Source organism: Marmota monax, unplaced genomic scaffold, assembly GCF_021218885.2.
Source record: "Marmota monax isolate L192 unplaced genomic scaffold, Marmota_monax_Labrador192_F-V1.1 WCK01_AAM20220418_F8-fsc00017, whole genome shotgun sequence".
Lineage (NCBI taxonomy): Eukaryota > Metazoa > Chordata > Mammalia > Rodentia > Sciuridae > Marmota > Marmota monax.
This window is the reverse complement of record NW_026695241.1, coordinates 3,312,591-3,449,517: the sequence shown is the minus strand read 5'-3', so window position 1 is coordinate 3,449,517 and position 136,927 is coordinate 3,312,591. Positions and strand designations below refer to the sequence as shown.

Genomic DNA, 136,927 nt, shown 5'->3' with positions numbered 1-136,927 from the left:
GCAGGGGCCACGAGCTGCAGGTGGGGTGGGCGGAGGGTGTGGAGGGAGGGACTGAGGAGGCCCAGGGCCACGCACCACCTGGTACTCCTGGCCCACCCACCCACCCCTCTGCTCTCCCATGGGATGGATCCTGCCCTCTGCCGAGGCAGCACCTTCCCTGGGGAGGGAAGAAAAGACTCAGGTTGGGGTGGGACCCAAAGGAGCCCTGGGGGGGGGGGGCGCTGTGAATCAATGCCCTGCTGCCCTTCAGGGCCTCCTCCGCCTCCTGTCCAGGATAATGAGGTCAGCATCAGAGGCTCCAACACAAAAGCAGGCGGAGAGGGTCCTGCAGCGGGAGGTGGACCTGAACCCAGAGGTGCTGGTTTAGAGCTGTCGGTCCCCTGGGCTGACGCTAACAGAACATCAAGGGCCCTGGGGTAGGCTTAGCTGAGACACTGCCCCTCCCTGGGGAAGGCAGCCGGGCAGCAGCGGGGGACAGAGCCAGCGGGGCCCAGGTCCAGACATGGACCGCTCCACCCTCTAGTGGCCAAGGATCAGGGTGCCAGCTGCCAGTTACTCAAGAGTCGAGGAAGGTTTGCTTTACACAGAGCTGTGCCTGGAGAGTGGCCGGTCACCGCCCTACCCTGCTGCTGCTGCAGTGGCTGTATCAGAGACATCAGCTCAAGTGCTCTTCGAGCAGCTGTGCTAATGGAAAACACTAGAGTCTGGGTTCACGGAGGGGCAGGATCAACAGAGAACTGGGGAGTCAGTGTCGGGGAGCTGAAGCAGCAGTCTCATGGGACAGGAGCAGCTGTGCGGAAGTGGCAATAGCCTGGTGGAGGTCAGACTGCATCACCTGATTGACAGACACCTGGCCAGAGCCCAGGACAGCCCTGGGCAGCTGAACTCCTCCGAGCAGATGTCCACGGCTGTCACCAATACTGCTTGTGACGCCTTACCTGCCCAGGTGAGTCCATAATGCCTAAGAAGGATTCTGGCCTCCCTGGACTGAGGAGGCAGGCGGGCTGACCCATCTAAACTGTACACATGAGCTGGACAGTGGCCAGACCCCATTTCCCTGTGCCAGAGCTGGGAGGGGCTGGGCGGTGAGCCTGCCCCAACTCCTCTGTTTGGGTGGGAGGAACCCTGGCCACAACTATCCTGCTTGTGGCTGGTAAGGCTGGCTCCGAGCCCAGGGTCTGCTCCACGGCAGATCTGGGGCCACAGGTGATCTGTGGGCCAGCAGCACCGGCCCCACCCAGAAGCCAGTGGAATGCAGTGTCTCAGGCCCACCGGCTGCTGATTCCAGCGGCCTTCCTGACAGAGGCCCAGATGCTCAGGCGCACCGTCCAGTGGACACACCCCATCCCCATCCTCTCCTCCCCCTCCACACTGCCTCGGGCCCCAGAATGTGGCAACAGACTCCACAGCCCTCCTCAGGAGGCCAGACACTTCAAACAGCATGGGTGGACGTTGGTCAGACCCGGGTATGAATCCCTGCCTGCTACTACCTAGTGGGGTGACTTTGGCCCTGGTGACATCTCTGAGGCTTGGTTTTCTCATTTATCATCTAAGGAGGCACCAGCAACACACTGCAGGTGACAGGCAGCACAGTGCAGAGCCTGGCACTACCCATTGGTAGCAGTCACAGTCCCCAGGGGGGTGGGGACCTGCCAGCGGTGGCAGCAACAGCCCCTACCTGCCTTCTCCTTGATGATGGCCCAGTCCTCGAAGCTGTCAATGTGCTCCTTCAGCCGGGAGCAGAGCTGCACGTTGCCCACGTAGTCCAGGAGGACATCGATGATGGGCCCCGCCCAGCGGCTCACCTCTGGTGCCGATAGGACCTCGCAGAACTGAAAGGCAGCACACGTTCAGGGTCCCTGAGGCCAGGAGGCAGCCGGTGCTCCCGGGCGAGGTCCACTTTGCAAACCTTTTCCCCTCAACACAGACCTCTCTCGACACAGGCCCCTAGCCTGCGAAGATGGGCACCTTAGGCAAATCACATGGTCTCTCTGAGCCTCAATTCCTTGTCTGCAAAATGGGTATATGCTGCCCATGTCAAGGGGATTTTTAAAAATTAGAATTCAGGTAACAGACACAGAAACTTCTTTGTATACAGTAGGCAGCCCATAAATGATGGTCACGAACCATTACAACAGGATGGCTCTTCATTTCCTTTTCATTTTACAGACTGGTTTAAACCAACATCACGCAGGTCCTACCTCTGGGACAGGGCTTTTCTGCCCTCTCCTAACCTCACTCCTGCCCTCTGGTTCCTGCCGCTCACCACCACATTCCAGGTGCCACTCTGCAGGGCTGATGAGCCTGGGTTGAGTTCCCTACCAACTCCTAGCTGCACTGCTGTCGTCTTAACTGTCCAAACACAGCAGAACAAAATAAGGATTTATTTCACCATCCAATGTGACCCACGAAGTTCTGCTGCCCCTGAAGGTGCTAACCGCCAACCCGCTGCCTCCCAAGGAGCTAACTACAAGTTTACACTCCCTCCAAGGCCCCTTAATCGCTAGTTCCCACCATCGATGGAGCACTGACCACTAACCCACACTGCCTCCCACTCTCATGGGCCTCCATGCTCTGCTGCCCCTAACGCTGTCCACACTCTGGCCAAAGTGTGCTAACCACGAGTCTACACTGCTTCTAAAGTACGCCGACACCTGGCTCCACCACCTCCAAAGCACATGGACCGGCAGACCACCCCTGGACCCCACGATGCCCGCACACCTGGACCACGCTGGGCTCCTTGTCCACGGGCGCCTCGTAGAACCTGCCTGAGCGCTGCGGAGTGGGCGGGTGCGGGCCGTTGCCGTACAGGCAGGAGAAGCAGGGCTCCCCGTTGCAGCCGAGGTCCATGAGGAACTTGAGCAGCGACAGGCACTTCATGGCGAACATGATGGTGGCGGGGAAGGAGGTGGGGTGCGTGGTGATGTAGGCGTCGATGTTGGCGCCGTGGTCCAGCAGCAGCTGCATGGTGCGCAGGCAGCCGTGGCGGATGGCCACCAGCAGTGGGTTGATGATGTCGCGGTTGGGGTCGGCGCCGGCCAGCAGCAGCAGCTCGGTGGCATACACATTATTGTTGACGACCGCGAAGTAGAGCGCGGAGGTGCGGCGGTCCTCGTAGAGGCGCGCGCGCTCGGGCGCCAGCGGCGTGTTCACGTCGAAGCGCGCGTCCAGCAAAGCCTCCAGCACCGCGTCGTGGTTGCGCTCTGCTGCCAGGTGCAGTGGACTGACGCCGCTCCGGCGCACGCGCGTGCGACTTGTCACTGGCAACAGCATTTGCACGATTCTGCGGGCGGGCAGGGCAGGCGTGGGTCACTGGGTGGCCGGCAGGTCAGGCAACCCCGCCAGCAGAGGGCACCGAGGGGCAATCAGGCTCATGACTACCACTTTGGGGGCAAAGGGGGTTGTCTCTTTCTGTCCCCGTTTTGTAGATAGGGAAACTGAGGCTCAGAGAGCTTCAACCATCTTCTCTAATTCACAGCCAGGAAGGGGTGGAGCTGGCTTCAAACCCAGAACCCTTGCCTTCCAAAGTCTGGGTTCTTAAAAAAACACCTCAGCCAGGCTAGACTGTGGCCCAGGAATCTCCCACTGACTTGTTTCAGGCTAAGGGATGGGGTTGCCCATTCCCAGCCCAATAATCTGGAGGAATTGACTGGCGGTCCCCAAACCTAGTGAACGTCCAGGCTACTCCCTGCAGGAGGCAGCAGAGCCTCGTGGTAAAGTCCCTGTGTCCCGGGGCAGGACACCCAGGAAATTTGGTTTGATCTTTACGAAAACACATGAATCACATCTCGTCATTCCCACTCTGCAAATGAGAAAAGCCAAGGCTCAGAGAGGTTAAGGGGCCTGCCGGGCCACACAGAGAAGGCAAACCAGGGGTTGTGCCCTCCCTCTGGCTCCAGGCTCAACTGTCCTGCCTCAGGCCCTGGAGAAGCCAGGGGTCCTGAGGGACAGGAGAGAACATACTTATCTGACACAACCACTCCTGCCCCAGGCTGGTTAGCCAGCTGTGTCCCCAGATCCTCTCTCCCTCCTATGAGATTCAATGCCCCCTCCCCTGAAGCTGACCCCAGCTTCCCCCAGCTTGCCTTTGACCTGGGGAGCCCAGTGGGCCACTGCTAAGGCTGGTGCTCCCTGCAATGGGACCCAGACACTGATCTCAACCCTCTGACTCCTTTAATCTCTGAAGTCCTCCCAACAGCCCTTCTAGATGAGGAGATGAAGCCCATAGAGGGTATTCGACTTCCCCAAGGTCACACAGCCAGATAGTGGGGGGCCAGGACTTGAACCCTGAGGCCAGCTCTTAACCCCTCCCCTACTTCGGATAGAGCAATCAGAGTGACAGCTGATATATCTCGGGGTTTTGATCTTCACAATGAGTGAACTTACCTGCCTGGTTTCCCTTCACTGAAGCCCTGTGGGGTGGCCAGAGCAGACTGTGGACTTCTTTTGAGCCGCTGTGGCTCAGAGAGCTTAATAAAAAGGCATGCAATAGCTCTCGGGGCTCAACCCCAGGACCCCTTGACTTGGCACTCTTCCCCTAAACCCCTGCTTGCCCCCAAGAACAAGCACCTGCCACCGACATGATTCCAGACCCTAATCTGTCCAGTCGGGGCTGATAGGTGACATCACAGCCCTGTGTGCTGTTCCAAGAGGTGGCCGTGAGGGAGGGAGGGAGCAGGTGCCACCAGGCTGGTTCCCACGCCTTTCCTCCTCTTGGCACAGGGAATCTCTCTGGCTTCCTGGAAATCTGATGCCAGCAGCCTCCTGCTGGGATCTCAGTGGAAAGTATTATTATTGTCAGTGACACTGTGTTTGGCTAAAATCTGCCTCTTAAACCTCAAAAGAAAATCCACACACCCTGGGGGGCTAATTGCCTCCTAATTTTTATTTGTGCAGGCCCTGGAGGCCTGACCTTGCTCTGCAGAGGTGCTGGTCAAAGGCAGGGCTGGGGCCTCGCCCTGGACCACGGCCATGGCCAATAAATGCTCTGTAACAGCCGTGACAGGCCCAGGCACTGCCCCGGGGCTGCTGGCCTGCTATCCTGCTATCCTGGCAGGTCCCAGTGGGTCCCCAGCAAGCCCCTGCAGAAACAAGTACAAGACGTGCCGCCTCTGGCCCCAGAAGGGTTGTCGCAATAACATAGTGAATCACCGGGTTGCTGTGCGCTTCCGCAGGACTTGCCAACCAGGAGATAAATGTGCAGGACCTGCAGCCCCCGCATTGCCCGGAGACTAAGCCTAGGCGCGGGCGGAAAGGGTGAGGGCAGAAGGTGGGGGACAAAGCCGGCGGAATGGAGGTGCCCGCAGGCTAGGCCTTCCCAGGGTGCCTACTCTGCACTGTGGAGAGTGGCTCCACGGGCAGCCCACTGGGCCTGGCCAATCCTGTCCCCCAGTGCATTTTGTGAATCACAGGGGGCAGGAAGGCAAGGGGATGACCCCCAAAAAGGCTGGAGTCATTGTACCTCTCCCAGTGGCAGGTGCTAGGATCAGCTTGCTGTCACTGAAATGCTCCCTTATGGAGAGAAAGCATGTGACCCTTGCCCATAGAACCCTAGGTGTTTGGGAGGCCTGGCTTCCTCCCTCCCCAGGCAGGAGCTGCACCCCCAGCCCAGCTCTGTTGGCAGAACAGGCCAGCCTGGGGCTGTATCTAGGAGCAGCTCGGCTGGCCACCTCTGGTCTGCCGTCCAGACCGCTGGGCCTTGTTCTGAGACTCCCTCCATCACTAACAGAACCCCCTCTCCTTGCCCCTGACCTTGATCTCTGCCAAGAGTTCTAGCTGCCCAAGGCTGCAGCCTTCACGTGCGGCCTGTCCTGGGCTCCGCATCTTGCCTGAGTCCAGCCCAGGAGCAGGGAATAGATGAGGGATTTGGGCCATCGCAGGCTGTTTTTAGCAGTGTGGAATCCAGTGTGGGCAGCAAGGAAACTGGGGGTCCCAGAAATAGGTGGCCCTGGGTGACCAACCAGCTCTGCCTCTCAGCAGTGGGCCATCCCAGCCATGTCACTTAACCTCCCTGAACCATGCTTATACAGAGGGGCACTTAATCATAATAATGGTGATGGTGGTGACAAGGCTGATGGCTTCAGCTACCTTTCCTTGAGCCCCTACGGCTGTGAATACTTCCCTCTCCCAATAACTGTGATCATCATATTGCTGAGCATTCCCTCTGACTGCTTTATACATCTACCTTGCTTAACCCTCAAATGACCCCGTGAGATAAGTATGAATTCTTCCTGACAACCCAGCAAGGCGGGGTGGCCATGCCCCGATTACAGGACACAGTTTAATCATCTCTTCCGCCAAGGCCCCTGTCTAGGGGGGCAAAATGAGATCTCCCCCTCTGTGGGATGAGTGCACACACAGGTGGTGGGCTGGGCTGGGGCTCAGTGGTGGAGCACTTGCCTAGCACGTATGAGGCACTGGGTTCAGTTCTCAGCACCGCATACAAATAAGTAAATAAAATAAAGGTTCATCAACATCTTTAAAAAGGAAGAAGAAGAAGTAGTGGCTGCCAGTATGCCGACAGTCCCAGCCCTCTGCACCCAATATGACAAGCTCTGGGTCACCAGGATATGTGGTCTGACCTTCGTCAGCATTTGCTGTCAGTGTGACAGGTGAACTTGACTTTCATGTGGGAACCAGCTGCCCCACCGGTACAGCTGAGCTGCTCAGACAACCAGCCCCAGGTTTGTGTGTATGAAAGAAAGAATGTTTGAAAACAAGAGATCAGAGGGAAGCCTCAAATGCAAGTTTACATTTTCTACTGGCCATAAATGCAAAGATCCTGGTTCTCCCCACCCCCACCCCCTCACCAGCTGCAGAGTTAGCCAGGCAGCTTTAGAAACCCTGAAGTCCCAACCAAAGCCCAGATGGCTACACCAGAGCCTCTGAGAACGGGCTGGGGCATGGGGTTTGCAGAAACGCAGGGTCCCCTGAGCAGCTACGCCCGAGAATCGCCTCTGTCTGGGGGGATCTTGCGGGGTCTGCTCTTGTCTAACTCACACACTTTCTGTCTTTGGTGTTGCTCTCTGATTCCACAAGCTGTCTTTGCCAAACTAGAAGTGAAAACAGGAAAAAGTGCCCCTTGGAGGTGACTAAGACATTGGGGTCTTAAGGACTTCTGTCTCAGCCATGCCCGAATGTCACGCCCTCGTGTTCAGTGTGTGCTGAAGAGCAGGCGCATCTGGCGGACGGCCCCAGCCTCCTGGCCCCACTCCAGGTGGTGACGGTAGGGGGCAGGGAGTTTTGGCAGGTGGCTGGCTGTGGAATGCCTATGGAATGTCACACCAGATCCCCAAGCAGCCTATGGGAGGTGGCCGTGGAGAGGGCCTTTAACACCACATGCCCGGGTGGAGTGAGAAGCCCGGGCTTGCTGGCCACGGCCCTGCCAGGTGGCAGAAGCTGCTGGGCACCCAGCTTTAACCCTTTGTTGGGCAGCCTTCAAAACATGGGTCGGTGTGCGGGGAAGGAGCAGGGCTCCGAGGTCAGCACCCTCCTGGCGTCTTTGCTTCTGTCTCTGGGGTGCCGATCCCCTTACTCCCGTGCCCCTCCGCCCAGTGAAGATGGCCGACACCCCTACACACAGCCTGTTCTCCTCTTCTCCCTGCCTAGAGGACCCGGGGTGTGGCCCAAAGCCCCTGGGCCCCGGAGATGGGACTTCAGGTGGGAATTTTTTGTCGTTGTAAACTGACCAGTACGATAAATGTTGGCTTTTAAAATAAATTCACAAAAGTTAACAATTCAATTAAAGAAAGACATTTAGCTATGAGAACATGTCTGAAGTCGAGGAGAAAGGCCACGCGGGACCTCAGCTGAGGACACGCTGGCCACGGAAGGTGCCTGGCCCGGTGGGATTCAGTCCCTGCCTGGCTGTGGCTCGCCGTGGGGCAAGTGCGCTCTCATTGCTGTGGCCGCCGCACCAGGTGGCCGCTGCCTGCTTGCTAACAGTGGGGGCGTCCCTCCTGTGGGAAGGGTGCCCTCCCGCGGCCCTCCCCGTGGGCCTCTGGGGGTGAGCGGGGTTGGCCAGGCTGACCTGTAGTTGCCCTTCCTGGAGGCAATGTGCAGGGGCAGCAAGCCGTCCTTGTTGGCCTTGTTGGCGTCGGCGCCCTGGGACAGCAGGAAGGCCACCACGTCCTCGTGCTCGTTCTTGCAGGCCTCGTACAGGGCCGAGGCGCTGTCGCTGGCCTGCGTGTTGATGTCAGCGCCTGGAGAGAGAGCAGGTCCGGAGTGATCAGGGCGGCCCCTGCTCGACGTGGCGGCCACGACCACGCGGGGAGGAGGGGTGGGCTCTGGACCCGGCTCCCCTGGGCAGCTCCCCAGCCGTCCACCTGGTGGGCCCAGCCGAGCCGACTGTGCCTGAGGTGCCCTGACCGAGCACCTGGGTGCCGGGCACCGGTAGCAGCCGCGCCCTCCCTCTGAGTCCCCACGGGTGGGAGCTTGGCGCTGTCCCTGGTTTCCCACCCTGGGGGGAGCGCTAGCCCAGGGCAGCGAGGCAGTCTCCGCAGGCCACCTGGCTCCGACGTGCGGAGCTGAACTTGAAACTTGGTGGTCCGATGGCAGAGGCCACGCTCTTGACCCTCACTCCGTCTGAGAGGCCCGGCTCTGCCCTGAGAGAGGCCTCACGATCCTGGCTGAGCAGAGCTTCTCAGAGAGGGGACCCTAATAACCATATGGCATTTGTTTTTAATCTGCCAGAAATAAAGATAAGTGGCTTTCTCTCTCCTCCTAAGAAGTCCCTGAGCCACGCCGACAGGAGGGACAGGGGCAATGGATTCAGCTCAACCTCCCACACCCTCTGCATCTCCTGGGGTGAGGGACAGAACGCCGTGTACATGATTTTTCTGATTTCTCGGCAAAAAGAGGATTTGTCAGTCTTTCCTTGTTCCGGAAGGAGATGGCCCTGCGTGAGCCTGACGAGTCCCTGAGGGCTGAGATCAAAGGCTGTGGGAACCGCAGCCGCCTTCCTGCACGGGCTGCTTATCTCAGGCTTTCTGGTGACTTTGTTTTCAACTATGTGGGGTCCTTCTCTGGTCCAGTGGAAAGAGGGAGGCTTTGGTGACAGACGAGGACCAGCTCACGTTTCTGTGTCATGGTTTCTGAGCCCCATGGCCGCAGGCAGCCCTTAGGAGCCTCAGTTTACCATCTGTGGACCAGAATATCAGTCCTACCTCTCTGGTCACTGCAGGAAGTGAGGCATTTTATGTAAGTGCGGCTCTCGGCACACAGGACCCGAGAAGGCGCCCATCAACGCCACCTGTCCAGGACAAGGGTCCTGAGCAGAGGCTGCCCTGCCCTCCCTGCCGAGGGAGAGGCCCCAGGCCCTCAAAGCCAGGCTCCCTGGAAGGCCTGCGTCCCGCCAGCCAGCCTCCTGCTCACACAGAAAAATATTTGGAATGAGACATGGACTCAGCCCACCAAGGGGACAGCCCCTGCCCGCTGTGTCCGCAGGACACCTGGGCAGATGTTTGCAGTTAGCAGGCTCGCCCTTCCCCGCCGAGCACCCTGCCCTCTGCCCGGCCTCCTGGCCTGGGCTTCAAGGACCCTGCCTGTGTCCCTTTGTTCTCACGCTGGTCTGTCCAAAATCGTCCCTGGCTGCGGGGAGGTGGCTCGTGTCTGTTTTCCCAACTGCTCAGGCACGTGCTGAGGACAGGGACCTCCTCTGGACTCAGGCCGCCATGCTGTGGCGAGTCTAAGCAGAGGGTCAGATGGACACGGGTCAGAATCCAGGCTCTGACGGGGACCTGTTGTTTAACCCCTTCACGCCCCAGTCTCCTGCGTATTAGATGTGGACACTGCTGAGCTCCCAGGGCTCTCGGGAAGAAACCCAAGACCTAATCTTCTGCTTAGCAGAGTGTCTGGCACCCAGCAGGGGCGCAGCAAAGGACTCCAGGCCAGCCCCAGGGAATGCAGAACCTCTGGCCTCTGTGTCGACCTGGGGGGCAGAACCCTTCCCATGGAGAGGAGAAAGAACTGCCCTGGTCTCAGGGACTTCATAATGTAGGCAGAAATGCTTTAGTTTCTCCCATGAAGAGTTTTCTTAGGCAAAGAAGGCAGAGAACCTGGGTTCAAATCCCAGCTCTGCCACTAATTTGCTGTGTGACCTAAGAAAAAAATCACTTTCCCATCGTGGTCCTTGGCTACATCTGCAAAGTAAAGAGGTGACCTCAGTGTTGTCTAAAGTTCTTTTCTGACCTCGAAGTGCGGCTACGTGGTGGAAAAAGGAGGGGGCGGGGTGTCAGGAGTCCAGGAATCCGGCTAGTTCTACAGCTAAGTCTGCTATTGACTATAGATAGGTCACCTCCCCTTTCTAGGCCACAGAGAAAAATGGGGATGTTGGGCTGGGGAGACAGCAGATGTCACCCCCACGGTGCCCGGGCCTAAATGCAGATATCACCAGTGGCCCCCGCAGGACTTGGACACGGCCTCGGAGTCCTTCTTAACACCTCCCTCCACAGAGACACCGTGGGTGACAAGCGGATGACACCTCCACTGTCCCCCGCCGGCTCGTCCCTGAGGTCCTTCCCAGCCGGGGCCTTGGCCACTCACCGTGCTTGGCCAGGAACCTCAGGGCCTCCAGCTGCCCACTCTGCGCGGCCACGAACAAGGGGGTGATGCCGTAGGCGTTCTTGGCCTCCACCTTGGCGCCCCCGCCCACCAGGATCTCCATGACCTCCAGGTCGTTGCGGGACACCGACTCGTGCAGCGCCGTCCAGCCCCGGTTGCAGCGGTGATTGGTGTCCGCCCTGTGCTGCACCAGGATCCGCACGGCCTCCGCGTTCTTGCGCTCGCAGGCTGTGCCCGGGGACAAGCAAGACGGTCAGGGGCCCCGGCAGGACCCGGCCAGGCGGCTCCGTGTGTCCCCTCACTCACTCATCGGCCAGTCACTCAACCAAGAGCCACTGGATCTGCCAAACCCCAGCCCCTGTGCCGAACCCAGGATGTGCAGTTAACAGGGGTACGGAGCCGGCGCTTAGGTCACACAGACAGGAAGTGGCAGAATTAGAACCAGGCAGTCAGGTCTGGAATCTGTCCCCCTGAATATTTCAGGACGTCCCTCCCTCGTCGCCCCTTCCAGGGTCACCTGCTCCAGTCCTCCACATCACCGAGGCGAGGTGGACCTTTCCAGATGGCGAGTGGCTGTTCCTGCTCAAAGTCTGCCCTCAAAGCCTCCTACCTCTGAGAGCCCAGCTCCTCTCCTCAACCTGTTCCACCTGCCCCTTAAGCCACACCCGTCTTTGGACTCCAAATGCACCCCGGGGCTCTGGCCAGATTCTCACCATGGAGCCCTAGGTTCAAGCTGGGGTCACCCCGGTGCTTGTCCACATTGACCCCCTGGGGCCCCCCTGGGTCAGAGGTGGAGAGGGGCACAGGGGCTGCCGGTGCTGTGTCCAAGCAGGACCACGCTGCCCACCTCTCCAAGCCTCAGTGTCCTGCAGAGGGTCGAGGCTTCCTGGGAGGATGCGGGGGGGGCACTTGAGGCACTAGCAAGGGGCGTGGCCTATGGCAGGACCGGGCCAGGAAACTGCCTGGGACTTAGGGCTCCTGGGAGCTCTGCCTGGGACAGCTGTGGAGCCCACCCGGGCCCCCCAGTCTCTAGGGCAGACACACCCACCGCAGGTCCTCGCACACCCAGTTACCTGCCACCCACAGAATGTCCCCAGTGCTGGGAACGAGCGCAGGGGAAGTCAGGGATCAGTACTCCTCAACGCACAGAGGCCTGTTGTTTGCAAGACGCCACTGGCTGTGAGTGGGTCCCTGTGAGCTAGACACTCCAGAGTGCAGCACCTGCTGGCACCCAGCTCCCAGGTCCACCCCTCGCTCACTGGCTGTGTGCTCCTGGGCAACTTGCCTCACCACTCTGTGCCTTAGATCCTCATCGGCAAAGTGGGGGTGTGGCAGTGCCCCTCTTGCACATGGATGGACACGAGGGCTGGGGAAAGCAGAGCAGTGCCAGGCACACGGTGAGCCCTTGGCAAGTGCCAGCTATTACAAGGGCTGGGATTTTGACTCTGGGTGCTGCTAGGGCAGCCAGCGAATGTCCTCGGGTGATGATGTACTAAGCAAGCCCAGAGGGTTTATTTTTCTTGAACACACCTCCCCTGCCCTCCCCCGCCCTCCCCCACTGCCCTCCCCCACCCTCCCTCCTCTCCCTCCCCCTCCCCCTCCCCCTCCCCCCTCCCCTGGGGGTCTTCATTGCCCCTGCTTGGGTTGTAGCCCTACCTGGGCCAGCGCACAGACATGGCCCATGTCTTCTCAACTCTGAGCCTCGAACGGCATAAACGATGCAGCCCAGAGAGGCCTGCCCCCGTCAGAGTGGCCACGGAGGGGCCGCGCCCTGTGGGAAGCAGGCTACTCCTACTCCGTTGCCCACCCAGCTCTGGGGCTCTGCCTCAGAGAAGCCCGCCCGGCTCACCTTTGTAGAGCGGAGTCTCTCGGGACTTGTTGGAAATGTCAGGCTCGGCCCCGGCCTGGAGCAGCGAGAGGACGCAGTCCAAGTGTGACCTGCATGTGGCCAGGTACAGGGCCGTTTCCTCCTGCAGGGTGCGCTGGTCCAGGGCCCCCGGGTACGCTGGGGAGGGCAGACCAGGAGCTCATGAGAGGGAACCATCCCGGTCTCCTCCCCATTCCAAGGCCCAGCTGCATGGCCTCCTCTGAAATTTGCCAACCCCAGAAGACCTCTGTCTCGCCTATCTCAGGGTTGCTCCTGCTTCCTGGTGGTGCAGATGCAGCTCAGACGCCACCTCCTCCTGGAAGCCTTCTCTGGTTGAACGGCCCCCTCACCCCCAGCAGTGGGCCTGTCCTGCCTGTGCACTCCCACCGGCCATTACTGGAGACCCAGCTTCCCCTGCAGCGTTTCTGAGTGTGGTGGGCTTTCAGGGGTCTGGGCTGCTTGAGGGCAGAGGTGACTCCTGCCTGCAGGTGTCACCCCCTGTGAGTCTGGCTCAGAGGAAGATGGGGCTCGGAGAGGAGGCGAGAGTGGCCGAGGGTCGCACAGCTGGTGAGAGGCAGCCTTGGCAGAGCAGAGGCACAGCTGTGGGGTTTTATACCAAATCAGCCCCTGGAACATTCTGGAACAAGCTGGCAGCGGTCCGCCCCAAAGTCAGCCCTCCCTCATTCCTTTTCTAGGAATCAGGCTCCCGGGTGTTGGGAGCCCTGGTGGGCGGGCAGCCGGGGGTGACTTGGGGACTTCAGCCTGCCCCTGCCCCGCCCACCTCTGCCCCCCGGGAGCCCCTCACCTCGCTGCAGGACCTGCAGGCAGCCCAGCTGGCCGTAGTAGGCGGCCTCGTGCAGGGGAAGCCAGCCCTCCCCGTTGGGCTCCGCCAGGTTCTTCCCGTCCTTGATCATGGCCTCCAGGCCCTCCTTGTCACCCTCCTTGATGGCCTTCAGCACGGGGTCCACGGCCCTGAGAGAGCAGGAAGCAGCCAGGCCTCAGGTGCGGCCAGAGGCAGGGCCCAGTGAGGAGTCCCTCAGTCCTGGGTCCCAGCTGGTTCTGGGACAGGGCTGAGCCACCGCAGCCCAGTGCTACAGGAGACTCAGGGGACCTCTCACCCCTGTGCATTCTACGGCTGATGCTAGTTCACACCAAGGGCCTTCTACCAAGAGGACACAGCAGAGCACCGGCCTGGGATATCCACCCCCACCCGCACATCTAGCCACTGAGAAACTCAATACCCCCAGGATCAGCAAACTGGAAGTCCTCACGAGGCAAAACTGAGGACCACAGAGACTCCAGGGGTAACAGGAAGAGCACCTCTGCTTGGCTTTCTCAGGTCCCCCGTTCACTCACTCATTCATTCCCTGAGTGAGGACCACCACGGCTGAGACCCCCAGATCCTCTTCTGGGTCGGGTTCTGCATACATAGCCCCATTCCCCAGATGGAGCCGGTGAGGCCGGAGGCCAGCCTTGTGCCTAGGTGCCTTCCGCTTCGGATGGGCTCTGAGGGTCTCCAGCACCAGCTCTGCCCCCTCCCGGAGCTTCCTGCCGTGTGAGCTGCACTTCCTCCTGACTCTCAGCCTCTGCGTTATTAATAGCCCGAGGGCACTGGCTGAGATAGAGACCCAGCAAGGACGGTGGGAAACTGACCAGATAAGTCCTGGAGTCCCCGTCAACACTGTCACTGCCACCTGATGAGTCCACTTAGGCAAGGACAGAGCAGTCCCCCTTTGACCTCAGGAAAAGTCCCAGTTGGGTATGTGGCTCGGCTGAATCAAAAGGGATGGGGAGGGGGCCGGCTGGTCTCATGGCCTGGGTGAGGGGGCGCAGCGAGCCCCCAGGACCTGCCGCCCAGCACGGGTTTCATGTGTCTGTCTCTCTACTTGCAGTCATGGACCTTGGAGCCCTCAGTGCCAGACATGGACGGCTCCTCGGTGAGCTCAGACAAGGTCCCTGCCCGAGTGGGGCAGCTGCTGGGGTGTCAGGTCACCAGAGACTAGCGAGCTGCACAGGACCCTAGAGGTCACCTTGACTTCGTCACTTTGACTTCTCCAACCCAGTCCTCCAGAGAGGGAGCCTCGGAGGGACAGCCCCTCTCTGGCAGTCACGCAGGAAGTAGCAATCTGCTGGAGAACGGAGCTGGGCTTCTCCTCCCCAAACTGCCAGACCCTCCCGGGGCACCGGGGAGCAGCGGGTGCCGGGTCTGGAGAGGCTGGGAAGGAGAGCGGGAGGCGCCGGCTGCCTCTTCCCCTCCCGGCAACACCACTGAGCACAGAAGTGCGGGTACCAGGGGCGGCGCCCCTCTTTTGCTTTGAGCGGCTTCTACCAGGGGGAGCAGGGGGAAGGAGACAAGCTCTCTCTCTCCTCCTGTGGCTCCAACGATTTCTGGGGTTTAGCACCTGGCACTCGGAGGAAGACAGCAAGGCAAAACGGAGGCTGCAGGTCTGGGTGCTTTGGATGTGCTCAGAGGACCCCAGAGGTGGCGGCGGAACGTGAGACAGAGTGACAAACAGAAGGTGCAGCTGGCTCCTGGGCTCCCCCTCCCTGCTCCTCTGGGACTCTGGGGTTCTGAGGCCATCTCCCCAGCCCCCTCTGGCTGGGGCCCCAGATTCAGAGCCCTACCGGCCCCTCCAGCACACACACACCTCATTCTGGGGGCGTCTCCAAAGGATCCATCCCAAGCACAGTCAGGGGGCCAGTTCCTGCAGGACAGCAGCCTGCGGCCACCAAGCCCAGCTCAGAAGGAGCAGCTGGGGGCCACACCGAGGTGGGTTTGCCTGCGAGGTGCCCCATGGTGCCGGGTCTTCCTGGGGGCTTCAAACCTGCTCCCCTCCCCACCTTCCCTGACACCCCCGGCTGGGGTGTGGGCGTGGCACTGGTCTGGGGCCGGGCAGGGGCACTTACGGCAGCTGGGAGGTCTTGAGGCTGTTGTATTTCTGCATGACCCCCTGGAACAAGCCCATGGGGGGCCGGGCCGGGGGGTTCTCGGTCGGCGCTGAGGACCTGGAGGGAGCAGAGCAGGAATGAAAGAGCGAAAAGTATTCTGCATAGGAGAAGCGGGTCATGGCCGGAGGCAGGACAGGACGGAGGGAGAGGCTGAGTGACAGACAGACACAGGGCCCTGAACCAAAGCAGATGGCCGGGTCCTCTCTGTGTGCTGGACACAGCTGCTGTGTCTCTGGATTATTTTTGGCCCTTGGAGGAAGCCCTGGGAGATTTAAATGACCATATAAGACAACAATGAGGTTAACCTCACCCACTCCCGCCACCCCCTCCCCAGCCAACCAGCGGCAGATATGAAGCAAGGTGACGTTCTTCACCGGGAGGAGGTGACAAGTGGTCAGTGCAAGTCCTAGGTTGAAAGGGGCTCAGGGAGCAGGCCAGGCGGATCCCCATGGAGCTGGACAAGAGATTCACGGGCAAACAGGGGGGCAGGGAGCCCACGCTGAGAATCAGACCAGGTGTGCCCCTCACCCCGACCTTGTGGGCTCATCCGGCAAAGACCATGCCCAGGGTCAGGAGCTAGACGTCCAGAGGCTACAGGAGGAAGGTGCACACAGGGGAAGGTCATTGGGGCTGGGCCGGGAGGCAGATGAACAGGTTCAACCCTGGGCACCGTAGCCACAGAAGCTGGGACTGGATCATCTTCTCTGTGCCTTATTTCCCCGCTAATAAAGTAGCGCAAGAGTAACCCCTGTCTGGAGGACTGGCGAGGCCTGCCCTGGTGACCTGTGTGAAGTACAGGGGACGGGGCTCCCCCGGACAGCCATTCACTTGACCATTATGTCACCTCTCAGAGCCTCGGTTCCCCACCACACTGGGCTGTCACAAGGGCAGGAAGGAGGTGTGGCAGCCACTCCATGACCCGGGTTGGCCTGGGATTGTGAGAAGGGGGTAGGGGGTCCCTGATCACCCCTCCTGGGGGTCAGCCCTGACACCCTGGGTACCCAGCAGGGACACCTTCCTGTCTGAACACCTGGGGAAAGGGCTGTCTATGGGACTGGGGAGGACATCACTCCATGAATGGCTCCCCATGGGCCACAGTGATGGTGACCTCCGGAAGGGCCCATGCTCCCCGAGGCCAGGCTAGAACCTGCAGATTCCCTGGGCCTCTGAGCAGGGACAGGCCTTGGTGCCAGGGAGGCGGCCTGCTGGGGGTCTGCAGACCCTCCTCGTCCCGTCATTCCTCTACCTCCTCCTCTGCCTCCTCCCATCACTCCCACCCGCCGCACAGGCTGGGCAGGACACATGCCAGGTTCACTCACTAACCCCAAAGGTGGGTACCAAGCGGCTGCTTCCACAGACAAGGGAGCCAAGGCTCTGAGAGTGTGGGTTACTGGCTGGGGTCACGCACAGCAGGTAGGTGGACAGAGCCAGGCTCAGGTGGGCCTGCCCTTCCCTGCCTCCCCTCCCCTGCTCCGTGGCTGCACTAACAGGCCTGGGCTGTGAATGGGGCTCCACGGCTCTCTGTGCCTCAGTGGCAGAATGAAGGGTGGAGCTGAAGCGCCAGATGGAGGCTTCCTGTGCCCGCAGGACAGCAGAGAAGCTCAGTGTGTCACGCAAACCCAGAGCCACCATCCCAGGCCAGGACCTGCAAGTTCCGGCCTGGTCCTCCCCCCACAGGGCCCTAGGGCTACTGGCCTGGAGTCGCCTGAACTTGCTGCAGACCTAGGCAGGTGACAGAGCCCTGACCCAGGCCACTTCTGCATTCAGCAGCCCTGTGGTCTTGACAAAGCCCTGGGCTCCCTGGGTGTGCTTTCGATTACTAAAATGTTCTCAGCAGGATGAGAAGCACTGATAAAACCCTGCCACGCTATCCTAACACTGGGACCTCTGTCTCCCTATAACAACAGCAAGGAGAGTGGCAGCAGCGGGGAGTTGGGGTGATGGAGGTTCTGCCTCACGGTCTCTGATGGAGGCAGAGGTGCCTTGTTCCCGTTCTGCAGACAGGAAACCATAAACTGAGTCCAATTCAACAACAGCTTCCCAGCTCTGGCTTGGTCCCAAGCCTTGTGCCTGGGCTAAGTAGACAGATCACTAAGTCACATCTTTCTGTGGATCCTCGAGACGATCAGAGGCCAGCGGGGTGGAGACCAGGACAGACACAGCCACCGCACCGCAGGAGGGATCAAGACAGGAAGGCTTTTTTGGGAAGTACTAAAACTGGGGGGCCAGGCAGGATGGCTACCCAGAGCCCACAGACCTGTGAATCTCAGACTGGATGGGAGTCCAGGCCCCCAGTCGAGTTTCGTGCTCTTTTGGGCCAGGACGGGAGGCCCCGCTTCCCCCCCAGGGCAGGGGAATTCCCAGCAGAGCTAACCGCAGGCTGAGTCATCAAGGGTGAGAGGAGCCTGGCCTGGGCGGCGGGATGTGGCTGCAGGTCGTGCCCTGGAAGAGGCCCAGGTGGGACCCTGTCTCCCTCCGACACTGAGCAAGCAGCATGGCTGCAGTCTCCCTGCTGGGTCCCCATGTGCCCCTGGGTCTTTACCCTCCAGGCCTCTGGCAGGGACCACTCAGGTGCGGGGCAGACCCGGCCCATCGCTAGCACACAGCAAGGCAGTGGTTTGGCTGGAGTGGTTGGCGGCTGTGCACGTATCAGCCCAAGCAAGTTCCTGCTTCAGATTTTCCTCCTTTTTCTTAGAAATGTAGCCTTAAATAAAATGAAGAAGTTTAAAGACCGCAAAGACCCAGCGTCCTGGGCCCTCTGAGTGGTCTCTTCATGGACTTGCTTCCTGGAACGTGGACCCTGCTCACCCTGCATGTTGGGAGCGAGGTCGGCCTCTCAGGGAGCCCTGGCGACCCGAGTTTGACAAGTGACTCCAGCACATGTTTCAAACCTTGTCCCGCCACACTGTGGTAGGGCAGAAGCCACCTGGGAAATGACTTTGAAAGGGAGCATCTATCTTGGGAGGGGGTGCTGACCCGACTTTCTTTTCTAGGATCCCAGAGACTCCGTTCCTATAATTATCACAAGATGATAACTACAGGCCTAAGAATCCTTATTGGCTTCAAGGTGCTTTTATTTCCAAAGAACATCCATTAGGTGTGTATAATGAGGCTAAGCACCGAGGACAAAAGGGTACAGTATCTGCTCGCTGTCTCCAAGAGGGTCACAGGTAGTTGGGGACACTCTCAGGAGACCTTCCCAGGGTGACAGGGGAGTTGGCCTCTGAAGCAGAGGCAGTGTGGGCTGGTGCCCCAGGTACTCACAGAGGAGGCAGGGGAAGGTCAAACCAAGCTGTCCCCATATTTGGTGCTCCTAAGAGTCCTGCACTGTACCTGGGGCTGTAGCTCAGCACTTGCCTCTGTGTGGGGCCCTGGGTTTGATACCCAGCACCACGAAACAAATTAATAATAATAATAATAAATAAATAAAAGAAAAGAAAGGGGAAAAAAGAATACTGCAAGCATTCTTGAACAGGAAAAAATAGGTATCGCCATTTTAGGCATAAGTCCACTGGGGCTCAGAAAGCGGAAGCAGGACCTGAACCTCGAACTCAGTTCTCTCTCCACGGCCGCCTCCTCCCTTCCTTAATCCTCCATTCACTCGCTCTCAGACGGCTGCCTGGCACTTGCCATGGGTCAGGCCTGGGCTCATGGAGAAGGGGACGCGAGGTCCCTGCTCTGGAGGAGTCACATGGATGAACCGACACTGTGCTTGTAGCCAGAGCCACTCAGGAAACCCCAGAGAGGGCGCGGGGGCGGGATCCACTTGACCTGGAGGTGTCCTGGGCAGGACTTGCTGAGGAGGTGACATTTCATCAGAGACCTGAAGGATGAGAGGGGCCCCTGAGGCCGTGGTGACATCCTCTTTCTGAACTTGCTCTGGACCACCTGATGGAGCCTGCCCTTCCGGGTGGAGGTGTGGGGGGCACTCGGTCCTCCACCTCCGCCAGGCCGAGGGGGACTCCTGAGCACAGCGTGGGTGAATCATGTGTCTTCGGGGACCCTGAACCCTTGTGGGTGGGAGGCGGATGTGATGAGGCTGAGCCCCACTCCGGGGGCTGGGGAGGAAGCAGAATCAGCAGCACCTGGTGGAGCCAGAGCTCCGGGCCCGACCGGCTGCCTTTCAGCCCTCGCCTCTGCTGCGAGCGCGTCTTGTCCTCTGTTAAGTGGACACAGGGGCGCGCCCTTGCATGGGTTCTGGAGCAGCCAGTGCACGGGTGTGACCGGCCAGGCGTGCCCTGGGGTGCAGAGGAGTGGGGGGACTAAACACAGTACTACAAGGCTTTTCCTTCCCAGGCGACCCTGGCCCACCCTTCCAGGGTCAAGGGGACAGAACTGACGTTCCCAGTCCCCGCAAGAGTGAGAAGATGGCTGGGGACGTGGCTCAGTGCATAGAGCACTTGCCTAGCATGAGGGAGGCCCAGTTCAACCCCCAGCACTGGGAGGAAAAGTGAGAAAACACCACTAACCCTGCTCCACGCGCCACTTGGCCGGGATCTTAGATGACCTTGGATAGTGGTCTGGCCTCTGGGAGACTCTTTTCCCAGGAGGCTGGGCGAACGCCCCTGTGGGTCTCTGCTTCCTCACTCTTCCCATGGAAGACCCTCTCAGCACCCCCAGGACCCCCAGGAGGAGCCCCTGTGCTGGGGAGAAGGCGGCAGCTACCCTGGGGGACGTGTGGCTTCGTGCAGCTGAGGCTCTGGGCAGCAGGCCCTTCACTATCTGATCCCCTCCCGAGAAAGAGGAACCTGTGGGCTGACTTCAGCTGAACTGGCCAGAACAGGAACCAGGGGCCTCCTTGAACCCCGCCACGGTGAACCATGTCCTGGCCCCGGGTTTCTGTTCTCCGGTCAGGGCCCGCTGGTGGCCTGCTCCTAGCCTCCTGCAGCTCCCCAGCGGGCTGCACACCTTCCTCTCTAGAAGGGGCCCCTCCGCAGCAGCATCCTGGGCTTGGGCCCAGCCAGTCTGGGGGAGGGGGGCCAGCCTCGCCAGGGCCAGAGCTACGTGGGGAGCCCTGGGGAGTGTCGGGGGGGACAGGGCTGAGATAGACCTTCTCCACCGTAGCCCCTGTCACCTAGGACCTGACATTGGGCAAAGGCTCTTTGTTGCCGCTGCTGTTAGGAGAGAAGGCAGCAGAGGTTCTGAGAGGCAGAGTGACTTGCTCAGGGTCCCACAGGACTTGGCTGCTGGAGACAGGGAGATTGGACCCTCCCATTAACGCCAGCGTGGCTGTCACAGCACCTCCTATCCCCCACCACCCTCCTCCAGGTACACACTCGGACTTGACTTTGAGGAGAAAAATATTTTTACAGTGTATGTATTTCTTTTCTAAAAGCTTTTGAAGGTCACGTGCTGATTACCTCTCTGGCTCCTGCCTTCTACAAAGAGGGAGACGTGCACTGTCCAGTCAGCGGCCACTGGCTATGTGTGGCTAGTGAGCGCTGGACGCGCCACTGGCCTGAACTGAGAGGTGCCATGAGGATAAAAACACACACTGGATTTTTCAGGGGGAAAAAAATAAAGTTTAGGTAAAAACCTCATTCATAATTTTTATATTAGTTACATGTGGGAATGATGGTATTCTAGACATAAAAAACATTAATTTTGCTTTTTTTTATCTTTACTTTTTAAAAAAAATATAGACTAGGAATTGAACCCAGGGGTGCTTACTCACTAAGCCACATCCCCAGTTCATTTTAAAAATTTTTTATTTAGAGACAGGGTCTCACTAAGTTGCTTGGGGCTTCGCTAAGTGGCTGAGGCTGGCTTTGAACTCATGATCCTCCTGCCTCAGCTTCCCGAGCTGCTGGGATCACAGGCACGTGCCACTGCACCTGGCTCACTTTACTTTTTTAATAGAGCTGTTTGAATATTTAATGGCGCCTGTGGAGCGTGGTGGCGGCTCATGCCGTATCTCAGGACGGTGAGCAGTGCCTAGACGGGGGAGCCGAGGAGGAGCAGCACGGCTCTGTGGGTGGACGTCCTGGGCTACCCGGATGGGCTGCCCAGGGGAGACGGCTGAGCAGCCTGAAGTGCCAGCCACACTGAGCACCGTGGTCCTGCCTCACTGGAGTGGGAAGCCCGGGGTACGGGGCACAGCCGGGGCGCTGCAGCCAGACAGTCCCGTCCCCACACCCCGCTCCTCCCTGTGTGACCTGGGCTACCCTGAGCTTCAGTTTCCTCATTGGCGAAATGGGACCGTGTCATGGGGATGGCCAGGAGGGTCCTTGGGAGGATTATCACCCGAGGCCGAGCTTGTGCGGCTGGACTTTGATCTCTGTAGGTTCTGCATTCCTTCAGATAAAAAAAGTCTTTGGAAAGAAGTGTACCGAACATGCACCAGTTTTTTCCTGTCGTTACTCCCTGAACAATACAGTACGACAAAGATTTCCGCAGCCCTGACATTATTTGTGCAGACCTGGATATTCGTGGGGGTCCCGGAAACAGCCCCTCTAGGATACCTGGGGACAACTGCACAGCACACATTGCAACACTTGGCACTGTAGAGCTCAATACTCTTAGATGACAGGCGTAAATCATTAAGGCGTAAAAGCGTGCTGGAGAGCAGGGTGACTTGGTTTGGAATGAGCTGACAGAGGCCCGGGCGGGACCAGCTCCTTAGTCAATGTCACCTCGCTTACCTGGTCCATGGGTAGAAATGGGCAGGCTGGTGGTTGGCACGCGAGGACACCGTGGCCTCGGCAGTGGCCGGGCCCCGTGTCTTGTCCGCCAGACTCTGCTCGATGGCCATCTGGACCAGCTCCTCCTCGCTCAGGCTGCTGTACAGGCTGTACTCCTCGTTGCCGATGGCCCGCTGTGGGCCCGGAGCGCTGATCTCCATCGCCATCCCCACCACTCACCCTGGCCTCCAGGGGAGACGCTCCACGGGGTGGGGGGCTATGGCAAGTCCAGGAACCCTGCAAGGAGACCGAGGCCATCTTGTCACACAGGATCTTACAAGATAGTTCGCCCCCAGGGAAGGCCAGGCTTTTCCCTGAAGATCACACGTTCATTTTCTATTCATTCACTAGCAATATGATCTTCCAAAGCACCCTCCACCTACACGCTCGCCACCCTTCCGACTTCGACTCACCAGGTCACCCATCCATCCACACCTCCATCCCTTCACTCACCACCCGTGCATTTCTCCACCCACCCACTTATATATCCGTCCATCCTTCATCCACCCATGTATCCAAGCATTAGCCATTGACCCACCTGTCTGTCGTCTGTCCGTCCGTCCATCCATCCATCCATCCTTCCTCCCTCCTGCTCATTCCCCTGTTCATCCACCCATTTACCCTTCTACCCTCCCATCCATCACCATTCACCTATCTATCCACCATCCAGCCAGCCATCAATCCACCCACTCACCCCTCTCTCCATTATCCATCCTCTGTCTGTCCACCCACTCACCCATCTACCCACAGGCCTTCCCTCTGTCCACCCTGCCTATATCTATCGGGGCATCCATCCACCCGACTCGTTGTTTTTTCTTATTTCAGGCAGCCTATCTAAACATGGATGCACGCATAGATTGACTGAAAGGTCACGTACTGTGCCACTTCTCTGTGCCGGGCACTCTTCTGGGGACGCAATACTGGATACACAACCATGACCCAGCAGACGGATCCCAGCCTCACAGAGCTCACCCAGCACGTGTACCCTCCTCCCTTCCAAGCACCCACGCCTCCTCTCCTGGCCTCCTGCACTCCTCCTCCCCGGGGAGGGCTGGGAGGGCCAGAGACGGATCAGACCCAGGCTGGCTGCTGCGGCTTTCCCGGCCTGGCTAAAATCAACCATTAAAAGGGTTTGCCGTGTTCGTTACAGGGACCCTCTTCTAGAACAAAAATGCCTCAAAGAGATCGGAGCTGGTTGAATCAACTACTTTTAGGAAATGAAATAAAACCAGCTGAGCCTGATTTTGCCTCGACGGGCTGGCTTCCGTGTGACTGTGGGTCACGGTTCTTACCCTGGCCGAGCACTGGAGTCACATGAGGCCTTAAAAAGACACCCCAGATCCCGGGGCTGTGCTTGGACTCCATCAGCAAATATGCACTTCCCTCCCCTCAGCAGAGGCCCCCTCCCTTCAGCGTGGATATCAGTCTACGTCCACCTGGCTGGCTCTGCCCCTGAGGACACAACACGAGCCGGCAGGTGAGGAGAGCTCTGGCAGTGCCCTCTGTCACCATCACCAGGAGAAGGAGGAGATTCCCCTGGAGCTGCCGCCGGGGCCCCTGAGAGAACCTGCTGGGGGGCCTGAGTGCAACCTGCCCGGGGAGCCTGCCCAGCAGGGCCTGCCGCCTGCAGCGTCCCCATGCCCCGGCTGCCCTGGATCCACAGCTGGCAGCGTGCCAACTCAGCTCCAAGAAAAGGAGAAAATGCCAAGTGCCGGGGAGGACCCGGTACATGTCCTGGGAGGAGAGTAACATGGTAAAACCGCTTTGGAAAATAGACGGTGCTTGGACCACACACCCACCATGTCACCTGGATGTTCCCCTCCTGGTGGTACAGCCAAGTGCTCCCCAAAGACAAGGTCAGGAGTACTCACACAGCACTATTCACAATAGCCCCAGTGGAAAGGACCCACACGTCCGCCAGCCTTTGAATGGCTTTACACCTGGCGGTGCGCTCACGGGACGGACGGAGGGCACGCACCCGCGACGACAGAGAAACTCCCTCTACACACAAGGGTGGACCTCTCCACATCGGCCTAACATTGACCAGATAAGCCAGGTAAGAACGAAGGCACATGTGACCCCGTATATACAAGGCTCTGGGACAAGCACAACTACCTACAGCCATGGACGTCAGGAAAAATGGTTCTCCTTGGGAGGAGCTGAGTGGCAGGGACATTGGGAGACCCCAGGGACCAGGCACTGCACCTTCCTCCATCGGGGAGGTCACATGTGGTGTAGGTGGCTGTAGGACCCCTGAATGCGCGTGGTTTGTGCATTTCTGTGGACGTGCATCAGAAGCCCAGCCCAGCTACTTAAAAAGCAGACAGAACTAAAAAGCAGCTTGGGACCCGCCTCAGACCAAGTCAGAGTCCCCGAGCTGCCCAGGTGACTGGAACCACCTCTTGAAGAATGGCAGGCAGAGGCAGAGGCAGGGGACACTGAGAGGGGGGGCTGGAGTGGGGGACCCTCCCGGGGGAGGGCACTCACATGGACTCCTGCTGAGCCCCTTAGAGAATTCTTTTGATTTATCCTTGTCACAGCCTTAAGAGTGACAGTCCTCTGCTGTGGCCTGCCTGGCCCTGGCCTCCAGCCTCAGGCAGACCTCACAGAGACCCCCCTCTGCACAGCACAGTAGAGCTGAGCTTCCTTCCCTTCAAAATCTGGTCCCCGCGCCCCTCCACGCCCCCCTGCACCCCTGGCCTTCAGAACTGCCGGGCTCCTCACTTCTCCAGGCCAAGGCTGCGCCCCTCTTCTGGGAAGCCTACTAGAATCTTCTGCAAAGCAGACATTTTCTCCTTGTGAGCTTAAGTGTGGCTTGAGCCTGGACGCTCTTAAAGCCAGCACCTTAGGTGAGGAGCTTAAAGTCCATGATTCATCTCAGCAAAGGCCTCCACTACCAGAGGGTGTGGCAGAGCCCATCAATGGCCATTTCCCCTGAGAGCAGAACCTGGCTCTGTGCAGGTAGCAGTGTCCCCAGTCCCATGGATGAATCACGATTGTTCCAAGACAGTTGGGACAATCCCACCCTCTTGGTCAGTGACTCTTCTAGCAGCGGGATCGTAGCCTAGTTTTGTTCAAGGAGCTGTGCGGAAATTCTGCTGGGATGTTCCCAGGAAGGACTTTCTTCCCTAACAAAACAAGAGAGGTAGGGAAGAAAATGACTCCTAGGCCCAGTCCCTGTATTTGACCTGGAGGACTTGATTCTTGGAGCAGTGGTAGCCTTCTTGTGACCACGAGTTTGACCGAGAATGATAAAATGAGTTTGACAGTCTTCTGGGTTCTTGACAGTCTTCTGGGTTCTTGACAGTCGTTGAGCTACCGAACCAATTCTGGGTATGCCCACCCCAGCCTATTTGTTAGATAGAGATTGAAAGTTCTGGAGGTTTAGCCAGTATTAGTTGAGTTTTCTGTTATGTGCTGTTGAAATCGTCTTAGCAGATGGTTCTTAGGCCTGACTGAGAGACTCTCAAGAGTTTTAGCCAAGGCTCTGGTCTCACCCCAGACCAATGAGCTCAGGCCTTGGGAACTGGAGCCAGGCCCAGCAGGGTTTGGGGTCTGTGGGGGTCTAGCCTGCGGCCAGGGCTGGGAGCCACTGCTCTAGGTCAACGTCAGGAGGCCGCTCTGCATCCCACACGGGGACGGCCAGGGGCAGCGAGACCTCAGAGTCACCTTATACCTGGTGCTTGGTCTTGATTAGTTTTTAAAGCGATTTCAGCAGCCGTTTTTGTTTATTGTGAAGAAGTCCAGGCTGGGAAGTGAGAGGCCGGGGTCAGCGTTTCCAATCGGCCACAAGCTCCCACTTCCTCTTTCAGGTCCCCGTTTTACCATCTGTCAAAAGGCAGGGTGGTCTGGAGCCTGCCCGAGGGCACTCCCACCCTGCGGGGCCACCTGTGCAGCCCGCAGGATCCCCCAGCCTCTGGCCTGGGCCTGGCCCCAGCCTCTTCCCGGCCTCTGTGAGGCCGAGGCCCCTGCAAGGTCTGAGGCGGCCAGATCTGCCTTCAGCGGGTGGGGACGGTGCTCGGCCCAGCAACAGGAAGACGCCCTGATCTCTCCAGAGCTGGGGTCTGCTTTTACCCACCCCCGGGGCAGGGCAGGGCCTTGGTCCAGGTGCCACTGAACTAAGCAGAAGTGTCAATGTCCAGTGCCACAGCATCGTGGGGTCCCATGCGAAGGTGTCCGTTAAAAGTGGAGGGCAAGAGGGAAGAACTCGGACCAAGAGTCAGGGACTGAGCTATGATCTCCATTCCAGTGCAAGGATGCTGTGTGACCTTGGCTAACTCCCTGTCCCTCTCTGGGGCTCAGCTTTCCCATTGCAAAAAGAAGACTCCAGGCTACAAGTTTTCCAGGGCTCTTTGGTTCTAAGGTGACCTGTTCGACATGCCCTCCGCAAACCAGAGCTTAGCGTGGGACACTGGAACAGGGAAGCAGGTAAAGGTGGACGGATGGAGGGCTTGATACCAGCCACCCTAGGGCTACTTTCAATTCTGCTATTTGCTAGCTGTGTGACCTTGGGCAAGTCACCTCCCGGTTCCAGTCCCCTGGTTCGTGGAAGGAAGGTGAGCTGCTTCCACCGGCCGAGGGAGACATGCAGGAGCAAAGCAGTGTGTAGGTGGCTTGTGGGGGGAGCTGCGGTTAACGGGACCCACAGCCCCACCCCAGGCCCTGCAGCCTGGACCCACAGGCAGAGGTCTGCTGGGGAGGCTTGGGTACCCAGGACGGCTGCAGTGTGCACGCCACCTCTGCCCCTCTCCCAGCCATGTCCCTCAGCCTGATTTCTGGTGGGACGTCTGGGGAATGACCTCCTCCCCCGAGGCTCTAACAACCGCGCACACCGGCCCCATCCAGGGAGCCCAGCCCCACGGCCAGGGCCAGGCCTGGCCAGAGCTGGAGGAGAGGAGGAAGAACCATCGTTCAGTGCGGGTTTCTAATCCCAGCCACAGCCCTGCCAGGGTCCTGCTTCTGCACCCATTTCACAGAGGCAGAAACCGAGGCCCCCCCCCTTGGAAGAGCAGTGGCCGCGGAGGGCCCAGGAGCCGTTCTGACCACCTCACATGTTATTCAAGGAACCCCATGGGAGCTATCCGCCCCCAGGGGAAGTGGGGGCCCTGCAGTCCACACTTGGGTGCTGCAAGAAGGTGACCGGAACTCCTGGAAGGACCGGCCAGCCCTGAGCACCCCCTGCTGGCCCCTGGCTTGGGGACAGCACTCACTGCGCGCCCGCTTGCCCTGGGAAAGGGCTATTTTAATCCCAATCTGCCTCCCAGGGATTCCCCCGGGCCACTGGCCGGGACTCGGGGCTGGAAGGAGGCCAGCCTCTGCCGGGCCTTGGAAACCGAGCCGTGCAGCATAAAGAGCCGGGTAAACTGAGGCCGGGGGAGGGGCAAAGCACCACGGGGTCCATCACAGGGGCCACCCTCTCCAGAGACAGGTGCCCGTTTCACAGATGGAGAAATGGACAGTCCAGGGCGCCTGCAGCTAGGGATCGGGGACTTGGACGACCCTGGAGCTGACTCTACACGCGGCTTCACGACCTGCCCGTGCAGCAGCTCCAGTGGCCCCAGGAGACGTCCTCAGGGTGTCCCTGGAAGGTACCACCGGCCCGAGCTACAGAGGACCGTGAGGAGGAGCGTCCCCCCTGCCATAGCCCGGGCACTCACACTTGCCACCCCTGCGACTCTGCCTCCCCTCGTGGTGACAGTTGCTGAGTCTTCATTTTGTACCAGAGGAGGCTGGAGGTGGCGACCTGCCCAAGGAGCCAGAGGCCAGGGCCTCAGCGGGAAGGGCCAGCGCCCCTGGGCCCAGGGTGGATCGGCCTCCTCAGAGGCGTGTGTCCAAGGGCTCCTCACATCCTGCTGCTCTGGCTGCCGGCAGTGGGCCTGCCTCCCTCTAGGATCCAGAAACTTCTGAAGAGCAGGACTGCGTCACCTTTGTGTGTGACCCCAGGACCTACCCAAGGCCAGGTACACTGTGGGTGTTCAATAGCTGCTGGGTGGACCGTGAGTAAACCATGGAGTCATGATGAGGATCACGCCTGCAGAGGCCACCCTTCACCTGGCAGGGTGGCCATGACCGTGTGGCCTGGTGCCCCACTGCCCAGAGTCCAGCCCTGCTCTGCCATCTACTGGCTGCATGAGGGACAGCAGGTCACCGACACCCTGCCTCACTTTGCCACCTCTGGAGACAATAATAGCATCTGGCAGCTGTTTTCAGAGGAGATGAGGTCACAGTGTGAGCAGCATAATGCCCCTAATGGCCCCCAAGGTGCAGCGACTCTCTGCCCTGACCCCAGAAAGCAGGTGGCAAGGGTCAACCCGTCCCTGCCAGGAGGCTGCACAGCCCATGGCAGCCTTCAGGGAGGCTGAGTGAGGGTGGGATTCTCCTGGGCTCTCCTCACAGAAAACAAGCCGAGCTGGAGCCAGCTCCAAGGCCTTCCTTGGACAGCAGGGACCGTGTCTCCCAGGCCACAGGTCCCAAGGTCAGGCACAAGGTCAGGGATGGGGGAGCTGGGAAAGCACGCCACCTCCCTGGAGCCTGCCTGAGTATAGGCTACGCCTGTCCGAGGGTCCTCCTGCCCCCTCCACCCTCCTGCGCTCAGGATCTGCTGCCCTGGAACTTTGGAAGGACCTGGTCCACCCCACGCCTCTCAATCCTGGGCCTGGATTTCTGCATGAGGCCACCACTTACAATGACAAGACGGGCCTCTCAGGGAGCCTGTGGTCCCTTAGCGGTATGGGGTACCTAAGTGTGCGGGGCCTCCAGTGAAGGCAGGGCCCAGGGTTCAGAGCCACTTGCCACCCTCAGAAATGGTAGCAGTGAGCGGGTTGCCGTGGCCTTCCCTGCTCACCGCACGATTCCGTGAGAAGGTGGTGTTGCCCCCATCCTGCAGATGGGAAGACGGAGGACACCCAGGGAGAAAGTGGCAGGGAGAGAGGGCGGTGTGCCTGACTTCCGGCTCTCATCTCAGGTAGCTAACCACAGCTTTCAGCTGTTTTTGAAGATTTAAGTAAAGGCTGGAGTCAAATTGGAGAATGAATATATATATACACACACACACACACACACATATACGTTTAAAAGACTGAAGATGAATGGATATTATATACACACATGTATATACAGTGATTTATGCTCCTACGTATGTTTGCAGCTTGAGCCATCTACCATATAACATAATTCCTTATATAATATTTATTCAGTCCTCCTCTATGTTTGTGGGTTCTGTGTCCAGGCATTTAAACAACATGGATCAGGAATATCCAGGAAAAAGAATTGTTCCAACGACTCTGAACATGCATTGACTTTTCCCCTGTTATTATTCTGTGAGCAACACACATAACAACTATTCACGTAGCGTCCAGGTTGAATGCGCCATCACGGGTCACCTGGAGGTGGTGGGGGGTGTCCGAGGATCCACAAGGACCTGGGCAGACACCCTGACGTCTCATACAGGAGACTTTTCCCCAGATTTGGATATCTGCAGGGGGGTCCTGAAACCAACGCCCCACAGATACCAAAGGATGAATATACACGATACACATCAGACATGCCATCTGCAGATCAGTTGCAGGATTTTCAGGGTCTCTCAAAAGTCACGTGGCCCTAGCCAGAGGCAGTCCTGAGAGCTGGCTGCTTGGGCTACCTGGGGACACAGGAGGAGGAATCGCCACAGCTGTCCTTGGCCCCAGTACCAGCCCTGTTCTGTTCAGTGCCCCGTCCTGCTGTCAAAACCCATCTTTCTAATCCACCAGCCCCAGACCAGAGGGGTCCTTCCAGTTGGGACTGTGGATGTAGACAGCCAGGTCCTGGGTCCCTTTGCTTTAATGCCTAAACAATAAAAAATACACTGGTACCTGAGGGTCCCTGGCAGGGTCCTAGCTGCTGCCTTGGGTGGAAGCCTTTGACCTCTCAGTACCCGGGAGCATCAGCTTCTCATGTGCAGATGGGGAGACGGAGGTGCAGAATGTAAGGGGCAGAGGGGCTCCGACTGCATCTGCTGGTCCCTCTTTTCATCTGACCCTCTGAACATGGCAAGGGGTTAGTCACTTGACCCTAAACCTCGCCCCACAGGAGGTTTCTGCCCTGGTAGAGGACAGGGCCCCCCAGCCCTCGGCCCCCAGGAAGGGCTCCAGTCAAAGTCCCGGGTGGCCTTGGCAGGGGCCAGAGCTGACAGGCCTCTGTCCAGGGCCTCACCGCTGCTGAAGAACCTAACATGCCCTCCCAGTGGCCGATGGAAGACTCTTGCACGCTGGCTTTGGGTGCCAGGCCTTGGGGCTTCTGAAGGTGGGCCAGAGTCACCAGAGGACCCAGGAGTCTGCTCAGGCTGCAGACCCCACCATGCCAGGCCCCTTTGTCCTTTGTATGGAGAGAAACTGAGGCACCGAGAGAGGGTGCACCCAGCCCGAGGTGGACCAGCCAGACCCAAACCTGTCCAAACCTGGCTCCGCTCCCACTCCAGCACGACCCAGGCCCCGCCCATTGTACAGAAGGGGAAACTGAGGCCAAGGCTCCAGCCGAACGGAGCGCCCTTGGCTTCCCCTTGCTCACCCAAAGCTGGGTGGCCCTCCGCGGAGTCTGGGACCCTGACAGAGAGCTAGGTGGCTTGTTTGTTTATTGGCCTGCCAGGAACCCAGGAAGCTGCCCAGAGAGAGAGCCAGAGGAGAGAGGGAATAAATAAAACCATGAGAAAGTCTCTTTTCTGTGTCCTGCACAGAGCCACAGCCTCAGGCGGTGCCCGGGAGCAGCATGTGGAAGACATGGGTGGCCGCCAAGTTTCCGTCCTGTTTCTCTGGGCCCACGCCGTTGAGCAACAGGCCCACAGGTCACCTTCCTCTCAGCCTCCTGGGTGGAGGGGCCCTTCCCTGCCTCCTGGCCCTGCAGGGACTGGCCCTCGTCCCAGGCCCCTGTCCTCCCTGCAGCCAGACCCATCAGTGTGGCTCAGACACATTCAGTGCTGGACACAGCATTCCAGGCCCCTGACCCAGTTTCTGCCACGGCTCTAGGAATGCCAGGCTCTGCCAGCTATGCCAGCGGCCAGGGGTGGCAGAGATGGGTGGGCGGGGCTGGCCCGTCCACCTCTGAGCCTCCAATAACAACAGTGGCTGTGCCCACCCCTTCCAGCTCCCCAGCCCGAGTGCCCTGCCTGGCCTTGTTCTGTCCATGGGCAGCGCGAGGGTCTGGACCCTCTTCCTGGCCCCCTGGGTGGCAGGACACAGGGGCCTGGGAGCAGGTGGGAAGGCTCAGGCGAGGCAGGAGAGCCCTCCCAGCGCCCCAGCGCAGGCCTGGCCGGGAATCTTCTAAGCTAGACCCCTCCCCAAAGCTGAGGCCCCTTCCTGTCCTCTCCCCTCTCCCCTCTGGGTTTGGATCTTTCCTTCTCTTCTCCCTGCTTTCCCTCTCTCCTCTCTCCTCCTACCTTTCCTGTCCTGTGTTCCTTTCTTTAAAATAAAACCCAAACAGGAACTCGGGTTAGGAATGTGGCGACTACTTCACCACCGGCTCCTCCAGCCTCCCTGTCCACCCCAAGCACGTGGACTCCGTTTATATTCCTGAGCACTGATTATTCCAGAAGATGGTGTTGAGGGGAGGGACCTAGAGACGCAGAGAACTCTGTGACAGCCGCCACCTCCAGGCAGCCTGGCCTTGGCAGCTCAAGTGGAAGGCCATTGGGCGGGCCCAGGGTATTTTTGTGCCTCCTTCTGGAAGGCTCTTTTAGGTCCTGCCTGTGCTCGATATATGGGCACCTCATGATGCCGGGGCAGTGCCAGGGACATTTCAGCTGGGGGCACGAAGGTGCTGATTCCCACTGCCCCGGCCCCCAGAGAGGCCAGAGGAGGTGGTGACTTAGAAGGTAGGCCCTGGAGGCTCAGAGGCCAGAGTTCGAATCCTGCCTCCAATACCTTGTAGCTGTCCAGCCTCGGGCAAGACTCACCCTCTCATAACCTCTGTTTCCAAATCTGAAAAATGGGAGCAGCAATCATCTCTAGCTCCTGGCGACTTTGAAAAGAGTCAACGAGAGGATTCACCACAAGTGCCTGGGCCGCTGCCTGGTCGTCCTCTGTGCCCAGTGGCCGCTCCTGGCACCGCTGGCGCTATTCCTCATTCTAACATCGCCATGGGTGCATGATGGCGGCTCCCACCCCGTGCTGCCAGGAGGCCCCCAGCCCTGGCCTGTCTGTGCACAGAGGAAGCAGGTTGGGTGGCACTGAGGGGTCCCTGCAGCCCCTGGAGGAGGCCGCACAGCTCGTCCCAGCTGGCTGGACCCCCTCGAATTCCCTGAAGCCTCCCCTCAAGAGAGGGGCTTTTCCTTCAGGGAGGGTCCCTCCTGCCCTGCCCAGGGCCTCAGCCAGCAGCCCCTGACATTACCTCCCCTCCCCTCCGTTGCTGCCTCCCACTCCTCGAGCCCGTCCACCCCCTGCCTTCCCCGGAGAGGCCTGGTCAGATCCACCCTCCTCTCCTCTGCTCAAACACTTCTAGAAGATGGTGTTGAGGGGAGAGACTTAGAGACACAGAGAACTTCTAGAGCATGTTCCATCTGCCCGCTTGGCCTCCCTGCAGCGCCCCTCCCACCATCATCAGGCCACTGTCTAGTCTGCTTTGTCCCGGCTGCTCCCACACCTGGCCCCTCACCCCACCCCATGACATCCCCCTGTCCTTCCGAAGGACGTCACCTCTTTAAACGTGCCCTCGTGCGTGCGTGGATGTGCACATGTAAGGAGTCTGCTCGCTTCCCTACCCCCAGCTGTGAACCCCACCTGGAGAACCCTCCTCCCTGTTTCCTCTCCTGAACCCCAAGAGGCTGCAGGTGGAGCCCACGGCACCTCGGTTACTCAGGACCCCAAACTCCTGCGCACGCACAAGCCCTCGGGGAGGCTGCGCTCACCGGAGTTCCCTGCGTGAAAGCATCTGTTTGTTCACCTGACCTGAGACCATTCCCAAAGACATTTGTCAGACACAGATATTGCCCGAGACCGGGGACCCAACAGTAGCATCAGTGACAGCCCCTTTTGCATTCTAGTTCTAGACGGTCACAGCAGAGTGCCCAGCTAAGCAGGAGTCCTTCAGAAGAACGGATAAGTACATGCAAGTTGCCAGTTCTCTGTCCCCCAGACCCCAAATGAAAGTCCCCAAGGGGCCGCAGGACTCCCGAGAACTGGAGCAGACAGAGCAACCAGAGGTCCCACTGCAGGACAGCTGGCAGGTCCCCACGGGCAGGGGAGGTGGGGCTGCGTTACCTGTTAGACCGGAACCAGGGACTCGCCCAGGGGCGGTGGACAGAGCTCTCCTGAGAGTGTGAGAATTTCAGAGCCCAGAGCTGTCCCTCTGCCCTGGCCCTGCGCTTTGGGCTGCTGTGCCAGGCAGCTGGGTGACGCGCTCCTTTGAAGCAGGGAGTTTATTTCGGGCCCACCGCATGACCACTGATGGCGAGCCAAGCTATACGGTGCTCCGAATCTCAGATTTCCTGTTCGAAGACGGCACAGAGGAAGCTGCGGGGCCCCTTCCGATCCTCCGGGTGGATTAGAGCCGGACTCTCACTTGGGAGAGCATCTCGGAACGTGGGCCTTCACGTGATGTCACCAGTTGTGATCCTTGACATGGAGGCCATATATGGGTATGTTTCTGGAACTACCCAGGAGGGAGCGAGAGAGGAGAGAGATGCAGAGGCTGAGCCCCAGAGAAGCAGGGAAAGAGAACGAGAGAGGGAATTGGGAAAGAGGCAAGAGCCAGGGAGAAGAGATGGCCTCCAGACTGTCCCAGCTAGGGTGGCCCACAACACAGGGGACGGCCGGAGGGGCGGCTGAGGGAAGAGAAGGGGCTGAGGAGTCGGCACCGAAGGCCTCTGGGAAACGAAGGGTCAGTGCAGATGGCACAGCCTGGTGTTCGGAGACACAGGGTGTCCTGTTGCTGGACACTGTGGAGGGGGCAGGGGATAAAGGGTAGGACACTAACTAAGCAGTCACCACACATAAAATCATGTGGGCGAGCTCTGGGCAGAGACTCATAGGCCAGAAGGACCCCTCCCTCCAGGCCTGGGGGACACTGCTATCCCTGAGGCAGGGGGATGGCACACATGGCCACCCACCAAGCATCCAGGACGTGCCCAGGCACTGCCAGGCACTCACAGGGCCACAGGCAAGTCAGATCACAGGCCCCAGAGGTGGGGGCCCGGAGGTGCCATGGTCTCCTCCTCTGAGTGGAAAATGATTTCCATTTCAAAGCCCCCTTCCTGTAGGAGGACATGGGATTTAGGACAACCATCAGACTCCTCCTCAACTCAAACTCAGGAAAGTTTGGGATGCCGCGACCCTCACTTCCGATGTTCCACGAGGAGATAGATCTCAGATGCCGGGTGTCCAGGGCTGAGCCAAGGTTCGCCAAGGATGGGAGGGGCATCATCAGTGCCCGGGATGTCTCCCAGCTACTCCGGCACCTGCTGTGTTGTGTACCACCCTAGCTGGGACAGTCTGGAGGTCATCTCAAGCGCATCCTTCCAGACCACGTGCTGTGGCAGGGTGGGGAGGGGCTCCGTACTGTTTGCAGATTCTCCTGGGGCTAAGACCAAGACCAGCTTAGACTGGAGACATCTCTCTGCATCTTGCTGCTTCCTGGGGCTCCTTGCTGGAGGTGAAACACAATTTCCTCTGCTCACCGACGACCACCAACACCCTCTGCAGATTTGACCTGGGGAGGGTGGGCCTGGGTCACCTCCCAGGCCCCCGTTAGGCTGGCCCCTGCTTTGCCCTCTCAGTACAAACTTCTCATATCAAGAGAGCTGGAGAAACTCGGCCTTCAAACCTTCCTGTCTCACTCCTGAACTCAGCATTTGAAAATCAAGAACCCAGCCGGGCACAGTGGGGCACCCCTGAAATCCCACAGCTCAGGAGGCTGAGGCAGGAGGATCACAAGTTCAAGACCAGCCTCAGCAACTTATCGAGGCCCTGAGCAACTCAGCGAGACCCTGTCTCTAAATAAAACATAAAAAAAGGGCTGGAGGTGTGTCTCAGTGGTTGAGTGCCCCTGAGTTCAATCCCTGGTAGAAAAAAGAAAGAAAGGAAGGGAGGGAGGGAGGGAGGGAGGGAGGGAGGGAGGGAGGGAGGGAGGAGGAGGGAGGGAGGGAGGGGGGAGGGAGGGGAGGAGGGAGGGAGGGAGGGAGGGAGGGAGGGAGGAGGGGGGGGGGGAGGGAGGGAGGGAGGGAGGGAGGGAGGGAGGGAGGGAGGGAGGGAGGAGGGAGGGAGGGAGGGAAGGAGGGAGGAGGGAGGGAGGGAGGGAGGGAGGGAGGAAGGAGGGAGAAAATCAAGAATTCAAGTTGTGTGTGGAGAGTCTTGGGGACAGGAAACCCCAGGGGTGTGCAGCAGGGCAGGGTTTGGCTGGGCTCACTGATCAAACTATGAACATTGTTCTGCTGCACTTGTGGAAAACCTCCAAGTAGGGGCTACCATTGTCCCATTTCACAGCTGGGGAAACTGAGGCTCAGAAGCAGCCTGTCAGTCCCACAATTGATTCATGACTGTTTGGCCCTTGAAATGCCTTAGGCCTCACGCAAAACCCTGTGCTTTCAGCCACAGCTCTGTGCGCCACGTAAAGGGCAGTGTAAATATTGGGGCAGAGTGGGAAAATTCCCTAGGGAAGAGAGGCTTCTGTGTTTCGGATCCCTTAGGAAAAGAACCTGCTGGGAGAACGCCCAACACACACGTATCCTGCAGACTGGCGGACAGCACTCCCTCTGCCCTCTGCCCTCTGCCCTCTGCCCCCTGCCCCCATACCAAGGAGTCTAGCATCACCGCTTCCCACTGCACACGCACCTGCTCAGGGTCCATGTGCACCTGGCTGGGGTTTCAGATGGGGCCAGCATCCCAAGCGTGAAGGGTCTCTCCAGGTGCGCATACTGGGATTAACCTTGCTGGGATCTTTCTCCTTCTCTCCCCATCGGAGACTCGGACTTCTGCTCTCAGGGCACAGGACTCATGCACGAGGCCCGGTGTCCAGAGGAGGACATCAAGTTTGTCACTGGGGCAGAGCCAAGGTCTGAGCCTCGAGCCCCGACCCCCAGCACCGTCTCCTTCACTGGGCCACACGAGAGCCGAGCTTTCCACAGGAGGGACCAACCACAGGCCACTCAGAGATGTTCCAGGAGGTGGAGGGCCACCCTGGGCCCCTGCCCAGAACCTCCCAGATCCAGGACCCCATGCTCACTCCCATGGTGAAGGGATATTGTGTTAATCAACAGCACAATGTCATAATAAATGGCTGTTTTATGCCACTGAGGACAGGGACATTGGACATATGCAGGAACCAGACCTTTCATCAAACGTTCGCTGAGAATCAGCTGTCACTCTTTCCCACACCGCTCTCCTGAGGGGGTCACAGTGGGAGAGCCTGGGCTTCCTCAAATTTCCACTTGTCTTCATTTCCATGGAGAAAAAGATTCAATCTAGTTTGGTTTGGGGATTTTTTTTTTTTTGGCCTGTTTATGGGAGAATGCAATCCTAAATCTTTTCCAAGTTCCTGAACTTCTCAGACCATAGGCTTAGCTTAGACTATGTCTCAGTTGTGATCTTTCCAACTGAAAGAGCTCTTGGCTGTTCTGGTGTCCAGAGCCCTCATTTCCCAGTTGAGGTCCAGAGAGGTGCTGTGCCTTCTCTCAGGCCACCCAGCAAATAAGGCACAAAATAACTCATACATTGAAAACTAGGCCAGTGGGAACCATGGTCCATAGAATCAGACGCCAGTCTCCTAAAATTCAAGCTCTCTCAGATAGAGGCAGGGACGGTCTCTGGGCACTGATTCAATGGAGAAGGCGAACAGTACGGCCATAGAAAGAACTGTGCTAGGATCCAGGCCTGGTCATCGTGCTGCCCTGCACTGTCCTCGAGCCTGTCACCTCCCTCTCTGAACTGCACTTGTTCATCTCCAAAATGAGCAAGTCAGGCTCCCTCGGTGAGGGCCAGCCCTGCGTACCTGTTAGAGTTGTACTAACCGTACCTGCGCCCGCGTCTACCCCAGAGACTCTGACCTAACTCATCCAGGCCCACACAGCACTGGATTTTAGTTTTTTTATTAAAAGCTTAACAGACCCGCAGTAGAGCTCAACACATCTTCACCAACTGGATACTCCAGCATCTGAATCAAAAAGACAGTATTTCAATCACCCTGCAGCTGCCCTTTTGTCCCACCCCCGGGCTCGGCCACCCCACCGGTCCCTGGGCGCTGTTGTTTTCAACTCATGTGGATGAATCCTGCGTCCTCTTTCATTCCACAGGACACAGGGAGATTTGCCCGCGTGGGTCCACCTAGCTGTGGAGGGTTCGCTGTGATCTCTGCGTGGATGTCTCACTATGACTAGGTGACAATTTATCCACCTACTGCGGGTGGACTGGAGCCTCCGGAGATGATGAAGGGTGTGGCCGTGAACCTCTACCCCAGTGCCATCGCCGTTCCTGCGGCACACACCTGGGAGGGGAGCGCGGGGTCGGCCCTTAGCCCTGGGTTGGGTTTGGCGGTTCAGGAGGCCCGTGTGCCCGTTCGCCTCCGGTCAGCCAGGAACAGGAGGAGTTCCAGTTCCTCCACAGCCACACCACCTGGCTGTCCCTCTGTTGCACGTCCTCCATTCTGATGGACATCAATTTGCATGTCCATGATGACAAATTCCAGCGAACATTCGAGAAAGCCTGGCCGCAGCCATCTCTGCAGCTTTTCCCGGGTCCCCAGCTTGGCGCGAGGTTCAGAGGTGGCGCTAGGGATAGTTCTCCAGGTCTGTGTGAAGTCAGGAAGGAGCCGAAGACGGAGAGAAAAGCCATACAACTGCCCGGCCTGCAGAGGAGGAGGAAGGTGGCCCACCAAGGGGTCACCCACAGGACTCGGGAGGCCCCCGGGCAATCTCTCCTGGTCCTGAGTAGAACCCGCCTGCCCCGTTCTCCAGCCCCACAGAGCCTGACTTCTCTCTGGTGCTCACTCTTCGCCTCTGCCCAATGACACGGATCGGCACTGCGTTACTGCCCGTCTCTCTCAAGCAGAATACTTCCTCCCTGGGCTCACTGCCTTCAGTACGGCCTGCCACATAGTAGGTGCTCAGTAAACTACGGTGGTGTGCTTGGGCTCACACAGCCTCTGTGTGGACAGAGTGGGAAAGGGACTTGCTGCTGTCTGTCAATCCCAGAGAGGCCTCTGGCCACACACACACACACCCAGAGTCCCCAGGCCTCTCCCTTCCAGACCTCTCTCCATGTTCATGTGTTTATTTTAATCTGAATGCCCATGAACAAAGGGGTGTGTGTGTGTGTGCACGCGCGTGCGCGCATGTGTGCACATGCACTGGAGAGGCATCTTAGGAGACCCAACCCTAGGAGGGTCCAAGGGGAATGAAGACCCTGCACACTTTCCTGTGACAGTGCCGTCGCTTCCGGGAAGGAGGGAAGGAAAGAGCACAAGAAGGAAGGGCAGCGGGATCCTGGGAGCTGGCCGCAGGTCAGTGCCGCGCCCTGGGACGACTGACCCACTGATGGAACGCTATCCGATACCCTGGGCCCTGGCATCCTGGCTCCGGGCCCGGCTGCCTCTCCATATCAGTTTATTTTGGTTTCAAATAACTGAGGTGAAGAGGAGCCCTGGCCCTGGGCAGTACTTTGGAGGGGGAGGGTAGACAGAGTCCCCAAGCCCTGGGAAGAGGAAGGGGCAGCTGTGGGAGGACCTAGGTGAGCAGGGAGAAAGCTGGACTCCCCACCCACAAGGGTCAAAGTGCACCCTGACCCACACCCTCATGTGCACCCTGCACCCAGATGAGGGGGCACCCTAGAATGAGGTTCGTCACCCAGCAGTGGCTGGTAGGCACTGGCCCAAGGATGGGCCATGCAGCTGGCTCAGGGTGGCATTGGGGGTCTCCCCTCCTGTGCGTCCTGCTGTGCCTGGGTCCCCCAAGGCCTTCCTGAGCCGGGGCCATTCTCTGGAATACTGCACATATGTGCAAAGGGGGAGCCAGCGGGGTCTTGTAAGAATGTCCATCAGAATTAGCAGACCTGAGCCAGGTGCCGCCGCACACGCCTGTATTCCCAGGGACTGGGGCGGGGGGCTGAGGCCAGAGAATCCCAAGTTCAAGGCCGGCCTGGGCAACTTAGCAAGACCCTGTCTCCAGATAAAAAATTAAAAGGGCTGGCGATGTAGCCATGTGGCAAAGTGCCCCTGGGTTCCACCCCCAGTACCACAGACAGATGGATGGACATCAATCGTGGTGTCAAGTGGGGGCGGGGCTGTTTTCAGCTGCCTGCACCTTCCTGAGCCATGACTGACACTTTAGATGCCAAGGGCCCAGCCTGGGACAGACGAGCAGGACAGGCAGCACAGGCAGAGCCTTGGCCTCAGCTGGCCTTGAAGCCCCCTGCTCTAAACCCACTCCCCCGTACACTCTCCCAAGTGTCCTCCACACGAGCCCCTGTCCCTGCCCATGGCATCCTTGGGACTGCCTGTGTGAGCTGCCACTTCCTCCCAGGAGGCGTGTCCAATGGGAAAAGGACCAGGCCTGGTGGCCATGCTTGGCTAGCCCTGGGCAAATTGGCCACCCTTGCTGAAGAGGCCTGTCACATGCAATCCCAGCGCCCCCCGTGGGCCCTGGTGTCTGGGGATCCCTTGCTGTGTGACCCCAGCTGCCCCCCACCCTGTCTCTGGGTGTTTTCCCTTCCAATAGCTGAAGTGAGAGCTCCAGGGGTCGTAGGGGATTAAGTGGGATTCCAAACTGCCCGCGGGACCCAGCGGCTTCTTCCTCCCCAGGCCACCTGCCGGAGGGAAAGGCGTCTCCCACGGGCCAGGACTCATGGGTGCTCAAGTAGCCCATGGGCTGTGGCTGGACTGTCCCAGAGGCTGCTGGCTCTGGTGGCCAGCCCGGTCACTTGGTCTCTCCAAGGCTGCGTCTTGCCTTCCCTGAATCACCTGGGGATCTTGGGAACGACATTAAACCCCAAGTGGCCACAGGCCCCAGTTATCTGCTGGAGACAGGTTTTCCATAAACATAAACATGTTCAGAGCCGAGCTGGGAGCATCCTGTTGCCCTTCAACTGGACAGAAAGGCCCAACAAGGCCAGAATGTGGTAGGCCCAGCCTCATGCGTTCCCTGGGGACTGGTCACTGTGGGCTGGGCCTACATCTCCCGCTGGATGTGACAGCACCTGGCCCCTGGGCAGAGCTGGACCAGCCTCCTCCAGCCCCAGCTGCAGCTGGGGGAGGGGAAGGAAGGGGCAGGCCCAGTCCAGTCTCTCTGGAGCCAGCGCCAGACACACAGCTGCTACCCCTCTGGTACCTCTGCGGGGGCAGCCAGCAAAGGGTCCCTGCTGTCAGCCTTTCACCCTGGGCCTTGCTCCTCGGGGAATCCTAAGTGGCCAGCCACGTGGCGTTACAGAGGGTCAGCCAGACCTGGCCATCCAAGGAAGGCCAAAACTCTATCCACCAAGGCAGACTGAGCTCTGGGTGGGAGGCGGGGCTGAGAACACAGGGTGGAGGGCCGGGCGAGGTCCTGAGGGAGGCCTGACTCTGTCACCTTGACATGGGAGGGACAGGCAGAGCACTCACTTACCAGCACCCCTCCTGGGGTCTGGGCACTTGCCAGGCCATCCAGAGAGGGAGGCGTTATATGCTGATGTTAGGGACAGGAACGGAGGCCCACCTGGCCCTGCCCAGTCTCAGTGACAGTGAGACCCAGCCACAAGGCCTGTGTCCCATGGAGAACCGAGGGAGCGGGCAGTGAAGAGCTGGGCGGTCTCACAGCCCATGAGCAGCCCTCTTGTTGAGGAAGGGGAAACCTTCCTTGAGTCTGGAGGGGGCAGAGCTGTGGGGCCTGGCAGGAGCCATGGCTCTGGCCCTGTGCAGGGCTGTCGCTGCCTCTCGATGCCTCCCATGCAGATGGGCTGGGTGGAGGGCCATGGCACGTCCCCAGGGGCCTCTTTACCTTCCTGGTGCCCTGTCCTGTCACTCTGGGGCAGTTCCCCCACTCCTCCTACAGGAACTCCACAGGTGGCCGGCAGGGGAACCTCTCACCGGGGTTAGAGCAACCCAGGAGCAGCGCGGTGACCCCCTTGAAGGTTGGGGGTTCTTCTTTAGACTGGATAGGGGGACGCTGGGGGGCCTCATCAGCTGCACCTGTGCTCCATGGTGCCTGCGGCCACCCTGGCCTCACCCCGGAGGAACAGAGGGTGGGCATCCAGCTGCTGGCAGGATGGCCGATGCATGAATCCGTTTTACAGAAAAGTATTAAACGTCAGATCAAATCCCTTATTCTCTGAGTTCTCCGCCTCGTCCCAGTGTGTTTGCTGATGCACATGTGTGAGCTGCTGGATCATGACGTATGTGCACGTGTGTGTTCTGAAAACTGACAGCTACACACGCAAGGGACACCTGACATGATGGAAAGCACTTGGGCCTGACCCGTGTGCTGGTCTTGGCCCTTCTGGAAAGTTCCATGTGACCTGGGCCAACTTTTCCCCTCTCTGGATCCCTGAGAAGTGGAGGAAAGACTGCACTATGGCGCTGTTACGAGCACTACACTCTGAACTCAGCGCCTCTGAACCTGCAGAGTGGCGGTAACCTGCTGTCCCCGGAGCCTGGCTCTCTGAGAGCACAATGCCAGTTGGGAACCAGTGGGAATTCAAATCTGCCTGCCTAAGTATTCCAAATGCAGACATTTAAAAATGGGATAATTATTTTGGAAGAGTCTGTGAATCTTGGGACTCGAGCTTCGTGGCAGATGGTTTCGCAATAACTGCCCACTGCGCAGGTCCAATGGGCACGCGCGCCTGCGGCTGCGCTGGATACAGGGGCACACTCGTGCACACACTCGGCCTGGAGCAGGCGCCAGTGAGACCTGCCCCCCAGGAAGCTCGGGGACCCTGGCGCGCACTGCCACCGGGTGAGGAGGGCGAGGGCTTGAGGCGGTCAGGCCTTCCTTCGTCCACTCCTGCTGCCCTGGGAGATGGGGGCTCCGTGCCTCGGACGTGTTTGCAGGTTCCCATGGCTAACGTGGGCCAGGTCCTTCTTTCTTCTCCTCCCTTACTTCCCGGTTCTCTCGTTGCCATGGAAGTCGGCCATCCCCGACAAACTGCACCGTCATAGTTCCTGGCCTGGCCCCGGAGAGCGTGTGACCCAGGCACCCAGGCCCAGCGCCCACGACCGCCAGGCATGCCCTGAGGGTGGCTGCCCTCCATCTGCCAGGCCCTGCCAGCCTGGACTCCTGGGACAAGGCTGACCGGGCCGACGCATGGCCTGCCCTGGGCCCTCCTGGCCGGCCAGCTGGCCTCTCAGACTTTGCCCTGCCCTCAGGGCCTCTGTCCCTATATTTAGTGTCACTCTTGGCCCAACAGGATCGAGTGTCTGTTGTGCCACACGTCCTGGGATAATCTCCAGGCCCCGATGCCCAGTGGCCTGGTTTCTGACCCAGGGGTCTGTGGGGCCCGAGGGTTGCTGCTTCCCGAGAGGGAATGGCCGATCTTATGGAAATAAAAACAGGCGCCCGTTGATCACATCCCCTGGTCTTCTTTGTGGGGTCTCCGGGGTCAGCCCCAAATACCTCCCGCAGCCTGATTTCTCTGTCCTGCCTCCACCTGTGCCCCACCTGATGCCGAGGGGCCCTTTTGGCCCCGGCAGGTCCAGAGAGCAGTTGGTGTGGGGCTGTGGGTGCAGGGCTTGGCTCCATCTTCCTGCCACCCCTGGGGGCTGCTGGGTGGCTGCCCCATCCTTCCGTGCCCAACTTCTCACCCACAGGAGAGGAGTCACGGCCGCAGCACCCTTCTCCAGGGGCGTGGGGCGGGTGGGGGTGGGGTGGGACTGAAATGAGGCGACACACTGAGCAGGTTCAGGGCAGAGGTTGCTCCAGGCAAGTGCCCAATAAATGTAACTATTATTATCTTTATCCTCAAGGCGCAAATTATACGCCATAACCCAACCAAGAGCCAGAGGCCAACACGTGGGGCGGATGGCCCTGCCCAGGGGAGGCAGCCGGGCAGAGGAAGAGGGAGCAGGCGGGGCAGGGAGGAGGGGTGGGGGAGGGGAGCCAGTGCAGGGGGCAAGGGGACCGTGGGGTCCTGGAGGAAGGATGGGTGAGGATGTGAGGGAGAGGGAGGTCGCGGGGGAGGGATGGAGGATCGGCAGGAGTTAGAGGAGGCGCGGAGTGAGCATTGGAAGCTCAAAGCTGCCAGGCTGCCTTTGTCCAGGGCACAAGTGGGTGCATGCAGGTCCAGGGCACAGCACAAGTCCAGGCCTACGGGGACTCCCCCAGGAGCTAGATGTGGCTGGAGTGCAGGGGGCAGGGTAGGGCAAAGTGGGGTCAGCCCTGTGTCAGGGCACTCGGCCACCGTCACCAAGGGTTGGATTGCATCCTATGAGAGGCAAGGGGCAGTGTCTAAGCAGCTCAGAATTCCTGACCTCTCCTCTCTCATTTCTGCGGCTCAGAGCAAGGGGTCTTAGTGGGCGGGGTCAGAGCAGGGACCTGAGCCTTGGGAGGGAGCTCATGGGTGGGACAAGCCTGTGGAGACAGCTCCTGGGGCAGGGGGCTTGGGTGGGGGAAGTCCAACCCTGGAAGTTGGTAGAAATCTTGGGAGAGGTTTTGGATGAAGGATCCCAAAACCCGATGAGCCATGGAGCAAGACCGTGAGGGCAGAGGGCCCCGTGGACACCTGGCTGCACCTGCTGGGCCTTGACTCTCCTCTTGCTCGGCAGAGGCAGCTGGAGAAGCTGGGGCCTGCGTGTGGCATCTGGGCCTCCGACCTGCCCTCCCCGTCTGTGTCTGACCTGGCAGGGAAAGTCCTCTAAGTCTCATCAAGGGGACAGAGCCCAAGGAGGATTAAGACCTCGTTCCCTTTTCAGACCACACTGGCCACCCAGGTGCTGCCAGACCCAGGCTCCACCCTCTGTGCCCAGCTGGTGGCATAGGGTGTTGCCTGGGCTTCCTTGTTCCCAGGACGCCCCGAGGCCCTGCCTCTTGCCATCTGCATTGGATAAGGCTTGCGCCTGGGTCCAGACAATGGGAGGCTCCAGTGGACAGGACGGGGACAGGACCGGGTGTTTCTTGCTCTAGCTTCTCTGTCTCGGGACACAGTTCTGACAGGCTCCTCCATGGCTGCAGCCCCAGCTGGACAGCTTCTCACCAGTCCCCAGGGTCACCACTCCCTCTCCCTGCCTCCTCTCTTGGTGCCCTTGACCCTGTCCCTTCAATAACTTCTCTTTGGTCAACCTTTCTCATGAGCCTGGCGTGTCTTACCTAAGGATCATCAGATCAAATATAGAAATGTCTAGTTAGATTTAAATTTCCGATGAATGACAAATACTATCTGTAGTATAAGTGTGTCCCAGATACTACGTGGGATATACTTACACTACATGATTGCTTGCTGCTTACCTGGAGTCCACACCTTGGCTTTCTTTCTCAATTGGACGATCGTCTCTCAGGGCTCCTGGCTGATACCTCATCATGCCTCTCAGCCACCCCCGACCACAGGAATAGCTGGGTTTGGAAATCCCACACCCTGTCACACAGAGACAGAGTGGGGACTGCTTCTTTCTTAGCTGACAGTGGGAGTCCTCCCTGCAGCAGGAACCGTGGCCTAAAGAAGAGGAGGGGAGGAGATTGACTAAGACATTCCCTAGCTTCCTGATATCAGCCCCAGATGCCCCCAGGCCCATAGGCAGATCCTGGCCATTGGCAGTGGCATGGGAGAGGTGTGAGGGGGTTGGGATGCAGGACAAGGGCATCTAGAGAGGGAATTAGAAAGATGTGGGGCCTTTATCTGTACTGCAAACTGGCTTTGGAGTCAGGTTGAATTCCCTTTCGGTCTCCTCCTAGCCATGTGACTCTGAGCCTCAGTTTCCTCATCCATAAAATGGGGATAATGATTCTTATAGGCAGCCAGTCTGCAGTGAGATTAAAGGGCCTGTGTGCTCAGGACACTCAGACAATGAGAACAGGAAGCACCAAGACCCCGCCTCTCGCCCTCTGCCTTGCTAAGGCTTGCTGCTGTGACAAATGAACCCCAAGACTCAAACAGCGGGGTTTCCTTCCTCCTGAAACATCTGCATGTGGCCAGGATCTTCACCAGCAAATGCTTCTCCTCCCTTCGGTGATTTGGACCCAGGCTGCCTCTATGGGCAGCTCGGCCAGGTCAGAAGTGTGTCTCCCCGGGGTTGTAGCTTTCGTCTGTGTTAAGCTAGAAGAGGAAAGAGGACGGAGAATGGGTTGTGGGACTTTCCACCACCTGGGCCTGCAAGAGGTGAAGTCACTAATGCTCACATCCTGCCAGCCAGAAGGCAGGCAGTGGGGCCACTTCTCACCAGGCAGCCTGGGAGAGGTTTTCTAGATGTGCTCCCAGGAAGAAGGGTCAACGGGTTTGGTGGCCGCCAGCAGACTCAGCTACCTCCACTCCCCAGGAACTAACACTGCTAACAGCACCCGAAGGAAAGAGCCCCAGGAGGACAGTCCTGGTAGTCCTCCTGTGAGGCCATGAAGGTGAAATATAGGCCATTCATGGTGAAGGTTCCCTAGAAACAGGTCCTGAGATGAGGATTTAAGTTCTGATTGTGTGTTTAAGAAGAGATCTGTATCAGTATGTTTTCCATTGCTATAACAAAACACCCAAGGCTGAGTGATTTATAAAGAAAAGTCCAACCCTGGAAGTTGGTAGAAATCTTTGTAGGCTGAAAGTCCAAGCCTGGGAAGCCCATAGGTTGGCTTCTGATGAGGGCCCCTTTGGGTCACATCCCGGCCGATGGCATCATGGCTGGTAAGCATGCAAGAGGGAGAGATGGCATGACATGACAGAAAGCCAGAGAGAGATTCAAGGGCCAGGCTTGCCATTTACCACAATTCACTCTCCGCAGAACTAACTGGGTCCCACGAGAACTGTGTCAATCCCTTCCTAAGAGCAGCACCCGGGGACCTCACCACTCCCACCTCTTGGCTTCCACCACCTCAGTACAGCCACACTGAGGACCAAGCCTCCACCACTTAGGGGACAAGTCACAGCCAAACCATAGCAGGACCCCACAGAACATAGCAAACGAGCAGAGGAGTGAGACGGGAGCAGAGCTTTGCCCGCTGAGGGAGTCCAGAGCTGGGCGTTGCGCTCCCTCTGGGCCCGGCCCCCGTGGCCTCTATACCGGACAGAGGAGGCTCGGGCAAGGTGATTAAGGACTGCAGTGGAAGCCTGGGCTGTGTGCCCAGTGGTCATGCTGAGGGCACATGAAGGGGACTCCGGTATCTGCGACGCTCATCACATGCAGTGGACACCTGATTCCCTCTCGACTGGTCCCATGAAGGTCAAGGCCAGCATTAACTCCCAACCTGTGGTGGTGTCCGTCACCTGCACCCCTGTCCCATGACTCGCAGCAGCAAGGTCACAGAGCTGAGAGGCCACCGTCTGGCCGGGGGTGGGACAGGCACGGACCTGCGTGGGAGCTGCTGCTGTCCTGTCGAGACCTTGGTTCCCTTCACCCCACGGTCCAGACTCTGTTCACCACTGAACAGGTGGCTTTGCGCTACCGGTCCTGAGGTGACGGCCTGCACCCCGAGGCTCACAGCTGGACCACCAGAAAGAGACAGCCCCAGCTGGGGTCATCCCTACTTTGCAGAAACCAACGGGATTGAGGCCTGTAAAGGCCAAGAGGAGGACCCCCAGCCCCGTCCCCAGGGTGACTTCAGATGCTTTGAAAGAATCGACCAAGCACCAAACCCTGTGCCTGGTGCCCGATCCCTGGGTCAGAGGTGCCCACAGGTTTCCGCCGGGAAGATGGGTGCGTTCATTCTCCCTCCTGCTGAGACTCTGCAGACAAGGACACAGGTCAGGGCTGCTCCAGAATCTGCAGGGCCAGGCGCAGAGAAAGTGCAGGCCCTGACTCGGAAACGACGGCGAGTTTCAAGATGTGGCGGCGGAGGCTTAACCAGGGGCCTCTGCGCGCAGGGCCCTGTGCGTCTGCGGGTCAATGAGGTCTTGCTGCAGAGGCTTGATCAAGGGCCCTGCTCAGGAAAAGAGGGCAGCAAGGTCACAAGCACAGCCTTTCAATGGCGCCCGTCCTGGGGGAGGCCAGGCCCGTCCTCCAGAGTCATCGAGAAGGTTGGCAGCTGCTGCAGGTCCTGGGGGGTAGAATAGGTTGCTCTCAAAAGGGCCAGCCAGTCCCTTGACCTTGGCTGAGTCCCAGAACCCTGCTCCCAGGTCAGAGGCATTGGTGGCCTGGGCCCAGGACGAGAGGCACAGGCTGGATAAGAACAGCAGGCACAGGGTGACACACAGGGACATGCCATACCTTCCTGAAACCTGCCAGGGCTGGAGCAAACCACCACCCAGGGTACCAGTTGCTGGGTCCCGCCTCCCCCCAGGATGAATGCTGCTCTGAGGGCGGGGCGGGGGGGGGGTCCTGTCATGCAGCTCTCGTACCCAGCATGCTCTCCTGGGCAGGTGGGTGGCCCTCCTCCTGCCCCACATCCCTCAGGAGAATCCCTCAGGGTTTCCACCAAGTATGTTCCCTTGGCCGGAGCTGGGACAGGTCAAGTGGTGGCTTGAAACTCACCTTGACCTTGCTTCTCATGCAACTGGTCCCGAGAGCCCCCAGGATCTTGCCTGAGTCCTTCCTGTGTCTCCTGGGGTCTTTCCTGGACCCACTCAGATGTGCTGGGGTCAGGAATCTGGGAGGGCTCGACTGGGTTCTCTTTGGGCCTCACAAGGCCAGAGTCAAGGCCCAGGCTGTGCTCTGGAGGCTCTGGGGAGAATCCACTTTCCTACGTCCCCAGTGGGTTGCCAGCTCAGCTTCTTGTGGCCGTGGGACCGGGGTCCCGTTCTCTTGCTGACTGTTGGCTGGGGACCGGTCTCAATTCTAATGGCTTCTTTGGACTTTGCCCATGACCCTGGCATTTCAGCACAGAGAAGGATGCACTCTGTTCCCAGCGAGTCCAGCCCCCACTTCGGATTCCTCACCCGCATCTTCTGCCACCAGCAGAGGAAACGCTCTGCCTTTAAAGGGCCCGGCCCAGGGATCATCTCAAGGTCCACTGACTCGTGACCTCGAGTCCCTCTGCAAAATCCCTGATGCCGTGGAGGAGACCATACTCCAGGGGAGACCGCGCACGTTGTCACAGCCCCAGGGACCTTGGGGGAAATCACAGGGCATCCTGGATCCTGGTTCCCTCCCTCCCCCCATAGCTCCTGCTCTCTCTCCTCACTGACGTCCCCAGCTGCTGCCAGCATTTTTAAGAACATCAGGATCCCTAAAAAATGATATGAAAAAGGGCCAAGTCCAGGCCACCCAGGAAACTGACAGGAGACACCCCAGCTGGAGACTCTCAGCACCCCCACCCCCGGGTTTGGGACCTCTCCCTCCAATCCCGGTGGATGGAGACCACCCAGGGTCAGGTATGCCTGAGGGAGGTTTTGGAAAGGGCCAAGACGCCCTCTTGTGGGCTGTGAGGGGACAGCTCCGATGGACAGGGGTGAAGCGGGGGTGGGTGACCCAGACAGAACTGGCCCGTTTCCCTGCTTAGCTGGAAAGCATGCAAGAGAGGCCTGGCCTTAACCACAAATGGCTGTGGACCAAATAATGGTCACAAAAGCTGGAATGCAGAATAACAGTAATAATAGCAACTGGTGTTAAGTGCTTTGTGTATATTGACTAATTTAATATCTACCACAGCACTAGAGGTAGCCATGACAGTAGCCCCCCCCTCCCCAATTTTCTGCAGTTTCTCTTCCACGGTTTCAGTTACTTGTGACCACTGAGGTCCAAAAACAATAAATGGAAAATTCCAGAAATAGATATTTCACACGTTTTTAATTGCATGTCATTCTTTTGAGTAGCATGATGAAATCTTCTGCTATCCCACTCCATCTAGCCTGGGACACCAATCATCCCTTTATTCAGTGTATCCATGCTGTGTATGCTACCCTCCTGTTGGTCACTTAGTAGCTGTCTCCTCTTATCAGATTGGCCATTGTGGTATCACAATGCTCGTGTTCAGGTAATGCTTCTCTCACTTACTAGTGACCCCAAAGCAGGAGTAGTGATGCTGGTGCTTTTACTACAGTACATTTCTATAATTGTTCCATTTTATTATTATTGACTGGGTCTAATTTATAAATCAACCTTTATCATAGGGTGTGTATGCCTAGGAGAAAACCCCATCTACGGAGTTCTCAGTACTATCACAGTTGCAGGCATCCGCAGGTGCCTTGGAATGCCTCCTCCAGGGATAAGGGGGACCCCCTGTGTTGTTAACCTCGTTTTACAGAGGAAGAAACAGGCTCAGTGAGGTGAAGACTCAGGTGAGGTCAGATGGTTCATGATGAAAGAGAGATGGCGGACTTGCCCTTTGTGATCTTTTCGTGCCAAAGTTCACAGCTCTGTCAGTGCCGTGATTGGGATCTGGAATGCTCTCCAAAGGCTCCTGTGCTTGGCACTCCTGGGGGGTGGCGGGACCCTTAGGAGTCCTAAAGCCCCCTGCCTACTGGGGGGTCCTCGGGCCTTGAGGGCTTGTGGGACCCCAGTCTCTTCCTTTTTCTCTCTTTCTCATCCTGATCTTGAGGGAAGCGGCTCTGCTCGCCATGTGCAGCGGCCCCGTCCAGAGGCCTAAACGCCACAGGTCATGGGTGGGAATGTCCACACCTGAGAGCCAGATCAGCACTCCCTCTTCACCAGTTGACCACCTCGCTATTTGCTATCGTTATGGAGAAAGGACGCAATCAACCTCTGTCCCAACCTTAGTGGCTCTAATGACCTGAGACTCCCCACATGGGGAAGCAGTGGGGCTGGAACTACGGGGGGGGACACTACGGGGGACAGATCTGGACTCAGCCCAGGGGAAGGCCGACGCCCCATGGTCAGATTGGCCTAGGGCAGGAGGACACTGTGGAAGGGGCACGATGCCTGTCACGGGATCTGTGCAGGCGAAGATGCCGCTCTCACTTCTGAGATCCTGGAGTGACACAACCGTCCCGAGCCTCTTGTCCGGGTTCTCACTAGGTTCTCGTGCTCCGTCTTACGAGGGCGTCCCCAGCACCCAGGTGAGCACACCGAGACTCGAAGACATTTGTGACTCATGACGCCTACCCTCGTTGGTGGGGGAGTCGAGACTCAAACCCAAAGCCATGTCTCTCCAGACCTCTGCTGGTGACCATGCATCGATTGAGTGCCTGCTGTGTGCACTGCTATCCTAGACACCGGGACTCTAGCAGGACCCATCTGTCCCCGTCCTTGCCCTCATGGAGGTCACATTCCAGCTGGGAGGGAGATGACTCAGAGTGCCGAGGGGTGACCGTAATTGGTCAGGGAGCCACTCTGAGGAGGCGACTTCTGAGCAGAGATCTAGAAGGCAAGAGGGAGAGGGCACTGTAAGAGCCGGGAGCCTGGCAAGGTGGACAGAGTGAACCACGGGTGCAAAGGCCCTGTGGTAGGGAAAGGCGACAGAAAAGCCAACGTGAGAGGGATGGCCACGGCGGGGCCCCATCAGCGGGAATTTGACTTCATTGGTGATTTAACGCAGTGGCCACCAGCCCCAGTGACACGCGGGCTGCACCTCCAGGCACCTTGTTGTTAAACTGTTAGGAGCCTGAAGTCAACCACAGTGGGAGAATTCCCGCCATGGAAACTGGCCAGGGCCACAAGAACAGCTTTCCCCCTGGACAGCCCGTTGCTGAACAGTCACCTGCAGGTCACTGGTTTTCTGCAGGGAAATGGGGAGGTTGGATTTTCTGAGAAGTGCTCCCCCTGGTGGCCGGGTGGAGAACGGCCTGCAGGGGCCTGAAGCCGCAGGCGCAGGGAAGCGGTGGCTCAGTGCAGGTTGGGGAGACCGCGGCCAGGCCGGTCAGCGGAGGGAGGAGGAGGGACTCTAGAGGTCTTGGAGGCAGAATCAATGGCCTTGCAGGGACAACTTGCGTCCCAGGTTCAGAGCAGGAAGGTGACATGGCTTGAACCCAGTCGGCCAGGCCTGACTCCCCTGTCCCCCCAGACCTCGAGTTAAGGCTCTGGGACAGGAGGAAACAGGGATGTCCCCGGCTGCCCCTGACCTGGCCCCTGAGGTCAGAGTGCCTGGCCCTCTGTCCTCTGGAGGGTGGTTCCTCTCAGGTGCTGCCGGGAGGGGACTGAGGCCCTGGACACTGGAAAGCCCAGCCCCCGGTGGACCACGACCCGGGGTCTGACTTCTCTCCCACGGAGGTCGGGTCTCAGGAGAGCTGGGCCAGGGATGGCCTGGAGTATCCCAGGACCTGCAGGTGACTCCCCAGCCCAGAACCTTCCTGGGGCAGGGTAAGGATGAGCCGGGGGCAGCAGGACTGGGCCCTGGGCTGCTGCCGGATCTGCCTTCTCATGTGCCAAGGACGGAGGGAAGGGCCAGGTGGACCGTGGAGATTCTCCCTCAGTGAGCAGGGCAGGAGGCCAGAAATGCCTGTCTCGGAAACTTCAGGTGGAATCAGCAGACCAAGTTTGTTTCCTCACCCTCCCTCTACTCTGCCTGTGAGCAACCTGAGGCTCAGAGAGGCTGTGTGCTTTTCCTCAGGTCACACAGCTGGTCTCCCATTGACTCCACAGCTGCAGCCTCACTCTGCATCCTGAGCATCCCTTGGGCGGGAGACAGGCTGGCTTTGTCCCTCTTGGGAACATTTGGGGCTGCTTTGAGGATGAGGTTGGAATTCTAGGCAGGGAAGCTGGATCTGGTCCCTTCTCTGGCTGCACCTAATGATCCAGGCCCTGAGGGTTCAGGCCTTTGGAAACGTGGGTTTCACTGGTTCTACTGCCGTTGACGGGCAGCTCTGCCCCAGGGCACAGAGGCTGAGCAGAGGTCAGAGACCTGGGCCGTCCCCAGCTGTGTGTCCTCAGCAGGTAGCCGAAGCCTGTCCGTGGGAGAGAGAGAGAAGCAAGTGGGGCCGTGCAGGTGTCCCTGGGGCAGCTCGGAGGGCCTGGGAGGAGCGGGCCAGAGTGGGATACCCAGGCCCGGACTTCCTGGGCCCCGTGTGTGCTCGCGTGCGTCTGTGCGCTGAAGAGCCACGTTCCGTTTTCTCCTCTGCTATCCCGTCTTGCAATTCTCATGATCCTTAATGACAGCCTGGCGTTTTCACTGTGCACCGGGTCCCCCAGGTGATGTGGCAGCCCTGCTACCAGGTCCTAACCCCGGACGCGCTCCAGGAGAAGAGCCAGGTGCTGACTATAATAGGGCCACCCCTGATGATGACTGGCACCCGCCAGGGCTGACAGGAGAAACGGCCCCTCCCAGCCTCATCTATGTGTTCTCTGGGCACTTCATGGGACACTTCAGGCCAAAATAAGCCCTCACTGGGAAGCACATGGTTGTGCCAACGCCCCAGCCTCGTGCCTATGGCTTTCGGGGGCCACGTGGGTTAGGGACCTCAGCTTCTGGGCAGCGAGGTTCTGGGGTTTGGGAAGGAATGCTGCAGGTAAGGTGTCCCAGCACCTGCTTCAGGCCACAGGAGGGTCAGAGATGCTGATGGAGTCCCTCAAGAACAGCCTCCCAGCTCTATATCCTGGCTGATAGGACCCTGTTGATCCATTTCCAAGTCCTAGCAACTCAACTTCCCGAATGGTCTGGATCTCGACTCCCTGGAAGGACGACTCAGCTATTTCCCAACAGTGAGACCTTGGGCAAGTTATTCAACCTCTCTGCGTCTCAGTTTCCCCATTTGTGAAATATCATCTTCGACCTTGTGAGTGGGTCCTGAGGATTAAATTAACCCTCCACAAAAAGTGCGTGGAACCTGGTGCCCAGATGCCACCCCTGCTGCTGGCCCCCTCCACTCCTGCCCTCTGAGTCAGGGAGTATGCTCAAACGCACAGTATGACCAGGACACTCCCTCTGAGAGCTGCCCACTGCTCTCTGGTGAAGTGCAAAGCCCGAGCCTGGCTCCCGGGGCTTCCCTGGTCCCCTAACCCTAACCCTTGGTCCCCGGAGCAGCAGCCAGGTGCGGGCCCCAGGGTGGGGCTGTCAGTCAAGCGCAGGGCGGGGGCAGGGGCCACAGGACATGGTGACCCTGGTTCTGCACACACAGGTCTGTCCCGAGGACAGAGCCAGCATTGTGATGTCACAGCTGGCTGTGGCTCTGAGCTTGGGAGAGCGGAAGAGTCAGCTGGGCCCCGCTCCTCCTGCTGCTCAGGAAGCCGTGTCCAGTGCCAGGTGGTGGACAGGCTGCCCAGCCCTGCCCCCGCTCTCTGACCCCCGGGCACTCGGCTGGGAACCCTTGGTGCTGCCGTGCGGAGTCCCTGCTAGCCGCCCTCCCCCCCTTGGGCTGCAGCTCGTTGGAGGTGTCCCTCTCAGCCCCAGCCCAGCTCTCCAGCAGGCTCACATGAGTGGTGCCCAGTGGGTGGGCGGGCGGTGGGCACGGAGCTGTCATGAGGGCCCTCTGAGCCAGCCCTGCTCTCAGCCCAACCTCTTTCCCAGATGCTGCTGGAAGTCAGCCCCTCTTGGAAGATCTGGGGCTGATGGGGCCCTACCAGTTGTGAGGTGGCCGGGGTGATAATGCCACTGCAGGGCGGCACTCTCAGTCCTATATCCCAAAGGCCCTGGACTTCAGATTCAATGAGCCCAGAGTCCAAACCTAGTTCTGCTGTGTGACCTGGAGTGGGTCCCAGCCCTCTCTGAGCCTCGCTTCCTTCCCTGTGTAGCGGGATTGCTAACCGGCTGCAGAGGACTGTCGGGAGCATGAGGAGGAAGCCACTGCTGTGACCGTTCTGACCCGCGACCCCTCCTCCATCCCGCGTGGCCTGGGGTGCTGAGGGGCAATTCTGGTGCCATGGACACAGCCCAAGGAGCTGACCCAAGCGATCCTGGTGACAAGGACGGGGACCTGCAGGTGCTGCTGCAGGAGCTCTGCCAGCTGCAGGCCAAGTACGTGTGGTCCCAGGGCCTGCTGTGGCCTGCCTTGGCCCCAGCCCCAGCGCCACCCACAGTGAGCCCAGGGGCCAGGATGTGCAGAACTGCTCCATAGAGGCCGGGCCAGGGAAGGGACCGGGGCAGGCAGCAAAGCCTTGAAATCGACCCAGCTGTGGCAGGAGAGGTGGGAGGCGTGGCCACCACCCCTTGATGACCTCAGATCCTGGCCAGTCCCTGCCCTCCGGGGCTGAGTGACCTCCTCATGAAGGAGGGGCTGCAGGTGGCCATCCCAGTGCACCTGTCAGCTTGACCCCCAGGAAGTCCATCTGCGTGGTGGAGCCGGTCCTGAGTGGAGACCCTGGTCCTCGCCCTCCACTTGGGCCTTAAGTGGAGGCTGCTCTAACAGCCCGAGTAGATGGGAAGGGACAGGCCCCAGGAAGGGCGAGGGCGGGGGTGCGGGGCACGAGGTACTGAGACAGACAACTCCCCCTGCATGCCCCAGAGAGGTAGAGGGGCTTGCCTGGGTCCCTGGGGGTCACTCCGAGAAGCCACTACAGCCCCTGTTTGCAGAGGCAGACTGGGCTGGCCCGGCCCTGCCCTCTGCCCTCCAGCGCTGACCTTGACGGGGCCCAGGTAGGCCACCTACTGGACGCTGCTTGCTTAGAGTTCCTCCAAGAGTCAGCACAGGGGCAGACTGGGGCCACCTCCCCCCACGTGGTCCTGGCCCGCTGTGGGGTTCTCTCCACCATTTCCCCTGGAGAACCCAGGCCCAGGGAGGTGGCGCACCTGGCCGGGGGGGGGGGGTCTGCCTCCTGGACGGGCCGTGGCCACCACCTCCCCGCCTCCAGGAGGGGTCTGTAGACCACACCAGACAGAGGCGGCTGCCCACCCCCACCCCACACCCCGCGCCTGTCTGGGACCCAGTTTGCTCAGCAGTAAGACGGGATGAGAGGCCCGTGGCCGACTGATGGGCAGGAAGTGGCCAGCTCAGCACAGGGCCCAGCAGGAACCCACAGAGGTGGCCCTGGTAAGGGGCCATGCAAGACCGGGGTCCCACGCCACGTCCTTGCCTCTGGCCCCACAGGCAGAGGAAGCTGAAGAGAGCGGTGCAGAGGCACAAGGTGTTTGAGGACTACCTGATGAAGGTCCTCGAGAAAATCCCCAAAGGTACGGCGCCTCCTGGGGCCTCCAGGGCTGGGGCCGCGCCGAGCGGCTCCTCTGCTGACTGGGAAGTGAGAAGGCCACCACCGAGGCTGAGAAGGGCCGAGTCCCCCTCCTGGTCCCCGGCTCGCCCCTGGCTCTCAGGCTAATGGAAACAGCTCTAGTGACGGTGACCAAATAGACTGATTCCTCCACGCGAGGAGCCCAGGGCCGTGTTCCACGCCCAGCCACGTGAGCCACGGGGACAACCACCGCGGGCCTCTGCGCATCCGCAGACCCGGCCAACCCCAGGTCCAGACCACGCACAAATCACACCCAGCCCAACGCCCCGCCTTGCCCTGGCTCCTGAGCAACAGGCCACAGCTCATGGACCCTCGCATCCCTCAGGCATTACTCAGATTTCAAGGCCACACGGGACCTGTGGGTTCTAGGTGAAGGCAACGTCATCTCACATAAGGGACTTGAGCAGCCTCAGATTTTGGTGACCACGGGGGTCCTAGAACCAGTGCCCCTGGGATACTGATGGACAGCGGTATTTTGTCTGTCTGTGGCATTTTGGTTTTGCTATTGTGGACTAAGAATGGGTGCTTGAAGGGGATATGATATTATTTTGTCTTATCATAATTTGTACCAGGGTCCACTGTTATAAGTGCTGGAAGTTCATTAGAAAAGGAGAGACAAAAACTTTGATTATTTTTTATTTTAATATTATCAAAAATAATGATCAACATTGATTAAGTATTTACTCTGTGGTAAGCTCTTTAGCAAATCTTTATTACACCTCCTTCCCAGCCTTGGGCTACTGTGCTACCCAGGTTCAGAGAGGGTAAGGAACTTGCCCAAGATCACACAGCCAGGAAGTGGTGGGCTAGGTGCAGCCTCTGATCCATCTGTCTTCACAGCCGCTGTGCTCAGGGCCATATTAAAGGTACTGGCCAGGGCTGTGGGAGCCCTAACCCCGCCTGAGGGTCAGAAAAGGCTTCACAGAGGAGACCACCTCTCTCGGGGCTCAGATGAACTCAGCAAAGAGCATGTACAGGGCTGGGCTGCAGCCCCGGGGCACAGTGGCAGGTTTGGGGCTGATGGGTCCATGCAGGAGCTGGCAGGGCTGCTGGGGGGGTGGCTGGGGCAGGGCCTCGGGTGCCAAGCCACGGGTGGGTGTGGGGCTGCTCAACTCGGGGCTCAGCAGCAGACACCCCACCCACCTGGTCAGCGCCTGCCCCTGCCACCCTCCCTGTCCCCACAGAGAGCAGCCTTCGGGAGGAGCCGGAGTCGGCCCTGGTGGAGGCCATGGTGCGGCACTACGGGCGGCTCCTCACGGCCAGCCAGGAGGCCCGCAAGTGCCTGGACACTTTCTCCCAGATGAACCAGGCCCTCCTCCAGAGCCTGGAGTTCCTGGAGGAGGGCCACAGGACCCTGGTGCCGGTAAGTGCTACCTGGAGCCGGTCACCTCGGCCCAGAGTGGCTGGGGACCCATTTCCTGTCCACCCCAAGGTACCTGGGGTCTCCTCCCTCCCTGTCACTCTGCCTGTGCTTCAAGGGCCTTCCGAGGGGTAGGAAATCCAAGACCTCTGGAGTCAGACAGACTGGGCTTCCCATCCCAGGCCACCCCTGACCAGCTGCAGGGTTTGTGTCCTGTCTGAGCCTCAGTCTCCCTGTCTGTCAAATGGGGCCGTCACACCCTCTCGTGAGACACCAAACACAAACTGTGTCACATGAAGTGCTCTTGCTGGAGGGGGCACACGTCCGTGGGGGAGCCCACCCAGCAAAGGCAGGGCGTCATGGAGCCTACACTGCCATCGCCACGTGAGGAAGTGTGACCAGTTGCTTGGTTTGTCCCAGAGGGCCACTGTGGGATGTCTGGAGCGTCTCTGCCCCCTAGTGGCAGTGCTGCAAAACTACGCCTCTTGGAAGTTTCTTTTCCTTTGAGGGCGGGATCCAGCAGGTGCTGGACACTGGGAGAAGCACCTAAATGAGCTTCGTCTCATTTAAACCTCCCTCCAGCACCTGCAGGAGAAGGGGCTGTTATTCCTGGGAGATTTGAGAGGAGATCGAGCAAGGCTCGGTTGAATGCTGTCCTCACCCACGAGGTGGAATCCTGTTCCCTGTGTCCCTTCCCTGTGACCTCTAATAGCTCAGAACACTGCGTGGAACAGCCCTCGACTAACCACTCATATTTGGGGAAGGGGCTGAAGTCTCGCCTTCAGTCGCAGCCGCACTGTTCTCATTTTTGAAGCAAAAGGAACGGCCAGAAAGTGAGGCTGTGTCTGCCCTGCGTCTCCCCCTCGCAGCCCAGAGTCCGGCTGGGCCAGGGCCGGGGCCAGCTGGGTCCCGGTGCTGCTCAGCAGGTCAAGGCCGGAGCACGCAGCCTGCCGGCTCTGGCTCGGGTGAGGGACACCAGGCCCCGGGCAGGCCCTTCCCGCGTCTCCCGGGCCTTGAGGAGCGCCAGCCACTCAGACCACGGTGGGCAGGGAGCTTCTCGGGGTGGCCCAGGCAGATGCCCCCAAGAGTCTGCTGCCCCACGATGACCCAGGCCTCTCACCACAGAGCCTCAAGATCCAGCTGTGTCAGCTGCAGAAGAAGTGTCACAGCACGCAGTGGCAGAGGCTGAAACACAGCATCAGCTACCAGAAAGACGTGGGCGTGGACCCACATCCACACAACCGGAAATACAGTGTGAGTCCTGTCTGCTGGCCGGGGGGTGGGACCCCTGCCTCCTCAACCAACCATCCCCCCAGCACAGACAGACAGACAGACAGACACAGACACGGAGACACTGAGAAACAAGGACATACAGACCGGCACACAGACAGACGCACACACAGACATACAGAGACAAGTACAGACACACAAAGACACACAGAGACTTGCACACACACACACACACACACACACACACACCCCACTGTCTCTCCTCAGCTAAGATGGGGAGACAGACAGTTAAGGACCAAGCTCTGTGGAGAAGCAGGGCTGGGCCCGCTGGCCTGTCCCGGGCCTGGGATTGTGCCAGGCGTGTAGTCAAACCTTATGTGATTTTTTTGGCCAATAATGGTATTTTAAGTGAGTTACTGTGCAACGTCGTAGGTCACCTGGTGTCTCTCTGGCCATGGCCTGGCTGTGCTGAGCGCAGGGCCAAAGTCCTGACCAGGTGCCAAGTGTCCAGCTCTGCTCCGCCCCTTGCTGGCCTCAGGGACGTGGCTAGCTCCCCCCAGAGCCCCGGGTCCTCACGGTAGCCAGAGCCAACAGCCTGCACCCTTCCAGCCTCAGGGACTGCTGAGAGGTCAGCGGGGGCCCAGGCTCGGGGCTGAGCACTGTGCGGGCTCCCTCCCATGGCGGGACACGGTCACTGAGTGAGTGCGGGACTTCTTGGCCCCGTGGACTGTGCCTGTGGGACCTGGGTGGGCAAGACCTGCGGGCCAGCTGTGGTGGCAGCTGGACTGGACAGTCGTGGAGTCCTGGCCGCAGCACCTGACCGTGTTGCTGGAGGTTCGGGTTCCTCTAGGCCCACTCGCAGCCCCCTGCCCCCGGGGGAGTCGCGCAGATGTCTCCTCTGAGAGGAGGACCTGGGCTCTGGTGGGGAGAGGCTCTTCCAAGCCCCGGGAGCAGAATACAAGCAGGCGGAGGGGGCTCCAGGCTCCTGCGTGAGCTGGGGCAGGGGCAGGCAGCTGGTGGGGCCTGAGCCTCGGTCCTCCTCCTGCAGGGTGAGCTGCTGGACTACCTGCAACTGACCGTGGACAACATGGCCCGGCAGTGCAGCCGCGCGGCCCACAGAGTGCCCGAGAGCCTGGGCCTCTTCTCCAAGCTCGACTGGATTAAGGTGAGGCCAGGGGCTGGCCACTGCCCCCCACCCCCTGCAGGCCCCCGTCCTGGGCCTTCACCCACGGCCCCCACCAGCCCTCCTTCACGGCTACGTGGTCCCGGTGCTTAGGACCCAAGGCCCCCGAGTCTGTCAATGAACTTGAGCCCCATCAGGTGACGGGGTCAGGGTGGGTGCACAGGGGAACTCCTGTCGGGCCTGATCTTTATGTGCAGCCCCCTGGACGTCACCACCACCACACACACACACACACACACACACACACACACACTCACACACACACTCACACTCACACAGCATACACACAATGCAGACACGAATGTTGCTCTTTGCACACCAACAATACTCGTGAAACACAGACACACCTGAACACTCGCACACGCACAGACCCAGGTAGGGTCACACAATTACACACACGCGTGCACCAGAAGGAAGCGTTCTAGGGAGTGAGGGGCCTTCTGCGCTGGATCTTCAGGTGAAACCTCAGTGCTGAGCCAAGTTCAGCCAAGTTCATCTGGTCCCTCTCGTGGTTGCTCCCGCAGGGACCAAATGAAGTAGATGCTTCAGTGTCTGCAGCACACTCAGAATCACACGCCCTCACAGGGGCGAGCTCCAGAACACGTTTGTCCCTCCAGAAGATGCACTTGACATCTGGCTGCTTTCCCTCAGCCCCGGGTTCTTGAGGTTCAGCCACATTGTAGCCCACATCGACTCCTTCGTCATTGTTTATGGCTGGGTAGTACTCCACTGTGTGGATAAGGCACATCTGTTCTTCTCCATTCGTTACTTGATGGATGTTTGGGCTGTTCCCACTTTGGGCTGGTGAACGTGCTGCTCTGAACATCAGCAAACAGGTTTTTATTCGGACATGTTTTCAGTGCTCTCGGGCACCTGGGTAGATGCCCAGGAATGGCATTGCCGTCATAGCTCTATTTCCCATTTTGAGGAACTGCCGAAGTGTTTGAACAACCCAGGATCGATGCCCGGGGGTCCCGATGGCTCCACCCCTCTGCCAACCTAGGCACTGGCTGTGTCATTGAGCCGTCCTGGTGGGTGTGGAGCAAGTGGAATCTCACCTTGGTACCTTGGTTTCTGTTTGCATTTTCCTGATGATGTCGGGCATTTTTTTTTATGTGCTTATCGGCTGTGAGTCTCTTGTTCTTTGGAGAAATATTTATTGAAATTCTTTGCCTGTTAAAAAATATAGCTATTCATCTTTTTGTAGCTGGGTTGTAAGAATTCCTTATATACTCTGGATGCAGGTCCTTTAGCAAACAAGGGATTTGAAAACCTCTCCCGTCCTGGGAGGGTCTTCTACCTTTCTAATGGTGTTCTTGGAAGCACAGGTTTTTTTAAATGTTGATGATCCAATGTTTTCACTTTGGTTGTTTGTTTGCTGGTGCTTTGTGGGTCGTGTCTAAGAAACCAGTCCTCGAGAAACCAGGCCGAGAGATTCACACCTATTTCTGGTGTGTGGCCGTCTTGCTCTCCTGATTTTGACCCGTGTGGGGCGGGCTCCGACTCCATCCTTGCAGGAAGCTGGCCACTTGTTCTGATGCCATTTTTTCTTTTTTTTTTTAAAAAAAAAAAAAAACAATTCTTTCCCCCATTGAATTGTCTTGTAACTCCGTCAGAGATCAGTCGACTGAACAGGAAGTCTGCTTCTGGACGCTCAGCTCTGTTCCATGGATTTACATGTCTCTCCTCTTCTTTTTGGAGGGGAGGGGGGGTATGGATTGAACTCAGGGCCACTCGACCACGGAGCTACACCCCAGCCCTATTTTGTTTTATTTAGAGACAGGGTCTCACTGAGTTGCTTAGAGCCTCACAGTTGCTGAGGCTGCCTTTGAACTCGAGATCCTCCTGCCTCAGCCTCCAGAGCCCCTGGGATCACAGACATGTGTCACTGCACCTGGCCTAACGTCTCTTCTTTTGTCCGCACCACTTGTCCTGATGCTGTGGCTCTGTAGTGATTGGGGGCGGGGGGGTATGTTGGGGGTCACCCAGGGCCTGGCACACACTAGGCAAGACTCCACCCCGAGTGACACCAGCCCTTGGGTAAGTGCTGGAGTTGGAAGCATGGGCGCTCGGCTTCGTTCTCTGCCAAGGTTGTAGGGCTCAGCCGGGCCCCAGTGGCTCAGTCCCCAGTGCAAGTCTGATGCCCAGGGTGGGGGATGGGCACCAAGGCTCAGTGGCACATGGGGACCCTCCCCCTCCTGTCCGTCCTCTTCTGCTCTGGCTCCATCCTGCATCCAGACTTGCATTGGAGGCCGGCTCAGGGAGACGCCCCGTCCCGGGATTCCTAGCTCAGGGCACTTATGGGCAGAGCTCTTCTCTGGGGTCCCCTGTCAGCAGCAGCCAGCAAGAGTCCCCTCGAGAGGGACTTGTCACAGGAGTCTTTCAGGCCAATTCAAGGCTGCCATGAGACTCGACTTGGGGCACATCCAGCTGGTCTGTCTGGCTGGCAGCCCCAGGCTGTGACTCCCTCACGTGCTGTAGGAACGTCTCTGCTGAGTAAGGGCACGTTCATCTAAGTAGCCACAGCGTATTCACTCAATTTTCTCCCCAAGAAAACAGAAGAAATGACAAGGTAATGTCAGGGGGTCCCCAGGGCCCTCCCCATAGCAATCACATCAGGCTTCGGGGTCAATCTGTCAGTCCTCAACCAACACTAATGAAGTCACCCAGATGTGCTCAGCATTGACAGGTTTGGAGGTGGGGACAGAGAAAGACTCACCTGGTCCTTCAGAGAGGGAGAGGGCACCGTCTAGTGGGAGCCTAGAGGGAGCAATGAGAAGGGGCAGGTGGCCGTGTTCAGGAAGCCATCTGCCCCTCCTAGGCTGTGCAACTTCAGCAAGTCACACGACCTCTCTAAGCCTCGGTTTGCTCATTTTCCCAGAGGCACTGCACCCCGTCCTTTTGAGAGTTGTGGGAGATGCAGGCCAGCCTCGGACAGGACAGTGTTCTGGTCCCTGGGAAGTGGTGTCCAGGGGCCAGAGCCCTGTTGGGTGAGAAGCTGATGTCCCTTTGCAGGAATTCATGTTGGACAAAATGGAGATGGTGAGGACGAACTCACTGCCCACGGAACCCAGAGAGTGCTGGGTAACGGACAGTGCCAAGGACCCGGAGCCCAGGAGCTTCCCCAAGCCCTGCAGGAGCTTTCCAAAGAAGCAGGATCCGCCCCCCAGCACCCCCCGGACCCCCGTTCTCGGTGCCCAGGCCTCCGAGTGCTCCAGCCCTCACCCAGGGCCCACAGCATCAGGACCAGTCCTGTACCCGCCTCGCCTCTTTTCTCACCACCGCCAGCCCACGGGGCAGGGCAGAGTGGGGGCAGAGGGGGTGGGCAGGGTCCTGGGGCCTGCTGGGGAAGGGTGGCAGGGATGGAGTCGGGGCCTGCCTGGGTCAAGCAGAGAAGAGGAAGAGGGTGGTGGCAGCCAAGCAGGGGTCCCGGGTGGCAGCCGCACACCCAGGAACCCAGGCTGCGTTTCTCACTGTCACTAGAGAACCTGGCTCCAGACCCGCACCATGAGGTGGCTCCTGAGACCGAGCTCCCGATGCCCACTTGCTATGGCCAGCTCTGAGTCCCAACAAATCTGGAAAGCACCACCGGCCATGGGACAGGCAGGAGGCGACAGGATCCCTGACGCCGTGCTGAGTCTGCAGAGGGCCTTCCACGCCCCCCTGAGGGTCAGGGTGGAGGCTGCTCTCAGGGGCACCTGGCAGGGCAAGCCTCTCTCTGGCCTGTAAAAGCCTCAGGGAGTCCCCGACCTGGCCCCCTGCAGCCCGACGTTCTCAGGTCAAGCTTGGAGAAGGTCCATCTAAGTGGACACTGGCTTGGCTTCCTCCTGCTGTCGCCAGGGCGAAACCATGCAGCAACCCCCACGGCCCTGAAATGACCTCTGGGGCCATGCCAATGAGGTCAAGCCAATTTATTGTTCCTACGTCGTTTATTCAGCTGAAGGTTAGGGTTAGGGGCAGATGATCTGTAAACCAGGGAGCTTAGAACAGGTGCTGACGCTTGGTCAGTGGAGCTGGGTCCACGCTCTTCCAGGTCCCGAGGGAGGCACGGGTGGGGAACCTTGAGCAGGTCTTGGCCCTGAATTCATTAGGAGGCTAAGCACCGTGTAGAAGGCGGAGCCCGGGGAAGGTCTTGAAAGTTGTTTGAAAAGAGAAACAAGGCTGGTTACAGTGGCTGTGCCTGTCACCCCAGTGACTTGGGAGGCCAAGGCAGGAGGATTGCAAGTTTAAAGCCAGCCCCAGCAACTTAGAGAGACCCTCTCTCAAAATAAAAACTTTTGAGAAAAAAGGTCTGTGGTGAGGCGCTTCCATGCGGGGACGTGGTCGGAGCCCCTTGGTTCCCTTTCTCCCCTGCTCTTTCAGAAGAGACCTAAGGGGTGCGTCCCACTAAGCTTCCAGTGTGGATAGCTGGGCTGAGGCCAGACTTGCAATGCACATCCCTCACAAGTCCTGCAGTGATGTCCCTGCTGTGGGCCCCCAGAGCACAGCTTGAGAACCTCTGCTCTAGACCTGCCCCAGGATCTGCCCCAGCAGGGCCACCGATACCGCTGCCTGGACTTCGGATTTCCACCTGCGTCCTGAGGGGAGGGCCACCTGCTGGTCTGGCCTCCTGGGAGGGACTGGAGAACAGTGTCCCCTAGGCCCATCTCTGGCTCTGTGGCTGTGCCTGTGGGGCTCTGTGGACGGCTGGTTGTCCTGTCTGTCCCCTTTCATCTGCCTGCTGTGCATTTGCTGGTCTGGTTCCCACGTTTTGTCACACTGCCGAGGGATGACAGGACACGTCCTGGGTTGTGGTGGCCGGGATATCAGTCTATGCCCTCAGCTGGCTCTCTGAGGAGCCCCTGCCTCTCCTGGGCCATGGAATTGACAGGTGGCACAGGGCACCTAGTGGGGCTGCTGTCGGGGGCTGCGGGGGACTCGACCCAGGCCTCGCTGTCCTACGTGTGTAGAAGCCAGCACTCTGGCCCGGGGCCCTGCCGAAGGCACTTTATTCGAGGTTGCCGGGAGACAGGAGGGCGCTTGAATCTGACCCCTGAGTGGTCAGTAAAGAGGGAATTTACGTGGCCCTGGGGAAAGGGGAAAGGGAGCAGCCTGGTGTGACCCGGGGTCTTGGCAGAAGTCAGCGCAACGTCCAGGGGGGACTGGCAGCTGCTTTGAAGTTGGGGAGCTTCGGTCTCTCCATTACTGACCAGGGTGAGGGTTGGACGTGGCTGGCTTCTGACCCGGTCCCTAGTCCCCGAGGCCTGTTCTCGTCCTTGAGGTTGCACTTGTCGGAGACTTTGGTCTCGTCCTTGGGTTCTGCGCCTGCGTCCTGAAGACCAGCTTGAACAGCCTGGAGGCCAGGGAGTTGCCCTTTAAGAGGCGGGATTCACCGGCCTGTGCCAGAATGCTGGGGCTGGCCCTTCTGGGTTGTCACACTGTCCAGGGATAAGAAAGTTCTCTCTGCCCTGCCCCCGCCCCTTTAAAGCTCCCCCCTGCAGTGTGATGTCCCTTAGGAAGTCCATCCCACCTGACCCCACAGCTGGGCCCTGGGACCCCAGGACACACCAGGCCTGGGGAGAGGACAATTTCTGAGGACCAGACCTGCTGACAAATTCCAGCTTTGAGCAACTTGGAGCCTGAGGACCTTCCCCTCCACGCTGGAGGAGGGGGTGACGTCAAAGCTGGGCCTAGGAAACTGGCTCTGGGGGGAGGGTCCATCTGTGTCCTTTTCCCATCCTGTACACTGGAGTCTACTCCAGTCCCTTTGGGTGTGGTTGAACACTCTTTAATGTGACACTTGCCGAAAATGGAGGTGCCCGGGGCTGAATTCTCAGAGATTCTACATCTATGTCGGGGCCTAGAAGTCAGGAATTTTAGGAAGCTCCCGGGTGGTTCCGGTGCCGACGGCTCTCAGATCCCAGAGTGAGGAACACTGGGTATTTCAACATTAAAGAGGAATTTTGGTCCATATTTTGTGGTCATCGTCGGGAAGGACTTGGAAACATGAGATCAGCATGAGTGACACAGACAGCAGGATCTCATGAAGACTGGAACAGCATCAAAATATCCAGATACCTGAAAACAATGAGCTGGGGAAATGTTTGGTATTTACTGAGCTCTTACAGATGAAAACAAAACCATTGCCAATCTTTCATAGGCAAATCACAAAATAAATAAAAGCGTTCTCCAAACATGAAAAATGTTTCAACCATATAGTTTTTGCCCATCAAAAAAAAAATCAAGCTAATATTCAAATGCTTGTAAAATAGGCTCTCTGATACTGTAGTCCTATTTGCATAAACTCTCTGGAAAGTCATTTGATAAGAGGTCCAAAGGGTTCATGTCCCTTGCTCTATGATTCTAGCTCAAGAACTGAAGTTAATAAAGCCAGAGCTATTTGGTTCCAAATGAGAGACCAATTCAACTTGGCTTAGGATAAAAGATGATTCATGGAGCTGTCGGAGTAAAAGACCAGAGAGCCTAGCTTGAAGCACAGCTTCATCCGGGAGCACCTGTCAACGGAGTCCTCTCTGGCGTCCGGCTTCATCCTCAGGCTCAGCATGGACAAGCTGGCCCCCAGCAGCCTCGGCCCTGAAGCTCTGAAGGCAGAGTCAGGGGAAAGGAGAAATAGTCTCTTTCCACATGCTCCTGAGCAAGTCCCAGGATTCACCGTGATTGGGTCATCTTGGGTCATGTCCCCCTTTCCACAAATGACTCATTGGCCAGGCCTAGTCTACAGGTCCATTCCTGAACTAACCTCTCTAACTGGGGTCCAATTTTTGAGCTTTGGGGAGATGGAACATCTTCCATGGCTAGCAGCCATTCCCCTGGGGCCAGTGGTGTGTGCCACATGAGCCCCATGGACTGAGCGAAAGGGAAGGGGCTCCCCCAAAGGGAAATCAGGACACTGTCATCAGAGGGAGACAGGACCAGGTGCCGGACAAGCAGACACAGATATGCTCGGGACAGAGGTGACTACGGTTCTCTACCAAGATGTCCATCACACCATTGTGTAGAGCAGCCCAAACAGGAAAATGCAATGATATACCCCAGGGGGAAAGCCCTGGAAATTATGATAAAACTTTATGATTCTGCAGCCATCACATGTTCCCAAAGCTGTTTAAGGAAAACTCTCTCTAGGGCATAAAAATAAGTGGGAAAAAGGAAGGAAGAACATAAGCCAAATTTAGTAAAAAAAATATATGTATAAAAGTGTAGAGCCGGGCACGGTGGCACACACCTGTAATCCCAGCGGCTCGGGAGGCTGCAGGAGGATCCCGAGTTCAAAGCCAGCCTCAGCAAAAGCGAGGCCCTAAGCAACTCAGTGAGACCCTGTCTCTAAATAAAATACAAAATAGGGCTAGGGATGTGGCTCAGTGGTCGAGTGCCCCTGAGTTCAATCCCTAGTATCCGCCCACCCCCACAAAAAAGAGTAGAAAGAAACACTCTTGGTATCCTCAGGGAATTCGTTTCAGAACCCCCAAAGATACCCTAATCAAAGGGTGTTCAAGTTCTTTATATAAAATGGTGTAGTATTTCCATATAACCTGCTCACATCTTCTTGTATCCTTTAAATCATCTCTAGATGGCTCATGAGAATGTAAATGCTATGGGGGCAGTTATTGCATTGTTTAGAGAATATGACAGGAAAAAAAGTCTGTGCGTGTCCAGACAGATGCATGTTTCTCTCAAACATTCTCAATTGGCAGTTGCTCCGAATCCGCAGGTGCACAGAGCCAGGTGCACACCAGAGAGTTGCTTCTGAGAGAGAGGATCCTGGCCCTATGAGGCAGTAGCAAATACGAGACTCACCCATTGTGGCAGGTTGAATAATTGTTCCCAAGTTGCCACCCTGGGGTCACATACACCCATCCTTGAGCCAGCGCCCCCTGGTGGACAGAGTATGCATTTCCACCTCTTGACTTTGAGTTGGCCATGTGACTTGCTTTGGCCAATAAGATGCAAGTGGATTATGACACCAGCCAAAGTTTAAAACATGACTGTGCAGGGCAGCTCACTACCGGTGAGCTTGACTGGTGAGAATGTTCCCTGGTTTCAGGAAGATGAAGGCCACCTGGAACAGATACAGAGTCAACCTGTAACACCGATTCACCTGAATAATCCAGTCATCAGTCAACCCACAGGCCCATCAGAGAGAAATAAATGGTTATGAGTATAAGCCAGTGAAAGATTGGGGCTGTTTGTCACACAGCAATAACTGTCTGATACACCCACATACTCATTCACATTCCATGTCTCTCCAAACTAAGAGTCACCTCACACGGGGAGCCAGTCCACCTGATGGAATGGTGTACCCCAGAAAGCTGGGGTACTTAGAAGTAGGGAAAGACTCTGCCACGGGTGATAGCAGTTAGCTCTATATCAGAGGATTCTGGTTTTCTATTTTCTTCTGTATAATTCTTTTTCTTTTGTATGTTTTCCAAAGTTTCCATGTTTAACTTTTATAAAATACATTTTGTTTTGAAAATTGGAAACCAACTGTTCTTGCATCTCACTGACCCTAAGCTGGGTGTCCCCAAGATCAGGGCTCATTGTCAGGTCTTTCACCCACACGACTGTCTTCAGGGCTCTTGGAACCTGCACATTTTCTTTCCTCAAAGTGCATCTATCACCTCTGGTGCCCCCTCCACCGGCCCCTGCTCTCTGGGTAGGTCCTCCCCGCTCTCTAGCCTTGAAACTTGGTGTCCTATTCTGATTCTGCTCCCCAGGTAAGGAGGCTAGCAGACTGTTTCCAGGAAACATCTGGAAGAGGCTTCCTTACCACGGCCAGCTGGGGAGGGGCCAGGCACCCCAACCTTCACCCCTGCCCCTCACACAGGGCTCCATGTCCTGTCCCGTCCTGCCCTGGGTCAGGAAGGGCGGGGTCCCTTGGAGGTTTGTGTCCTGAGGCTCCAGGTGCCAGCCTGGCCCATGGTGCTCCGGGGGAACTTCTCCACATCCTCACACCTGTGGGTTCCTCTGCCTGCCTCTGCCTCCCGGGGCTCTCACCCTCATGGGAAGCTGCTTGGACTTTCCACAGACACGGTCACGTGTGAGGCACTGAACCCACAGAGTGCAAGAGTGGGCACCCGGGGCCCCTGCTGTTGGGCACCGTGGAAGGGGCAGACACTGGGGGCGGGAGGTGGCTCCCTGTGCCTGGCTGGAGCTGGATGGGTGTGGAGGGGTGTGAATGGGGCTCCCGATGGCCCCCACTGTGAGAGCTTCCAGATAAGGTGCCCGAGTGCTGCTGGCAGGCCACTGTGCCTCCCGGCGCCATCCCCATGCTCCTGAGCAGAGGCATCGGACTCCTGCCTCCCTTTTATGGGTGTCACGCACTCGAGTGCATCGGGTTCCAACATGAACAGCCCTAGTGCGCATGAGAACAAGGAGGCTCAGGGAGCTGCGGCCTGGCCAAGGGCTCGTGGGACAGGCCCCAGGGCTCCTTTCACAGTGGGGGCTCTCGGCCACTGCAGGCTGAAGGACTGTAGCGGAGTCTGGGTGGCTTCCCTGGGTGGAGCGAGGGAGGCGTGTGCTCCTGAAGGCCCTGCTGCTCAGTGTGGTGGAGGACCTGCATCTGGGCACCTGCTGGGAGCCTGGGAGAGGCAGCCCGAGCCTTCTCACAAGTGTCCTGGTGGCAGCGCCTGGTGGAGCCCGAAGGTGTGGCTCTCCTTGGCGGAGCTGAGCCTGGCATCGCCCTCCAGGGAGGGAGGGACCTGGGGACGGCAGGCCACGTGGAGGGCTGGGGCAGCTCTCTGCTTCTGAGCTCCCCTGCAGGGCTGAGGATGCCAGCCGCCCGTCACTGCCCGCTGCCTGCCGCCACTACTGAGCTCACGCTACAGGACCCGGGGGAGTGGCGGGGGCAAGTACCCTACCACGTGTGCTTCTGAGCAGCCCCCTTCCGCGCTGGTGTCCTCCTCTGTTCTCTCTTCAAGCCTCACCTCCTCCGCCATGAAGCACTCCAAGCAGAGCTCTCCCCTGGCCCCAGCCCCTCCCCAAGGCGCCCTCCCTAGAGTACTGCGTGCTCAGTCTCCACTGTGTCACCCAGACTCTTCGCCCCTTCCCTCGAGGAGTTCCCAGGAAGAAAGGCTCCGTCCTACCACACACAGCACCCACCCAGCGGGCAAACTGGCACAGAACATCCCTCTGTGAATGTGTCAGATGAACACAGGCTCAGAGTAAATGGTGAATGCACGAATGAAAGTCTTAAGCAAAGAAATTAATATCTAAGTGAAAATTTAAGGAATGTGTAGGAGCCCAAAGTGAGGGATATTTGGTGGGGTACAGAGGAACCTTGGCTAGCACTCAGGGTCAGCCATGTGCCGTGCACAGGTGCTGATGAACGCCTGGGGCCACGGCAGGCGGGCAGCCAGGGAGGCTCCTGTGTCATCGCACACTGTGGGCGGACTTGCCCAGAGCGCAGCAGAACCAGTGTGCCTCAGGCAGGGATCTGGGCACAGCTTAGCTGGGTCCCCTGGCTCAGGGTCCTCCATGAGTGTCTATCAAGCTGCTGGCCAGAGCTGTGGTCTCCCCTGGAGGCTCAGTGGGGGATCTGGAGGAAGCCAGGCCTGAAGCTCATGGGCAAGGCTGTGGGGAGCTGAGGTTCTCACAGGCTGGCGATTGAGGGCCTCCAGAGGGTCACCCGGATCTGCTCACTTCATGAGAAGGTGAGAGAACAAGGGGACCGAGCAAGCCAGGCCACAGGCTTTTGGGAACCTAATCTTGGCAATGACATTCGTCACCGTGGTTGTGTGGCCAATGGAAGGCAGCCCCGCTGCAAGGGAGAGCCTCACAGGAGGGTCCTTTCCCCGCAGGTTTTGTGGAGCCAAGAACAGGTCTGAAGTCCAGCATCAACAGCAAAGTTTTATTCTGTGGCCAAAGAAGGGGGCAGCAGGAGCCTGGCTCGGGGACCAACCTCCCCACCCCCAGGGGAGGCAGAGCCAGATACGGGCTGCAGAGCTTGGCAGGAGGGGTGGCACCAGGTTTTCAGGAAGGGGGTGCAGTTTCGGCGACCAGGCACCACCTGGTGTCTTTCCCTGTCTGGTCCTTCCTGGCCGCGACCATGGCCATGGTCAACGGTCCTGGCCCTGCTGGGTGTCATTGGGCATGGAGATTAGATGATAAGGAGGCTCGGGTCTGTCAGAGGCCCTGGGCAGCCATCTTGCACCCGGCTGGTTTCCGCTGGTTCCTGCAGGAGAACCTCCTGGCGGCCTGCTCTTGAGGAACAGCACGGTCAGCGGGGCGGGCCGACCGTGGAGACCGGCTGTGCCCTGCTCTGGCGGCAGCTGTGCGCTGTTGATTAGAGGTGAGTGGCTTGGTCCATTCCATCCTCAAGGGAGTGTTACTCAAGGGCTCAGGAGAGCGGGGAGGGTCCCTGGGGACAAAAGGCAACAGGACTTTGTGTCCCGCCACAGGGGAGCCAAGACAGGACCCCTGGAAACCTGCCACTGACCTCAGCTTTCCAGAGACCAGGCCAAGGCTCCTCCCACTGTGGAAGCCAGGGGCATCTGTCACCTTGCCCAGGAGGCACTCAGCACGCAACCCTTGCTCTCTGAACTCAGAGCCCAGGCCCCGAGCTCACAGCCGGGCAGCCCTCTGGGAACCTGGCCCGTCACTGTCCTTCTGGGGCTGTGGGCCCTGTTTCCGCAGCAGAGGAACCCACCGCTGGGTGGGGCTAACTGCTTGGGCTTGCCTCACTTCTGAAAGGCCAGAGCAGCTGTTTGTGCCGCCCGCTCTCGGGGCGCAGGAAGCCTCGTTCCTTTGGTGGACTCGGCCTGCGTGCCCATCTCCCTGGGAAGAAGCCAGTCTCCCTCCCTCGGGGGCTCCCTCTCCCTCCTCCCCCTCATGGTGATTGTGCGGTCTCGGCAACTCCTTCAGTGCAGAAAAAGGGCACAGCATGACCTGTCCTGGGACCCATGGCCACACTCCTTGTTGAGCCACCCGGTGTCCTCAAGGGCAGGACGGGGGTCTCTGCCAGGCCAGGGCCCAACAGTACAGGCAGCTCACGCCTTTCCTCTGATGATGCAGTGGGTGACAGGTGGCTGGGGGGGTCTCCTGTTCCGCCCCAGGAGACGCCTCTCTTCTGACACACTCCTTCTACCCTGCCGTATTCCAGAAACTTCTCCCTTTCAGCTAGCTCAACCTCCCCATTCTCTGATCCCATTTTTCTTCTTGGGAAGATCTTTTCCCGACTTGCCCCTGGGGGTGGGAGCTAGGGCACCCACTGAGCCCAGGGCCCCATGGTCCTTCTCCCTGGGGCTGGGGCCAGGGGAGGCCAGGCCGGCCACTCCAGCTCTTCTTTCTGATCTCCCAGCAGGGGAGACCCAACACATCCGGCTCATGGCTAGGGGGTGTCAGCGCTGACCTGTGGCCATGGAAACTCCAAACCACGCAGGGCCTGTACTTCACAAGGGGCGAAGTGCTTTGCCTCAGGGGTTCCTGGTTCCCAGGCAGAGCAAGCAGTAAGTGCTCGAAATGGCACCAGGTGAAGAGCCCAGGAGGGGCCTGCGCTGCCCTGGCTCCCCCAGTGCGGGGTGGCCGCCTGAGCCTCCCCTGCAGCAGCTCCGCCTCGTTACCTGGGGGAGGGCGGGCGACCCCCGCTTTCAGGCCCAGACACAGCCTCGAGGAGCTCCCTCCTGCCACTTGTGCATCTACACCTTCTAATGTCACAGGGCAGCTCTCAGGCCTCCGCGATCCCTGTCCCCTCAGGCTTAGTCACAGGGGTGAGCAAGAGTCAGGCCCCAAGCCTCTACCAAGCAAAGCCACATTTACTGGGCACTTACTGGATACCAAGTACAGGGTCAGGGTCAGGGCACCCCACTTTACAGACGCGGAAACAAGGCTCAGAGGTGTGACTCATCCAGGCGGTGATGCCAAGGCAACTTGGCACACGTTTGGTGCCACTGCCCACCCTCATCGTCACCATGTCTGCTGTCCCCTCCAAATCACAGTGTCAAGGAGTCAGCACTCAGAGGACAAGAATCTCCACGTTATGGAGTGGGGGATTCATGGCTGCTGGCCAGTCTGGGAAAGCTTCCTGGAGGAGGAGGCAGACGGTGAAGGAAGGTGGGATTTCAGAAGCAGAGCCTGTGAGACGGGCGTTCGGGAGGGCCAGGTGCTGAGCGGTGGGAAGGCACGGGGAAGGCTGTGGGCACTGGACGCCATCCTCCGAAGCTCCCTGAGGAGTGGGGAAGTCAGGAGGAGAACAGGAACAGTGCGCTGGGGCCACGTGGGGAGTGAGGGGTCCGACCTGGGAGATGCCTGCATATGGCCGGCCTAGGAGGTCAGACCATGTGTCCCAGACATGGGGACAGCAGAGCCCAGCCCAGGGGGGCCCAGCCAGGTGCCAGGTCCTCTGCTGGAGGACGAGACACCCCAGGCCTCGCTCTCCCCAGGACTGGTGAAGCCACGGCCTCTGTCCCCCACTGGGCACCTGGACGCTGGGCAGCAGGGGTGCTGGGAGAGGGGAGTCGATTCATGGGTCACCCCAGGCAGGACCCATGGACCCTCCCAGGGCAGCCCCAGAGCCTGCTCATATTCTCAACTCTGAGCCACCCTGAAGACAGACTGGAGGCTTGGTCAACCTTTCTCCCTTCTAATCAGCCCTTCACCAAGCTCAGGAAGAAGCCTGGGTAGTTAGAGTCGGGAGAGATGACGCTATTCTTTGTTCATTTGAGCTTCAACGGAAGAAAGATTCCATTTCACATACATTGGGATTCAGGGCATTTTGTTTGAAGTCCTCACTACTATTAAACTTTTTATAACCACCCAGATTGTCCCACCTGCTCATTGAACGAGAAACAAGAAGCCCAGAGAGGACCTGGGAGTTGCCTGAGGACACACAGCATGGAGGGCAGAACCTAGAGCCAGGGTCCCAGTGTTCCTTGTGGACTCCAGTCCATGCTCCCTCCACACACCATGAGGAGCCTGGGGCTGCGGGGCTGGGGGGCGGGGGGAGTGGGCCCGGGGCTCAGGTATTCATGCAGCTCGTTCAAGGCGGCAAACTGAGGTGACTCATGGTCTCACCCATACCCCAAAGCACACCCCATGAAGCCACTCCTGGCTCAGTCATTCCTCCAAGTGGGGAGGAGGGGGGCCTCACACATCCTGAATTGAGCAATGGAGGAGGAGTCAGAAGTCCAGGGGTCCAGCCTTACCTACCCAGCAGCTCTGCAGCTCTGGGCTGCTCCTGTCACTTCCCTCGCTGTAAAAAACAAAACAAAAAAAATACCAGCCTGTGGTCCCAGCTACGAGGGCCGACACAGGAGGATGGCTTGAGCCCAGGAGTTCAAGGCCAGCCTGGACAATGTAGTGAGACCCATCTCAAAGCAAAACACAAAGTCAGAAACTTTCCAAAAAGCAAATAAGCGCATGGGAGTATGCACATCTCCTACCACCACGCATATGGCTCTGGTAGAGCGAATTCGGAACCAGCTCTGGAGTTGGACACCTGGGACTAAATGAAAATTGCTTGCATGCGGTGTAGATTTGGGCAAATAACTTAATCTCTCTGTGCTTCATGTCTTCATGTGTAAAATAGGGATAGTAAAAACAGGACCTACCCCCATGAACTAAGAAAATCAAGTAAGATAATATGTCTTCAGAGTTTGGGACGCTGCCCAACAGGGAGTGCTCTGTGTCACCTGCAAACAGCTGCTATTGCTGCTGCTCCTTCAGCTTCTCTTGACCCCATGGTCCCTACCCACTGTATGATACCCCATTGAAGACAGGTGTTGGTCTGCCCAGAAGCCCAGCCTGGGGCCTGGGGCACAGGGTAAGGGTGGGGAGGAGAATAGTCTCCTGGAAGTACTAGTACAGATGCCCCACCTTATGATGGGGTTACACCTGAAATCAAGACGATGATAAGCCAGATGTGTGTTCAACACACCTGCCATCCACACACACCCGCCATCCACACACACCCCATTTAGCCACCCGGCACTCGGCAGAGCCTCCCTTATTTCTCCTTCTGATCACGGTGGACCGGGAGCTGCCCAGTATCCTAAAGCAGTATCAGATGAATATTCCAAGCCCAGAAAAGATCAAAATTCAAAACTCCAAGGATCATTTCTACCAAATGTGATCGCTTTCACACCATGGCAAAGTAGAACCAAGTTGGCACCTGTACTCGTAAAATGGGTGTGTGCCCTGGGGTATGCATGTCGGACGGAGTACCCCCACCCCCACCACCAGCACAGTAGCTCCTCCAGGGGTCAAGTGAATGAATCTTCAAATGACAAATGCTCCTCGTTTGAGGCCCAGTAATAATGAGCTTGCCAATGTGAGTCACCCACACCTGGTTCATCGTCTGTTCCTCCTACACACCCCTACAATTCCAGAGCCACAGCGTCAACCATGCTGAAAATTCAGCCATTCAACAAACATCAATTGGGTGCATGGCAACCTACTGACTCATGAGCCGGAAGGGGGTAAAATATTAGTGGCTAGACAGGGGTGGCAGGTGTCTTGACGTTATTGGACATATATTTCTTAAGTGCTTGTCTAGTCTCATCTTGAGCAAACTATACTTATGTGACCTTGTTTATGAATTAATGAGGGCCAGCTAATATTTCAGGAGACTGCAGTTTGCTATTTCAGTTAAAAGCCCTTCAGGCTTGACAAATGAGGACCTAGTCTTCTTTGGGTTGGGCTAACTCTTAGGCTAGTTAAAAATCTTTCTGTATCTTTAAAAAGGGGTGGCATCCTGTCAAATGGGCCCTGAAACATAGGCTGAAGGCGCGTGAAGTCCCACCCACTTTCTGTGACGCCTTATGTCCCGGCTTCTGATTGCTCACTTCCGACGTCAATCGCAGGGCGTGTGTCTTGCTGGGACACAGTGGCGGTCTAACCTTTGCTTTGCGGAGCGGTCGGGTGTATTCTCCGCACGCCCCCCACGCCCTCGAGGCCCCCGCCGCCCAACCCAACGGTGGAGCCGACCAACGCCTCCTGCGGCACCCTCCCGCACCGGATCGCTCCTCGCTGGGGCGGGACGTGGCCCGACGGCGCCGGTCACTATGGTCAGTGTTCAGGGGGGAAACGGGAAAGGGTGCGGGGGCGGGGTCGCCGCCTCCAGAGCGCATGTGCACTCGCGAGACTGGGGTCGGCGCGAGGGTCGTTCTCCAGCGCTGTCCCCGCGGCGTTCCCACCCCCGGGAATACTAAATCGGAACGGGTACTGGGGCCCCGGTACGCGTCCCGCTGTTCCCTAGGGATGCCCAGCAGAAGGGCCCCAGCTGGGCCGAGGTCCCCGGGCTGGCACATCGGCCCCAGGTGGCCCATGAAGTCGCGAGGTAGGCGCCCCGCCAGGAGCAGGGGTGGTGTGTGGAGTGGGGATGGGGGCGGGCTCCAGGGCTATGTTTGTCCCCTCTTTGTTAAGTAGCCCTCCCGCCCGAGGCTCACAGCCCCACCCACCAAGGGCTCGGCCATCAAAACCCACTCCTCTCCTGCCGCTCTGCCTCTGCCCCAGGAATGGACTTAGGGCTGACACGGGTGGCCAGGTCCAGGTGCTTGTCCCTGTGGGTGGTTGGACTTTCGCTCAGATGTCAACAGGTCTTTGTAATTAGGAGAGGCTGCCTCAAGTTGGGAGGCATGAGTTAGGGGAAAGCCGACTAGAAGGACCCCTGAGCAGAGTCCTGTCTGCACAGAAAGAGCCCCAGGAGAGGCCAGACCAGGGCTTGAGCATGTGGGGACACAGGCCAGGCAGAAGGGGCTGCTTTCCCACTGGGATGGGACTTGGGTGGAAGCTTCTGGGCTCCTGGTCCCGTGCTCTTGGTGTAACCCATCAGCACAACTTCCAGGTGGCCATGGGACTGGGCATTTTGGCCACCCAGAGCACCTCAGCCCTGCGCAGGGGCTGGGGGTCGGGTCGGGGAGCTCACCTCCACCCCTTGGGAAGCCAGAGGCTTGGGCCAGGAGCTTTGCATATCCCTGACTGGGCACTGCTGAGAGGGCTCCAGGAAGGGAAGCCTGGGCAGCCCTGGACTCAGCTGCCGCCTTTCTGCAGAAGCGAGTCCTGGAAACAGGTGTGCACAAGGTGCCGGGTCCTTTGTGCTCGGCCTCCTCCTTCCCATGTTGGGCGGAAAGCAGGTCACCTCTGTAGGAAGCTGCGGGGCTGGGGCGGGGGCCAAAACCTGCTCATGGCCAGGCGTGCTCTGAGGGAGTGTGGGCAGCCAGGGCACCTGAGCCCGGCTCTCCCAGACTAGCTGGCCTCATGCTGGGCGTGTCTGGGGGCCTCTGGGGCATCTGGAAGCACCAATTTCCTGCTTCTTCCTGGTGCCCAAGAGTTTCCCTGCTGGTCCTGGAAGGAGGCTCAGGTGTTTTTGCATTACCCACCAGGGACTGGCAGGAGCTGAGGTGATGGCTGGGCCACCTGGCAGCTGGAGGCTGGCATGCCCTCTGGCCACCACAGGGTAGCAGAGTACACAGGGGCAGTAGGGGCCAGGCCTCAAGTTCTGACCTTTTTGCTGTGCAGACTCCTCTCCCATCTGCTCCGGACTCAGGGGACCAGAAGTTAGAGGGCAGCTGGGGACCTGAGCACCTAGGCCTGACCCTTACCCTTGGGGGTGAGGGTGCCTTGGAGGGGATGAAGTGCCTAATCCCACAGGACGCCTGCCTGGGAGTCACGGTGGTGGCAGTGTTTAGGAACAGTACTGGAGGCTGTGCAGGTTTGCTCTCTTTTGTTCTCCTGGCATTTTATTGAGCACCTACTCTGGGCCCTGAGCTAGGTGGTGGGTTTACAGTGTTTGAGCCTGGTGGGGGTGGTGGTTAAAAGAGAATGTCCTTAGAAAAGATAGCTTCTTTGCTTTTTGCTTTCCAGGCCAAAGTCACTGGGCGAAGCCTGAGGCAAGGTCCTGGGTAGAAGCCATGAAGCCTCTTGGCAGGATGGGGGCTGCCACTGGCAGGGTCTACAAATAGCAAGGGGTCTCGTGCTCCCTGAGGGTGCATTTTATTCCTGATAAGTGAGGGGATGTTGGATGTGAACAGTGAGCCCAAAGGTCTCTCTGTGCGCCATCTCTGGGCGGGTGCTAGGCAGGAGTGAGAGAGACAAGAGCTGGTCCTCTTGGAGCTCGCTGCCCGTAGGCCAGGTGGGCTGGACCCAGGCAGTCCTGAGCCAGTGACATGGCTGAGAGGGGGCTTTGCGGGCACAGCGAGAGGTCAGTGCACTCTGGGAGAGTTGGGAAAAGCTTCACCGAGGAGGTCTTTTGAGTGGGGCGTTGGAGGATGCGTAGGAGTGTTTAGGAAGCGTCCGGTCCAGGCAGGGGCTGAGGGGTGCGCAGCCTCTGTAGGCCAGGGACCGGGAGCAAGGCCAGGAGGGAGTGGAAACCTGCCGGGGCCAGGCCAGCTGTGGAGGGCCTCCTGCGGTGCCGTGGAGCCTCCCTATTGCAGAGGGACCAGAGCATTTTTGACAAGTAAGAGGTGGTTGGTGTGGGTGGTCTCTGCAGTGAGTGGACGCAGGTGGCAGGGGCCAGTCCACGACCCGCTGGCCCGGTTCCCTCTATGCCTTAGTTTGCTGGGCTGCTGTAACACAGCGCCACACACTGGGTGTGCAGAACAATGGCGATTCCTCTCTCAGTTCCGGAGGCTGGAAGTCCCAGATCAAGTGTGTGCAGGGCCACACTCCCTCTGAGGACACTAGGGAGGCGTCTGTGCCAGGAGCCTCCCTGAGCTCCTGGTGGTTCCTTGGCTGTGGCAGCCAAACCCCATCTCCACATTCCTGTGCGGGCGTTTCTGGGTCCACATTTCCCCTTTTCACAAGGTCACCAGTCATAGGATGAGGGACCCACCCCACTCCAGTGTGACCTCATCTTAACATCACAGCTTCAAGGACCCTGTTCCCAAGTTAGGTTGCATCCGGGGGTCTGGGAGCTGGGACTTCAGCATAGCAATTCTGGGGGCACAACCAACTCATTTGGGTTGTCACAGTGTGTCGGATGCTGGGGATCCGGCAGTGACAGGTGGAGTCCCAATGGTCATTATGTGAAAGATTTTAAATCTCAAGGTTAAAGAGTGATCTTCTGTTTTAGTTAGCTTTGGCATCATCCCGACCAAAAGACCTGATGGGAACAACTTAGAGAGGAGAAGTTTATTTGGGGCTCACAGTTCCGGAGGTCTCAGTCCACAGATGGTCCAGTCGTTGGTCTGTGCCCAAGGGGAGGCAGCACATCATGGGGGAGGGCCCAGGGGAGGAGAGCTGCTTGCTCCTGGCAGTTGGAAACAGAGAGAGAGAGAAGGGGCTGCAGGACAGATGCACCTTTCCAGGGTGTCCCCCCCCCCCCAGTGACCCACCTCCTCCAGCCACAGCCCACCTGCCTGTGGTTACCACCCAATAATCCACTCAAGCCAGGATGGACCAATTAGGTTCTAGCTCTCAAAATAAAATCATTGTACCTCTGACTGTTCCGGCATTGTTAGCAGGAACTTCTGGGGGACACCTCATATCCAAACTGTATCATCGTGCTCGACTCCATGTCCTGCCTCCTGGACACACGGAGGCAGGAGTTGGGCCCCCAAGGCCTTGGGCAGCCATACCCTGTAGCTTTGCTGGGCTTAGACGGTGCTGCCCTCATGGAATTGGCAGTCTGTCTAGAACACAGCTGAACAAGTAAGCCCACCTATCAGATCATGCCCTGAGAAAGTGAAGCAAGATAAGGCAATAGGGGTGTGGAGAGGAGCTTCAGTCAGGTGCTCTGGGAAGGCCTCTCTAGACGTGTAAAGAGCAGAGGAGCATTCTAGGCCAAGGGAGCAGCATGTGCAAAGGCCATAAGGTAGAAATGAGTGTTTCCCATTGGAGAACAACAAAAAAGCCATCATGGCTGGAGGTTAGGGAGAGCAAGGTGAGCAAGGACCAAATGTGTCCAGAGCTGGGAGTTCATGGTCAGTTCAGGCCTTTCCTAAGTGAGGACGCCATTGATGCTGTAGCAGAATATCATAGACTAGGTAATTATAATGGACAGGAAGCCACCTCTTCATACTTGATAGTGGCTTGGGAGGGGACATCTAAACCACAGCATTCTTCCCCCACACCCCCACACCCCATGTCCTCACATATAGAATACATTCATTCTGTCCCAGCATCCCCAGAAATATCCACGCATTCCAGTCCCAACTCAGAAGACTCAAGTACAGAGTCCTGGGTGGGGCAGGTCCCTGCTGTGATCCTGTGGGTCACACAGTTGATGTGCATCCAGCACAGTGCCCGGTCAGGCACGGGACGGACACGCCATTCCAAGAGGGAGAACGGAGGGGTAGCCAGTCCTGGTATGTCCCACACCCAGCAGCGTCGTCCTCTGCTCTGCAGGGTCAGCCCCATGTGGACAGGGCCAGGGCCCACAGCTGTGGCCACTGGAGCCACCCAGCCACACCCAGGCGAGGGCTCCACTGGACTGTGGGCTGCAGACACCGTGCCCAGCTGTCCCTCCGGCTCCTAGCTCCTAGTTGCCTCCAAGGTCTTGAAATGCCTCAGGTCTTCTTTGTCCCACTGTCTCTGTGAATGGCACCTGGTCCTGCCAGCCATCCACACTGATCTCATCTAAAAGGGCGGCTTGGCCGAGTCCTGCATTTGCTGTCCTGTGGGGACATTTCATGCTCTGCTGGCCAGGTTCAGGGTTTCCACTTCTTTAGTTATGAACTCCGCCGTGGGTTGTTCGCATCGCCTGCCACCGCAGCCCCGGCCTCACTGCCCGGGGGCTCCTTCCTCCAGGCCCCTTCGTCACGGCCCCACCTTCCACAGGGCGCTCGGGCGCGGACACAGGCGGCGGGTTCCTTGGCGCTTTATGGTGAGGATGGCCTTGCCACCCTGCTCCTCGGCACCCTCTGAGACCTCACGAGCATGGCCTACATGTCCAGGGGTCCACCGGTGTCCTGGTCATGGCCACTTAAGTAGTCTCGGAGAACCAGACTTGCCCGTGGCTCTCCTCTCCTGAGCCTCAGGAACGGCCCTCGGTGCTGCGTTCACCATCACAGAAGTGGTCCCCCGCATGCACTGTCCCAGCCGCGACCCTTCTCCAGTTCCAAGGCCACCTCCATATTTTCAGGTGTGTGTCACAGCGACAGGCCACTCCTGGTTCTGACTTTGCGTCTTGGTCCGGTTGTGCTGCTGTGACAGAGTGTCACAGCCCACGTGACTGTAATGACAGGGATTTATTTGGTGAGTGTCTGGAAGCCAGGATGTCCTGCTCGGGCGCGGGCAGCAGGCCGGGTCCTGCTGTGTGTGGACGTGGTGGAGGAGTCCCGGGGCGAAAGGGCTGGAGAGATCAAGCGGGGCATGAGTCCACTCGTGGGGCAAGAGCCCTGCCTTTTAATACTGTCACAGTGGCAGTCAGAGTGCCACATGAGCCTGGGATGGGACAGACACTCTAGGATTCCCCGACCATTAGCAGCTCTCACTGGCTGTGTGGGGACCATGTCGGGGTGAGCTGGAGGTCGGTGGGGACCGTGTCGGGGTGACCTAGAGGTCTCTGGGGACCGTGTCAGAGTGAGCCAGAGGTTGGTGGGGCCATTTGGGGGTGAGCCGGAGGTCGGTGCACACCGCTGCGGCCTCACTGGGGAGTCAGCAGAGGCTCAGGCCAGACCCAGGAGCACAGCCAGTGGGGGGGAGAGTGGAAGAGGCTGGGGGTTGGGGTGTGTGCTAGGGAGCTGGGAAAGCCAGCAGGTGACAAGGGGGAAGCTACTGGGGACCAGTGAACTGGAGCTGCTGCTCAGACATCCCCGTGGCTGGTGACCTTTTGAGGCCAAAGACCTCTGGGTCACCCCGACACGGTCCCCACCGACCTCCAGCTCACCCCAACACAGTCCCCCGTCCTCCGGCTCACCCCGACATGGTCCCCACACGCCGGCGGGTGAGGCCTGGCAGGAGATAGACTCAGAGTCCGTTGGGAGGATGTTCGTGAGCCCAGGCAGCACTTGAGGGGGCAGCACCCAGCTCAGGGCTCTGCAGAGCCAGCCAGCGCTGACCTGGGCCGGGCCCAGCTGCAGGCCTAACAGAACTTCTTAGCCAAGCAACAGAGGAGGAGCATGTTGTGTGATGTCTGCGTCCTGCCCCTCAGAACCCAGGGACATGTTGCCATGGCGAGAGGAAGTCACAGATGAGATTGAATTAAGGAGATGACACCAAGTCATCCAGGGGGTGCAGTGATGTCACAAGGGTCCTTACAAGAATAAAGAGGGCAGGGGACTTGGAGTCGGTAGACGTGATGGTGGAAGGAGGTGCCAGAGCCATGCATAGAAGGAGTGGCGCACTGGGACAGGCAGCTTCCAGGAGCTGGGAGCAGCAGAGCGGGAGAGTCCCCGGGCCTGGCAGAAGCCACTCTCCTCCCGTCTTACCTGCAGCCCAGTGAGACACACTTTAGACTCCTGACCTCCAACTGCAAGAGAAGAAAATTGTGTTGTTTTAAGTCACCAGATTTGTCCTTGTTTGTTGTAGCAGCAACAGGAAACTCAGGCTGATTGTTGTCCTTACACCTGAGGCTTCCAAACACTCGATCGTCACCTCATCAATGAAAGCTTTGAGGACTCGGTGCATACCTGTGTCATATATCATGTCCCCAAGGAGATGTTTGCAAGGGGCATTTCCTTCTAGTGCCTGGAGCAGCCCATGGCAGAGACCCCAGCCCCAGGCAGGCAGGGCCAGGACCTCCAGAACTGACCTGGACCCTCTAAGAGGGGATGGTGCCCCAGTTCTGAACCCTGTCTTGCTGGCAGGTGAGGCTGGAGTCTCCAGCCTCTTCTGGGATGTGGCTTGAGGTCAGGCTGCGAGGCCAGCTGTGGCTGCTGGAGGCAGGGCCTGGTTAAGGAGGCTGACTCAGCCCAGGGCCAGCCAGCCCTGTCCCTGCAGCCCAGGGGGAAGATGGGCTGGCCAGGAGCTGGGGATGTGATGGTGGGGGTGGCACAGGCATGGCGGGGAGCCCGACCTCAGGTAGCCCTCAGGTGCACGCAGACAGGGATGTGGGGGAGGGGCGGCTGCCGGCAGAGGTGTGAGCCAGAGGCCTGGCTGGAGATGCTAAAGACTGTTTCCAAGCCCAGGTGCTCTCCTCCTGACTTAATTAATCAGCATCTATTTGCAAACCAGCAATTAAAGATCTGAAATCCTTTGATGTGGCCTGATGAGGTCTGGCAGAGTATAGAATGGAAACTTCTAGAAATGAACTCAGGATTCCTCTCCCCTACCCAGACCTTTGTACCTCAGGCCCTGTTTGGGAAGACTTTCTCTTGCTCTCTGGGGTGACAGCTTCTCCCTGATCCTCTGGGGAGCTGCCAACCCCCCAAGTCTGGGGGAGGGGAGAAGAGGGACACGTGCGGGTTCCAGGGGAGCCCAGGCTGGCTCCGCAGGGTGGCTTTTATTTGTTCCCTTGACAGACTCCTTATCCCTCCCTGTGCCAGGCCCCGTGATGAGCCCTGGGTCTCAGGACACTGGAAAAGGCAGACAGTCTGACGAAGGGAGGCCAAGTGGCACTGGAGACATGGAGGTGGGGACAACCCTGCCTTCTAGCAATGACCCTTGCCAGTCCCAGTGCCTATTCCCTGGTCTGATGCTGGGTGTAGGAATTGGGGCCAGAGAAGGTCGTTCTGAGAAGTTTGGAGTCTGTCCCTGTGGGGACAGGAGCAGCCCTAGGTGTCACCAAGGCCCCACTGTTGCCCTGGCTGTGCAGCTTTGGCAGGCTAGTCATCACGGCCCCAGAAGGCTTCTCCCAGCGGTGTCAGGGTTTGTGACATCAGAGGCACTTCGGGGTGTGCCCATTACTGAGTCAGCCATGAGGCCGACAGGACACTTGCATGTGGTCAGAGGCCCAAAGTGAGAGACAAGCTGAGCGACAGCTAGGTGTCAGGGCCGGAGGCACAACTGGTGGGGTACTGGGTTTCCATTACAGAAATATGGTGCACAGCCTTCCAGCTGGGTACCCTGTGTGACACTGGCCTCCCTGGGTTGCCGGAGCGCTCACTTTGACCCAGGAAGTGTGAGCGGCCTGAGTAACACTTCCCCTTGCCGTGTTTTCATGGTGACGTGAGGGTGGATCTGGGGCAGGTTGGAGGCAGGAGTGGAGGCCCGAGGCCTTGGGAAGCTGGCAGAGCAGATTCTCCCGTGGTTTCCCTGGCCCTGGGAAAAGGCCCTTCCCCGCCCGCTGAGTTCTCAGCCCTGGAGAGACCTGGCTCTGGGAAGCCAGTCCATCTTGACTGGACTTGACCTTGACTTAGCTGGGCTGCAGCGTGAGCTTTGCCGGAGGCCGTGTGGGGAGATGTCTGCTGCATGACCCCAGATCTCCAGATCCTTCTGGCACCTCTCAACCTCCCCCTGCTGCCAGCGGGGACCTCCTCATCACGGGCTTTTCCCTAGATATGAGCCTGGCCGGGTGGAGGGGCCTGGGTGCTCTCACCTGTGTGTGTGTGACAGTGGCCTTGGCAGGGGCTGGATGTACAGGAATGTTTGAGCGAATGTCCAGGCAGGATGGAGGCGCAGGTTGGAGGTTTTATGTTTTACAAAATGGGTCAGTCTGCGGGTCACAAGTGACTTTCCTCAGAACCAGAGATACCTCTTCACCATGCTGATCCCGACCATCCCTGTCCTAGCACTGTGACAGTCCGGGTGGGCATCTAGGATGCTGGCCACGTGCCCAGGCTGGAAGCTCAGAGGCCATCCACCAGGTAATGGCCGGGTGACCCCGTCGGGTGCTTTTGAAATCATCACAGCAGTTCTACCTTCCCTGTCTTTCAGAGTGAAACATCTTTCAACCTAATATCAGAAAAATGTGACATTCTATCAATTCTTCGGGATCATCCTGAAAATAGGATCTATCAGAGGAAAATTCAGGTGAGGAGGGGACAGGGAGGCTGGGGGTGGTCCTAGATGGAATGGACTGGAGTCAGGGGTCAAGAAGGTGCCGCTTTGAAGTCTAAGAGTCTAGTTTGGGTTCCTGGGCCGATTAAAACACTCCAGATTATTCAGCAAGTAATCTATGCCTTGTTTTGTTGTTTGTTTGTTTGTTTTTTTTAAAGACATTGTTTTAAAAGCTGAGCACTATCCCAGGTGCTCAGTTCGCTCACTAAGCTTCATCACTGCTGAGGGCAGGGACTGTGCATCCCCACTTCACAGCTGGGGAAGCCAGGGCACCGTCAGAGCCTGCTCCTGAGCGGCCCAGTTGGAATTTGGACTGGGCAGCCTGATTTCCTGGGTCGTATTCAAAACCAGTGCACCAGGGGACCTCTCAGGAAAAGGAGCCTCCTGGGGGCTATGAGGCTCCCTCTGGGGACAAGGACAGGGAGGAGCAAGGCCCCTCATCTTGGGCAGATTCCTCCACTCCTCTCACCAGGGTGGAGTGGGCTTGCTCCGGCACTGACAGGAAGTGCTGCCCACCCCCCAACCCTTCTTCTAGTTCTGTAGACCCAAGCTGCTAAGGGCTCCCTCATGGGGTAGGTGTCCTTCAGCAGCTCAGGGTGGTGGCAGTGGGTGGCTAAAGATCCACAGGCCTCCCCAGGGTGCACTGCCCGGGGCAGGAGCCAGGCACTTCCTGCCACCCCACCAGCCTTCTCAGGTGGCCCATGCTCTGAGCCTCTCGTCGCTATGATGGGACCTGGGGTTCCTGACCCCTTGAAAACCACGCTTTGCTGGCAGAACCCTGACTGCGGCCCCATGGGATAGGAAAGGGGATCCAGGCCACTCGCAGCCAGGAGCAGAGTCCCATGGAGTGGCATGGCCTTCCTCTGTCCTGCAAGGAATGTCTGCAGGACTGTCCACATGGCCGTGTGCATCGAGGAGGCCCCTCCTCCCACCTGTAGCACCAGTGCCCACCGGCAGCTCCGCTGACCCCTGGCCCACGCCTGTCTGCTGACACGAGCCACCCCCCACCTCCCGGAAGCTCTCTCTGATTGCTGCAGTTGGTGTGGATGTCCCTGCCCCAAGTCACCCCTCCTATCACCATCACTCAGCTACCTGTCACCTCCCCTACTGCAGGCTGCCTGGGGATAGGCTAGGGTCCTCCATGCATGACACTCAGGCCACGTCAGTGTATCTGTGCATTTGTGAATGAGCGCAGGTGGGCAGCAGGGAGCGAGTAGGTGTTACCTAGGAGGAAAGTCACTGTCACATGTTACTGCAAATGTCCTCATGTCCTTCTCTCCCGGGACCACAGGAACTCAGCAAGAGATTCACCGCAATCCGCAAGACCAAAGGGGATGGGAACTGCTTCTACCGGGCCTTGGGCTATGCCTACCTGGAGTCTCTGCTAGGCAAGAGCAGAGAGATCCTCAAGTGAGTGGGTCGTGGGGTGGTGTGTCCCTGGGTTCTCTGTGCTGGGTCGGCCCTGGCTGTCCTGGAGGGCAGCACAGGTGGTGAGTTGTTGGCGCTGGGGAGCCTGCTGCCCTCTGTGGTAGAGGCGAGGGCTGCCCAGAGGTCAGTGACCTTCCAGGAGCTTGGCAGCCCTGTGCACCCCTGCACGTCTGGGTCAAGCCAGGCAAGTCACATTGGCTGGGTACTTGGTGACCTAGGCCAACAAGAGAGGAACACAGAAAAGGAAGCTTACCCTGGTGTTCTGAACCACCCTGCTGGCCTGGCCCCAGTGAGTGTGACCAGGTATTCAGCTGGCCGGGTGCCTCCAAAGCTAATGCTGCAGAGGTCCTGACCTCTCCAGCCTTAGTGTCCCCATTTGGGAAGGAGGATAATATAGTGCACTTCAGAGCTGCCATGAGCATTCAGCAGGGTGATGCTAGCCAAGCCTGTGCCAGCTCCACATGCGCTGTTCCCCTCACCCCTGTTCCTGCCGGGGTGCCGGCCCTCAGCTTGTCAGTCATCATCTGAGGTACCACATGCAGACCCAGCTCCAGCCTGGGGATAGAGTTGTGAGCAAGAGACAAAATCCCTGCCTCGTTGGGCTTGTGCCCTGTGGGAGAAGATGGAAGTATGTGGGTGCCATGTTTGGTGTGCCTGGTGGCGATGAGTGTCGTGGGGAAAAATCAGGCCCAGGGTGGCTGAGGAGCCAGGGCTGGGTGCAGTGCAAAGCAGAGTTGGGGGCAGGGCACACAAGGCTTCTTGGACCTTTCTAGGGGTTGTGGCCTTCAGCTGAATGTTCTGGAGGCCACCTAGAGACTGAGCAGAGTGGGGACCTGACCTGCTGGCTCTTTGTTCAGGTGGAGGCATGGTGGGGACACAGCCCAGGAGGCATGGCTGGGGAGGGGTCCAGAACAGAGATGGTGGTGTGAGGAGCATAGGGAAGGGCCGTGGAGGGAAGTGTCAATTCTAGTTTTCTGAGAAGGTGGCGTCTACAGGTTCATGCAGGACTTGAGTGTGGCCCGTGGGTGGAGACAGGGTCCAGTCGCCTCCCCTGTGCTAGCCTGGAGTAGCCATTGCTGCAAAGGGCAGGCAGGGAATTGTGGAGCTCCATTTTGGTGATGCTAAGTCTGAAACATCTGGGAGCCATCGAGTGCAAGTCTCCCCAGGTACTGGGGTGTTAGGAGACCAGTATTCCGGGAACAGGCCCTGCGCCCAGTGGCCACCAGCATTTTCTTTCATAAACAAATATGGGATCAAGTCACTCCCTGTTGGAAATATATCCAGGCCTCCAGGAGCCCAGGAAACCCTCCCTCGAGGCTCCCCAACCCCTTACTGCCACCTGCGTTCAGGCAAAGGGTCCATCAGGATGATGGAGCTTGCACCTGTCACACTGCCAGACATGGGCTCTGGCCCGACTCTGACTGTCCTGTCCATAGTGCCCCAGGAAGGCTGCATGTCTGCTCTGTAATTCCCTCTCCCCAGGGAGTGGTGGCTTGCTGTTGTCGTGGGCATTAAGTGGCCGGCTCCTGTGAGTATTTAGACCATGACGCGTGCACCGTGTCAGCTCTTTTGTCATGCTGTTGGCCCATGGCGCAGAGACGCCCACACGGATGGGGAGCTAACCCGAGGGTTTGCCCCACTCAGCGAGGCCTGCGGGTCACTCATCTCCACGTACCCCAGGCCTGGCAGAGAGGAGCCCACAGTCTTGGTGAGGAGTGAATGAGGCAGGGGCTCAGGGGTGGGTGGCCCAGGGGCAGAGGGGAGAAGGAGTGGGGGGCAGGGATCCAGGAGCAGAGCTGTGTGCTCTGGCCTTGCTGGGGACAAAATGTGTGGACCCAGAGAGCTGCAGCGGCCTCCTGGAGCGCTGCCAGTGCCCAGGCCACAGCTGGGGACAGGCAGGGGCCACCATGAGGCTGCTGCAGGTCAGACCCTCAAGTTCCCCTGGGACCTGACTGGAGGGGGTGCTGGTGGGCAGAGCAACAGCAGCCACAGCAGTAGAAAGTCCTGTCCTCACGCAGCCCTGCAGCGGAGGTCTGTAGGCGCCCATGTGTGTGCAGACAGGGCCTGAGGCCACAGCTTGATGGAGTTGGGGAGCTGTGGGCAGAATCCAGCTCTGTGTCTGTGCCCTCCCCTGCGGCACCTCCTGGTCAAATCAGGGTCTCAGGTGTGTGCGGCCCGGAAGTGACCAGGACGCCTTTGGCAGGAACGCCCACTCCTGTTTTAGCTCCCCCACCCCGAGGCTCTCCAGGCCTTGCCCAGCTCGAAGCTTCTCCAGCAGTGGCAGGCTCTCGTGACACCTTCTGCTTCCCAGGTCCTTGTCAGCTTTCCCAGGGGACAGGCTGCTGGGCTGGAGAACTGAGCATGGCAAGGGGCCACGTGTGCCCCTCACTTGGTCCCTGCGTGGCACGCAGCCCTTCCCCCACAGCCTGCGGTTCCTTGGTTCTGCTTGTCCTGGTCCCTGCTGTCAGCTCTGTGTGTCTTGGAGCCAGGGGTCAGGCAGGGGCTCCTTGTTCTGCCCCCGCCAGCATCATGGCAGGTGCCAGGCAGGCTCAGTGTGAGAGGCTCCGTGAAGGAGCAGAACTCAGAGCAAGACCATGGACGGTGACCGGTGACGGGGTCCTGGCAAGGGTTTAATAGCTGTAGGGTGGGGGTGGGGCGGGGCCGATTTCTGTGGTGTAAATACCAGCAAAGAGTTGGGAAGAAACCAAGGTACCACACATGGTAGTCCCTACTGTGTGCCCACCAGACACAGTAGGCCCGTGCCCTCATGAGTATAGGTGACACCAGATAATTAGAGAAGGATGACCTTTGAGTATTTGTCCTCTTTGTTTTTTAGTGTGTGGTGTTTCATCGTAAGTTTATACCGTTTGGATTTTAATAATGACCATGTGAACACCTGGCTGCAAACTCAGCCCTTTCGAGGGGGTGTACACCAGCTCTGGCAGCCCCTCAGGCGTGTCCTGCAGAGGGTCGCAGGGGCTTCAGGAGGAACGTGCCAGTGGGGAATGGCAGTGGGGGCCCGTGGCTTGCTGTTGGGTTGCCTGTGAGGTGCCAAGGGACATACGTGTGGGGGTCTGTGTGCTATGGGCAGAGCAGGAGCATTCCATGAGAGAAGCGTGTTGGTCACTCCAGAGATCCCCATGGAGGGGGCGGGGCAAGTGCAGGTTGCATGGAACTGAGAAGGTGGGGCCACAGGGACAAGGAGGAGGACAGCAGGCCTCTGAGAGAGGAGGACGAGTCCCTCACCTCCTCCACTGCAGCACGGTAGATGACTCCCGGGTGGTCACGTGGGGACAGGAGATGGTCAGTGTGGAGTGCTTGGAGAGGTGGACAGGTGCTCTTCCTGTACCCCCTCGGTGTGTGTGGGGTTGGCATGGGCTGAGCAGTGGTCATTCATGGTGGCACCCTGTGTTCTCCCGTAATCACCCAGTCTACTGGCCTTCAGGTTCAAAGAGCGTGTCCTACAGACTCCAAGTGACCTTCTGGCTGCCGGCTTTGAGGAGCACAAGTTCCGAAACTTCTTCAATGCTGTGAGTTCACCAGGGCCACACTGCAGGGGAGCCAGGGCCCTCCACACTGTGGAGCGGGCAGGAGTGCCCTGCTGAGCCCTGGGCCTGCAGCTCTGCACCTGCAGCTCTGCACCTGGGACCTCTGTCTCCTCCCATCTGGGCCTAGGGAGGTTCAGGATTGCTCCTGCTGGTGGCATGTGTGGACACAGGGGGCCTAGTGCCCTGCCCTCCTTGCTGTCCCCATCTACTAGTAAAGGGGCAGCTTCCAGGACTCCTAGCCCTGTGCCACGCTGAATGTGAGGTGGAGGAACCCTGCCCATGTGGTGGAGGGGCCTGTGCCTGTCCCTTGCAGCGCCTCTGGTCTGACACACTGACCCCATTGCTTGGCCTTGGCAGACTCTTAAGAATGCTGTCCTACCACGGCCCGAGAATCTCAAAGTGAACCCGTAGGGAGCCCCTGGGTGGGTTCTGCTGGGTCTCCCCAGCTGACGGCCAGCGGGGTGCAGTTTTACAGTGTGGTGGAGCTGGTGGAGAGGGACGGCTCCGTGTCCAGCCTGCTCAAGGTGTTCAACGACCAGAGCTCTTCCGACCACATCGTGCAGTTCTTGCGCCTGCTCACATCAGCCTTCATCAAGAACCGAGCCGACTTCTTCCGGCACTTCATCGATGAGGAAATGGACATCAAGGACTTCTGCACTCATGTAGGTCCCCAGGGTCTCAGGCCTTGGGGACACAGCCCCGCCCCTGGGCTCTGCACTTGTCCGTCTGTTGCAAACTTTAGCACCACTGTCCCTGGCCAGGGGATGGTGGGCGTCAGGTCTACACTTGCAATTCAAATTGCGCTGGGTTCGCAGCAGCACTCGGGCCTCCTGGAGCTGCCTGATCCAGGTGACTTAGGGCAAGTCACTTTCCCACCCTGGGCATTTCCCCCTGGAAAACCAGGGCTTTGGACCAGCCTGTTTACAAAATCTGAGTCACCTTGGCCCCCAGATATGTTTTTGGTTAACGGTGTATTTTTCTGAAGGAGGGGCCAGTATTTAACAATTGGGTAATTTTTATATGAATATCTGGATGTCTCTAAAAAATCAGAAGATCAAGCCCGAGGCCCTAACTCTTCATGGCAACAGCAGTAGGCCCTAAGTAGCAGCTGGCCTCTCTGTGGGACACATCTGCCACCTCTACTGCCTTTCTCCATGGTCTCGTCAGCATCCAGACTCAGATACTCACCCACCCACCCTCTGGCCTGTCTCCCTGAGCACTTTGGCCTGGAAGCCTTTGATGACAGGGTCCTTTCATCCCTGAATCTTTGATGACAACCTGAAAAGTTCCAGCCCCCTTTTCAGATTCCTCATTTGGAATTCCGCATCTGCAGCTCCAGTGATCTCCCACTGAGTCGCTTTCTCTAGAGCCTCAGCCTCCTCTGCAGTGAGGTCAGCTCCTACCTCACGCATGGTAGTGAGATCCTGTCCCAGCACAGAGTCTGTAACCGTGGCCCAGAGAGCCAAGGCTGAACCCACCTGTCCTCTACAGGGCCTCCCTCTTAAGCTGGTTTGTTTTTCATTTTGGCTTTGCAGGAAGTGGAGCCCATGGCCATGGAATGTGACCACATCCAGATCACAGCCCTGTCCCAGGCGCTGAACATCGCCCTGCAAGTGGAATATGTGGACGAGATGGACACCGCCCTGAACCACCACGTGTTCCCCGAGGCCGCCGTCCCTTCCGTGTACCTGCTCTATAAAACATCCCACTACAACATCCTCTATGCAGCTGATAAACATTGATTAACTTTAGGCCACGCAGTGGAACCTTCACCTCACGGGACTGCACTCTAAATGGAACATGCCGGCTTTTCAGTTTTTTAAGCGATTTGGACTCTAACTAGAACATGTACAGCCTTTTGGGCAGAGCCATGGGAATGAGGCCTGCCCACTATGGATGGTGGTAACTTCGTGTATTTTTTGTATTTATTTTACGAAGGATCAAATACCTTCTAACTCTGGGCCAGAAAGCCAGGATCCCTGGCTCCGCATGCCAGCCAATAACCGTGAGACCCTGTGTGGGTCACCTGCCCTCTGTGGACCTGTTTGTTCATCTGGAGGAGGTTCCTGCCAGTGTGGACATTCTGTTGTGTAAAAACGAGGAACTCGTGTTTCTCCTTGCCAGGTCCAGGAGGCAAACCTCAAGTCAGCTATTGACTTGGTGATTGACCTGAAGCTGTCAAGGTCAGTCCAGTCTTGTCAGGCTGGGCTTGCTGGATGGCTGACTGAAGGTGAGGGCTTCCTTGTGGTTCCTTCCATTCATGATGGGCCTGTTTTCCCACCCTTCACTTACAGAGAAAGAGAGACTTTTATACCAAAGTCCAGCAAAGGGCCTTTAGCCTTCAGAATGAAACTCAGGTTGTTGGAGTCCCTCTACCTCTCAGGGGAGAACAGCCTGGCTTTTAAAGACTAGATGAAGTCTAGGGTCTGCACCCAAATCTGTGTGTGCATGGCTGGGACTAGGAAGCCGCAAGTGTCCTGCCAGCCCCAGTAAGTCCTAGATTACATCAAGGAAGGGGAGCTTGCAGCTGTGGACTCCAGATGAACAGTCATTTTGCAAGGCAGTCTTTGGCTCCTTCCTCCCACCCGTTTTCTTTATGGCCTGACGAGGGGTTGGTGGGAGAGAACAGAAGAGCAGCCGTGGACGCTGGCAGATTTCCTTGGTGAAGACGGCCTGGCAGCCCTGGCTAGCAGCTTCTTCACTCGTCCACCTGGACATGCCCCCCACTTAGGAAGCTCTTCGCCCTGCTGCCCCAGGACCCCTATGAGTCCCCCCCCAGGCTGGCAGGCAACGCCCCAGCAGTGGAGCATAATGACACTGGCTGGTTTGCGGTGCTGCCAACCACCTGTTTGCTGCAGGATTACAGGGAGACAGAGGGTGTAGAATCACCTTCTGGGGTCCCTATTTAATGGAAGGCCATTTTCTCACAGGTTTCATTGTGCAGGGATTTGTTAGAATCTATTGGTGCTACTGAGGGAGTCTGCTGACAGTCTACGCAGGACTGGGCAGCAGACTCCTAAGTCTTGACACAATCGTCACATTTGTATCACTCTTGCCTTGATGAAAGCCAGCAGCATTCTCAGAGTTGGGGTGCTTTAGTTCCAAGTGGGCCCTGGTTCCCACTGTCCTTCATTGGCATTTGGACTCACGGGCTCAAGCTAAGTGATTATGTCCCTCTTTCACAGGATGCCACCTGACTGTCATCTCTATATTTGTTGTAACCCACCCTGCTCTGGGTAGGACAAGTACCCAAGACAAGTACCGCAAGACTCGGTGTATCTTCTGGTATCATCTGCCAGACAAGATCCCAGGGTGTCCTTTTCCACACTGAAGGGCATGAACACACGATGCTGGCTAATACCCGGGCCGCTCCAGGGGGTTGTGAGATGGGTCCTGGGCACTCCAGCTGAGCTCTTAAGCACAGCAGAAGCCAGCCGTAGCTACCAATTCACTGCTTTTGTGGCTGTGATATTCTGTGTGGCTCACCTGACCTTGGCTTCCAGGCCAAGGTCAGGTGAGCTGCACAGAGCTGCACTGGGCCCTTTTCTAGGAGAGAATCAGCCAGTTAGGATCAGGATGCCCACAGTCTGGCAGAAGCAGGTCATGTCATCTCCGTGGTCGTATCCTCTGGTTTTCTCCTTTTACATAAACCCACCGGTCAAATTCAAACCACCTGCCCTCATTGCCTCCACATCTTCCCTCAGACCTTTGTCTCAGGGAAAGAACTGGGGAGGAAGAGGCGTGGCAAGACTCAGGAAGCCATGTGGTCACCTGGTTTGTCTGAATGGTGTCAGGTTGGCACCCCCACTTCCTGGGTGACCTGCTGTCCCCACAGAGCCGCCTCTTTCCAGACCAAATGCTGGAAGGAAGTTGCTTTTAGGGTGTGAATTACAACTGCATGTGTATGCTTTTTTTCCAGAGGAAATAATTGAAGGGAACTATTTAGCAACAGGAGGAGCAGTGTGCGTGCTTTGGGCTGGTTTCCCATTTTAAGCACAAATGAAAGGGCTCTAAAACCTGACACCTGGGTTCAAATACCAGCTGTGCCTCTCATCACTTGTGTTGTTTGATCAAGTCTCTTCACCTCTCTGAGCTCATCCTCACATTTGCAAGAGACAGCAGGTATCACAGTGGTGAAATCACGTATATGAAAACATGTCACACCTGACCTGTCGGTGCTCTACCCATGGGACACAGGGAGCAGAGCACTGCTAGATGGGGAAACCTGCCACCTTGGTAGTGACTGTGGCTTCCCTAACAGTAGGAACATCAGGGGAACCATCAGACAAGTCTAAGCCAACACGCTGCCACCATGAGTAGTAGTGGGAGGCAGGGGCTGTGGCCCAGTGAATGCTCAGAGGTCATACCCTGCTGCTTCCCTGGGCAGCCAGTGAAAAGTTTCCTAACATTAAAATGTTTTCCATAAACAACTTTTGTCCCAGCTTCTTTATTTTGAGTACCTGGCATGTCCCCAAGGGCTATACCACCCTGCTACAGGGCTCTGTATTGGAGTGAACTATGCAGGAGGAATGTTCCTTACTTAATGGGTGGTCCAGGACACTCGGGAGGCTCTGCCCACATGATCTCTCCCAAACCTCTCCACACCAGCTGAGAGAACAGCCTGGAAAGCTGGCTCTCTCAAGAATCTATGTCTGGCCTATGACAATGGCCTTAGGCCTCCCATGGCCCAGGTGCTCCTCAAGCACCTTAAACCTGCTTATTGACCCCACTGTGTCTGCCTCATTTGGAGAGTGGAGTTCCCCTGCTCTCTGGCACATGTCAGGAGATGACCTCCCACAAAGGGGCGCTTTCTCCTCCTGCTCAGGTCACCAGTTGACACTGGGAGCCAGGAAGGTGTATTCCCTGGTGACACTGCTGTTTCCCAAGAAAAAAGCAGTTTTCTGAACCTGCCCTGTGTCCAGAGGGCAGATGCTCTCCGGTTCTAATCCCACTTGGCTATTGTGTGGCCCTGAGCGTAGCCTCAGATTCCTCACTTAAGCTTTGCCTTGGCCTTAAGGAAGACTGAACTGATAATCAAAATAGATAAAAAGCATCTAATAACAGCTGGCACTTAGTTGACAGTGCTACCTGAATCTGAATCTGTTCAGGCACAAGGCCAAGTGTCCTGTCATTTATCCAGAGGGGCTCAGGGAATCCTGCTGCCATCCTCCCAAACTTTCAAGGCTGAGGGAGGCCAGGGTCCTCTTGTGTACCCTCTTCAAACCCATAGGGCCCCGTGGACCAAGCAGGTGTGCTCTGCGTGAACATCCAGATGAGCTGTGCAGAGATCTGTGCTCCTCCTATGTTGTGGCAGCTATGGGTGCTCCCCTAGGGAATGACCCTGGGCAAAGCTGGGACAGCACCAGGACATTCGTTCCCTCAGCACAAATTTACACCAGGTCTGATGCAACCCTCAAGGGCCCAGTCGCCCTGGACCTCAGCCCAGGGAATGCTACAGCAGGTGCTCTGAGGAGGGACCAGGGCACTGAAGTGCACTGCAGGGAGAGCACTGCTGCTCCTGGAGGACACAGCAGGGTGGAGAGTGCACAGGCATCCAGGTTGAGGGGAAAGCTGTTTTGGCCAGCAGGGAATGGCCCAGAGCTAGGTGGCTGGTAGGGTGCCGCTATGGCCAAGGGCAGGAATACGTGCTGAGGTCTTAGAGCAATGTGCTCCAGTGACCAGCTGCCAAGGCCTACGATACGGTTCCCACCCTCTCCAGGAACTAGCACTGTGCTGACCCAGGGGAACCACTAAGTTAATTAGGAAACTGCACACCCCATTTCCTGGCTACAAATATAAGAAGACATTCTGTCTCCAACCATTGTTTTTAATTCAGGAAATCAAAGAAGCCTGTATACACTGGAATACAGAACAACAAGCTGCTGTGCAGGATTTACTCTAAAACAATGTAAACCTGCCTGAGACCCCTCCTGCTATGGGGAAAGAGCAGGAAATTTTCCTAATGGGTTGAAACTGAGTGAAGCACAAGGGTGGGAAGAAGCTTTTCGCATACAACCAGAGAACAGACACCATGTGCAGACACCAACACTGACCAGGGGCAGTTACTCTGCACTTGTACTTGGCTGCGGCAGTCCTTGCTGCTGCTCTTTTGGCCTCTTCTTCTTCTTCTTCTGTTTGGAGAGGCAGCTCAGTGCTGACTCGCCAGTCCTTGGGGCAGCTGTGAGCTGGGGCAGTCTGCCAGACTGAGTGGGATACTTGGTTTTCAGGTCCTCTTTGAACAATGGCTGGGAGAGCAGGTGACGAAGCTCCTTCTTCAAGACTTTCATCTGTTTTTGTCGCCTACGCTCTTCTTGCTGGTCAGCTTTTCCTCCTGGAGGGAACACAAACAAGCTCATATTTACTAGGATGCACAGAAGCATGTTTCCTTCAATGGATAATACAATAAAAAATGTAAACCTTCCAGAATCTTTTAGGGAGGCAAGTTAGCTTGATGGGATCTGTGAATAGCGTGGACTTCTGTTTAGGAGGAATACACAGGACCACCCTGTCCTTTATTCCTTATAAAACCCTTCTAAGAAAGAAATCATCTTCATTTTACAGAAAAGGCTGCTTGGATTTAGAGGGGTCACTTGCCTACGGAAACAGAGCTAGCTGTCAAACAGACCAGAATGCAAGACTCCAGCGGCAGATCGGCTTCCTTCCTGCCTCCACTTACTGCCCATCTGGGGCCTGGCAACATGACTGGTACCACCAATCCCTCAGGAGTCAGTGAATATTTCTCTGCAGCCTGGCCCTCCTGCACCTCACCCAGTGCTGGGACTGCATGTGCAGAGGTGGGCCTAGCCAAAGGACTCTATCCCTGTCATGTCCTCAGGAGGGAAGGCCAGGGCCTCCACACCTTCACCTAAACCCCAGGCCTGAGCTACAAGAACTTGCTTGTTGTCATCACAACCAATGCTTTGGTTCCTGGCTTCCATGAAAGGACAGCAGTAAGCTTGTTTCTGAAGCTGCGGCCTCTGACACTAGGATGCCATCAACTCAGCTCAGCTGCATCCTTGATGGGATGGAAGGAACCTTGGTGCCATCAATTCTAGATGCGGTTCTGCTTCTGAGACTCCGAAGTTTTCCTAAGCAGGGACTGTGCAGACCCACAGTCTGAATCCATATAGAGGGGGCTCAGGCACTGCTGGTGGGGAAGCTGTTTCACAACATAAATCCCCTCTTTCTGTGAGCCTCTAGTAATTCTGATTTATTCATGCCATCAATCTTGTGGACAAGATCAAAGGAGATGGTGACACAGAAATGCTTTGTCAGTGTGGAAGATAGGTATAGTAGTAATAATAATGATAAATATAACTTAAGAAGTATCATAGACTTTGTTTGCCAGGCTCTGTTATACACACTTTATACTCCTTAATCAATCTTCAATCCTATGAGGTAGTTTATTACCTCCATTTTATAGATGAGGAAAGTAAGATACAGCAGAGAGGCTTGACTGGTCACATAGTCAGTTAAGGGAATGGGCTGGCAGCAAACATGGGCTGCCTGATGAGAGGGCCTGATCCCTGCACTATGCATGTCCAATGCAGGATGCAGGCAGTTAGAGCTCCAGACAGGTGAGACAGGAACAGACAGGCCAAGGACATCCAGTTCATCTGGGATTAGGGACCACCAGCAAAGGAGGAAAGGGCTCTGCTGATTCTGACAGGGCTCACAGCAGTATAGATGGTTCTGACAAGGCAAAAGCTGAGGGATAAAAGGAAAAGCTGAATCCTTCCTTAACTCCCATCCAGCCCAAAGGACTTACCTTTATACATCTCTTCTTCCAGTTCAATCTCCAGGGCAGCTGCTGCCTGCTCAATCCAAGAGTTGTGCAGACAAGCCTGGAAGTTCCGGTACTCGGCTTTCTCAATCTGTCGAGCTAGACGGATTCGCTCCTGGGGGAAAGGAACACAGTATTCATTTGATGGGAGTTCAGGTCTGTGGGAAGCAAAGTCTCACTGAAATTGTATTCCCAGCGGGCACAGTGGCACAGGCCTATAACCCCAGTGGTTTGGGAGGCTGAAGCAGGAGGATCATGAGTTCAAAGCCAAACTCAGAAAAAGAGGTGCTAAGCAACTCAGTGAGACCCTGTCTTTAAATAAAATAAAAAATAGGGCTGGGGATGTGGCTCAGCGGTCGAGTTCCTGAGTTCAATCCCAGGCACAATCCACCTACCCCTCAAAAGTTCCTGAGATAAGTGGTCAGAGAGATGCAGCTCAGCTCCTACTGAAGTGCATCTGCTTGGGTTCCTGATAAACCTGATAAAAGCCCAGAGGGCAATCACTATACACACATGCACATATCCAATCACAGGCCTCAGCTCTCCCAAGGATAAACCCTAAATGTCTCCTTGGAAGTCCAGCCCAACCCAACTGCCAACCTACAGGTAGGGGGAGAGGCCACAGCTAGTTCTACAACTCTCCTCATAATTTTGGGGTTAGACTACAGTGACAAGAATCTTTCCCCGTCCTCCCCAAATGGGAGAGATCATGTAATGCAGGAGTCAAGAACCATGAAAAGCAAGGGTGGCTTTCAGTCCTCCTTATAAGGAATTCTCTTTGAATTCTACCTTTCCATCATCCCCCACCTTTCCCCACAGAGCTAATATTCCTTTGGAGCCAGAGTAGACACCAGTCCTTGAACCATTCAATGCCTTTGGTCCCTCAGTAGCCACATACCAACTAACACCACAGTGCTCCATTGGTACCTGAACTTTAGCACGGACAGGCCTGCTCACAGGCTGGTGAACTCCTGGGGAGAACCCACTTTGCTTTGGTCCCTGACACACTGTGGTCCACAGTAAGCATCACTCACAAATGTGTGCCACTGAGTTAGCATGAACTTCCAAGGCAGGATTTACTGGCTTCTGTTTCAGGGATGTACCAAAATCTTTTTTTTTTTTTTTAATTTATTTTTTTTTAGTTTTCGGTGGACACAACATCTTTGTTTGTATGTGGTGCTGAGGATCGAACCTGGGCTGCACGCATGCCAGGCGAGCGCGCTACCACTTAAGCCACATAACCAGCCCCCCAAAATCTTTAGTATCTACTTCAATGAGACACATTTAACTTGCTGCTCACAGCCCTCTGATAGGAAACCCATTTGGCCAAGCCCACTGCACTCTCTAGTAGAGATGGAGGTGTGACCTTGGGACCAGAGTGAAAAAAATGGATGAGGGAGAATATACCTCATACCTTTGGTCACTCCCCTTTTCTCCCTTTTCACAGATTCCCCCATTCAGCTGTGTGCAGGACATAACCTTGGTTTCCAAGAGTAAGGATGCTGGAATCTCAGCAAGGTGCTCTGTGAGGAGTAGAGGGTTCCCTCTTAGCACTGGGGTTTGAATTTTTTTCTTTTACCTTGACTACATCCATGTATTTTGTCTGCACAGGGAACAGTGGAATGTCCTCATCTTTCTTAAGGGTTTTGTAAATCTTCTTAAAGTTGATCACATCCTCAGGCCCAATCAGCATCAGGCTTAGGCCTTCACTTGTGGCTCGAGCAGTTCGTCCGCTTCGATGGATATAAATCTCTGAGGTGCGAGGGACCTGCCAAGCAGGAACTGGGGTCAGCACCTGGTGCCAAATACTGTTCTTCCCCTCATGGCCAGATCCCCAAACCAAACCCTCCTCCAAGCCAGCCAGGTAGGTAGAAATCTTTCTAGCATCACGAACCTTCTCCCTTAGGCCCACATTCAAACTGTCCCTAGGATTAGCCCATTCATTGTGCATGCTTTGCTCTACCATGCCCCCTACCCTGGCTCAGGTCCTTCTGCCTACTCAGGTAGACCATGACAGTCCCTTCTTATTTGATCTCTAGTCCTCCATACTCCTACTGTTCCTGCCTTGGAATGAGCTGACAGTGTCATCTTCTTGAGTCTCATCTCTGATCATAATCTCTTCCAGCTAAAGAAACTCCACAGGTTCTTCGTTAACTTTGCACAGGTGACTGACTGATGGTACTAACACCAACATTTATTGAGTAGCTGCATTGTGCCAGAAAATTCTAAGCACTTTGCATGTATTATCCCATTTATTCCTTATAATAACAATATGAAATACTTTATGATTATCCACATTTTATAGACCAGGAATCTAACCCAGAGAGATCAAAACAACCCCCCCTTGGTCACCTAAGTGGTGGAGTCGGGATTTATTATGAAGCAGCTCAGCAGTAAAGACCATGCTCTTAGGCTACACTGCCTCTATTCCAACATATACCGGATGTTTACCCATGATAATGTGGCATGGTGCTGACACCCCTCTCTCCCCCAGCCTCAAGGCAAACACCATTAATGAAACACAGAGTCTTCTCCACTGGGCCCAGATTGCATTTCAGTATTGTTTTCAATACAAAATTCTAGAATGATCTGCTCCTAATGGCTCTAGAAATAAGATCTATTTGCCATTCTTCACTTACAGGATAAAAGTCCTTCAGTGACCTGCCCCCAGTGCATTTCCTTCCATCCTCAGCAACTACTCAAGTACTCCTCTCTAAACATATCCCTCTTTAAACTCTAGCCCAATGTCCTCTGAACTAAATGCCACGCACCTCTGGAAAGCACTTTCCCATCTCCCAAACTAGAAATTACCTCTTTTCTAATACCTTTTGCCTTAAATCACAGTGATGGCCATCTACTCGTTCTGCTAGACTTGACACCTCCTAAGAACTGATGCTGTATTAGGTTCACCTTGGTATTTCCCACAAAGACTAACCCATAGCCCCTTCCCCAAACAGAAGCAGAGATTTGCTAAACTGAAACTAGTACCCTAAAATATTTTTATAAGAGCAAAGAAGAATTAAAGAGGAAAAATAATAATAAAGATATCATAATAACTACCACTTATGGAGTACTTACACTATAGGTGCTTCATCAGCAGCTCGATTCAGTTCTCATAACCACCCTCTCTGGCAGGCAGCATTATTAGTTCCATTTTACAATGATTCTGCAACAGGAGTACTATAATAATATGCCCAAGCCAGTCAACTATGAGGCATGAGTGTGGAGAATGCAAACCTGGCAGTTGGCTTTGGAACACATACTCCTAGCCACAACTACAAGCTTACACTAATATCTCTGCTACTACCAACATATGCTAACATTTAGTAAGTGCTTCTGATGTGACAGGTGGTTTCCTAAACTCTTTCCATGAATTACCTTATTTTACCTTAATGAGAATCCTACAAATTAGATACTACAGTAATTGTCATTTAACAAAAAAGAAAACTGAGGAACGGAGAGATTAAATATCTTGTTCAGGGTTACAAAGATGGGATTTAAGCCAAAGGAGATCTTAACTACAATACTTTCACACTTTTCTACATCAGGGTAACCACTCGATATGCTGACATGTTTGAACATGGTTTGTCTCTACTAAAACTCAAGTTGTGTCTTAATTCCTCAGTTCAGCAGTGTTAGAGGTGAGGCCTAGTGGGAAGTGTTTGGGTGGAGGTTTCATGAACAAATTAATGCCATCTCAAGGGAACGAGTTCTTGCTTGCAAGGGACTAGAATGTGTTGTTACAAAGCATGGTTGTCTCTATTCTGTTTTCCCTTTGCAGATGCTGCCTGCTTATTACACCTTTCCACCTTGAGGCTCCCAAACAGAAGCTGAACAGATACTGGACTTTCTATTTCTAGCCTCCAGAACCATGGGCCAAGACAAGCTGCTTTTCTTTGTAAATAACCCAGTCTGAAGTATTCTATAATAGCAACAGAAAACTTAACTTATATATTTTCCATTGCATGGAAAACACTAAGATTCTAACTTGATGATATTAAGTAGCTTGGAGGGAAGGGCTCTTTGACATTGGACTACAACTTCTGAGACTGAATCTTATCAGTGACATCAGTGGTTTTTAGATGCTAGTGGTTATTACCTGTTGTGGAGGCCTCAGAACAATAATTTCTCCTCCTTCCTCCAAACTTTGCTTTAAATTCCCCATTCAATGTAGGAAGATGCTTTCAAACCCCCAGATATCCCTACCTGGTAATGAATGACATGCTGGACTTTAGGAATATCCAGACCCCGGGCTGCCACATCTGTTGCCAAGAGAACGCAGCTGTGGTGGAGATGGAAAGCACATTTATAACTAAAAGCAATCATTATTTAAATTCCCACTATCTGCTGAGCACTCCATAATCCTTACAACCACCCTACAAGATAATACTATTGTCTCCTTTTATATGTAAAGAAACTGAAGCTCAGAAAAATTAGCTTCCCAAGGTACAGACAGGTCTATTCAGGTGCATAGGCCAGGATCCAAATCTGGATCCCACTGACCCGACTAACATGCTACACTCTGTGGTGACATAAGGCCCCCCCGGTTCCTCCAGAGAAGTGAATGAGGCAAATGACAAACGACATGTGCCCTAGGGTCTGACAGACTTGTCTGATACCCAGTTCTATACTTCTAGGCTGAAAAAACTTGGGTAAGTGGATCAGCTTTTCTATATCTCATTTTTTTTTTTCATTTATAAAATGAAAATAGTGACAATGAAAACAAATGACAGCTGGACTAGCAATTATTAAAGATAATATTTAGTATGCACATACTATATGCCAGAAACTGTTCCAAACATTTTACATGAACAAATTTTCAACCACCTTATCCTTATAACAACCCTGAGGTACTTTCTATTATTATCCTAATAATGAGAAAATGAAGCATAGAGAAGTTAAAAAACTCGACCATATACAAGTAAAGGAGCCAAGATTTGATCCCAGGTATTCTGATTGCAAAGTCTCTGCTCTTGGCAGAATTTATTCTGCTGATTCTCAAGGATGTTAAGATAAGTAAAACAATGGGGAGATGCATCTAAAGTGCCAGCACAAGACTATGTCTGTGTGTTCAATAAGAGTAGGTTATCACCTACTCTTTGAAAGTTTCTGTAAGACATTAATAGCAACCAAATACTAAATGAGGGTGACCTTGCCAATGCTGTGCGGGACTGAGCGACAAAACAAACTACCTTCTATAGATAAAGACTTTATGACAGAAAGTAGCTTCCACTGTTCTCCCTACCAGCCTGGCCCTCTGGCCCAGTCTCTGGAAACAGGCTTTTATTTTTTGGTGGTGCTAGGGATTGAACCCAGAGCCTTATGCATGCGAGGCAAGCACTCTACCAACTAAGCTATATCCCCAGCCCATGGAGACAGGCTCTTGACTTACTCTTCCAGACGGGCAAACTGCTCCAGATTTCTGAGCCTCTGTTTTTGGTGCATGCAGGCGTGCAGGGTGAGTGGCATGATATCCAGGACTTTGAGGAGCCCAGAGAGCCGTTTGATACAGGAGATGCTGTTGGCGAACACTAAGCTGCGACCTGGATACTGCATCAGGAAGTAGTACAGATACAAGTCTTTCTCGTCCATCTCACAATGGATCTTGGTCTCTGTCAGTGTCTCAACTGTACCCTCATTCCTTGTGAGGTCAATGACTTTTGGCTTGCCCCTCATGCCAATCTTCTGCATGAGGAGGTCAAGTTTGGCAGTTTTGTCCATTTTCTTTATGTGCTTCTTATGAAGGATTCGAGTTGGAGCTTGATGTACCAGTGTCAGTGTGGCAGAAAAAACAAGTGTCTGTCTCTTTGGATTGTACTGGGAATCATTAAGCATCTCCAGCAGCTGTGAGAGCTCAGCAAAATGACCTTTCTCAACCATTCGGTCAGCCTCATCCACTACCAGGCACCTGTAGATCCAGAAAGAGCCACATCACTGGTTGGTGGTGGGTCACAGAAATCATACAGCAGTACTCTACTCCTACCCCAACCACACACACACTCACACATGCAGGCACCCCACCGTCACTACCAGGGCCTCCCTTTGCATGCTTGGCTCTCTAAAGGCCTAGGCCTGGCTGGTACTATCCTGTGGCATTCTTTTGACAGGGAGAAGGCATTGCACATAGCATCATGTCACCTCAGGCTCACTTCAAAGTGGGTAAAGTAGAAAGGAAGAGGTACCATTTCTCACCTGAGCTGCCGAAGGTTGCTCAAATGAGGGTGCCTTTCTTTAACTAGCTCCCACAGCCGACCTGGAGTGGCCACCACAATCTCAGGATGGCGGTTCAGCATTCGCTGCTGTTTCTGTGTGGACATGCCACCAACCAAAATAGCAGTTTTAATTCCTATAGGACAGAAAACATAGGGATGCTATTATTCAGTCTGGCTGCTTATTCTTTTACATGGCTAATATAGCACCCCCAGAATGGCCCAGTCACCAGAACAGCTCCCCACTTCCAGAAGTGCTAAAAGATAGTACTGGCCTGAGTGCTGAACCTACTCCTAAAGGAATTATCCAAGTATTCTGTGACCTGGGCCTGCCTACTTCTCCAATCTCATTTTTTTCTACTTCCTCCCTCCAATCACAACAGAAGGTCTGGATTTGAACCCAGTCAAGCTCTGGGAAACATGAGCAGTGCTGCACTACAATGCTGGGAAAGATGTTACCTGCAGCTCTGACATACCTTCTGAAAACCCTTCCCATTCCCCTCATTAGCATTAATGTGAAGTTCCTCTAATGCCTAGTGCGCTGTTTTTCTCTCTAATGTAGGACTTCTCACAGTATTGAACAAACGAATGAACAGAGGATAATGCAGATAAAGTGTGAATAACGACAACTTGATAACCAAATTTCCATTGTAAATCTCCTTCCTCAAAGGAGCCCCCTGAGAAAATTAAGGTCTTACTCTAAGGCATGGGTCACCAAACTTTGGGAGGGGGGGAGTCATTAGCAACCTCACTGGCCAGATGGTCTGTCATAACTAACTCTACTCTGCTCTGTCTTTATAGTACAAAAGCAGCCACAAACCATATGTAACCCCTGGTGCAGTTATGTTCCAATAAAACTTTACTTACAAAAGCAAGCTGTGTTGCTAACCCCTGACCTAAGCATCCATTATATCCAACATATTAACTGTTTTCCTATGTATCTAGAATGACTTAAGCTATGTAGTACTGTTGGGAGGACTGAGAAAATGTCACTCAATTAATTTTCTTCAGGGCTTAATTCCAGGAGAAAGGTTTCTCCTAGCTGACAAGAACGGCAGCTTATTCATCTTCATCCCTGGAATGTGGATTTGCTCAGGAAACATATTAAATGAAACTAAACCTCACCTGTAAACTTGGCCACAGCATCAATATGTTGTTTGACTTGGACGGCCAGCTCTCGAGTAGGAGTCAGAACCAGGCCAAGCAGAGGACGCTTTGGATGCGATTTACAGGGAGCAATTTTGCTATCTACCAACTCCTGTTTTAACTTTCCAGTCTGCTCTTCATCAAGCTTTTCCTCTTTGTCCTCATTCTGTTTGGGGATAGGCTTATCTGTGATCAGGGAAGAAGGGCCTTCACCAGCATCATCATCACAGAATGGTGTCTGGTCAGAGACTGAGGCACTGATCTTGCCTCCGACCTCAGTTCCAGCCTCAGGGAGCAGAGCTTCACTCTCAATTACTGTCTCATCAGGCAACATTCCAGACCCAGTAGTGGCCTCACTTGGTGATCCAGTCTCAGCTCCAGCCGAAGTCTCTCCAAGTGGCACTCCAGTGTTACTTGGGATGGGCGAAGGTTTCCTCTTATGCCACTGCAACACTGCATGAATCATTGGGATGGCAAAGGCAAGAGTTTTCCCACTTCCTTAGAAGTAAAACAAAATAAGAAAATAGTCATCAACTTAAATGCTGTTGCTTGCATTCATATAACCCTTATTTAACTTAACAATGGTCCTAAAGTACAAAAGTAGTAATGCAGGGAATTCAGATATGCCAAAGGAAAACTATAAAAGTGCTTCCTTGGGGCTGGGGATGTGGCTCAAGCGGTAGCGCGCTTGCCAAGCATGCGTGCGGCCCGAGTTCGATCCTCAGCACCACATGCAAAAAACAAAGATGTTGTGTCCGCTGAGAACTAAAAAAAAAAAAGTGCTTCCTTTCATTGAAAAGGTGAAAGTTCTCAACTTAAAGGGGGAAAAAAAATGAGGCTGTTAAGATCCACAGTAAGAAGAAATCTATTCATGAAATTGTGAAAGAGAAAGAAATCCATGTTATTTTGCTGCTGTACTTCAAACTATAAAAATTACGGCCCCAATGCATAGTAAGTACTTACTTAAGATGAAAAAGGCATTAAATCCGTTAAGTATATATGTACAGGAAAAAGCACTATATGGGTAGGTTCGGTATTATGTGCAGTTTCAGGCATTAATGGGGGAATCTCAGAAAGTTTAACTCAGGAAAAGCTGCACTGAAGAGCTACAGAGGGCAAAGTACTGGGATAGGGGGAGGTGATAGGGCACAAAGCATCCATATACCTCTCTGGCACACCTTCTATGAATTCACCAGCCTAGAAACTCCAAAAATACTGTCATAGGGTTTTTATGGTATTTCTATTATGTAGGCATGACTGATAAAATCAATGGCCATTGGTGACTGAACTCAAGTCTTCAGCCCTTCTTTCCTCCCTGGTGGCCAGGAGGAAGAGTTGTGAAAGTTCCAGCCCTCTGATCACTTGGTTGGTTATTCTGACAATCAGCTCCCATCCTGAAGTTATCTAAGGACTCCAGCTGCCAAGTCATCTTATTAACATACAAAGATACTCATTGGTCCAGAGACTGTAAGGGTCTTACAAGGTCTAATAGGAGGAATGGAGGACCAAGATCAAATATTGTAAAAGATGCAAGTAACAAAGGTTTTACAAACTCTGTACCAGGAACTGGATCCAGAGAGGAAATATATGTTCACAGATACCATCTTTTTTTAAAATATTTTTTTTAGTTACAGATGGACACAATACCTTTATTTCACTCATTCATCTTTATGTGGTGTTGAGGATTGAACCTAGTGCCTCACCCATGCTAGGCAAGCACTCCACCAACTAAGCCATAACCCCAGCCTCACAGATCCCATCTTATTTCCTTAATCATTTCATTAACTATAATTTTTTATGTTTTTTTAGAGGTTGCTTTGGGATTCACAGTATATATATTTTTTCTATCAGTTTACACCAAGTGTAGCAGTACTTCACATAGTATAGGATTAGCACCTGGAGTGGGGACAATCATATTGGACTGAGTCATTAAACCTAAGAGTAATGACATAAACTCCAGGTAGACAGCATGAGAATTTAACTGAATTGTAGGGGCATCCCACTGATAGATCTGAAGAATAGGATGTCAGTGTGGCAAGAACCCACACAACATGGGATGTCACAAGTATTCTGTAGGTATAAACAGATCTTTTTTTTTTAAAATTTTTTTCTTAGTTATTGAAGGACCTTTATTTACTTATTTGTATATGGTGCTGAGAATCGAATCCAGTGCCTCACACATGCTAGGCAAGCACTCTACCACTGAGCTACAACCCCAGTCCCCAAAACAGATCTTAATACAGGTTAAACATCCCTAATTCAAAAACCTTAATTTCAAAATGCTTCAACATCGAAATATTCTGAGTGCCAACATGACACCATAAGTAGAAAACTGCACACCTGACCTCATGTGACAGGTGGAAATCAAAAAACAAGTGCACTAAAACTTTGAATAAGATCACTTCCAGGTTATGTGTTAAGGTATATATGAAATATAAATGAATTTCATGTTTAGACTTGAATTCCATTCCCAAGTTATCTCATTATGTAGACACATTTTTTTTTTAATCCAAAATCTAAAGCAATTCCAGTCTCAACCATTTCAGATAATACTCAATTGTGGTGTCACACACACACAAAAAAAACCCAATCCCTCATAGGTGAAAAAGGAATAAGGAACAAAGAATAATTGTGACAAATAGAAAATACCAAAACAACACATTTAAACTCAACTATTTTCAATAATCACACTAAATATAAATGATTTCAATAAAATAGCAGAAATTGTTAGATTAAAAAAGATAAAATTATATGCCAACTCCAAGAAACCCATATTAAATAAAGTTTTTCAAAAATACAAGTATGGAAAAAAGACACACCATAGTATCATTAATCAAGGAATAGCTATATTTATACCAAAGCAGATTTTAGAGCAAAAATTATTATCAGGGATAAAGATGTTCCTTTTCATAATGAAAAGGAACCAATTCACTTAGAGAATATATGATAATGTTTTAATCCATAAAACATTATGCCCCTAAAAATATGATTCAAATACATGAAACAAAAAATCTAATAAAACTGCAAGTAGAAAATTATCACAAAGAAAATTACGTATCTTTAGTGTTTAGAAAATTGAATTTGTAGTTAATAACTATCCTACAAAGAAAAGTATAGGCTACCCAAATTAATTTTAACAAATATTCAAGAATGAAAAAAAAATTCTAAAAAGCTCTCAGATAACTGCATAGGATATACTTCAAAAGTCATTCTGAGGCTAGTATTACTGAATTTCCAAAACCAGACAAAAACATTACAAGAAAACTACAGATAAATATCCCAGAAAAATAAATCTAAAAATTCTCAGCAGAATTTTAGCAAATCAATTTCAATAATATATAAACAGAATATATTGTGACCAGTTCAGTTTATCCCAGGAATATGTTTAGTTTCACATTTGGTATGTGTGTGTGGGGGAAATTACCATTTATAACATCAACATGAAATATTTAAGGGTAAATCTAACAACAAACATGCAAAATCTACACAATGAAAACAAAAAATTGCTGAGAAAATTTGAAATGGAGGCATATACCACTTTCATGGGTTGGAAGAGTCAATATTAAGATGACATTTGTCTTCTTAAATTCGTTCTATAATCAATGTAATCCCAATCCAAATATCACCCTGCTTTTTTAATAAACTTATTCTAAAATTCATATGGGAATGCAAAGGCCTAAAATAACCAACAGTACTTTTAAGAAGGACTAAGCTTAAAATCACAAAAACCTGATTTAAAACTTTTAGCTACTACAAGCAAGTTAATGAGATAGTACTGATGGATACAGACAAGTAGATCAATGATTTTCAACAAATATGCCAATTCAGTGGGAAGAATAGTCTCTCAATAAATGGTGCTAGAATAATTAAATATCCATAGGTAAAAAAACAAAAATAATTTTGATCACTACCATACATTAGAGTTAAGTCAATAAGAATCACAGACTGAAACATAAGGCTTAAAACAAAAAACTTAAAAGCTAAGACTTAAAGAAGACTGACACTTCTAGAGGAAAACAGGAAAAAATTCTTTGTGATCTTGACTCAGGCAAAGAGTTATTAGATAAAACACCATCCACAGAAGAAAAAGTTGATAATTTGAACTTCATCAAAGTAAAAAAAAAGGTTTTTTTTCCTATCTTATTTCTTTTGCAGTGCTAGGGATTAAACAAAGGGCCTTGCAAGATTAGATAAGCACTCTACCACTAAGCCCCATTCCCAGCCCCAAAGACCTTCTGTTCTTCAAAAAACACTGCTAAAAAAAATAAAAAGACAAGCCATATACTAGGGGAAAAAAATTTCGAGTCACATATCCAATAAAGGATATGTACTTAGAAAGCATAATGAACTCTCAAATAAAGAGACATCAGCAAAGTAGGTGGTATGGATGACAAACACATGCAAAGATGCTCAAAATCATTCATCACTAGGGAAATGCAAATTAAAACCACAAGGAAATAACACTAAAATTTTAGAAGTCTAAAATAAAATTAAAGACTGACCATACCAAATTATTCGCAAGAAATGGACCAACTTGAACTCCAGTACCTGGTGGGTATATAAAATAGTATAATCATTTTGGAAAACTCCTAAAAAGTTACATTTACCAGAAAACCTGGCCATTTCACACCCAGGTATTTGCACAATGGAAATCCTAAGAGTATATCCAGACAAAGACTGTTATACCGATTGTTTACAACAATTTTATTTCTAATAACGAAAAATTTGAAAAGCACGTAAATGTTCTATGTTTAAATCAGGTTCTATTCATTCATCAGAATATTGCTCAATAAAAAGAAATGAACAAACCATTGATATTTGCAATACCATGGCTTAATCTCAAATTATGCTGAGTAAAAAACAGCCAGATGTTATTTGCAGGTGAATGGATGGCGCTGGAGAGGATGGTTAGATGAAGTTGGCCAGTCCCAGGGGTACAAATGCGTTTTCTCTGATGTAGGGAGTCTGATTCATGGTGGGGTAGGTGATAGAAAGCCTATGGGTGACCAGGTATGGCGGCACACTCTTGGAAACCCAGCAATAGAGGCAGAGGATCACAAATTTCTGAGACCAGTCTCCACAACTTAGCGAGGCACTAAGAAACTTAGTGAAATCTTGTCTCAAAATAAGAAATAAAATGGGCTGGGGATATGGCTGAGTTATAGAACACCTCTGGGTTTAATCCCTAGTACCAAAACAAAACAAGTAGGTGGGAGGGAGAGGGAGGGCTATCAGGGAGGAAAGGACTTACAAAGGAACTCACAGTATCCTTTGGGAGTAAGAATGTATTCATTACTGCATGGTCAGCAGTCTGTCCACAGCCCCAATCAAAATGCATGGCCTATCCCAAGTCTTTTTGAGTCTTAGACTTGCATATTCATAGCATTGTATGGGAAAGTTGTGTTATGGAACCAAATGTCAGGTTCTGGTCATAGTGGCTGACAACAAAGACTTTGCCTTTGCCTTCTAGAGACCCAGTTCCAGGACTGTGCACATAGCAAAGCAGTACAGCAAAGTGTTTAACAGCATAAAGGCCTACCTTAGAATACAAACATTACCACCCTTTCAGTTTTAGGGACATCATCTATCTTCTGTGAAGCTGTTTCCTCACTTATGAAATGGTAATAATGTCATCTACCTCAGGGTGGTTATGGGAACTGAGTTCATCAAAATAAAGCACTTGACATAGTTCAGGACATATTTTAAATGCCCAGTAAATGTCCTAAGTTGTTATTATTACCTCCATTTCCCTTTACATGGAGTTTCTTTGCTCTTCAAATTATGACTTTCACTTAGGACCATATCCCTAGTTTTCTTGGCCACTATTTCAAAAACCCAAGGCACAACATGTCTAGATAGTCTAGTTTTTGGTGGCTACTGTACAATATTGTACGTATGTATTATTAGAATGTACGTATTGTTAGAATTAATTTTCACCTTTTACTAACTTTAAAAAAATGTCTCCCAGAAATTTAAAATTATATATGTAGTTTGTATTATCTATATTTCTACCAGATACTGCTAGTCTAGCTGGACCAATAGTTCGAAGCTGTACAAACGCCTCCCCAGATGGTAATCTAATATACTCCAGTCAATAGGTCATTGTTTCCCAAAATCTTAGCCCAAGGGATTAGGAAATTTAAGTCTCTTCACACCTACGAAATATACCCAGTATCTATCCACCACACTCAAATCAATGACAAGAAACTCACCAACTCCCAAAGCAGCCCTTTCTATATTTGGATAAGTCTTGAGAACAAGATGATACTTCCTTAACCTCATGAACATCTACTTACCTCCCCAGTAGGCAAATTTTAGCCTTACATTAGTCCTTTGAGCTATTCAGAAAGGCTCAAGAACAGAAAAAAACCACCATTTGCAGGTCATTTACAAAGAACTGTGTAAAATTTACTATAGCATTTAATCTTCACAGCAATGTAAGAATTACTGCTGTTTTCTCCATTATAATGGGGCCTTCAGGGCTTAGAAAAATAAAGCTAGGATATCAAAATCAGGAAAAGGCAGATTTTAACCAGACCTGGCTGACTTCTCAACTACTTCATTCTATACTGCTTTTGTTGGTTACGCTCTCAACATCCCCCTCTCCCTAGTTCTCCCACCTGGCAGCTACAAACTCAATCTAGATGCAATCCTGTTCTGGCCAGAGCTGTCCTTACCTGTCTCAGCAGCCCCGAGGATGTCCAGTCTGTCACGGATAGCAGGTACCAAAGTCAAAGCTTGGATTGGTGTGGGTGCAGAAAAGCCTAGAAAGCTGAGTGCTCGGAGAACTGGTTTGGGCACAAAGAGGTCCTTCCAAGCTGACACCTCTGCCTTCTGGTCATGTACCTCAGGCATCCATGTCTTTGCTTTTTTTGGTACCTTGGGGGCAGTGCTCTGCGAAGGCTCTAATCTTTTTTTCCCTTTGTTTTTCTTCTTTTTTGGAACAGTATGTTCTGGGCTTTCTGATGCTATCTCCCCTACCTCTGAATCAGGACAAATAGTGTCATCTCCCTGAGGCTCTGGCTCAGCATCTTTGACTTCAAAGTCTTTCTGGGTAGTAATGATTTCTTCAGTAATTGGTACCACAACTTTACTCTTCTTCAATTTGATCTTTTTCTTTGGAGAACTAGACTCTCCTTCCTCTTCTTCTGAACCAGCTTGTACCTTTCTCTTCTTGAGCTTCTCCTTTGAGAAGAGATTGGAGGGATTCTTGACAGCAGAGACCAATCGATAATCTGTCAGTTCCTCGAAGCATACCAAATCATCCATCTGTCCATCTGCAAACATGTTTGGGTCAATCTTCACCTGCTTCCATTTCCCCAAAACTTTGATGCCTTTGGTCTGAAATTTGCCACGGCTTGGTGGCTTTGGCCTTGATTTTGTCTCCTTCAACTTCATGGTTGCTAAAAAGGAGAGAAATGTTCCTTTAGGTTGGTGACTGAAAAGCATGGGGTTCTAAAGCAACAAATAATTTCTGGGCAATCTGTCAAGTACCAGGCCCTGCAAAGAACTAAGAATACAAAGATGGCTATAACAAAGATGCTCCAGCCAAGAAAAGATGCTCCAAGCTAGAGAAAGAAATACACCCACAGCACAGGTGGCTTGGCCTGGAACAGGAGACACAGGAACTGGAGCAAAGGCATATGAGGTAAACCTGGTTTGAATTCCAGACCCAAAATTTAATGCGTGCCTGACCCTGCGCAGGGCTGCTTATTGTCTCCTGAACCTTAGTGTTTTCTTTTTTTTTTAAAATATTTATTTTTTGGTGTAGATGGACACAACACAATGCATTTTATTTTTTATGTGGTGCTGATAATCGAATCCAGGTCCTGCCTGTCCTAGGCGAGCACTCTACCGCTGAGCCACAACCCCAGCCCAACCTTAGTGTTTTCATCTATAAAAAAGGGAAAGGGACCTGTGTTTTATGCAAATATGAAATTATATAAAGCATGGAGAATGGGGCTTGGTTGATTCCTAAGCCATTTGGAAGACAGAATAAAAATCTGAGTTTTTGTCTGGGGGTTGGGGTGTGCTTTATTAAAAAGTGCACCGAGGGGCTGGGGCGCGGCTCCAGCGGTAGTGCACTCGCCTGGCATGCGCGCGGCGCTGGGTTCGATCCTCAGCACCACATACAAATACAGATGTTGTGTCCGCCGGAAAAAAAATTCTCTCTCTCTTAAAAAAAAAAAAAGAAAAGTGCACCGAGCTTCCTCCTTCAACCAAAAAGGCAAATGCCTGTTCCGTCCCTCTGGCTTTTACCAAACGGGTTAAAACCCACCCAGCTTTTTCGTCACGTTAAGTGACTTAACGTCCAGGCGCAATTTCTTCGGGTGGCACTCGGCCCATGCCTCTACCTAACGCGTCAAAGTTAACAGATCCTGCGCAATACGGACCCACCCCCGACAGCCCTGGGTCTGGGACGTGTCAACCTCCGGGAGCCTCAGTGTCCCCGTCCGCGGGATGGGGCCGCGCACGTCCCGCACTTAACAAGCGAAGGTGACGCACATCAAAAACCGCCGTCGAAGGGAGGCCGGTCGATGCCGGCTGCGACCGCGGTGGGCAGGGGGCGGGGACTGTCACTAGGACGGGGTCGAGGTGGCGGCAGAGACCTGCACGGAAGCTGCCCCGCGCGGCCCGCGCTCTCGCCCCTGTAGCTTATTCACAACCGAGGCCACGGGGCAGAAGCCCGAAGAACGGGGGCTGGGCGCGAGGACCGCGTGCAGCGCGCTCGGCGGCCTCCCTCTGAACCCAGCCGCCCGCCGAGGTCAGCGCCAGGAGCCCCGGGTCCCGCCCCGGCCGGGTTTCTGCTCGGGTACTCACTGCGTGGGGAAAGCGGGGACCGGGCCGCAGCTCCCTCACGCGCGGGTCAGCAGCCTCAGAAGCCACCACAGCAGTGCCTCAGCTGCAGCGTCGACCGCAGTTCCGGGGCGGAGCTTCCACTCACGCGTGCGCGCTGCCGCAGGAAGTTCCGCCTCCACGCCAACTCCGCGACCTGACGGGCTGCTGCGCGGCTTCAGCCCTAGGAGCTTGGAGAGCGAGGCGGAGCGTGTCCCCAGCCTCACGCCGGGAAGCTCTTCTGTGGCGTAGGGCTCGGCGCAGGCCAAAGGTTCGTGCGCTCCATTCCTGGCGGCGGTTCGCCGGCGCAGCCCGGAACGCAAGCCTTCTTGCGGGAGTTGTCCACCTGTTGGGTACCCACTGTGTGCCTGAAGCTTTGCACACCGTTTTGTCATTTAACCGCTGAAGGTACGGTCTCCTCCAGGGTTTTGTGCCTTGCCCGTTGCACCCGGATCGTTAGGGTCGATCTGCTCGACTCAAAACACAGGCTTTAACCGCCAAGCGGGCTGGCTCCTTTGTTGTAATGCAGAGAAGTTGGCTTCACAGTGAGTAGTGACCTTTACCTCGTGGCTGTCCCGGGGCCACCTGAAACTCCCTTCGCATACCTCGTGTCTGATGATGCTGGGAATCACGACAGGACATTCACGGGAAATTGGCCCAGCTTCGGTCCGTTGTGCACTCGCCCCTCTCCATCATGGAGCCACCGTGGCTCAGGGCTTCACCCTTGTCTTGGGGGGGCTTGCCATTTGTATCTCCAAGATTTGAGGTAGCATAGAGCCTGTCTGTAACTGGTGCCCGAAGAAGTCTGACAAGAGACTGGAGCTGCCCCTGTTGGCGGGGCGAGGAGAAAGGGCTGCAAGTCCCTGAGTGGCAGGTAAGTTGTGGGGTTGTCTTTCTGGAACCTTACCTAACAGGGCTGTTTGCTGGGGAAAGGAACCCCAACAGAGGGGCTGGAAGTAGACCCCTGTGGTGGAAATTGGGAGCATCTTTCCGAGTCAGGATGCTACCCTGTGTCAGGATTCTCCAGAGAAAGAGAACCCACAGGACTGTGTGTGTGTGTGTGTGTGTGTGTGTGTACATACATTTAAAAGAAATCGGTTTAATTTTTTTTTAATAAGAAAGAGGGAGATTCCAGCAAAAGCAAAAGAAGAACAAAGATTGTATTATAACAGTGGAAACAGATGTTTTTTTCTCTTCTTAGTATTTTATTTTCTAAGGAAATAAAAATGTGTGATAATTTAATAGACAAAGAAGCAGGGCTTTTTTCAGTTGGTAAAAGTAATCAAAATCAAGGCAAGTAAGGAATGAGTCCATGAACCCCAGGGACCCAAGCAGAAGCCTCCAAAATCATTGGTTGCTGTGGGTGTACTTAACAATGTGTAGGTATGTCTTCAAAAACAAAACAGAAGAATATATGTGGATCATGTGGTTATCATCAAGAGTGCACCTGAAACAGTTGGAGATGGTGAGCTCATAAAACTCCCCAGTAAGAAGGTGACATGTCAAGTGGGGGAGAGCTCCTGGGGAGGGCTGAGGGTCTAGAATCAGATTACCTGGATCTTGATCTAAACTCTGTAACATGAGCTGTGTGACTTTGGCAAATTATTTAATCTGGCATCTGTTTCTTCATTTGTAAAATGAGAACAGTACTGTTATGGGGAGCTGCTTCAGAAAACACTCTTAGTCCAAATTCAGATCATTGAGAGCTTTATTTACCTGGCCAGGACTGTCACCCACCCATAGAGACTGAAGCTCTGTAGGAGAACAGCAACTTCCTGGCCTGTATCCTGGGAATTTCAAGATGAAAACCACAATTCAGGGGCTTTCCTTAGTGTCATGCAAGTAAGCCAATCACAGAAATTAAAACAATAGTTAGTGGGACCTGGGAGCTCTAAGCAGGGCTGGAATTTTCCAGTTAGCAATCAAGGACAGAAGTAGAGAAAAGGCAATCAGCTTTGCAAGTCAGTTAACCACATTTCCAGGTTCAAGCAGGTGCGAGACAGCAGTATCCTGACTTTGAACAGGGGTCGGCCAGGGATAGAATCTATTTCAAATTCATGTAGACCCACAAGTGCACTCAAACCCAGGATGTAACTCTCCATGATCACCACTGCATCCTGAGTAAGGTATAATTTGTGGAGTACAAAGTACAGAAAAACAGTTTTTATAGCTTTCATTTCAGTTTCTCAGAAACAGCTCTTGTAACAGTTTTTATTTTTAAAGAAGGCAGCAAAATGGAGTCTTAGGCCTGTCTGTGACAGCTCTTGCTTTGTAATTGTCTTATCTCACTTATCATATCTATAATCTATATTTTTTACTAATCTGTAACCTATAGCTTACACTCTTACTGATTTTGATTAGTTTACACCACAACAGTACCAGTAACTCTCAGAGAGTTGTGAGGATTAAGTGGGATAATCCATGTAAAGTGCTCCCTGTGGGACCTGGTGCATGGTGAGGCCAGGTCAGCCTTAAAACTATTCCTGTTATTTTCATCATGCACTTTCTTCTAAGCATTTTTTTTATAATACACATCAAAATACAAAAAAAGTTTGGGGAAAACAGTTCAGTCAAGTGCCCCACAGTGTTATTTCAACCTTTTGCTGTTATCAATAACACCATGATAACTATTCATGTGCATATGGTTTTTGCACATCTCTGATTCTTTTTTTTACAACGAATGTGAAGATGAACAATTTCCGGTCAAATGAACTTATACTGCATGTTATTAAATTGCTGACCAGAAAGTCCATGTCCACCCTACCCAGCAGGGAAAGAGAATTTGTCTAATCCTTTCCAAGTCTGCAAATGCTGGTATTTTCAGGTTTTTGCTTTCTGAGCAGATAATAAGGACATACTCATTTTCATTCCATCCCTGCCATGAACCATGGAGGAATAAAAGATAATGACAACAAATTGTTCTGCAGGTGGCCTGGACTGTGCCAGCTGACTTCCCTGTGCAGGAATGTGAAGGTGGAGGGGAAACAGGAACTGTAATTCTGCTTTTGCTGCAAGCATAATAGTAGGGACTTAATTGAGTCCCTATTTGATCCTTCCTTCCTTCCTTCCTTCCTTCCTTCCTTCCTTCCTTCCACCCAGGGGCATTCTGCCACTGAGTCACATCCCCAACCCTTTCTATTTATTTCGAGACAGGGTCTCACCAAGTTACCCAGTCTGTCCTCAAACTTGAAATCCTTCTACCTCAGCCTCCCAAGTCTCCAGGATTACAAGCGTGTACCACTGTTGGTACACTGGTGTTGGTTTTCTGGGTGTTGGTTTTCTGCAGAAGTGGAGTTCCAGGACCCAGTTCTTATCCTATTGGACATTTTACTGCCATAGATGACACTTGCAGTTCATCCTCTCTCAGCCTTTTCTGTAATATATATCATTGTGTGGTGTGTGATTTGAGTTATAGATATTAGTAGTTAAGATTGGAATGGAATGAAAGAACTTGGGGATTGCCAGTGTCATGACACTAGGTGAATCTGAGAGGACTCTGAATTAAAGCTGATGGAATTGATGTAGCTTGTGAATTTATTGTTAGTCAATAAATTCTGATATTGTGGAAAGACACAAATTTGTCCAGTCTATGTTATTTTCTTGTGATACATAGGAAAGGCGAATTCAGTTCAAGGTCATGCTTTGCATATTCAAAAAATGGCAGATGGGAATGCCTTCCTCTAAGGAGAATTTAACATTATAAAGAACAAAGTTTACTCTGAGGTCATCTAAAAGGAAAGAGTCTGAAGGACTCTTTTTGATTAGCTCCTTGTAAGATTCTCAGGAGGCTCTTACCTGAGACAAAAACAGAAAACAACTTGAGTGAGTGAGTTTTAACACTGGTTAGCAATGGTTCTTCCCCACATTCCCCAGGCATAGGTGATTGTCCCAAAAGCACCTGCTTAGCAGCTGGGGATCACGGTAGCACCAGTTCATGCTGACTCCCTGGTTATTGTTACAGCACTAGAGATTCATGCTGCATGAAATAAGCCAGTCCCCAAAAAGTCAAAGATCAAATGTTTTCATCGGTATGTGGAAGCTACACAAAAATAAGGGGAGAGATGATTCATAAAAAAGAGGGGAAAAAAGGGAGAAGGAATTTCATTGAAATAGAGAAAAGATTAGTAGACAAGGAGATTGAGGAGAAGAAAGGAGGGACAGGAAAAGGGAAGAACAGTGGAACGGCCAAACTTTGGTACGTGCGCCTTGATATGGCAGAGGAGTCCCCACATCAGGTGTATCTACAGAACAATTTTTTTTTTTTTTTTTTTTTTAGTTTTCGGTGGACACAGCATCTTTTGTTTGTATGTGGTGCTGAGGATTGAACCCGGGCCGCACACATGCCAGGCGAGCACGCTACCGCTTGAGCCACATCCCCAGCCCCAGAACAATAATTTAAAAAACAAAATAAACTGTAAATGGATTGAAGAAGATGGAAGGGAGTGGGTGCTGGTGTTAGAAATATCAGGGTGCCGCAAGAATTCAGACACGCACTAAGTAAGTTACTCGGCAAGGCAAATTTTACTTCTGCAGAAGGTAGTGCTATCAAAACATCTGGCAAACTAGTACACTGGGCAGGAAGTGTGCCCAGGGCTTCATCCCTGAGGTGGCACTGCCCTTTGCTCTGATAGGAGGAGTTGGAGTTACAGTCCAAGTGATTGACTAATTTAAAAGAGGAGGGCAAGGGGAAGGGTTGTAGTTATGATCAGATGATTTCCTACACTGCAGGCATTATGAGGACAAAGGGAGATATATTGGGGGCTTCAAAATAGCTACATTTCAACCACATGGTTTAGATGACAGCAAACACATTTTTTGTTACGTATGAGGAAACTCAGACTATCGGTTTAACTTTGACAGAAAAGAGAATGTGAATCTTACACTGGGGACTGAATTGGAGCGAGTTGTGTTCCACGCTTCTGTGATTGTGTCAGACTATATCCTGGTGTTGTAGATAATAAAAAGCAAATTTTAAAATTAAAGCAGTTTAACATAAAGGTCTTAACTTGCTTTATTTGAAATTCTAGATCAGGCAATACTTCATTTCATACAATAGGACCCTCCCCAATCTGGCCACAGTGGCACCCTGACCCTGTCACTTGGTCACTGGTAATGAGCCTTGCCCAGGAAAATCACCACAGTGACTAGTCTCCCGTTTCCTGTTCCTTTGAGCTTCAGCATAGCACAGTATCTCTTGCCCTCGACACGCCCACTCCAGGCCAATTCTCCGAAACTGAAGTTGCCCTCCGACACAGCCCACTCCAGGCTGATTCTCCGAAACTGAAGTTGCCCACCGTCTGGACCCTTTGCTTTGACAACTATGTGGAGCTGGTTCATTAAAATCCTCCACTGACCCCCTACAGTGACCTTTAACCCTCTGCGTTCGTCTCTGCCTGTGCTCTTGGCAGGGAATCCTGTAGCCCTCACTGGGCTCTAGCTGAGGGGCTGCTCTGTATTCTGTATATGTGTACATACATCGTTGTATGAAGAGTGGTGTGTGACTTGAGTGTTATATATATTAGAAATTAAGCTTGGAATGAATTAAAAGGACTTGTGATTGCCCAGCGGATGACTATTAGGTGACCCATGGGTATTTGGTGAAATCAATACTACTATAAGTGGTTTGCTTGCAAATTTATTGTTATTCAATAAATTCTGACATTGTGGAAAGATACATTGAATTTGGCCTGTGTTAGTGGCTTAGCTTACCCACAGCCACTGAGCCCATCCTTTGCAAGGCAAGTTTAATTGGCACTAATCCTTGATTAATTTATCTATAGTGGGATGACAGTATCCCCATTGACCTTTGGGTATGGACTTCATTCAGGCAGGGCTGTTTAGCCTGCCTCCAGCTGCAGAGACTGTTCTGTGTTCTCAGGGTGGACAGGAGCCTGGTGGGAAATGGATAAGGAGAAGGAGCAACGGAACCCTGAGTACCTTTCTGCGTCCACCCAGGGCCACAATCACCGTGATCAGAGGTGAGTGTCTGCTGGGAAGGGGCTCCAGCCTAACCTCACCCTGAGCCTTTGGGAGCAGCTGACCTGGTCCCAGCCTGGGCTTCCCTTAAGACCTAAGACCTGCTTGGGTGAGGGTTGGATGGGCAAGGGACAGAGATGGAACGTTAGAGAATAGGACCATGGAGACAGGGACCCTAGAAAAGTTACTAACTTTAAAATCTGAACTGTACATATTTGGATGCATCCTGGAAATGGCTCACAAACCGCAATAGGACACAGGACGTGTCACCAGAACTGAAAGTTCTGCTACTTGCTGATCCACTAAAGCTCAGGAGACAGGTTGATGGAGGAAAACAGGTTTAGTAGATTGAGCTAGGGAGTGCTGGCCTGAGAATAGATAACAATTTTGGTTTTCCGGAACTTTTGTGGCACCTGCTCAGGCTGGTCTCATTCTCAGCAGGAGGAAACTCAGTTGCAGACAGACAGTTCATCAGGACACTGGGAAGCCTGGGGCTTTCAGTGTTAAAGGGCTGTGTTCTGTGCTCACCATCAGAGGGCACTCCCGTGTTACACTGTTTCTGGGAAAGGCTCTAAGCCTTGGGTGCTTCTTCACTGCCACCAAGATGTCAGCTGGAGCCACAGAAAATGGGGAAAGAGTACTGCTGAGTCCCTTCTGCAGAAATCTCAGTCAGATAGAAAGTTCCTGGAAGGAGGTTCCAGAGGGTGAAGTGGCCCAGGGCTTGAGGTGAGGGTAGAAGCTGTGGCCCAGGGGCACAGAGGGTCTGGGTTCTGGCCTGGAGCTGCCCCTAACTTGCACTGTGTCCACGTGAACGTCTTCCCTCCTGGGCTCCAGCCTCCCACTCTGATTTGAGGGGGGCCTGCCAGCTCTCTGTTGGTGGCTGGGTCTCATCCTGTCTCCCACTTGGGTTCACCCCTGGGCATGCCTTTCACCTGTCAGCATAGCTGCCCCTAAGACCCCTCCCCCAGTGAGAGCTCCAGGGAGCTTCTGGAAGTGAAGGATACAGTGGGTCCCTCGGCTTCATATCCTTCTGGGGCCCCTGGGGCCTCTGACCACAGCTGCCCGCTCTGTATGCTCTTCTTCTTCATCTTTTTTAGGGGAGGATGAGATGTCCCAGTCATCTAGTGTGGCCAAGGCCTCCACTGGTTCTGTCCCTGTGGGGGCCCCAGGACCAGCTGGACCAGGGTCTGATCCCCCACATGCCCACCCAAGGATGGAGATAGGAATTTCTCCCACCTGGTAGGTATCAGAATCCGCACGCCGATCCTCAGCCTCCCCAACCTCCCCCTCAGCTCAGCTTCTCTGTTGTGTTAGAGCACGCTGCCCTGATGGTCTCCTCCATGCTCACTCGGCCAGAGACCACAGTGTGGGAGTCCTCTGGTCTCTGGGCCTGGGTTAATTTGTTTCTAAATGTAGGGGTAGGCTTAGGCCACTCAGATGTCTCCCAGCACCAAGTCCCATCCAATTGGGTGGCACAGAAGCCCTTTACACTGGCCTTACGTGCTTTACAAAGGCCTGGCAGCTGGCCAGTACGGGCTGAGGCCTGCTTCCTGGACCTCTTGGTCCAGCCCATGGCCTGTGAGCTTCAGTCTTGCTGGCTCAGAGCCTGGTCCATGGTGTCCTCCTCCCAGCACCTGTATTGAGCCTTCCCCTGGGAGCAAGGCAGCAGAGGCACACTCCTATTTTTTTAATTGTGCTAAAATACAAGTAAAATAAAATTTGCCATATTAACAGATTTTAAGTGTATACTTCAATAGTGTGTACTTAAGTACATACACACTCTTATGCAACCATCACCAACATCCATCTCTGGAATTCTTCTTCTGTTGCAAAACTAAAACACAGTTAAACACTCTGCATTTCTTACTCACCCTGGCCCCGGGCAGTCACTTTAGGAATTGGACTACTCTCCTACCTCATAGACGTGGAAGGTGTGTGCCCTTATTTCACTCAGCATAATATCTTCAGGGCCCATCCATGGTGTAGTAGGTGTCAGAATATCTTTCCTTTTTAAGTCTAAATTAACATTTCATTGTATGAAAGATGACATTTTATGTATTCATTCATCCATTAATGGACACCTGGTTTGCTTCTATCTCTTGATTTTTGTGAATAAAACTGCTCTGAACATGGGTGCATCAATCTCTTCAAGATTCTTTCAGTTCTTTTGGCTATATACCCAGACACAGAATTGCTGAATCACGGGGTAATTCTATTTTGAACTTTTTGAGGAAGTGCCATAATGTTTTCCATAGCAGCTGTACATTTTGTATTTCCACCAACAGCTCACACTTGTTTCAATATCTGCACATCTTCCCCAAAACTTGCTGTTTTCAGTTTTATTGATAGCAGTCATCCTAACAGATTGAGATGGTTTAGATTTTGTGTTTCCTTGATGATTAGTGATCTCAAGCATCTTTTCATATGCTTATTGACCATTCCTATATCTTTTTTGAGAAATGTCTGTGTTGTTAGAGTACTTTGCTCATTTTTAATGTGTTTTTGTTGTTTTTAAGATGTAAGAGTTTTTTTATATTTCAGATATATGATTTTCAAATATTTTCTCCTAGGCTGTACGTTCCCTTTTCATCCTGTTGCTTATTTTTTTATGAGCAAAAGTTGATTATATCTCTTGATCCAGGAACCTTTTTCTGTAATACTGTGTGTCTCTTTGATCCTGTGCCTGGGCCTGGCACAGAGGGGGTCAGAGTGAAGGAAACTTGGTCCTTGACCGTAGAGAGGTCAAAATCCAGCAGAGGAGACAGATCATGACATTTCATTGTGGAAAATTCTGCAGCAGAAGCAGCATAGTGGACTTAAACTTGAGTGAGTGGGTAGAGGTCCAGCAGCTGAGAAAGATTGGGAATGTATGTTCAGGGGAGACTTTCTGGAGAATGTGACAGATGGTAGGAAAACTGGCCTAAATCTCGCAATTAAACGACCCAAGGCCTGAAGGAGCAGGAAATGGCTTCTATTTATCTCACAGAACAGGAACATTAAAATTATATAGGTTCATATGGCTAAGGGTTACCAATGGGCAGCATAGGCCTAGGGTATGACCAAGGAATGTGGCACAGAGTCCAAGATCTTTGGAAGTAATGGAGGAAGAACAGAAAGACCAACTTAGTGGATACCCATAGTCCACTGTATTTGTTTATTGCTTTTTGCAGTTTCAGTTACCTGTAGTCAACTGGAGTCTAGAAATACTAAATAGAAAATACCAGAAATAAACAATTCATAAGTTTTAAACTATATTCTGCTCTGAATAGTGTGCTAAAATCTTAGGCCTTCCTGCTCCATCCTGCCTGGGTCATTAATCATCCTTTTTTCCAGCGAATCCTTACTGTATATGCTACTGCCTGTTAGTCACCTAGTATCTGTCTAGGTTGTCAGATTGACTGGTGGTACCACAATGCTGTGTTAAGCAATCCTATTGTACCTAATAATGGCCACAAAGCACGAAAATAGTGATATAAAGGAGACACCAGAACGTAAAACAGGACAGATGAATTTTGGTACTCTGTGGCAAAACTGCATGTGTGTATGGGCTTCAAGGTCTTGGAGTGTATCCCCATGTAAATAAGGGAGGGACTACTGTGTCATTTCAGTGTGTGTGTGTGTGTGTGTGTGTGTGTGTGAATGGAAGGAGAGACAGAGGTCATGAACCATGAGCTAAGGCTTCGGGAGCTGATCTTCACCTTCTCTCCCTGGACAGGGACCATGCCTCCTCTTCCTAGGGATCTGTCTGAGATCATCCTGCGGGTCCTAAACTCTCTGGAACCCTGGGTCTCAGCTGCCTGAGCACCCCGTCTCTACCCCTGTGGTGATCGTTGTCATATATGCACTGCCAACTCCAGGATCTCTAAACAATTCGGGAGGTCCAGGCATGCTCTGCCTAGTGTTAAGGACTCAGGCCCCACCCTGACCGAGCTCTCTCTTCCTCTCAGATGCTGGCTAAGTAAACCCCCTCCGTTCCCAGCTGGCTCAAGGGCTCCTTCCCACATAACCTCTGGCTGCAAGAGGATCAGAGAGGTCTACCCTGCCTAGGGTGCACGGTGCTGAGGGATCCAGGCAAGCTCACACCCAGTCACGTGGAGGGGCTTGGGCTGAATTACAGAAGTAACCTCATGCTCTCTGCCTTCCTGTGTCCTGTGTCTGTGCACCCTCTCCCTTCCAGAGGCGGATTTATTCCCCCTCCTTTGAATCTTGGCTGCTTTCGGGACCTGCTTTAGCCAATAGAAAGCAATGGAAGGGCCACATGGCCTTCCACTGTAGCTCCCAGAGCCCATTGCCACATGAGAACAAGTCAGGCTGGCCTGCTGGAGGTCATCAAGCACATGCACAGAGTGAGGCCGCCCATTCATTCCAACAAGGCTTCATAAGCTAGCCCTGCTAAGATCCGAAAAACTGATTGCAGCTGAGACCAGAAGAGCCAGTTGCCTAAATTGCTGACTTGCAGAGTCAGAAAAATCATGAGCTAAATAATTTTTGGATCCACTAAATTTTGTGGTTTCTTATTATCCAGCCATAGATAACTGACCACATAACATGATGTGTATAAGACACTGAGAGGATCGTGCTATTTGACATGTAGGACAAAGCAGTCAAAGATTAACTCTAATGGTGGCTATCTGTGAAGTCTTCCTGAAGGAGACGCTATCTTCAGAATTATATAGTTATAAATACCAGAAATTTGATTACAACTGCCTCAGAGTTCAGAGGACTCTATTGCCTTATTAAAATTAAAGAACTGAAAGAAAATACATACATTAGTCTTTGTTGTGTTACTACAACAGAAGACCTGAGGCAGCTAACATATAAAGAGAAAAGGTTTAACTAGCTTACAGTTGTAAAGGTTCAAAATCCAAGATCAGGTGGGCCCCACTGGTTTGGTCTCTGTTTGGTGCAATCATATGTTGGAGCACATCTCGTGTGTGATCCTGAAAGTGGTAGGGACATGTGACAGTGCCTGCCACAGGAGCAGAGACTGGGGTATTTGGACAGTTGAGACCCAGATCACATCTTATTCCTGTAATTTACTCCAAGTCCTTTAATGTGCGTTTGGTGGGGAGGGAGATAGGGATACCTAATGATGCCCTTAGAGAGTACACCCCCATGACCTGAGGACCTCCCACTCAGTCATACCTCTTAAAGTTCCACAGTACCTCCCTGCCCTTCTGGGGACCAAGTCTTTACATATGGATCTTTGGGGGACACTATCAGAGTAAGCTCAGCAAAATTTGATGTGTCTCTTTCCATGTCCAACTTTATATTGAAGTTAAAAAAAAAAAAAAGAACTACAACAAAATTACTATCCTAATTGTTTTTAAGTGTGCAGTTCAATAGCATTCAAGTATATTCACTCGCATTGTTGTGAACAAGGTCTCCAGCATTTTCTCATCTTACAAATCTGAAACTCTGTACTATATTGAGATAACAATCCCCTCTCCCCTTTCTCCCAGCCCCTGGTATCCACCATCCTCCTTTCTGCCTGTTTGAATTTGACTACTCTAGGTCCTCACATTAGTGGAAATCGACAGTTTTTGGCTTTTTGTGATGATTTATTTCACATAGTATAATGTCCCAAGGCCTAGCTTTGTTACAGCATGTGACAGAACTAACTTCCTTTTTAAGATAGCATAATATTCCATTGTATTTATAACTCACATCTTGCTCATCTCATTCTTCCATCAGGGAGCACTTGGGTTACTCCTACCTCTTAGCAATTGTGAATAGTTCTATGCATATTTTCTGTTTTGGAGAAAGCTCAACATAAATTTCAAAGCTGAGAAGAGTGAGCACAAGGAAAACAATTTTAAAGAAGTTAATTTATTCTGTGAGTCTTTACAACTGCTCTAGTTTTTTTGACACCTTCCTCCCCAGAAAGACTGTTTAATATAATTATTTGACAAGAATCAATCTTTTCTCTCTCTCCCTATATTTCAATTATGAAGCAATAATTTTAATCTTGAACAGGAATTGTAAAATAATTTTTTTAAAGACATAAAATATCTGAAGTGTTAACCACCATTGAAGACTGTCATTTGATGTCAATTAAAAAAAAAAAAAAACCTCTGGGAGAAAAAAACAGTATTTCTATATTATATTGCAAACAATCATTCTTAAAAGTCATTACCGTATATCAATGGTAATATAGTTGTTTTTAAAATGACACACCCTCCCATGGTTAACCCACAACGATTGATACAGTGGTCAAATCCCAGCTGGAAAACGGAGGAGAGTGGCGTCTCTCATTTTGTTGCTGGATCCCAGACCAGAGACTCTCCTGGGGTCCCAATGAACGGGATTCCGTCACCTTTCCACATGAGAAATCTGTTAGGTAGCAGTTAAGGCATGAGCAGGAGGTGAGAATTCTGAGAAGATACTCAGTACAAAGCCTATCAGTTAATTGACAGTCCTGTCTCAGTGGTAGTGGAAGGCCTGGCAAGACAGCTATTTCAGGACCCTTGCCTGATCTCAGCCCCATAGATGAATCTTCTTACAACTGGAGAAAAACAGATAAATCCAGGGGAGGACAAAGATAGGTTTGCTTAGCAGGGCCTAGTTGCTAAGACACCTTAAGCATGACCCTGCACAAAAATACAACCAGAGATTTCCAGGCTAGGAAAGAGGGGTGATCATCACTGATGATTGTGGGCCCCCTCACCATGAATTTGGCCAAACCAGTTCCAATTAGGACCTGTCAGCCAGGAAGGATGACCAAGAGTTGCCCTTTGATTGTTAGCTAGAGTAGTCCGTCCGACCAGAGCCCACAGGTGATACTTGGGTGAGACCTAACAATCTCCCTCCACCCCATTAAAAGCTGGGATGTAAGTGGGAGAGGGCCCACCTCTCTCCCTGTGGGTGCTCCCCCCACCCCACCCCACCCCTGCTTCTTTTTCTTCTAGTAAACATTGCTATACTTTTGCTAAGCCTAGTGTCTTGCCTGAAATCCTCTCGTGTGAAGACACTGTTAAGGTATGACTCCAAAATCCCAAATAAAACTCTAGGTCTTTTTGAAGTAAAGAAAAGGATTTCTTCTGGCCAGGGCCAAGAGAGCAGACAATAGGTGTGCTTCTGCCACCCTACATGTGCATTAAGCCATCTACAGGGAGCGAGGGTTGCTAACTGCCGAGGGAAATTCTATTAAAAATAAAAAGGAAACATTGGCTCTACTTGAGGCAATTTGATTACCTAAGCAGGAGGCTGTCGTGGCTACCCAGGTCACCAAAAAGGAGACTCTCTGGTCATCAAGGGCAATAATTTTGCCAATGAGACAGCTCAACAAGAGGCCCTGGACTCCAAACCAGAACCAGTCACCATGTTCCCTTTGGCCTTGTATCCCCAAACCAGCCTTCCTTCCCTCCCACATTATCTGCCAGAAGAAAAAGAGAAGGTTAAAGAAAAGGGGGAACAAAATCAGAAGCTGGTGGGTCCTCCTGACTCCAGACCATGGTACCCTGAGCTTTGGGAAGAACATTAGTATTGGATTTATGTGCAACAACTCCTTGGGGGAAGAATCAACTGGCTGAATTTCTAAGACATATTGTATCCCAGGGCTAAAACAACGTCCCAGGACATCTCTGGGCAATGTCCAGCCTGCCAACAGGTAAATGCCCAACAAGAAAGGTGGACCCATTCTGGGGTCCGCAATCGAGGAGAGCTGCCTGGAGATCACTGGGAGATTGGCTTCACCGAGGTAAGACCTCCCTCCAGTAGTTATACGTTTCTCTTTATTTTTGTGGATACTTTCTCAGGTTGGCCAGAAGTGTATCCAACAAAATTTCTTCTTAATAAAGTCCCACCAGGCTGTGAACTGCCTGTCACCAGAAGGTCAGCTGTCAGGCCGGCATTCACTGCAGCGACTGGAAATTTCATTGCGCTGACCAGCCTCAAAGTTCTGCACAGGTTGAGCACGTGAACCAGACCCTCAGTAGATTTACATTAGAGACAGTGCTGGGTGGCCAGTGCCTTTGCCTGTTGCTCTTTTGCGTGCCCGATGCACCCCTTAATCTTTGAGATTATATATGGGAGACCAACCCTTCTACTTCCCTGGGTTTCTGATATTCATTTGGCTAAAATCAGCCACCAGTCTCTTGTTAACTACCTTAAGTCTCTCTAACAGATACAAGAAAAGGCTTATAGACTCTTCCTTCAGGAGAACCAACCCAGAAAGTCCACTGGTTTCCAACACCCATTTCAGCCAGGAGGCAACGTCCCCACCTGCTTGAGACACCTGAAGGCTTTACAGTCAGTCTGCTTGATTTGCCCCTAGGCTTCACATCCAACCCAAAATGGAGAGAGTAAATAAGGTACCTCTACACATGAAGCTTCATGCGTCTCTTCATGGCTGGGCTCCAATTGGTCACCACCGGGAATCCAAACCCAACAAAATAGCGCTCCCTTAAAGCCTGTGTCAAGGTGATTAGTTCTGCTCACTGTGCCGAGTTTCCCCTCAAGAGTGCTTGAGCCCAAATGACTTCGGTTTCTGTTGTGACCGAGGCTCCAGCCTTCCAAGCCCCTTCTATGACTTGGCAGCTGCCATTGGATGGCTTTCAGCCTCAGTCAAAGGAACATGGTCAAGTTGGCCTTCCTGAGCTCACCTGGTCAAGCATAGCCTTGTAGTCGTGGAGGGGCTCAAGTGGGTTGTCTTCTAGTATCAGCCAGGTGGGGTTAAGGGCCCTTGTGGGGGCAAAGGTGAGTTGAGGGTGGTAGTGCAACAAACTCTGATATTGAATAATACGACTATTAGTCATCCATCTACCTAGTGCACCGTTTAGGAGGGTCTCTACAAAGTGTGGTCGCCACTCTGAGGGATTGTCCCAAAGTTAACTTATTGGCCTCTCTGACCATAAGGGCAGTGGCCATTATGATACATAAGCAGGAAGGCCATCTGGATGCTACCAGGTCCAATCTTTTAGATAGATAGGCTATTGTCCTTTTTCAGGGTCAAAGATCTTGTGTGAGAGGCCCTTTGGCAACCCTTGGACTTTTTGCCACAAGCAGGTTGAAGGACTCAATAGCAGCGGGCAGAGTCAGAGCAAGGACCTTGACCAGGGCTTGGTGGCCTGGTCAAAGGCCTGCGGTTCCTTCTTAGTCCATTTTAAAGGGCTAGTTCCTGTGGTGGCTTAAACAAAGACCTTGCTAGTTCTGTAAAGGAGGCAATCCAAAGCCTGCAGTAACTGCCATTCCTAGAAGTTCACAGATTTGTTTCTCTGTAATAGGGCTATGGAGAGAAAAAAATCAGATTTATAGTTCACGTATTTTCTGGTGCCTCTGAGTCAAAGTGGGAAAATGTCCTGAAAGCATTTTGCAGCTTTTCAAGGAATAAGCTTCGAGCTTTGTTGGGGCCTTGGAGTACCTCAGTAGTTCTAGACAATTTAATGGGCTTTTTAGTAGCCCCTTTTAGTCCCCCTAACAAATGCCGGTGATAGGCGTCCAAATGAACATTCTTTGCCCCAGAGTTAGGGTCCTAATCAGGATGGATGTCAGGAAGGGCCTCCTCTAACAATTGTTGTCCCTTGGCTTTGGTGCAACTGGCCACTGAAAGGATGGCTCTCTTGGCCTCCACCCTGAGGCAGTCCTGCTCATCAAAAGTGACAAGAGCCAGCAAGAGCTGCTGGCAGTCGTCGCAAGCAGACCTGTGCATGCAGAAAGTGGCATCGAGGAGTGAAATGAGGGCCTGTGGGCGTGCAGAGAAAGGAGGATTTTGATTTTTCCAATTATATATCTGAAGTTGTCAAGGGGACATACACAAAGACAGTGGTTCCATCCCTTCCTGAGGGTAGCTGCCGGAGGAGCAACATGGGAAAAGTTGGGGTTGGGGGAGGAGTCGCACCCTGGAAATCAGCAGCAAGGGAGCCGAGAAGAGAGATGGGGAAGACACCACCACTTCCGTCAAGTGTTTATCTCCCCGTGAGGATGGGGGAAGTTATGTGCCCTTCTGGTGATGAAAGAACAGACCCAGGGGACCTTGGGGAAGACACAGATGAACGAGAAGGAATGTGGGGCCCATGAGGAGCATAGGGAGGTGGCAACATTTCATCCTCATCTGAAGGGGGAAGAACAGAGGCAGAAGGGTGCCAAGAAGACTCTTAGTTCTTGTCTGTTACGACCCTGGAAACCTCTGATATCCTGAAGAGCCAGGACTTTGGCTGATCTAGGTGCATCCTTGAGGCATTTTTGTAAACATTTTGGAGGATTAAGAACCAAATCTAGTCATTGGTCTGTATATGGGAACTGGTCAGGATGGCCAGGCCTGCCAGTTACCACATTCCAGACCTTCTGGACTATGAGGGCTTCCAGAGAGCCCTCAGATGGCCATCCAACATTGAAAGAGGGCCGTTCTACCTCACACAGAATTTGGAGGTGCCCTGGTGTCACAGGCACCCCATAGTCAATGTGAAGCCCTGATGAGAAGTTTTTCAACATGTAGTTCAAAAGGGTCAAAAGACAGGACTGATTAGATCCCATGATAAGGCCAAAAGTTAGAACAACAGGCAGAAATGGGAAGAAACTGGTAGGCAAAAGTCAAATTAGATAGTTGGTGGATCCAGGGGCAGTGAGTTGGGAAAGAAGAAGGTTTTCTCGCTGGGGCAACAATGAAGGAGCAATGTTAGGTGGTCAGGCAAGCATGTAACTACAGTTATCCTCAGAAAACAGACTCTCCTCCATCCCAGTCCCAGATCGTCACCACAATCTATGTAGCGGAGCACCTGGGTCCAAAACTGGCATCTCGACAGGTATCCAGTTTATTTGAGACACAAGGCCTCACAATCCACCCAGCTGAAACACCTCTAAGGCTTGACAGTCAATCTGGTTGATTCTCCTCTAGGTTGACATTCAACCCAAAATGGAGAGAACAAACAAGGTACCTCCAAACACACGCAGTTTTCTTAGTCTTCCTTCAAGGCCAGGCTTAAGTCAGTCACCACATAGGATCCAAACGGGACAAAACAGAGAGCTCCCACAACTAGAGGGGAAGGTGCCCCTTTCTGTGGGGTGGGGGGTCCCGATGGGCCGAGAGGCACAGCCTGGACCCCAGAGGATATCTCTCTGGGGCTTCCCAATATTTAGGCACTATTCCAAAATCCCAATCTTTTTGAAGTAAAGACAAAGGATTTATTCTAGCCAGAGCCTAGGGAGCAGAAAGCAGACAGTTCTGAAGCCTAAGACACTGAACGCGGGTTAGGAGGCCAACATTGGTAGGCAAAGAAGACTCTTAGTTCTTCTTAAAAACACAAAGAAGGGGGACAGGAGAGGCAAGTACAATTATAACACACATTTCATAAAGTGTCACCAAGTTCTCAGAATTGGCACCTCCCGTACCCACTCAGGAAGTAAGCTAGCACCAGCTCCAGAGTGTCAGGGTGCAAGTGGGTGGGGGTGTCAGCTTCTATGCAAGTGGACTCTTATAGGAGGGGGAGCCAATTTTGCGCAGGGTGAGATGTCTGAGCAGAATAAGGTCAGCCTGACCTAACTTCCAAATTAGCCCATACAACATTAAGAGCTGAGAATATGATGCAGACTCTGGGAAGATTATCTCAGGTATGAGTTGATCTCCATTATCAAAAGTGATATAAAGCAGGTCGAGTTAGCACACGCCTGTAATCCCAACAGTTTAAGAGGCTGAGGCAGGAGGATTGCAAGTTCAAAGCCAGCCTCAGCAATGTAGCAAGGCCCTGTCTCTAAATAAACTATAAAAAAGGGATGGGAATGTGGCTCAATGGTTAAACACCCCTGGGTTCAATCCCTAGTACAAAAAAATAAAAATTAAATTAAAAAATAAATAAAGGGAAAGGAAAAATTAATTTGATTATAGTTTAGCCAAAACTGGGAAGACAGCTAAACTCCCTTCCCCCTTTCACAGAAACTTTATGATTAATAGAAACAAAAATCAGGAAATATGGCAGAGCCAGGTTAGGCCAGCCAGAGATCAGTTGTAATTCTGGTTTTATTGGCTCCTATCTGGGGCTTTTTGGTTTCCATCATCCACCTAAGGAAGCCAGCATTTCATGGTTGCCAGATTTCACTTTGGCCTCCTTAGTTTCTGTTTCCTAGGAAAATGAAACCTAGCTCCTTGGCCGCCCAAGCACTGGGCGTGCCCTGCAGCCAGTTGGCGGGGGCTTCATCAGTGTTGGGGCTGGACAAAGAACACATGCTCTAGATAAATACCGGGGTCCATTCCACACTCTGAGGACTTCCCTTCACCAGGTAAGGCAGGGAGGGTGGAAGGGACTGCCTCTTGCTGTGGCCCCCAACCTCAGGTGGGCAGTGCCCAGTGTGCACCCACTCTCCCACAGATCCTTTCTTTCATCCGGGTAGCTGTGATTGGAATAGAGGAAGGGGATCAGAGGGAGGGAAGAGAGAAGGGAAAACGAGGGAATGAAATTACCCAATTATGCTCTGTGCATGTATGAATATATCCCACGAATCCCACCATTATGTAGGTCACAGTATCAACTTAAAATGAGAAAAAAATAAGGTATCAGATTTTTTAAAAAGTTAGGTATTGGGAGTGAAGGGACTTGAGCCCCCACCTGCCCCTGACTTCTCTCAAGCCTCCAGGGTGGGTGGAGGTGAAGTGGGCTCAGGGGAGAGGTAAGTGTCTGGAGGGAAAGCATCAGTCACGATGTGCCTGTGAACTAGAAGTACCTGCCCCTGGCTGGCTCTTGCTTTGCCAAGGCCTGGGGCATATAGCATACCCTCTCTGGGCTGCACCCTGTTTTCCCATCCCTAAGGTGGGGACAGAAGCCCAAGTTTCTCATGTTAGTGAGATCACAGAGCAGCAGGCACCCACAGTACCTTGGCTGCTGTTCATACCTTAACAGTGTGACTAGTTCTGATTTCCCAATTTGGGTGCTTTTAAAATTGCTCCATGGAGATTTAAAGGAATCCCAGAAGTGGCTAAGTGGGTGCTGGGCTTTTCTCGAGGAAGAAAACAGCTGCTGGAGGAAAGACAATACCCTGCGGCTCTCCCCTAGCCCCTACCATGGGTCTTTTGGTAACCTTGATGCCCACATTCCTCCTTCCCTCACCCAAGCCCCCTTCCAGGTCCACTGTCCCCACCAGCTCACAGCAGACCTCTCTACCCATCCCAGAGCCCCTCAGATTTTTCAGGACAGTAGGCTGGAAGCCAGTTCTGGGGGTTCCATTTCTTCACCAAAGTTCTACCCTTTGGTAGGTTTGGTCCAATAGAAGCTTTCTGCTCAGCAGCATGGCCCTTACGTCTGCAAGCATGCTGGCCTCCTCCCTGGCCACCCAGTTAACATCAGCAGTGACCATGGCTGAAGCTGGCGGGGCAGCCTGTGGCACCCTCCTGGCTGGCCTTTCGTCACAAGGTAAGTATTCTTGGAAGGGGCAGGTGCTGGGGGACGAGAGGACCGCTAAGGAGGATGCAGAGTCCTGCCCTTGAGTGTCCTTGTCCTCCCAGCACATCTATATGTCCCCCCTGGCATCCTCTCAGAGAAGGGCCTGAGGGAGGCAAGACCCTGGCTGTAGGCCTAGGGGTCCAGTTCCCCAAGGGCTAGACCTAGGCGCTTCCTGCGTCTCCTTCTCTCTCCAGATGTGAGCCTCCTCATGTCCATGTCTACAGCTAGGGGTCGTGGGAATCTCTAGCTAGGTCCCCCTCCCTAAGTTTCCTTTGTCAAGGAGCCCCCTCTGGCGAGCCTTCCCTAGTAGTTTGTCCTACTGGATCTGATTTTGAGCATTGATCATAACGAACTTCTTCACTTCAGGCCCTCTTTCTTCGTGTGTGTGTGTGTGTGTGTGTGTGTGTGTTAGTGGAGATTGAATCTAGGGCTCCTCTTTGGTTTATTTATTTATTCCCATCATTTATGTTTCTTTTCAACTCCATTTACCTCCCCCAAAGTCAACCTTTCTCACATGTTTAATGTGTGCCTCCCTACCCATCTCAGCCTGTGTGTGTGTGTGTGTGAGTTTTCATGTTGCAGAAGAGACCTGCCCATGGAGCCAGAGTGGCCATTGTCTTGTGATTCCACAGGAAGAATTTGAAACCGGATGCACAAAGAACAGACAGCAGTGTATTAGAAATGTGCGGGATTGTGGGCAGTGCAGTGCTATGTAGGCCAACTCTGGAGAGACAGGTGGCTCTTCCAGAGTCTAGGGTCTTAGGATTTATCCTTTAGTCCTTGCCCTGTTCTCTCAAGGACCCTGTCAGTGCTTTATTAGCCCTCATTCACGTGCAGCAAATTTTCTTTGTGAAGGTTGCAATGACCTAGTCCCAGGGGTGGGTGCTGTTGGATGCTGACACAGTAGTTCCCTTAAGGAGTTATAATTGACTCTGGCTGGGAGGTTTTACATGACAATTTCCATTTTTCCAGATGTCTGTTTAGATAAGGTAATCCCCAGTCCTGTCACCTATGCACTCTCTTTGATGTGTGTGTGATGTCCTCCCTGTAAGCTCCCTGCTTCACTGTCCCTCCCCAACCTCGTTTGTGCCAAGTGGCCAGCCAAGAGTCCACATGGGCTGTTGCAGACTAGTGGTGGTTTTCATTAACGTGTGTGAGTTACACACAGGACAGTGTGTTGTGTATGTCGTGCTACTGGATTATTTTTTTCTTATGAGAACTCTTCCTTGAGATCCATCAGTGTCCTTAGGGGAGCTTCTGTCTGTTGCCAAGGGTTTCTCTGGGGTGCCTCCACTGCCTGTGACCTTTCTGTCTCCCTGGGTGGACACCCAGGGCTTCTTCCAACTCCACCAGCACAAATAGCATGGATGGGTGGGGGTGGAGCCTCTGATACCTTCCCTGACCTCTGACCCCCTGCTCTTCCCCAGGGGCCATGCTGGTATCCCAGGCTTCCCTGGCCCCTGTGGCATCTACTGTTGGCTCCTTCCTGTCGGGGTTCTCTGCTGTCACCTCGGCTGCTGCTCCAATTGGAGGTAACTGGCTCTGAGTAACAGATACCACTTGTTGGGCTCCCAGTTCTGCGTGGCGAAGGTCAGGGCCTGGAGCACACCGGCGTTCCTTTCGCCATCAGAAATGCAGTCAAATCCTCAGCTCATGGTGAAGAGATTCATAAGATTAAAATAACAAGATTGGTTAAATTTTATTAGTGTTTTTACATTTAGTTGCTAAGTCTAGCACTTGACATTTGCCAATTCATTTAATTCTTCTAACCACCTCAGAGAAGTTAATATTGTGCCTTATTTACCAAGGGACAACCATGGGCATTTGGTCCCACAATTATGCACAAAGACTGAGTCCTGAAACTGACAATGTGTTGATGGGGGTGGGGGCTGGGGAGCCTGCAAGCTGCAACTGCTTTGTTCTTGCCCGGCTCATGGGGCAGTGTGAGCTTAGATCTTAACTATGGCAGAACGTATTGAAAACAACCAACTGGCTTGCTAGTACTAAGGAAACATATTTCCCAGTGACAAAACAGGATGTTCTCATAAAATGCCAGGAAACATACTCCTAAAGGACTTATTTTTCTCCTTAATCAGGGTCATTATTAGTCTAGCATGAGGAGTTATGCTGTCCTTGGCTTTGGCTAATACACAGGAACTCCGCATTAGGATTCTTCAGGGTTGCACTCTTCATGACTTCAGGAGACTGGGCCCCAACACTGGATGGACATTCGGGGCTTCTTCCAACTCCACCAGCACAAACAGCATGGATGGGGGATAGAGCTTCTGATACCTTCCCTGACCTCTGACCCTCTTCTCTTCCCCAGGGGCCACGATGATATCCAAGGCTGTCCTGGCCCCTGTGGCCTCTGCCGTTGGACCTCTGCTGGGGGCACTGAATGTGGGCTCTGTGGCTGCTGCCCCAATTGGAGGTAACTGGCTGAGTAACAGATGCTACTTGTTGGGCTCCCAGTGCAGCGCAGAGAGGGTGATGAGAAGGTCAGGGCCTGGAGCACACCAGCATTCCTTTCTGCGTCAGAAATGCAGACAGATTGTCAGCTCATGGTGAAGGGATTCGTAAGACTTAAATAACAAGATCAGTTAAATTAATTATTAAGTTTTTTTTGGCTTAGCACTTGATATTTGTCAATTCATTTAATTCTACTAACAGCCCCAGAGAAGTTAATACTGTGCCTTATTTACCAAGGAACATTTACCATTGTCCCTGTGCCCTGGGCAGGGAGGAGGGGTGGGAGGATGTTTTCAGAGCTTGGGACAGGAAGTAGAACAAAAGTTTGGAGATATTCCAACAGCAGAGGGTGGGGTGGGGTTTGGGAGGAACCCTCAGGCAGGCCAGGTTCCGCACACACCAGGGGAAAGGCCAGCCACCCACACCCGTGACCTCTGGTTGAGACCAGCAGGCAGGCCATGAGATGGACAGCCTTCCATGTAAGGAGCCCAGTGTGCCAAGCTGCCTGCTGGCTGGGCGTCACCTTCCCTGCCTGCCAATAAGTTGAGCAGCAAATGCCTTTCAACCTGGTTCCTGGGTCCAGAGGATGCCCCTGGTCACTCAGGGCTTGACCTTCACATGCCTGTTGCCCAAACCAGGGAGAACCAGGACCCTAAACCCCTGTTCCCAGATCCTCTTGACCAGGGTGGGTAAACACATTCAGGACAGGTCCTTGATCTCTGAACTAAGACTCCCCAGCAATCACACCTTCTGCAAAGTCCTGCTTCTCTGAGAAAAGCAGGGAGGGGCAGGCAGGGGCCATTCCTTCCTGGGCAGCAGCTCCCTACAGTGGGTCTTTGGCAGGAAGAGGGAGGCACAACGTGTGAGCCTCACAGCATGTTCTTTCCCTTCTAGTCAAGGCTGCTGCAGTCGTGACTGGTGGAGGTAAGCCTGCAGGAAGGGGGTTCCAGCCCCGCTTCCCCCAAACCCAGGGTGCAGTCAGAGATGCCAGGGCTCCTCAGGAGGGCCTGAGGCCTGGGCAACCCATAGCAGTCCCCTCTGGGAGTGCAGCCCCCTGTCCTGGTGGCCCCCAGTCCTTCCCCCACATTCCCTGCCTCACTGCCCTGGGCTCATCACTGCTACCCTTGCCTGTGGTCTCTCCCAAGCTCAGAGCCCAGTTACAGACTCCGTGAGGCCTCAGGATGGGCCCAGAGAGCAGGGAGTCCTTCCCCTGGATCCACCCCCATGCAGCTCCTCTCCCCTACAGCCCTGACCGTGGGTGCCGTGCCCGTGGTTCTGGGTGCCATTGGCTTCACTGGGACAGGAATCGCTGCCTCCTCACTGGCGGCCAAGATGATGTCCATAGCTGCCATTGCCAACGGGGGCGGAGTCTCCGCCGGCAGCCTGGTGGCTACTCTGCAGTCAGTGGGTAGGTGTTCGGCAGGGCTTGCTGGGGAGGGGATGGAGGAACACAGGAGCCACCAAGGACCCAGCCCAGATCTCACCCGTGGCCCTCTGCCGCAGTCCTGCCTCACCCTCCTCTTCTCTCTCGGGTTTCTCTGAGGGTGGGGGGTGGGGGGAGCCCTGGCTAGAGCTGCTGGCTTAGGGCCAGGTCACTTGGAGCATCTCCTCCCACTTGGGGCTCAGCCTTCCTCTACGCGGAGCAAGGCAGTTCCCGCGGATCCACCACTGGAGTCCCTCCTGGGCCACTGCTGGCAGCGCCTCTCCCCTAGACCAAGATGCTGGGGTTCAGGAAACAGAGGGTCTGCTGTGGGGTGCCCCGCCTCGGGCCCTCATGAGGAGCATCCCTGGCCCTGCACTTTTGTCCTTCAGAGCTGCCTTGGCCCTCCCCCCTCTGCTCACCCTCTGCTTTTTCCCAGGAGCGGCTGGACTGTCCTTGTCGTCCAAAATGGCCCTGGGCTCTGCTGGGTCTGCCATTATGGCCCGCATAGTGGGTTTGTAATAGTTCCTGCTACTCCCATAGAGAAGAGGACCCCAGGAAGAGGTGGTACTGCCCCTCAGCCTGACCCGGGAGGGGCCAGTCCTGGAGGGTCAGCACCAAGGACATACATTTCTTGAGAATAAAGCTTGTTGTTGCAACCCACCCGAGCCTCGCCTCCTGCTTCCAAGATGGGTGGGAAGGGCCAGGCAGGGGCTCTCTCCCACCATGTGTGGGTGTGTGCTGAGCAGGAATGAAGTAAGTGTGAAGACAGGAGCTGTCCCCTGCCCTGCTACTGACAGTGTGTGTCACTCTGGGCGGTCACTCCTCCTGTGCCTCAGTTTGTCCTTCTCTAAATGGGGAATTGAACCAAACGACCTCCCACATCCCAGCCTGGGTGGGTGTTTGGCTCGGGTTCTGCCAGGAGCCACTTCCCTCAAAGCCAGATCCTACTGTCCTTGCACTTGCCACCTCCTTGGTGTCTGGTGGCCATTTCCCTAGTAGCCTGGGCTGTTTTCCTTTTCCACACTCTTCCACCATGATGTTCTGCCTTACCTCAAG

At 54.3% G+C, this 136,927-nt stretch overlaps 6 protein-coding genes and 2 long non-coding RNA genes across 33 annotated transcripts in view; 5 read left to right on the top strand and 3 right to left on the bottom strand.

Moving 5' to 3' along the window:
- Positions 1–33,423, bottom strand: part of Asb2 (ankyrin repeat and SOCS box containing 2) — a 34,752-nt gene extending 1,329 nt beyond the window's left edge. The window contains exons 1-9 of one of the 3 annotated variants that reach the window (XM_046440591.2): positions 33,285–33,423; positions 22,018–22,293; positions 15,335–15,433; positions 13,233–13,399; positions 12,410–12,565; positions 10,543–10,788; positions 8,030–8,201; positions 2,722–3,283; positions 1,679–1,832 (exon numbers count right to left, since the gene is read on the bottom strand). In XM_046440591.2, coding sequence (XP_046296547.1) covers positions 1,679–1,832; positions 2,722–3,283; positions 8,030–8,201; positions 10,543–10,788; positions 12,410–12,565; positions 13,233–13,399; positions 15,335–15,433; positions 22,018–22,223 — 1,762 coding nt within the window. In that variant the 5' untranslated portion in view covers positions 22,224–22,293; positions 33,285–33,423. Of the gene's footprint in view, positions 1–1,678; positions 1,833–2,721; positions 3,284–8,029; positions 8,202–10,542; positions 10,789–12,409; positions 12,566–13,232; positions 13,400–13,747; positions 14,408–15,334; positions 15,434–22,017; positions 22,294–33,284 lie in introns of those variants that run through there. The other 2 variants (XM_058577707.1, XM_046440594.2) reach the window with 2 other exon arrangements.
- On the top strand, positions 14,012–18,432 carry LOC124090183 (uncharacterized). The gene is made up of 2 exons (XR_006851020.2): positions 14,012–14,186; positions 14,320–18,432. It is a non-coding gene; the product is annotated as an uncharacterized LOC124090183 (long non-coding RNA).
- LOC131424008 (uncharacterized) lies at positions 22,756–35,077 on the top strand. Its single transcript, XR_009226358.1, has 3 exons — positions 22,756–24,112; positions 26,306–33,661; positions 34,269–35,077. It is a non-coding gene; the product is annotated as an uncharacterized LOC131424008 (long non-coding RNA).
- Positions 35,078–37,089: 2,012 nt separating this feature from the next.
- LOC124090181 (uncharacterized) lies at positions 37,090–48,013 on the bottom strand. 16 transcript variants are annotated; one of them, XM_046440586.1, is made up of 5 exons: positions 47,584–48,013; positions 45,352–47,149; positions 44,423–45,227; positions 43,701–43,815; positions 38,164–43,403 (listed from the first exon to the last, which is right to left on the bottom strand). In XM_046440586.1, exons 3-5 carry the CDS (start codon positions 44,773–44,775, stop codon positions 42,798–42,800), a joined length of 1,074 nt encoding a protein of 357 aa, XP_046296542.1. In that variant the 5' UTR covers positions 44,776–45,227; positions 45,352–47,149; positions 47,584–48,013; the 3' UTR covers positions 38,164–42,797. The 16 variants fall into 16 exon arrangements, 5 of the variants coding, with proteins under 5 accessions (XP_046296542.1, XP_058433755.1, XP_046296545.1 ...); XM_058577772.1 differs by having other exon boundaries at positions 46,361–47,149; XM_046440589.1 differs by having other exon boundaries at positions 46,464–47,149.
- Positions 48,014–53,801: 5,788 nt separating this feature from the next.
- Positions 53,802–63,458, top strand: Ccdc197 (coiled-coil domain containing 197). Its single transcript, XM_046441117.1, has 7 exons — positions 53,802–53,896; positions 54,966–55,048; positions 56,289–56,467; positions 57,590–57,718; positions 58,743–58,859; positions 61,893–62,183; positions 63,396–63,458. The coding sequence occupies exons 1-7, from the start codon at positions 53,802–53,804 to the stop codon at positions 63,456–63,458; spliced, it is 957 nt and encodes a 318-aa protein (XP_046297073.1).
- An 11,153-nt stretch (positions 63,459–74,611) lies between these two features.
- Otub2 (OTU deubiquitinase, ubiquitin aldehyde binding 2) lies at positions 74,612–95,852 on the top strand. 2 transcript variants are annotated; one of them, XR_009226394.1, is made up of 7 exons: positions 74,612–74,872; positions 83,562–83,657; positions 84,976–85,094; positions 88,558–88,642; positions 89,128–89,322; positions 90,196–90,890; positions 95,222–95,852. XR_009226394.1 is itself a non-coding variant. In XM_046440585.2 (6 exons), the coding sequence occupies exons 1-6, from the start codon at positions 74,627–74,629 to the stop codon at positions 90,400–90,402; spliced, it is 948 nt and encodes a 315-aa protein (XP_046296541.2). In that variant the 5' UTR covers positions 74,612–74,626; the 3' UTR covers positions 90,403–93,090. The 2 variants fall into 2 exon arrangements, 1 of the variants encoding a protein (XP_046296541.2); XM_046440585.2 differs by lacking the exon at positions 95,222–95,852 and having other exon boundaries at positions 90,196–93,090.
- Ddx24 (DEAD-box helicase 24) lies at positions 94,467–112,766 on the bottom strand. The gene is made up of 9 exons (XM_046440580.2): positions 112,619–112,766; positions 110,476–111,201; positions 103,778–104,296; positions 102,636–102,789; positions 101,836–102,351; positions 100,650–100,725; positions 98,023–98,211; positions 96,429–96,558; positions 94,467–94,991 (listed from the first exon to the last, which is right to left on the bottom strand). Exons 2-9 carry the CDS (start codon positions 111,194–111,196, stop codon positions 94,723–94,725), a joined length of 2,574 nt encoding a protein of 857 aa, XP_046296536.1. The 5' UTR covers positions 111,197–111,201; positions 112,619–112,766; the 3' UTR covers positions 94,467–94,722.
- Positions 112,767–112,857: 91 nt separating this feature from the next.
- Positions 112,858–136,531, top strand: LOC124090177 (interferon alpha-inducible protein 27-like protein 2). 8 transcript variants are annotated; one of them, XM_058577805.1, is made up of 10 exons: positions 112,894–113,507; positions 118,512–118,611; positions 119,707–119,848; positions 126,167–126,308; positions 131,793–131,949; positions 133,407–133,511; positions 134,306–134,410; positions 135,343–135,372; positions 135,599–135,856; positions 136,308–136,531. In XM_058577805.1, the coding sequence occupies exons 3-10, from the start codon at positions 119,718–119,720 to the stop codon at positions 136,388–136,390; spliced, it is 1,011 nt and encodes a 336-aa protein (XP_058433788.1). In that variant the 5' UTR covers positions 112,894–113,507; positions 118,512–118,611; positions 119,707–119,717; the 3' UTR covers positions 136,391–136,531. The 8 variants fall into 8 exon arrangements, with proteins under 8 accessions (XP_058433790.1, XP_058433791.1, XP_058433793.1 ...); XM_058577806.1 differs by having other exon boundaries at positions 112,925–113,507; positions 135,695–135,856; XM_058577807.1 differs by lacking the exon at positions 133,407–133,511 and having other exon boundaries at positions 112,858–113,507.
- Positions 136,532–136,927: the final 396 nt, after the last annotated feature.

Bases quoted from the DNA above. Each gene is read 5' to 3' on its own strand.
- Otub2 (XM_046440585.2), top strand. From the start codon at position 74,627: ATGTCCCGGCTTCTGATTGCTCACTTCCGACGTCAATCGCAGGGCGTG. The intron at 74,873-83,561 runs GTCAGTGTTCAG...CCTGTCTTTCAG, and splicing joins CGACGGCGCCGGTCACTATG to AGTGAAACATCTTTCAACCT. The intron at 83,658-84,975 runs GTGAGGAGGGGA...CCGGGACCACAG, and splicing joins TCTATCAGAGGAAAATTCAG to GAACTCAGCAAGAGATTCAC.
- Ccdc197 (XM_046441117.1), top strand. From the start codon at position 53,802: ATGGACACAGCCCAAGGAGCTGACCCAAGCGATCCTGGTGACAAGGAC. The intron at 55,049-56,288 runs GTACGGCGCCTC...CTGTCCCCACAG, and splicing joins CCTCGAGAAAATCCCCAAAG to AGAGCAGCCTTCGGGAGGAG. The intron at 57,719-58,742 runs GTGAGTCCTGTC...CTCCTCCTGCAG, and splicing joins CACACAACCGGAAATACAGT to GGTGAGCTGCTGGACTACCT.
- Ddx24 (XM_046440580.2), bottom strand. From the start codon at position 111,196: ATGAAGTTGAAGGAGACAAAATCAAGGCCAAAGCCACCAAGCCGTGGC. The intron at 102,790-103,777 runs GTGAGGTTTAGT...TCTGTCCTATAG, and splicing joins TGCTGTGGCCAAGTTTACAG to GAATTAAAACTGCTATTTTG. The intron at 96,559-98,022 runs GTAAAAGAAAAA...CCTTTCCCCCAG, and splicing joins AATACATGGATGTAGTCAAG to GAGCGAATCCGTCTAGCTCG.
- LOC124090177 (XM_058577805.1), top strand. From the start codon at position 119,718: ATGTCCCAGTCATCTAGTGTGGCCAAGGCCTCCACTGGTTCTGTCCCT. The intron at 133,512-134,305 runs GTAACTGGCTCT...TCTCTTCCCCAG, and splicing joins GGCTGCTGCTCCAATTGGAG to GGGCCACGATGATATCCAAG. The intron at 135,857-136,307 runs GTAGGTGTTCGG...GCTTTTTCCCAG, and splicing joins GGCTACTCTGCAGTCAGTGG to GAGCGGCTGGACTGTCCTTG.
- LOC124090181 (XM_046440586.1), bottom strand. From the start codon at position 44,775: ATGCCCTTGTCCTGCATCCCAACCCCCTCACACCTCTCCCATGCCACT. The intron at 43,816-44,422 runs GTAAGCAGCAAG...TTTCCCTGCCAG, and splicing joins AGCCAAGGTGTGGACTCCAG to GTCAGACACAGACGGGGAGG. The intron at 43,404-43,700 runs GTGTCCACGGGG...TGCCTCTCATAG, and splicing joins GGCCCAGCAGGTGCAGCCAG to GATGCAATCCAACCCTTGGT.